The sequence below is a fragment of the Phoxinus phoxinus genome (genome assembly GCF_949152265.1).
Source record: "Phoxinus phoxinus genome assembly, chromosome: 10".
In the NCBI taxonomy this organism is placed as follows: Eukaryota; Metazoa; Chordata; class Actinopteri; order Cypriniformes; family Leuciscidae; genus Phoxinus; species Phoxinus phoxinus.
In genome coordinates this window covers 20291981-20413876 of record NC_136885.1, presented here as the reverse complement: position 1 = coordinate 20413876, position 121896 = coordinate 20291981, and the positions used below count along the sequence as shown (strand labels likewise).

At 38.8% G+C, this 121896-nt stretch overlaps 8 protein-coding genes across 18 annotated transcripts; 1 reads left to right on the top strand and 7 right to left on the bottom strand.

Annotated features, from left to right (window-relative positions):
- Positions 1–3029: 3029 nt before the first annotated feature.
- Positions 3030–13497, bottom strand: LOC307005962 (uncharacterized protein). 3 transcript variants are annotated; one of them, XR_013799369.1, is made up of 4 exons: positions 12848–13497; positions 6153–11589; positions 3409–5472; positions 3035–3180 (listed from the first exon to the last, which is right to left on the bottom strand). XR_013799369.1 is itself a non-coding variant. In XM_079626519.1 (2 exons), the coding sequence occupies exons 1-2, from the start codon at positions 13209–13211 to the stop codon at positions 7442–7444; spliced, it is 4512 nt and encodes a 1503-aa protein (XP_079482645.1). In that variant the 5' UTR covers positions 13212–13497; the 3' UTR covers positions 5480–7441. The 3 variants fall into 3 exon arrangements, 1 of the variants encoding a protein (XP_079482645.1); XR_013799368.1 differs by having other exon boundaries at positions 3030–5472; XM_079626519.1 differs by lacking the exons at positions 3035–3180; positions 3409–5472 and having other exon boundaries at positions 5480–11589.
- Positions 13498–16806: 3309 nt separating this feature from the next.
- On the bottom strand, positions 16807–23944 carry LOC307006236 (uncharacterized protein). Its single transcript, XM_079627010.1, has 2 exons — positions 23442–23944; positions 16807–20643 (listed from the first exon to the last, which is right to left on the bottom strand). The coding sequence occupies exons 1-2, from the start codon at positions 23821–23823 to the stop codon at positions 17018–17020; spliced, it is 4008 nt and encodes a 1335-aa protein (XP_079483136.1). The 5' UTR covers positions 23824–23944; the 3' UTR covers positions 16807–17017.
- A 453-nt stretch (positions 23945–24397) lies between these two features.
- On the bottom strand, positions 24398–30704 carry LOC307006233 (uncharacterized protein). 6 transcript variants are annotated; one of them, XM_079627004.1, is made up of 4 exons: positions 30387–30704; positions 29572–30270; positions 25919–26344; positions 24398–25816 (listed from the first exon to the last, which is right to left on the bottom strand). In XM_079627004.1, exons 2-4 carry the CDS (start codon positions 29927–29929, stop codon positions 25047–25049), a joined length of 1554 nt encoding a protein of 517 aa, XP_079483130.1. In that variant the 5' UTR covers positions 29930–30270; positions 30387–30704; the 3' UTR covers positions 24398–25046. The 6 variants fall into 6 exon arrangements, with proteins under 6 accessions (XP_079483130.1, XP_079483129.1, XP_079483128.1 ...); XM_079627003.1 differs by having other exon boundaries at positions 29572–29910; positions 30387–30690; XM_079627002.1 differs by having other exon boundaries at positions 25919–26326; positions 29572–29910; positions 30387–30581.
- A 2475-nt stretch (positions 30705–33179) lies between these two features.
- On the top strand, positions 33180–35475 carry prss1 (serine protease 1). Its single transcript, XM_079627009.1, has 5 exons — positions 33180–33235; positions 33417–33576; positions 34636–34889; positions 35006–35142; positions 35242–35475. The coding sequence occupies exons 1-5, from the start codon at positions 33196–33198 to the stop codon at positions 35389–35391; spliced, it is 741 nt and encodes a 246-aa protein (XP_079483135.1). The 5' UTR covers positions 33180–33195; the 3' UTR covers positions 35392–35475.
- Positions 35476–35873: 398 nt separating this feature from the next.
- On the bottom strand, positions 35874–40619 carry LOC307005858 (uncharacterized protein). 2 transcript variants are annotated; one of them, XM_079626357.1, is made up of 2 exons: positions 40401–40619; positions 35874–39076 (listed from the first exon to the last, which is right to left on the bottom strand). In XM_079626357.1, the coding sequence occupies exon 2, from the start codon at positions 39029–39031 to the stop codon at positions 36056–36058; it is 2976 nt and encodes a 991-aa protein (XP_079482483.1). In that variant the 5' UTR covers positions 39032–39076; positions 40401–40619; the 3' UTR covers positions 35874–36055. The 2 variants fall into 2 exon arrangements, with proteins under 2 accessions (XP_079482483.1, XP_079482484.1); XM_079626358.1 differs by having other exon boundaries at positions 40311–40432.
- A 733-nt stretch (positions 40620–41352) lies between these two features.
- Positions 41353–79328, bottom strand: znf1035 (zinc finger protein 1035). Of its 3 annotated transcripts, XM_079624836.1 has the most exons (4): positions 78968–79328; positions 78204–78273; positions 58509–58562; positions 49261–58427 (listed from the first exon to the last, which is right to left on the bottom strand). In XM_079624836.1, the coding sequence occupies exon 4, from the start codon at positions 58390–58392 to the stop codon at positions 50251–50253; it is 8142 nt and encodes a 2713-aa protein (XP_079480962.1). In that variant the 5' UTR covers positions 58393–58427; positions 58509–58562; positions 78204–78273; positions 78968–79328; the 3' UTR covers positions 49261–50250. The 3 variants fall into 3 exon arrangements, with proteins under 3 accessions (XP_079480963.1, XP_079480964.1, XP_079480962.1); XM_079624837.1 differs by lacking the exons at positions 49261–58427; positions 58509–58562 and adding an exon at positions 41353–46213 and having other exon boundaries at positions 78968–79301; XM_079624838.1 differs by lacking the exons at positions 49261–58427; positions 58509–58562; positions 78204–78273; positions 78968–79328 and adding exons at positions 41353–46213; positions 47560–47686.
- A 9506-nt stretch (positions 79329–88834) lies between these two features.
- LOC307006141 (uncharacterized protein) lies at positions 88835–107769 on the bottom strand. The gene is made up of 3 exons (XM_079626800.1): positions 107449–107769; positions 106353–106430; positions 88835–93264 (listed from the first exon to the last, which is right to left on the bottom strand). The coding sequence occupies exon 3, from the start codon at positions 92855–92857 to the stop codon at positions 91121–91123; it is 1737 nt and encodes a 578-aa protein (XP_079482926.1). The 5' UTR covers positions 92858–93264; positions 106353–106430; positions 107449–107769; the 3' UTR covers positions 88835–91120.
- A 4407-nt stretch (positions 107770–112176) lies between these two features.
- Positions 112177–114887, bottom strand: fpr1 (formyl peptide receptor 1). The gene is made up of 2 exons (XM_079626975.1): positions 114763–114887; positions 112177–113833 (listed from the first exon to the last, which is right to left on the bottom strand). The coding sequence occupies exon 2, from the start codon at positions 113818–113820 to the stop codon at positions 112705–112707; it is 1116 nt and encodes a 371-aa protein (XP_079483101.1). The 5' UTR covers positions 113821–113833; positions 114763–114887; the 3' UTR covers positions 112177–112704.
- Positions 114888–121896: the final 7009 nt, after the last annotated feature.

Below are 121896 nucleotides of genomic sequence, written 5' to 3'. Positions count from 1 at the left end.
AAAAGTTATGGAATATTGCACTATTTAATATAAATTAGTTATCCGTGCACATAATTGCTTTTTATATTCATGTGGTAATCTTTAGTCAAAATAACTCTCCCTCTAGCAAGGATATCTCTTTTCTTCTCTGATGATGTGTTTCCATGGCGTGAGGGCGGGACAACCTGTCACTCATATGAGATTGATCAATAGTAAACCATGACGATCCAATCAATTCCCTATGGTCAAAAATCAAGTTCCTCCCTACTTTATTTTTATTTATTTTTTACTTCCGTTTCATGTTGACTGTCCATTAAAAAATATAACACAGAGACACTTATGCATGTTTCAAGCTGAATTTAATTTGAACTTTCAGGATAAAACAAGGAAAATTATCCTGTAAACCATGCAAACAAACAGTTAGTTGTTAGCAATGGTGGACTTGACCCAGTCGGTGTAGCGGCACACCTCAGCATAAACCCCAGGATAGCCACTTTGAGCACAGCCATAACCCCAGGAAACAACTCCTTGCAGTTCCCCATTGCACACCACAGGACCGCCAGAATCACCCTGAGAATAGTTTGGAAAAGGAAAAGAAGAAATGTGGGTTTCACTTTATTTGGATGGTCCCTTTAACACATTCTGTTGTCTATAAGTAACATTGCCCCTTCATGTCTACTAACTATTATTAGAGTGTTAGTAGAGCATTAGTAGACTGGTAGGGTTAGGGTTAGAATAAGTTGGCATGTAGTTGCAAAGCTACTTATAGTCAGTAGAGTGTCTGTTGGAGGAGCATCACAATAAAGAGTTTGCAGATATTAAGCAGTATACTAATACTCTAATGAGAGTTAGTTGACATGTATTTGCAGTTACATATAGTTAACAGAATGTTCAAAAGGGACCATCAAAATAAAGTGTTACCGAAATGTGTGATTTTATATAAAAATATAGAACAGACATAAAAAAGAAGTCTAAGTCAATGACATACCTGACATGAGTCTTTGCCTCCCTCCATGAATCCAGCACAAAACATGTTTTCACTTATTTTCCATCCATACGCACCCTCACACTCCGACCTTGACAGTACAGGCAAATTCAAACACTGCAGCGCAGAAGCATAGTCAACTGGAAAAAGAGTACAAGAACAACATTAAAGAATTGGATCTTGTACATGTGTGTATAGGTGCTGGTCATAAAATTAGAATATCATCAAAAAGTTGATTTATTTCAAGAATTCAACTTAACAGGTGAAACTAATAAATTATATAGGCTCATTGCATTCAAAGTGAGATATTTCAAGCCTTTATTTGTTATAATTTTGATGATTATGGCTTAAAGGTTATGAAACCCACGAAATCAAAATCCTAGAAAATTAGAATATTAGAATTAGAATATGAAATCACACAGTAATTACACAGTAATACCATGGTCATTGAACCAGGTTTTGGTTCTTTTGGCAGTGTGGGCAGGTGCAAATCCTGCTGTAAAATGAAGGAAGCATGCATTATCAAGCAGCATAACAAGCTTTTTTTACAGTTAAAAATAACGGAAGCCTCGCACATTCAAATTAGAAATGGCCCGTGTTTGTGTTACAAATAAGGTGGATACCCATACCCTCATTCACTATTCCCAACATTACTCCACTAATATAGTCCACTTGGACAGTATCTTCTCTAGGACAGTATCTTCTCTACGTTGAGTGTATCTCGGTTGTACACTCGTTACTGCGGTGCATTATGGGATTGAATGAATGCACTCAATGTCCACTAAAGTTTAAGACAACACCACAAATGGCTGTCACTTCAAAAAGTACATTATGACCCTGTCCCAAATCAAATGGCACTCTTCATGTGCACTTGTGGTCTTACAATGGCTGGCTTGTGCCTGTGAAGTCTACAAGACCGTAAGGTATCCCATTTGTCATTTTAGGTTTCAGAAGGGTGCTCATATCTACGCCCTTGATGTATGCTTTTGCCGAGCCCGCAAGCCCCGCAGCAGACTTCTGCCGACAGTCAAAGCGGCATTACGTCACGCAAGTGTGGGGCACGAGGGCTTAGGGTTCCATTTGAGACAGGGCCTATACAAGGGTACAGGGAGCCATTTTGGCCACAGCCATAGCCTGAAGCTACAAAATCAGAATCATATGCGATTCACTGAAAAAATCCATCAACTTCGATTTGCCAACTGGCTATGACTTCCCGAAACTATAGCATTAACTCATCCAAACTGCTAATTGGGGCAAAAGTCATGTAGTGTATTCCAGCCTTTACTTGTCACCACCTACTGGCACATTGATGTAACCTGCAGTCACTGAAAAATCTCCACCACTAATACACAGACCAACAGTCTGTCTGGAACACACAAAGAAGCAGAGTGATAAAACAGTTCCAGCACTGATGCTCTTGATGATCAATCAAGAAAGGAACTGTTTTATAACACAACATTTCTTCATTACTCAGCCATCTCACCTCCAGTGGTGATCTGATTGCCCCATCCAGAAACCAAGCACTGCTCCCCTGCAGAAGAGCAACTGGTTGCCAGAGGAATTGGCTGCACATACTGGTTGAAGATGGCAGGCTCTTTCAGCTTGATCAGCATGAAATCATTGTCATAGGTAAAATCATTATAGTCTGGGTGAGGAATCACTTTCTCTGCCCCGATCCGCTGCTCTGTGCCTTCTTCAATGTAGACGTTGTGCTCTCCCATGTGGACAGTAAGACGAGAAGCTCTATTTGACACAAAAAATTCATATATTACTGGGTCTAATACAACTTTTATCAGCAATACCTACATATTATGTCTATGGATATATCTCAAATGTTTGGTTAATGTACTCTCATCTTTATTTTAGAATTGAATGTGTAACTTTTTTTTACAGCCTTTGGTTTAAAAATCCTGTATCCGTTACATTTTGCAATCATCATTTTCAGTATAAACAATACACATGTTAACATGCAACTGGTATTAGTCCTTTAAAAAAAAAAGTTGCTCTATAAGGAAAAAGGATATTGATGAGGTTTAACATAAATGTATGATATACTCACGAAACGTAGCAGTGAGCAGCAGAAACAACCCATCTTTCATTAATCACAGATGCTCCACACCAGCGTTACCCATTATCGTAAGTAAGGTAGACTTGCCAGGGCTGGGAGTTGGGTGAACATTCATAACCTCCAATGATTTTATCATCTGCACTGCAAGCTTCATAAAAAGAATGTAATTAAGTACATAAAATCACTTTTTAAAGCTTGTTGTGTCTTTTGTAACTGATTACTTGAACTGATGTTTGTTTTTCATATTTTGCTGTTTTATCTGATCAATCAACATTTTAAGTCTCAAATTAATCTTAAAGACTAAGGAATTTTACAGGTCAATGTGTAGGAAGACACTAACAATTGACAATATAATAAATAAAGGAGATCTACATACCCACAGCCACAGCCAGCAAAGCAAACACAATATTCTTCATTGCAGAGGAATGAAGTACAACTTTAGAGAAAACTTCTGCTAAGTTCAAGAATTGCATCAACTTTTTAAGTGTTTTAAGGGGTTTAACATTGATATCTACAGAACAACCAATGAGATAAATAACCAAATGATTCATGAGTGAAAATTAGCACCTGCAACAACAATTCTTATCACACCGTTTTCCATGAACATGATAAAACCAAGGTAGTGTACATGCAGTACAAAGCTTTAATAAAAACAAAAATGCTTTTACATTTTTAGTAAAGCACAACTTAAGCCAGTTTTTTTTAACCATTATTTATTTAACTGTTTAATCAACACAAGATAAATTCTATGATTAACATCATATGGTGTATTGATAATGCATTGATCCAACACATGAAATCCAGTAACAAGTAACAATTCTTAACAGCAAAAAAAAAAAAAAAAAAAATGTATTCGGTAACAAATAGTCCACTTTAAAACAACAAAGATTCTCGATTCAAGACACTAGAAAGAAACAGACATGAAAATGAACAGGTCAAAACTGCAAAAAGTTTTTAGAGATAAATGGTAGTGTCAAAATCCATTGCTTACTAAATTAAGGCCTCACAGATAACAGTGTTAAGCAATGAACTACAAGGTCTCCAAAGGAAAATAAGGAAAATCAGGCAATCTTGTGATTAAACCAATATCATCCAAGACCCCCACAACTATATTATAGCATTTTAAAGGCATAACAGACTTGGGTGTCATCAAGACTGACTTTATCACTGAAAAATTAAGTCATTGAGTAAAGAGAGTCACATAAAATGCCATATTAATAATAAGCATATACTGTGTATCAAATTTCCCCACTTGCATGCTTCATATAATGCATGTGAAGCTCAGACTCCCCAATGAAATGTGAACCACATTCAATACACTCCCAGTCCCCCTTAACTTCCTGCACTTGCAAATTGTCTTCCTGTGCCTCATTTAAATGTTTTTGTTCTTCATCTGATGAGTAGTCAGATGAATCGCTTTTAGGTATTGTAGCGTTGTTGGCATCGATGTTAACTTCACCGTCTTCTTCCTTTGGGTCCTTTTTCATTTCCTCTTCTTGATTGAAAACATTACTTACTCCTAAAATTACTTTTTCCATAACTGACACTCGATTCTTTCCTCTAAAACCAGTGTCCTTTCTTCCGAGGGGAACATCATCTCCTTCTTTAAAGACCTCCAGGTGTTTTTTCCGATGGGTAATTAGATTTCCGAGTTGCGAGAAACTCTTGTTGCAAAGGTCACATGAGTAAGGCCTGGCACCAGTGTGAACATTGTAATGGTTCCGAAGTTCGGCTGAAACCCGAAAGGACTTCTGGCAGATGTTGCATGTGTGCTTTTTGTTGTCATGACCATGCAAGTGTATTTTCAATCCCTCTGAACTTCTGAAACCTTTAGTACATACATCACACCAGAAGGGCCTCTGCTTGTGCATTTCCTGATGGTTATCGAATACCACAGCAGAGGCAAAAGATTTATCACACAGCTCACAATGAAGGATGGAAGGCTCTTCAGGAACACACTGCTTGCTTAATTTTAGATGAAGTGTGAGAGAGAATCGGCGGATGAAAGCTTTCTTACATGTTTTACAGCGGATTTCAGGCTGTTGGTCTTTTGAAGTTACATGCAGTTTCTGGTGAATTCTGAAAGACTTGAGGTAGGAATAGACCTTACCACAGACAGCACAGGCGTAAACCTGGTTTGCCTTAACATACACTGGCTTTTCTTCCTCTGACAACATTGCAACACCAGGACAGGCGGTGAAGATCGCAGGCGGTTTTATCTGACAAGAACCATCAAAAGATTCATCTTTGACTGTTACTTTCACTTTTTTCTTTTTTGTAACACATCCCAGGCCGTTGTCATTTCCATTAGAGACAGATTCCACCTGTCTTTTCTTGTTTTGTTTCTTTTCTTTCACATGTTCACAAAGATGAATTCTGAAGGCCTCCCAGCGAGTGAACTGCTGCCCACAGACCTGACATCTCATGCTGTGCATCTTCACTGGAGAAGAGAGAAAGTTTCATGTCAGTAAGACCACGTTGATATCAATAAAAGAGCAAAGCAAAATTTCAATGTCTGCTGCAACATTTTCCCAACTTAGTGTTTTAATATTTTATAGTCATTGAAACACTAACATACTTTTTACTGCATGCATAGTACTGCCTATTTAAAAAAAAAAAGAATTGCAGTTTCAAGGACATTATCACAAGTTAAAAAGTGTATTTCAGCATGTGGCTTCTAGTCATCCCACAAATACATTAACATTTTTGAATTTATTTGCTTTAAAAATTGCAATCAGACCAAATTCTGAATTTTTTACTCTGGAAATGGAAGGTCAATTTAAGCACAATGTAGAATACACTATTACATGCAGTGTTCTTTTTGTAAAGAGCATAATTTTGGCAACTTCAATGGGTCATCCAGGTGTCTCAAAAATGGTACTAGTGTGGTAGGATGTGTTTAGAATCACACACTACATAATACAGACAATGGGGTTTTATTAGCCAGCTACAACAAATATTTGCATGTAAGATAACATTTAATAAATCTGCTGGTAAAATAACTATTCATGTTAATATTATCAGTTTACTTTTCCAGTGACAATTAAAGAGTACCTTTTTTTCAAAAACAAGCCACCTCAAGGGAAAAAAAAGCATGCTAAATGCAAAAATATCTCATACCATTCAATGATACTGTACCACCAAATTGATCCATTTAACAACCACGGCTTCAGTACCACTACTGTAAAGTTCATCAGTCATGTATGACAGCCAACATATCAGCTATATTAATAAGAGTGAGAGAGGAGAGATTAAACAAGCTATGGCTACGTGAACATCTGCAAGGTAAAATAATAAACAGACTGTTTTTGCTGAAATTATGACCAATGAATCAACTTTATAAGGAAATTAAAAGATGGTCCTTTATTAACAAACCAACCCATAAACCTTCACACTCACCACCCAGACAAGACAACAAAATGGAATGGTAATAACTGTTCAATTTAATATCACAAGGTGATTCGGTTGTTCAAATAATTTGCCATTTTCTTTATGACTCATAATGCCATACATACACAAAAAACCCTGCCTCTGCTTCGCCATTTGCATCTTATTCATACATTCTTAATGTCATTGACATGACTTCAGGGCAATTTCACAAGGAACGTATAACATTATATCTAGAAAGGAAATAGTTGTCTTCATTTTCAAGAGAAACATTAAACCCCAAATGTTTTCAAAAAGTAGAAAGATGAAAAGTTTTAAAATGCAAAACGAAACCTAAATGCAACAGAATTGTGGTGTACACTGTAAAAATGGTGATGTAAATAGCAATAAAGGAACAATGGCACTGGCATTAACAGATGCTGTACAAATCCCAAATCAAAGTTTAGCATGACCACACATGAGACTTAAGCTGTAGGCTAATGCTTACAAAACATATCTTTAAAAACATGTACAAAAAAATATCCAGCAAACACCTTCGTAGTTTAAATTAATTACCCTTAACAAGTAAAAGCCAGGTGATAGAAATCAACAGAGACACTAAATTGAGCAGTCAAACAAAGAGGGAAAATAAATCTTTTAAAAACCTCTAAATAGATTGAAGAGCATCTAAGATACTCTTGGAACACTTGCAGAGATCTAACAAGATTTTAAAGGGAACCATATAAATGTACAGCTTTTATGCAAGTAATTACAACACATTATTTGGTTTAGAGGACATCTGTAATAATGCTCCGAAATCAGCAGAGACTTTTCTCTTTACAATAATTTCAGCAAAAATGTAGAATTTAAAAGCGGATCGTGGTATTTTCCTCACTCCTTAAGTATACGGTTATTCTACTATATACTAACACTCACAGCAGGTAACAAAACTCTTGAATCAAGTCCTCAATTAAATCAGTGCAGATGCAGTAACCAATGTATCAGACATCAATATCCCTCTCCATGAATTTTTTCCACAAGTTTTAGAACCCACGTGCATGTTCAATATAATGCTGATGCAGTTCTGTTTCCTGTTTGAAGGAAATGCCACACTCAATGCAAGTCAGGTTAGCAGCGCCTCTTACTTCAGAAGCTGAGCAACTGTCTTTTAGCTCTTTATCACCTAAGCACTCCTGGTGGTGGTCGATAAGATTTCTGATATCGCTAAATGTCTGTGAACACAACGAACAATGGTACGGCTCCTCGTTTTTGTGAAGAGTCTGGTGCTGCTGCAACGCACGAGGTGACAAAAAGGTTTTTCCACATTGCTGACATTTATGGCTATTCGCTTGTGGACTTACAAGGGCTACAGGCAGCTTGACTAGAGACTCAGAACTGTGTGATAAAGCCTGCTGGTTGTCTGAAGGCCCAGGTGCCAGGGAAGCACTTAGTCTGTATCGCAGCTCAGTTGGGAGACGCCGGCGCACTTCGTTGTGCCATGCGAGATGATGCTGCAGCTGGTTTTCAGTCCAGTAACCACGGCAGCATAGAGCGCAGCAGTGCGGACGAGTCTTCGCCACCTCCTTATGAGCGTTTAACTGCTCCTCACTGGGAAACGCTTTAGCACATTTATCGCATTTGAAAAAACATTTAGCAAATTCTAAATTTCGACTGTGCTGTACGGGATCCTCCTCCGTAGATGCTTTCGGCTCTTTCTTACTGGACGTTTTACGAAGGGACCCTTCAGAAGCAAAGGGCTTTACATATGCAGAGCGCTCTTCTATAGAGGGAGTGGGTCGTTCACTAACCTTGTGGTGTTTCTGCCATTTATGCGCACGAAGGCCACGTATGTTCAAAAAGCTCTTAGCACAGTGTGAGCACTGAAAGTGTTGTACCTCAGTCTTCTCTTGTTTGGTAACATCCATTTTGGATGTGTACAATAGTTTGACGGATGGACCCGACTCATCTGAAGAGAGGATTTCAGACTGTAGTTTCTCAGTCTCAGTAGGCTTGCTGTGATGGTCTGCAAAGTGAGTTGTTAGAAGAGACCCACTTGAGAAAGACATTTGACAATCTGGACAGGTAAAAACACCATTTGATTCAGAAACTTCGTGCTCTTTTTGGGGTTGAGCCTCCATGGGAGGGTGATGTAGTTGATGGCGGCGAAGAACACAAAGGTAGAAGAATCCTTTCCCGCATACATTGCATAGATAAGGTCCACCATCCACACTTTTCTTTGATCGTATCTTATTGGTCTTTGAGAGAAATTTGGCAAATTTTTTGTCCTTGTGCCACCGCTTATGTGTGCCAAGAGCTGAATTGGTGCCAAAATATCTTCCACATTCAGCACAAACAAAAGGCGATTTTGCCAAACACTTCTCTGGCTTTACTTCTCCAAGCTTCAATGGCTTTGCCGAACTGGATTTAAATTTTTTAGATTGGTGACCTTTACGATGAATTCGCTTGTGAAAATTTAGAGCACCAATTACCGAAAAGCTTCTGCTACAGTCTTGACATTTGTATTTCAAATCTGAAGCAAAAGGCGTTTTTTGTTCTTTTTTAGAATCAGTTGAATGAGAAATGTCAACATCATCTTTAGCTTTTTGAGAGGATGCGTCATGCACCTCTAGCTCAACACATTCTTGTGGAAATTCCACATTGTCCTCAGGTTTTAAACAGTGCTTCTGATGATTTTGTAGTATCGACTCAGATGCAAAAAAAGAGTAGCATGTCGGGCATTGAGGTCGCTCAGAGGAGTCAGAGTCCATCAAAGGAAGTCCAGTCTCATAACCATGACTTTTCATGTGAAACTGGAGGGCCATGGCACGGGAGAAAACTTTTGCACAATCGGGACATTGGTAGGAGTTCTTTTTCAACTGTTGGACTTGATAGTCAAAAGATTTGACAGCAGGTTGACCTTGGGTGTCATGGACAAGTTTGTGTTTAAGAAAACAAGCTAGCATGTGGTATGATTTGCCGCACACCTCACATATATGTTCCTCTCTTGAATTCATAGGGTGCACTCTTTTATAACCACCCCTACGACCCCTTTTCTTCCGTCGTATGTGACAGCTCTCAGTGTCAGGCGTACCCGGTGGCCTCATCTCGAAATCTGCACACTCCGAGTGGTTTTGTTTGTGATGACAGAAAGCACCCAAAGACCAAAAACCTTTACCACACTTTTTACAGTGATAAACCTTTGGGCCCAAAAGTGATTTGGTTGGGTTGAAATTCTTTGTCTTTTCGTCTTTGGCACCACCAGAGCAAACCTTCTGATGGTTGTACAGACCACTTGCAGTCACATAGCTCCTGTCACACTGCACGCAAGCAAAGGTCTTTTTTTTTCTGTCGTGATTCTGTTGGTGAGAATGCAATGCAGATAGTCGGGAAAAACACATGCCACACTCTTCACATTTAATGTTGTTCTTCTGCAGATTTTCAAGTTGGTATGAAATAGACTTGTACGCCACTTTATCCTCATGCTTTACTGTGTTAAAGCAATGAGCACTCTTAGAGGGACTTTCATGGCCAAAAACATCGCATGCTAAAAGTTCCTTCTTTGTTGGCGTCACTACGTCAAACTTCTGCCTCCTATCAGATTTTTTCCCCATGCATCCCTTGTGCCAAAGTATGTGACAGCGCAAGGACGAACCCTTTAGAAATTTACGATCACAGTGTGGACAATTATACTTTGCTTCTTGAGGACGGCTTTTGCTCACAGGTTCCACATTTGTTAATGGTTCATCATTTAAATGCTCATAATCAATCTGTACAATTTTGACATCAATCTCTGGATTCAACTGCAGGGAGGAGGTGGATTCAGCGGTCTGACTCAAATTGAAGCCCAAGTCATCTTTTTCCTCTTGGTCTGATTCACACACTAACTCAAGATCAGGATTTTGATCCTGAGAGAAACCGCTGTTGTTCTCATTATCATCTGAAGCTGTGATATGGACAACTTCATAATCAACATCTATGGCCCCATACTCTTCTACTGTATCAGTGGAGTTACAATCTTTCTTTTGAACTTGAGGGTATGAGGTCTCCTTAGAATGAATAACCACACTGTCAGCATTGTCATTCTGGTTTATTTTTAATGTGTGAGTGGCTGTGCTCATCTCAGGCTTCTTCTCCATGATGTCGCCGAAGACATCAGTATGACAGAGCTGATGCGACTGCAGGGCGGATGCTCGCGAGAACCGACGACCACACTCCTGACACTCAAATGCCTTCTTCTTGAGCTGAATAACTTGATGAAGGAATGATTTCGCTGGCAGCTCTTCACTGTGCGCCAATCGCTGATGCTTATTGTAAAACGTGAGGGAAGTGAAGACCTTGCCGCACTCTGTACATTTATATGGCTGGCCATTGCAGACAAGTTGTGCCCGTCTTTTATGCCAACGCTGATGGCACAACAGAGCCACAGAGCTAACGAAGGTCTTGCCACATTCAGAGCAAACAAACGAATGCTTAATTTCCTCCTTCACCTTCCCTTCCGAACAGCTGGTTGAAAATCTCTGGTGAGTACCGAGACCACACATGGTGCGAAAAGATTTACCACAGAAGCACTGAAAAACTTTTTGCTCATGCTCCTCAGTCTGTTCAGAGCTTGTGCCGTTGTCTTCAGTTTGACCTGGAGATTCATTAAGTGGCAGAGGTTTCTCAGTTTCACAGGTTTTGGATTTCACCAGCTTTACCTCATGACAACGACGATGTGCATCAAGAGCCGAAGCCCGAGAGTAACAGCGTCCACAGGTGGGGCACTGAAATGACTTTTTCTTTAGATGAGCAAGCTGATGAAAAACAGATTTTGAGGCCTGCTTATGTGAACGCTGATGGTTGAGACACTGACCAATAGTGGAAAAAGCTTTACCACAATCCTTGCATTCAAAAAGCTTCTGTCTTACTGCACCCTCACCAAAGCCGTCACCTATCCCCTGTTTAATGTCTTGATTGCGATGCTTCAGTTGATGGGTGAAAAAGCCTTTCGAGCTTGAAAACTTTTGTCCACACAGAGCACAGAACAACGTTCTTCGGCCTCCGTCGGTCGAGATGAGCAGGTCATCCCACTGCGAATCTGTGTCCAGGCAGACTATGGGACCATCATGGATATGCTCGCTGCGATGCTCTAAGTAATCCTCCTTGTTCCCAAATGCCTCACTGCAATCCTCACAGCGAAATGGCCAATCCCCTAAAAATACAAGAGGGGAAAATGGGAGGTCAGGGTGAGTCCTGTGGCCAGAGGAGAGAAAAGAATAAACAGTGTACAGAGCCAACAAATGTCCAAAGAAAAAACTGAAAAAAGCCCCCTTTACTCCAAATGTCCAAATAAAATAATGAAGAAAAAAACTCTTATAATCTTAAAGTGGAAATAATTTATTAATTCAGGTCAATTTTAACAGAGGAAATGAATAGGATAACAAATCAGGCAAAACATTTGCTTTGTGTATTACAACCATCAGAAATAATTTATGCATTACAAATGATAAGGAAAAAAACAGAAATACAATCTACTGTTTTTATGCAACTTCTGTTCTTAATAAGAAATCAAATAAGGAACCAAAAAAAAAAAGCATCAATAAAACTACTAAATAAAGGTTTCATTGTTTAAATTTTACACAACTGTAAATTAAGACGATCTGGAAGGCGGCTTTGTTAAAGAAACCTGTTGCCAGGTAACAAACAATTCGGCTTCTGGTTCGAATTATTTGTTCACCTCAAATGATATTGAACATTATATGATCCAATGAGCCACAGTATTATGATCATTAATAAAATATTAAAATACATTTCACAAACATATTATATAGAGAATTCAAACACAGGAAATCGTGTAAAACAATATTTAATTAGTCTTTCTATTATTCTTTATTATTTTACGCACATGCGCAATTCAAAAGTTGAGTAAAGATTGCCATCTACTGCAAAACGGCAATACTGCGATATAAATTAAGGTGGAGCAGTAGCCAACATCTCGTTGCCTACTACAATGTCTGCACAGCTGGTTTGAAAATGACAAAGAATGTCTATTAGTCTAAGAGGAAAATCTCAGCGTTATGAAATGCCAGCCAAATCAGTCAACCATAATAAAATATAATGACAGGCAGCAAGTAGAACATTTTTTTTTTATCCTCATGGACAGAGCTGCTGCTGTTGTGTCATTCCTCGTGACGACGCGTATCCGCTGGTGCAAATTAACCCAGCTGTTTTAACGCAAAATATAAAACATAATAAAGTAAGATGCACGTCTTAATTATGTACAATTATATGAAAACAAAATATGATGCAAGGTTGTGTGTAGCTAAACCTAAACCTAGATGGTGGTTTTTTTATTTTATATAATTTTAGGTGACTTTTCTTGGTTTGTTTTCAAGCTAAAAGATAGTAGTTATGGACTAACTGAAAGGTCGGTGTTGTCAACAACAACAAAAAAAGTTGCTAAACGTTACCTTCTGTACTTCCATCCCTCTCAGACGAGTCTCCTGTACTGGTAAACATATCAGCCAAATCTCCTTCCTCCACCTTGTCCATATGTACAACCACACATTCATCTTCCTCCACTTGCTCTGCTTTAATCTTCATGGGTGGAACTGCAGCATTGGCTGCAACAACTTCGGCGTGGTCCTGGGCTTTCAATGTAGGGCCACGGGGACATAATTCCATTTCTCCGTCCGTGTTTCTAGCATTACTGGCTTTGCTATTGTTCACTAGATCGATGTTTACCTCTTGGGCTGAACCTTTCTCATATTCAGAGGACAAACTTTCATTATTTGATTGCAAACTGCACTCCTTTTCAGAATAAACCGCAGCCATAATGGCTCTAGCCAGCTCAGGCTTTCCTCGATGGGAAAGGCACCGCACTTTTCGCGGTAAAGGACAGTGTGTGTTGTTGGGGGGAGACAAATTTACGAAACCTACTATGGCGAAAGGTTAGCTCATGAATATTGATTAGGCTACGTTCCCTCTGGCTCCATGATGGTTAGCACGCAACGTCTGCCTGAACAAATTCAGTATTATCATATAAGATGTAGAATAGTAATAAAATGTGATAATACGATATTCATTTATAACAACTATTATATTTACATGAAATAGTAAGGAATGAAATAATACATTTTTACCACGGTAGAGACGTCAAATGGGCGGGGCTTAGCGGCCCGGACGTTGTTTGTAATTTCGTGGGTCATGAGTCATGTATCTAAATTATAATCTCCTTTTTTTTTTTTTTTTACTTTTCACGTGCATTTTGCATTATGTATTTTAAGTTAAAATGTTAAATCTATGTCGATTTATGTCCATTTATTTTTGAAGGCTTCATGTGGATGTATTTGAATCATTGGAAACTTAACGAGTTTCGTATATAAAATCCTCCAGGAAGACAAACGCGTTCTGAGATTTAAATGTGGATGGAATGTCGGCAGGATGAATTTCAGGTGTAATGTTACATGTACATTCTACAATAACAAACGAATCCAGTTCAAATGGCCATGGCAGCAATACGCTATAGGCTAATAGGCCTATATATAGGGTAGCCTACAACCTATGGGTACAACCGTTACCATAGGGTACAACTGGGCTACAGGCGCAGCGGGGCGGGGGTAAACTGGCGAATTTGACTTTATTCTCTTTAAAACAATATGGCACAAAAATTCAGCACAGTACTTTTCATAACAACAATGTGTGGAAATGTGGCTGATCCTTACCGCGATCTCGGACAGTAATGCAAAGTTTATTAATTTGATCTAACTTTTAATGTTTTTAAAATGTTGTAGATGTAGCAAATGAAAATCGATAAAATTAAATTACTATATTTTTAGACAAAGGTCTTGTTAATGTTTTTCAGTTTTGTTCAAGGTAAAGCAACTGTTTTTTAATACATTTTAAAAGTATGGCATTTGGGGCAAATATCGCCCCTGCTGTTGGGAATAAAGGAACAATAATTAACATGATAATAATAAAATAGCTTTTCCACTTGTTAACATGACATGGTTAGATTCAGATGGTAAATATATCATATATTAAGTTGGGTGTCCACCTTAGAGATAATCACCATATTTATAGCGAAACCGTATTTAAAAATATTTACTTATGCTATATAATAAAATATAATATTTATTGTTACTGTGGAGCTATATTAAATTATTATGGGATCTCATTCAATCAATGCTTTCAGAATTTTTAGTTTTAAAAATAATTATGTTCCTGTGAACATGAACATATTTTAATGACAGTAGCCTATATATTTATTGAACTTATATTACGTATATATTTATTATTATTTATCAAAATAAACAGAAAATAGCACAAACTCAACTGTGATTATTTTGAACAAGTATTAACTCATATAGTACTCAAAATATATTACTTTAGAAAAAGTATTTGTACATGTGGTAAAAGGCCCACCTTGCCACCTCATACATTTGCAGGTTTTAAACAAAACAAACCACTTTTATTATTTATTGTCACACAAAAGCTATTGCTCCATCAATGTTCAATCATTTTTTTCTCTACAATCATCTATTGGAGTAGTGAAAAGCACATTTTATTTTCTTTAGGTGTGTTTTTAGCCCCGTTGTACCCTATATAATCTATTCTGTGTTTACACTTCCTGTACAATGTTTAAAATATAAACCAACAAATATGTAATCTTTTAGATTTCAGGTCTCTATCCCATAAATTACGAGGATGGCTGTCCCAGTAATTCAAATAGCTAAATAAACATTAAAAAAAAATAATGAAAAATGTAAAAACGCAGAAAGTTTTCTGTGAGGTTTATGTTTAGGGTTGGGGTTAGGGTAAGGGAATAGAAAATGTCACTATAATGATAGCTTAGTATAAAAACCATTAAGCCTGTGTAAAGTCCTCATAATGATACCAACATGTGTGTGTGTTGTTACTAAAACATTTTTGAGATGACAATGAAGGCACTCAGCATATACACAACAGTATTACCCAGACACATGATTCGATCAAGCTGAAACCACGAGGTAGTAAAAATCAGGCATTTCAATTACTTGAAACTTCAACATATAGTTTTAACAATAACCATATTGATCTGGTATAGTGTATGGTATACAAGTCAAATTATGAAATACATGCACTTTATTAAATGTTTACATTTTAAACATCTATTGACTACATTATAATTTAAAATAGTTTTTTTTTATAAAGCAGTTCAACATCCTCAAATCAGTTTTAAATTAATTTTTTGACTTTAAATGAAACTTTAAATTACTATTAATATTTAGAATATTTTTTTGTCTTATTTTACAACGTTCCTAAAAGTTTAAAGGTGAAAAAAAAAATTTGAGAAAAAAATTATTACAACTTTTCAGAAGGTTATGGCATATCATTGCATGTCATGACAATTACTTCTATTTTAAATTTAGTCCAAAATACATGAACTCATTCACTCGTTATTAACGTTTATTGGAGTAACAATGCTTACTAATTTAGAAATAATTGGCACTCCTTTTGAATCTGAAAACCTATTTGAACTCCATCATGCTGACCATACATGGTAACAATTTCTGTATAAAGAGCAAAAGAGTTTAAGGCAAAAAAGTGGTTGACTATGAACCACTTCCCCCTGAGTCCCCCTGTACTCAATAATTGTATCCCTTAAAACTCATCTTTGATCACCAAAATGATATATTTAAACGTTTTTTTCCCCCCGTGAATAGTTTTAATTCATGCCTTAAAATAGCTTTAATACAACTCGACACCCTTCATTTAATATGCACGAATTTATGAATATGCAAATTAGCCCCGCCTCCACACACTCACACCAGCTGTACAAGCTTATGTATCAGAATGGGAATGCATTTTATGCAAGACTCTTTACAACGTTGGACACATAACGGCAATTAATACGATTAGCCTATTACTTGACTACATTATCAAACAGCTAGCCTAATGTGTTATGTTACACAAACCATGTTCCCTTTCGCCATCTTAGAGTCAGTCAGTCAGCTGGCTTTTAAAAATCAGCATCCTTAGATACGCTTTACAACTTAGAACCTCAATGGAGAAAGACATAGGCTTTAGTTCAACATAACATCGTAATATACATCATATACATAATTCACCCACTATATTGCTAAATGTATCCGATTTTTCATATCAGCAGAAAAATATACTGGGATAAGCTTCTCGAGACTCCCCTGCTTTGCAACAGTTAATATATGCTAAAGCTTGCCCGCACATTGATGTGATTGGTTACAAGGTAGTTTGTGATGCACTGCAGTTTTAAGGAGAAAATACTTAGCAATGGTGTTGACTTATGCTTTAAGACAAACCATGTGCAAAGTCATATTAAAAACACCACATAGACATATAAACAACATTAAAAACTTGATTTTCACCACAGTGGGTCTTAAACTAAATTAACATTTGTTAATTTTTTTTTAGTGTGGTTTATTGCATGAGGGTAACAAAGCACACAAAACTGATATATAAGTTCAGCTGGAAAATTTAATAACTGAATAAAAACATTAATACATTTTAAATCATCATGACACACTCCAGCAGCTTGACAGCAATGTACAATAAAACAGCAAATATACTATCTAAACTGAGCTATTGTTGTTTTGTATGTATATAATTTCTAAAAATCAAACTCAGACATCTCGCTGTGCATGTTGCATATAATGCATCTGTAATTCTAGTTCTCCAGGCAAAGAACAACCACATATCATGCACTGGAACAGGTGATCCGGGGCAAAAGGCATTTTATTCCCCATTTTGTGTAGATCAGTTTGTTGGGCATACTGAGGTAAGTTTGTTACTTGTGGCATGAGTGGCATCTCATTTATGTTTCCCTGTGTGGTGAAGAAGATGCCTTGTGGTAACGGACCTGGAAGTTGCCTTCCAACAGAATGCATGGGATGTGGAGCAGGTAAATTTAGAGCTGATGGAGGAAAAGGTGATGAGATAAAAGATGGAGGGCTATTTAGAGGAATCCGCTGGCCAGAAATTAGAGTTACGTGCTGTTGAATGTGGCCTTGTTGAACTGGTCCATTTACAAGGGTTTGGGAAACAACTGGAGTAGCCTGAAACCCCCACATTGAGGTTCTGTCCCCAAGAGGAAAAGGAGCTGGTGCAAACGGAATGTTCAGTGGTCCCATCTGGTTTTGGGGAGTTGCACTAACCCAAGTAGGAGGTATTTGAGGCTGTTCCTGGAGTTGTGGCTGATGAAGCTGCTGTTGAAGAAGCTGCTGTTGTAGCTGCATTTGTTGAGGCAAGTGCTGGATTATTCTGCTTTGCTGCTTCTCTAACGCATCCCCAGGTATTTCTTGTAAGCTCACAGTTGTAGACATTTCTAAAGATGTTTTAATTCCCCATGGATTAGTATTCGGTAGAACGGAAGCACCAGCAGATAGCACTATACCACCAGCCTGACCCATTTCTGTTTTAGCCAGACCAGAGGAATTTGGCATTTGCAAATCATGAGTGAGTTTATCAGATTTGTTGTTGGGTGGTGCTTCTAAGTCAACAGTTCCTTTACCATCTTCTGACGAATTATTGAACAGCTCTGGATTAGATGTTTGCATTGAATCACAGAGTACTGGCCATTGTGACTGCTGTGGGTCTTGCATGGACCTCGGTGACTGCATTTTCACATTCAGAGGTGAAGGCCTGTCCATGTGGTGTTGTGATTCTGATGAGGTCTTCTGCAGAGTGGAGTTTGGTGTATTCACCCAGAGAGAAGGATGCTTGGCCTTTTGCTCTGCTTCAGATAAATTTATCTCGGAGTAATGATTAGGTTGTGTTGACATGGGTACACTTGCTTGAGAATGTTGTTGCTGGTGCATGAGCTCTGGGAGACCCTCACATTTAGGCAAGATCGTCTTAAGGTGACTTCCTGGCCACTGCATCTGCACTGCATTAGTTGGCTGAGCGTCCAATGAACTTGTGGGCTTCTGACAGAGGAGCAGGTCTTCTGATGAAGGCGCCATTTGAAGCTGCCATTCTTGCTGCAACGGAACCTGCTGGGAATGATTTCTCGTCTGCAAGTGCTGCGATCTCAGCTGCATGTGTTCACGTCTATTTGCATCGAAACTACTGGATTGTTGTGGAACCACATTTGGCAACAGTGTTTCTGGTACGATTCTACCAGGTAGAGGTGCCGTCCTTCCCATGTCTCGATCTAACCTGGGCCTACCTCTCCTGCCGGTACTTACTCTACCTCTTTGAGAATGTATGGACAGTGAATAACCGTGACTCTGACCTTGCCGTTTACGCATATGAATCTTTTGATGCACAAGCAGACTGCTAAGCCAAGGGAATGACTTATGGCACTCCTGGCAGCGGTGGGGTCTCTCCCCTGTATGAGTGTTTAGATGGTCTCGGAGCAAGTAGGCCAAAGCAAAGCTCTTGTCACACAAATGACACTTGTAAGGTTTCTCTCCTGTATGGGAAAGCATGTGCCGCTGGAGCTGACTCTCATCGCTGTAGCCCTTACGGCACTGCGTGCAGCGAAACGGCTTTTGTTGATGCAGCCGCTGGTGTGTTTTCATGTTATGATGAAATGCAAAATCCTTACCACAGTCTGGGCATTTGTATGGCTTCTTGCCGGTGTGGATAATCGAATGCTGCTGCAAATAGCTACTAAATCTAAAGGACTTTTTACACACTTGACACTGGTAACCCTTGTTGTGTATGCGCATGTGGAGCTCTAACACTGAACGGTAACGAAAGCACTTTCCACAGTCTCGACACCTGAATGGTTTCTTCTCTGTTTGGTTCTCCAAACCCCCTACTCCTGACATACTGTCATTATCTGCCTCATCCATTCCAATATCCTGCTTTTCAAGTACTGCTTTAACCTGATTTGTGATATGTGTTGTGTTGATACCCAAAATGTTTGTCATATGTGTTTGCGAATGGGACTGCAGGAGAGATTCTGTCTGGAATTTGAGAGGACAATACTGGCATGCATAGACCTTATCGAATCTCTTGCCATTACTCATTCTTTCATACTCTGCTTCATGGATTAACATGTGTGCTCTCAAATCAGGCGCTTTATAAAAAATTTGAGGGCATAGAGGACAGTTGCGCTGCTGCTCAACGTTTGCGTTTTCTTTACCTACTTGCCCCACAAGAGATGCATCATGGTTTGCAATACGTGCCTCAGACCTAGCCGAGATCTTTTTGTGTTGTCGACAATGTGCTCGCATGTTTTGCGCAAAAGCAAATGTTTTTCCACAGTATGAGCAGTGGTAAGGCTTTCGGCCGGTGTGGAGATACTGGTGCTGTTGCAAAAGGCTGCTGTATTTGAAGTTCTTCCCACAGATTTTGCACAGGTGTGCTCTTTCTTCCACGTGCCTGCGTCGATGGTCCTCCATAACATAGCGATGCTTAAAGACCATACTACAATCTGGACACTCATACGGCTTCAGTGCAGCGTGGGATCGTTGGTGTATATGCAGCGTCCCCAAACTCTGAAAGCCTTTGTTGCACTCCAGGCATCGATAAGGACTGTCTAATGAGTGACTCTGCATGTGGGCATTTATGGACACCCTATACTGGAACTCTTTGCGGCACAGAGGGCAGCGAAAAGGCTTCTCCACAGTCTGTTCACAAGCATGAATCCTTAACCGCATCATTGTCGAGAAACACATACCGCAATGCTCACACACAAATCTCCTCCGTTCCTTGTACATAATCTTAGAGCGTTTTGAATGAGATACACTTGGTTGGCTATTTTCTTTATGAATACTGCGGTGTTTGATGAGGTCACTTCGATGCTGAAAAGTGATGCCGCATTCTTTACAAACGAGGGAAGCCTGCTCATCCTGATGCATGTGAAAGTGTCGATGGAGGTTGTATGTTTCGCGGCGAGTGAACTTTTTACCACATTCATTGCATTCCAAGCGGCTTTTCCTTCGCTTCACAACTATACTTGTCCCATCACTCTTAGATTCATCTTCCTTCTCTTCTGTGTTGTCCTTATCCTTCTCCGTGCTTTTGTAATCTCCTTTGTCCTCTGTCTCTACTTCTGTGCTTTGTGCTTCCTTCTCTTCTGTGTTGTCTTTAACCTTCTCCATGCTTTTGGGCTCTCCTTTGTCCTCCATCTCCACTTCTGTGCTTTGTGTTACCTCTCCATGAGACTTTGATTCTTCACTTACATTTGTCGACTCTTCATCTTGTTTTGCTGGGTGTTCCTCCTCTCTAACAAGCTTTAAATCTTTGCTTACATTTTCTATAGTTTTGTCTGCCATTTCATCTTTGTTGTTTTCTTCCCCTGTGGAGTGACAGGAACGAAAACATTATAAGTAATTTGCAATGTAAAACCACAACATGTTGCAATCATTCAGATTTATAATTGCAATAACCAATTAGATTAATTCAATGTTTTAAAAAGGAGTAGATAGATAATCTAAGTCTACTAAGCTATTAAAGGAACACGCCAACTTTTTGGGACTTTAGCTTATTCACCGTATCCCCCAGAGTTAGATAAGTCCATACATACATACATACCCTTCTCATCTCCGTGCGTGCCGTAACTCTGTCTGACGCACCCACCGCTAGCCTAGCTTAGCACAAAGACTGGAGGTAAACGGCTCCAGCTAATATACTGCTCCCAATAAGTGACAAAATAACGCCAACATTTTCCTATTTACATGTTGTGATTTGTATAGTCACAGCGTGTACAAATAACAAGGTCACATGAGAGACAGCCATCTTCTAACCGTATACATACTGGGAACTATATTCTCAGAAGGAGTGAGCGGGGGCCGGTGAGGGGATTTTTCACGAGTGAAGATATTACTGCGCCAAGTCGAAGTGTTCCCAAGCACTTGCTATGGTATTCCGCCATACAATATAGTTATCCATTTTACACGCTTAGAAAAGCGCAACGTTTTGTTTTTTGTCACCGTCCTAGGTTGAGTTACACTACTCGAGTAACTGTATTTAAATAGGGAAAACATGGAGGTGTTTGGTAGCTTCTCTGCTTGGCCTCTATTGAATGAACTGGGCTAAGCTAAGTGCTAACAAAGTTTCACCGCAAGACAGAGCGAGAGCGAATTAGTGCACGCACTGAGACGAGAGAGGTATGTATCAACTCGTCTTAGTTAAGGGAATAAAATAGCTTAATATGAAAAAACATATCCTTTTAAGTCCCAAAAAGTCTGAGTGTTCCTTTAAATACTACCACCGTTATTGTCCAAGAAAAAAAAAAGTTTCTAAACTAAATACACACTGAGTTTGTGTGACAACATGCTCATTAAACAGTCTACTATAGGCTTTTCAGCTATTTCAGCAAGCAATAATTACAAAACATAAAAATCAATTAAACAGCAAAAAAGTCAAAGGTAAACCATTGTTTTGACCAACAAATATTGTAATTAATATACTAAATGTATAAAATTTAAAACACGTGACTTGCCCTGACTTGACATTCATGAAAAATACCCTTGTGCTGATAACATGATTCAACCTTTCAGCTAAAATCCACCTTCATTATATAGCTGGCACATGCCTGATTGTACATTAGTGAGGTTTTTTATAGAGCAGCTATAGATAAAATAAGATGATGCATGAATTTTAGTATTTAGAATTTTCAAAATGCAAAAAAAGAAATAAGTTTAACCTAAATGCTTGAAGCACTGCTAGAGAAAACAAGCATCTGTGTAACTGAACATTTGATTCAAGACCCTTTTCTCAGGCTGTGATGATGTATTTCCAGTTATTAACATTGTAAATCAATGGGTTTCACATTTTTACATTTTAATTTTTTAATGCACATTCATAACACTAAATTTTGGCATTAAATAACTGAAAACTGATAGGTCATTCCATCTCAACTCAACCATAATTGGTCCCCTGATAACATCTAAATTTTTCATTTTTTTCTGGTAAAAGAAATACATAAATTAAGAAGAAAGACAAAATATTATGTCATGGATGTATATTTACTGAGGAATCCACTATTTTGTAATTAACCAATATGGTTAAATTCCATCTCAATGTGACTCCATGAGTAATTTGGTACACATTTTAAGAGGTAAAAATGTATGTATTGTGAAAAGCGCTATACAAATAAATTTGAATTGAATACTTTTTCTTGTAAAGAGCAATATCTGATCTCTTCTTCTGACCATGTAATCAACATATCTTCAATATTTTCCCCCTTTTTGTAAAGTAATTTAAACGTAAAGATTTGTTTCTTTTGCTATTGACGCAAATTGGAATGCAAAATGTATATTTGTTGTGGTTTCCATTCACCACTGTAGAAGTTTACCCAACTATGATGACGTCCAATTCTGAGAACCATGGAAATGTGAAAATGGTCAATATCATTCTGTATAAGCCATGAACCAAGCCAAACAGCTACAAGATGAATCACAGCATTACAAACTTTGATTTGAAGCAAAAAAGGTATTTCAAAATTAGACATAAATCAGGTTTAATTAGACTGTGTACTTCATGGCTTTAATGTGATAAAGAACTACAATGTTATGAAGCATTGCGAATGACAAATGATGGAGATGAATTGATTTAAGGTTGTTGTCTATAGACTACAGATACAATATATTTTGAGTTTATTGCAACTTATGCATAATTATATTATGGGTGACAGTGGCAGGTATGTAACAAACGTTTTGGACATGTACATTTTAAAATTTCTACTTTATACAATAAAAATATACTTTTTTTTTTAATGAAGAAAGGCTCTGAACATGGCTTGTTTCACAAGGACAGTCCAATCATTATTTTTAATTAAAACTGATGCGCGGAAAAATTATTTAAATTACATTTTGAGGTGTTGTATGCAATTCTATCTAATTAAAAGCTCTAAAACGTATCTTAATTTTCAAGCATGAAAGGGTTAAACAAGCAGTTTTGTTTCTGATTGGGTTAGAACAAGCCAATTACAGAGTAATTAATTTGTGCCACCCAAAAAAAAAAAAAGAAAACGTTCCAAGAGTTTCTGCATGATCTTCCCACGGCTGAATATATGTATGTGAAGTCTATGCGCTCTTCAAGAGAGCGCTGCGTGCCATTTACTATCTGCCCTTGATGCAAAGTTGTACTTACCGATGTTTTCATTGTGCAAACGATCCGAGGTCTCCCCGCAGTCTGTTGCGGGCTCAGCTGAAACAAGATCATCGTTATTTTCGAAAAGCACATCCGTCTTTTGCTCGTCCACCGTAGATTTCCTATTACATGACATTCCTGATTCATCTTTGTTGCGTGGTGAAAGAGCAGCGCCATGTGGAGATGAATTTTCACTTGCTGGCGAAGACGAAACACCAGGCTCTGTCGTTCCCTTTACGCCGCTGCCTTGTGCACAAACCTCCGCGTCACAATCAGCGACTGTAGCAGATGCAGTTTCTAGTTCAGGTTTATTGTCGGCGAGTGTACCGTTAATGAGTTTATTATCTAATGGTTGTTCGGATTCAGACTGTACAGTAGCCATTTTCACATATTTCTTTCTCTTTTCTCCACCCCTAAAAACATGGAAGCCAGCGATTGATTGGAAGCCTGTGGTTACGTCACATGCGCCCTCTGCGACTACATTTAAAGCGACACCTTTCGATAAGTGTGGATGGGTGTGAATCGGCGACTTACTATTATCTACATATTTTATTAATTTAGTAGATTTATTGATGACCGTGGTCAGCCAAGTGTGTACAGAATTTATTCATGTCTTTTTGTGTAGATTTAGAAATGAATATTTTTTTTTTTTTACTATTCAGTAAACTGGTTGCTATAATTTACAGAAAAGGCAGAAACATATACCTGAAAAAAAAAAAAAAAAATCACAAATATAGCCAAAAAAAAAACTTTTTTTCCCGATTTTTTTTTTTTTAATATGGTTTATTCCTGCGATGACAAAGCTGAATTTTCCGTTTATATACTGTCTATGGAATTTTCAGCAGCCTTTTCTCCAGACTTGAGTGTCACATGAGAAATATATATTAATATCATTGTTGAAACAGTTGTGCTGCTTAATATTTATAATTGACCTTGATAAAATAAAAAAGTGGATAAATGTTTTGATTGCTTTTATTAAAATTTGTTCATAGGCAGACATCTTTTTCAAATACACATGATTTTTGTTAACATGGTGAAAGGTTGGCAAAAAGGTATATTTGAGCTTAGCTATCTTGCATTGCATGCAGAGTGACTGGGCAATCTTAGATCTCTATGTTAGTCAATAATTCTGATAACTGCATTTATTTCCATGGAACTGGAGAACCTCTATGCAATACAATAGCCTTTAAAACATCATTTGGATGTATCTTCTTAACCAGTGATAGTAGCAAAAGTAAAACATCATTTTACACTGATCTGCAGATCCTCAATCAAAGAATGATGATTAATGAATTTTAATCTATTAATGCATATCTTTCTAAACTTAACATATATTATGAATTTGAGCAAGCAGATCCATAAAATGTCAGTAATTTATGATCAGCAACAATAATGCATAAGTCAATTTTGATTATAGCTTTGAGCTTTTTGGTGTACACGTTTTACACAATATATTTTATTATATATCTGCAACAGGCATAACATATAATGTGGCTGCAATGACATGGCACAATCTGCAACTAGGTAACCTTATAAAACATTGCTTTGAATAAATACATTTACTGTAACCAAATACAGTTTATTTTTCCACATCTCACGGCAACATCAACGTCTGCGTCTTCGTCTGAGGTCTACTGTTCTGCCACGGCGTGGCCGTTGCGATACTCCATTTATGTCAATCGGTGGTTCAGTGTGCAGAGTGCCATCTAAAATATCTGGAGGTGGTGGTAGAGGTGGAAGAGTTGCTGGGATTTGCTGCTCTAGCTGTGGATGTTCCTGTGGCAATAGCAGTTGCTGATAAGGCTGCTGTTGTGGAGGTTCCTGTTGCTGTTGTGCAGGTTGCTGTAACTGTTGTTGCTGTTGGGGAATTTGTTGCTGAGGCGGCTGATGCTGCATCTCAAGTAAACCCAACAGGCGTTGCAAAAGTACATTATTCTGCTGCAAGCTGCTTGTAAGGGCCTCTTGTGAAGCCACAAGCGTCCGCATATCGCTTCTGAAGCCTTCTGCAAACTCGCGCAGGTTCTGCTCCATGCGATCTCCAAGCTGCATGGCTGCTTCTCCCAGTCCACGAAGTTCATCTTCCAGCCAGGAAGTGCGTGGTGGAGGGGGCTCCAGTGGGCCCTGGTGGGTCCCTAAGGATGGTTCTGGGCTTGTATGAGGCGTCCCATTGAGGAAAGGCGCGCTGTAAAGGGGTGAAGGAGGTAGCCAGCGTTCTGATGTCGGAGGTGGTACTATTCCCAGACCCAGGCCTAAGCCCAGTTTATCCTCCATGCTGCTCTCCGCACCATCACAATCATCTCCATCATCACAGTCTTGCTCACCAGCTTCTTCCTCCTTTTCGAAACCATCTCTTTCAGAACCATCTCCAACTGCAACTGAAACAGTGAAAAGATATGTAAACATTTAATATTTCCATGCTTGACAGACTTTATTACAGAATCAAATTTGTGAGGTCACTCAAAACCTGAAGATGTTACCTGGATCAGTGTCTGAAAAGCAACTGAAACTGGCTTTTACTCTAGTGCTCTGCTTTTGACGAGACTGTTGGAGCCTGGGACTGACTTGACTCGGCCTTCCCATAATTGCGGCCCCTCTGCTGGATGGCAGGTAGCAGGTGCGGTGCCTTGCGTCAGCCAGTCTACCACCGTTCCGTCTCTTCAGGTCATCCCAGCGTTTCTTCACTTCTCTTAATGTGCGTGGTACTCTAGACACAGCATTGACACGCTCAAGTATCCCGGCCCAAATTCGCTCTCTTTCTCGGCGCCGGAGCCTCCCTGCTGGACCGAACAGCTCCCCCTCACAGCGGGTCACCTCTGATACCAACACCTCCAGCTCTGCCCCGCTAAAGCGGCTCTTCCTTTTTCCTATGCCTCCTGCGGCTAATGCTGAAGACACACCCCTGTCTTTAATTCAAAGGCAAGTTTTATTTGAACAAAAAATTAGGCTTCTGCATTTTTATTTAAAGGTGCACTCAGTAAATTTTTTGCTTTTGTTGCGCTGACAACTGACACATTGCAGCATCACGCAAATATTTTTGACAAAGAAATTAAAAATAAGAAAAAAGAGAGGAAAAAAGTCCTGCACACTAATGGGACTAATGTTTGGTTCTATGCCTTTCCATCCTCTTGACTACGGCTGGGCAAAAAAGTCGATTTTTCGATTAATCGATTTTTAAAATGTGGTCGATTCAAAATCTATTCTCAAAGGCCAAAAATCAATTTGTTCCATATTTATTTATCTATCACCCAAAAGCCAGTATTAGTTTTCCTACAGATCATAGGCTTGCAGCCTCCTTGTTACAGCTAATGCTGTGAGATTTTAAGTTAGTTTTCTCTTAAACATAAAATAACCTGATCCCGTTTGATCAAGGCATGCGCCTGTTCTGACTCATCTAATTTTCAGCATACATTTTTCATTTTGCATCAAAATCCTGTCTATTTATTATATGCTTTTGAAGTTGGGTTTTAATGTACCCAAGTGTACCTAAAATAAAAAGAGTTTAATATACAGGTTTGTGGCTCTTAATTTCTTTTTATTAATTAACCGCTTGTAAACTTATGTTCACCGTTTTTTTAAATAAACATAGATTTTGTATTAAATCTATATTCATTGAGTCTAATCGGGAATCGAAATCGAATTTAGAATCTAAATTAAATCGAAAATCGAATCGAATTTAGAGCTTGCGAATCGAAATCGAATCGGAACATCTGAAGAAATTTAATGTTCATTTAAATGTATTTAAGTCACTGTCTGTATGAATTGCACTGTATTTTGAATGAGTAAATAGATTCACACTGTATTATAGTACTGAGACTGCTCTCGTTAGAAAAACTAATGATTTGCCCTTATCATCTAATCATGGTTGTATCTCTCTATTACTGTTACTGGACCTTAGTGTTGCATTGATACTATCGTCAATGCTCTCAGTGACAAATGCAGAAAAGTTCATGACCTCAAGGCTAGATTATTGTAATGCTCTACTGGGTGGTTGCCCTGCACGCTTAATAAACAAACTCCAGCTGGTCCAAAATGCAGCAGCTAGAGTTCTTAGAGCCAGGAAGTACGAGCATAATAGCCCGATTCTGTCAACACTAAATTGGGTCCCAAATAAACATTGCATACATTTAAAAAATCTTTTTGATTACTTATAAAGCACTGGATGATTGAGCTTCCCAGTACTTGAGCGAGCTCTTAACGCATTATAGTCCTGCACGTCTATTGCGGCCTCAAAATTCTTGCCAGTTGATAATACCCAGAATATCATAATCGCTTGTAGACGGTAGATCCTTTTCCTATTTAGCACCCAAACTCTGGAACAGTCTTCCTAGTATTGTTCGAGAGGCAGACAAACTCTGTGTTAAATCCAAATGTTGATCCAAAACGTATTTTACCTAGAATACACATAACACACTATCGCATTTCTATAAAATCAAATCCGTTAAAAGATTCTTAGGCTGCATAAAGTAGGCCAACTGGAACTGGGAACACTTCCCACAACATCCAATGTTTTTGTTACATCATAAGAAGAATGGCATCTTCGCTAATATTAATCTGCCTGTCTCATCCTTATCCTGAGGTTACCATAGTCAGCCAGATCAGATGATGCATTACATTTGCACCTAGACACGAGCACAACACAGCCCTGAATGTCAGCAAAGACCATATCAACTAGACAATCCCCCGTGAAGACATTGTCAACACTACAGCCATCGACAAAGATCCTCAGCAAAGACCACGAGAACCAGACAAGTGCTTTGCACAGACCCTGATGGCCAGCTTCGTCTCCATACTGGCGTGATGAATCCGATCTTCAAGCAGAAGGAACTGGATGAAATATTTTAAATGATTCCAATTCACAATCTGTTTTCTGACTTGTAATGCAGCCTGGAATGAAACCACAGCATGTTTGTTTGTTGGCCAGAGGAGAACTGGCCCCCAGACTGAGCCTGGTTTCTCCCAAGTTTTTTTCTCCATTTTGTCACCTGATGCAGTTTGGGTTCCTTGCCACTGTCGCCTCTTGCTTGCTTAGTTGGGGACACTTAATATTCAACAATATTATTCATCTGACTAAACTGAGGGTGCTTTCACACCTGCCTCATTTAGTTCGGTTGAATCGCACTAGAGTTCGTTGTCCCCCGTGGTGCGGTTCGTTTGGGCAGGTGTGAATGCAGCAATCGCACTCGGGTGCGCACCAAAAGCGCACCAAACAAGCATACCGAAGAGGTGGTCTCGGTACGCTTTCAAACGAACTCTGGAGCGGTTCGTTTGTGGTGAGAACGTGATCCGACCTCGAACAGACCCAACTGCCAAATAACTGCACATTTTTGGACTAAACCAGCTGCCGTAGTCAGCGGCGCGCACATTATGTCACTGTTAAGCAACATTAATGCACGCGTCGCCTCCTCCTGAAGTGACTCGCGCATAAAACATTATTTTCAAGCCATCCGCACTTCATTCTCAAATGTTATTGTTTGTAGTGGTGTAGACAAACTATATAATAAATTATGACCAGAGATACAATCAGCCCACGCAGTCGTTTCTCCATAGTAACAAGCGGCGTGTTGTCTGCCGGATTTTCCACCTCTTTGTTTACTTCCGTCAGTTCTGTTGGAATTTTCCTGCACATTAATTCTGACAATCGAAGTGCAGTTATGAAAATACGTTCAAGACCCATCTGGCCAACGAGTGATTGTGAATGTCGTCACGTGACATCAACTGATTCGGACCAGAGCAATCAGTGTGGTGTGAAAAGGAACCAAAACGCCTGAAAAATGCTACAAAGTTATAATTTTTCGCCCTTGGTCCGGAACCAAATGAACCGAACTGCAGATGTGAAAGCACCCTGACACTATCGGATGAGAACTGAACTGAGCTGGACGATGACATCACGGTTTTCTGCAGAGCTGCTTTATAGCCATCTTATCATCTTATGTGAGTGTACATCATTTTGAAAAATTTTTAAATGTATTATTAATTTCTACATTTGTAAAACTTTGATAATGAGGGGGGAAATTACATATTTTAATATTTAAAGAGTGCACCTTTAAATATTACTATAATGTTAAAAGTAATATTTCAGGAAAGTAAAATCACATATATTTTTAAACACTTCCTACCATCTAAGACTTACTTTGTTCGATTGGGATGAGTTCATCTGAAGACATTCCAGGTGCGACTATGTTGGGATGCACAACCACAACGTTAAAGGGCAGACTGCTAGGCAACCCACCATTCTGGTGGTCACAACTTGCCTCTGAGTCATCATCTTCCCTGGGGAAACCATCCTCTGAGACTCCGCCTCCAAAGGGACCCTCTGGAGACTCCACTTTGATGTGCATGGGAGGTGAGTGCTCATACAGCAATCCTCCCTCCTCGTAGTATTCAGTCATGGATATGTTGTGGTTTACAGACACACCAATGTGACTGGTGGACAGCGTGCCATTCACAAGGAGGGTAAAAAGCCACCATGCTGTTCCATGGCAAGGCATTCATTGCTTCATTGTAATGTCTAACAAGGACAGCCACAATAATGGGCTCAGCAATACACAACTACAGAAAATAGATAATAGCTACGGAATGGCAATATGTTAACGTGTCATTTTATAATTTTTAAAAAAAAAGTGTATTTATACTGATTCTGCACAATTATTGCGATATTTTGTTGTCTGTACCTTGTATCTCTAAAACAAAAACCTGTGGCTTTTGTCTAATGTTCGTCTGATATTTTGTTATGTTTGACATTATGTATTAGTATCATTAATTACATGCAGACATCTTAGAGCTCTCCTAATTAACAATACATTTGGCAATGACAAGGAAAGGTCCGAGGCTACAAGAGGAGCGGGCGAGAAATAAAAACAAATAATGCATGGATAATATAGTTGGATTCGCATTTAACTAATTGTTTAATTAAGGGAATATCTTAAAAGTAAAGGCCAAAATTACCTGTGTCGCAGCAATGCGCATATATTCTGCACCACATCCGCAATGGATGCGCATTCCGCATAAATTACGTTAGCCGCCACTAGCTCTTCTCAAGCAAATACTGCTGTTCGTGGAAAAGTCATATATGCGACGTGCCCGCATTACGAGGCAGATTTAGTTTTTTTGGGGGGCAAATCCGTACTCACACCGTCGGACTGTGATAAATAGCCAGAGAGTTTAGAACACAATGCTAACCCGATTTAAGTGCATAGACGCAAAGCTAACCTCTTGGAATCCTAAATGTACACAGACCACAAATCGTCGCAGGAATATGACATCACACAAATATTTTTACCGTGTTGCTATATCTGAAATTCTGAAACAAATATTTTATTCATTAAAACAGAGAAAGTATATTTAAACAAACTCAGCTATAATTAAATATAAGTTATTAGTATAAGTTCAAGCTAAATGAAAAAAAATAATAATAGTGGAAATAAAAGCAGTCAGCCTAGGGCTAGGCTAAATGAAAAAATTAGGATATTTTTGGTTAAAATAAATCTTCACTATAGCTGACCTATGCAACGGGACTTTTGACTCAAAACCTTGAAGTCACGGAGGCATATCTCTTGCGACAATGTCCCAATGCGTGACAGCACAAAGTGATATTGATGTAGGCTAAAAATGAGTTAAAAAAATCTAGAATTTATTTTTTACTCATTATAGTAGCAGGCAGACAATAAAATATATAAAATAAAACAAAAAAACAAAAATACATCTAGGCTTTTTAATCAGATAATATATATATATATTGCATAGCCTTCATTAGCCATCTGTTTTCTCCCACAAAAGCTAATGATTTATCTGTGATTTATCTGGAATTGGAGTAAAAAATCAGCCCAAGATTCACATAGCATAAACCACGAGTATGGTAACTTTGAATTACATTTTTATGGTATATGATGAAATCAAGTCTGAGGCTTCTAACCTAATGCAATGGACAGTTTATAAGTAAACACATAGAATAGAAATATAAAGAAGACAGTCTTTGAAAAAGGGAGAAAGGTCATTTGGATTGGCTGTAAAAACGGCCATGTTTAAAACATTTATTTTAAAGATCTGTCCACTGTAGTTGACACCATGCATCAAAAGGATAAAAAACCTTAGATTTCTTACGGTTTGAGTAAAAGTCTAACCAGGGACACGTGCAGCAAAATAGCTATTTGCTAGAAAATAATGCATCTGCTGCTCACAATTTTATGCAACAATGCTATTCTATATTGTGCCTGGCAAATGAAAAAAAAAAACTTTCTGACAAGCAATATATGAGTTTAAAATGTCTGATTAAATATTTCAAAATTCTTTGATAGTCGATAAGAATCTCTGGTGACAAACACCTTGAATGGTTTATCTGCCACATGTTGATTCAGTTGAACTTTCACATGTCATGTTTATCTAAAGTCACCGGATTGTAGGTATTTTGTAAAATTACTGAAAATAAGGTTATCACCAGCCAAGATTTCACAGCTTATTTATATGTTTTATAATCAAGGGGAAATAATAGTTACATGGAGAAATAATCAATGCCCACTTTCAAATAAATGTAAACTTTTTACTTTTCACAATTAAAACTTTTCACTGCAGTATACTCCAGTCTGAAATAAAGTCTGTGTTGTCCACTCAGTCTTCTCTAAAGAGGGTTTGTAAAATGAGAATGCTCATTTAAACAAAATTCCTGGATTTTATCAAATTTTTCAAAAATAATAAAAGAGCCCTCTGAAGTGAAACACCACTGACTCTAACATGAATCATTGTTTGCAGACAATTGCACCACAATGTAATGCATCATAATTTAGCAAATGTTAACAAATTTAACATTAAGATATGTTAAATAACATTTATCAAATAATAAATGAACTTTTGCACGATATTCAATTTTTTTTTAGTTTCACCTGTATATTTAACATTATAACATGGCCAATTTTGAAACCCTTGGTTTTGCATGTAAGTTTCCAAAGATTAGTAATATAATAATTGTAACACTTTACAATAAGGTTCATTAGTTAACATTAGTTAATGTATTAACTAACATGCACTAACAATTAACAATACATTTGTTACTATATTAGTCAATCTTTGTTAATATTAGTTAATAAAAATACAGCTATTCATTTTTTTGTTCATGTTAGTTCACAGTATTAACTATTGTTATCAAATAACCTTTGATTGTAATAATGTATTAGAAAATGTTGAAATTAATGTTAACTAAGATTAATAAATGCTAGAAGTATTGTTTATTCTTCATGTTAATTAATGTAGTTAACTAATGTTAACTAATGAACCTTATTGTAAAGTGTTACCATATTTGTATGCAACATCAGTCAAAATTCAGTCAAAACTGTTTTATGAAAAAAAGAAATGAAATAAAAAATGTCCTTAGCACTTAAGTCTTGTCAAAACATTTTTCTTAAAGAAGCACGATAAGCACAATTATAACTCAAGATAAGTTGTTATTAATATGCAACCAAATTGCCCCTTTATAAATAACCGCTGCAGAGGATTACCTAGAAAATAATAAGAAACATAAATTAATTGAAATTGGCCAATATTGTTTCTTAACATGCAAAAAGTGATTTGCAATAATATGTCCTAGAAAGACAATCTGAATATGTTGAAGCACATGCTGGAGTCACACACTGGTTGCTATTTAAGGCTTACATAATGAACCAAAATGTATGCATGTCCTTGAAAATTATCTTGAGCTGTGGAGTAGACAGAGTATAAAAGGTGGGTCTTAAAAGCATGGGAACACACACTCAGCAATCTCAACATGAAGGCTTTCATTCTTCTGGCTCTGTTCGCTGTGGCTTGTAAGTAAAGGGGCAGGAAAGATTTAGATTGGAATTAATACAAATCTATTATGGGTTTTTATAAACCGAAATTCATCATGTAAAATACAATAAATTTTTTATTTAATTCCATATGGTTACAGCTCTGTTAATTAATTTAGGTAAAATGTATGCATGAAACAATGAAACCATGTTTTCCCAGATGCCGCTCCTCTGGATGAGGATGACAAGATTGTTGGCGGATATGAGTGTACTAAGAATGGTGTTCCATACCAGGTTTCCCTGAACAGTGGCTACCACTTTTGCGGTGGCTCTCTGATCAGCAACCTCTGGGTCGTGTCTGCTGCTCACTGCTACAAGTCGTAAGTGAAAGTCCTTTTTTTTTTTGCATGTGGATAAAATATATATAGGGGATACTGGACTGGAGTTTGTCACATATGGAAGTTGTTACAATAATTATATCTCAGTAGGTTTGACTCAAAAGTCCAATTTCACAAAAACTTTGTCTTTGGATTTGAATTAAGAATAATGTTTTTGTTTAACGATTTCTACTATATAGTGTAGGTAGTTATGAAGATTTTATCTTTGTCATTAATTATTTTGTGCTTAATTTTTCCCCTTTTAAATTGAACAGAAAGCAACTAAATAAACAAATGTAATGACAAATTTCTAATTGTTATGCCATTCATAAAAAAGGAAAAATTAAGTATGCATTAAATTGATCAAAAGTAACAGTAAAGACATTGATAATGTTACAACATATATATATTTTTTAAATTAAAGCGTTTTAATATAACTTTCTATTTAAATCCTGAAAAGTTTTTAAATTGTTTTCAAATTTATAAGAAATGTTTCTTGAGCACCAAATCAGCATATTAAAAGATTTCTGAATGATCATGTGCCACCGAAGGGTGGAGTAATGATGCTGAAATTTCAGCTTTCCGTCATAGGAATGAATCACATTTTTAAAAAAAATATTGAAATAGAAAACTGTTTTAAACTGTAATAAAATTTCACAGTAGTAGTGTTTTTACTATATTTTGGATCAAATTAATGCAGCCTTAGTGAGCTTATGATACAAAAAACATCTTACCGACCCCAAACTTTTGAATGGCAGTGCTCAATCTGCTCATAGTGTGACAATACGTGACAATATGCCCTGATATGGGGTATAAATATCCATCAGCTTACTGTAGCTACCGCTTACTGATTCTACCATATGTGTCTATACAGAAATTACTTTCCAAAAATAAATATCTCCTAGGCACATAAGGGATAAATCATTAGTAATCACTTAAATTTCAGCCAACAAAGAGCACATTTTCTTAGGTTCAATAAAAAATAATTTGTAGAAGTATGTTAAAGAGTTTAACATTTAATGCTTTCTGTATAAATCAATAATCACTTGTCTCTATTCTCAGACGTGTCCAGGTGCGTCTGGGTGAGCACAACATTGACACCACTGAGGGCACCGAGCAGTTCATCAACTCCGATAAGGTCATCAGACACCCCAGTTACAACAGCAATACCCTGGACAATGACGTCATGCTGATCAAGCTGAGCAGTGCCGCCTCTCTGAACAGCTACGTTCAGACCGTTGCTCTGCCTTCAAGCTGTGCTTCATCTGGTACCAGCTGTCTGATCTCTGGATGGGGAAACATGAGCGCCAGTGGAAGTGCGTGCCACTAAATGAATATGGAATGAACCTTCCTGCATAAATCTTTAGGCCATCTTTAAATAACCAATTTAACAAATGCAAATTAACCTAGTGGGGACTTGATGTTTTCTCAGGCAACTACCCCAGCCGTCTGATGTGCCTGAATGCCCCTATCTTGAGTGACACCACCTGCAAAAGTGCCTACCCTGGTCAGATCTCCTCCAACATGTTCTGCGCTGGCTTCATGGAGGGAGGCAAGGACTCCTGCCAGGTAAGATCAATGCTAAACGTTTGATGTCAAGCTAACAGATATATAAAAATACTTTTTTGCAGCAATTATTGACTTCTCTGAAACGCTTCTGTATCACAGGGTGACTCTGGCGGCCCAGTGGTGTGCAACAACCAGCTGCAGGGTATTGTGTCCTGGGGTTATGGCTGTGCCCAGAGGAACAATCCTGGTGTCTATGCCAAAGTCTGCAACTTCACCACCTGGATCAGAAACACCATGAACTCCAACTAAGCTCCCACGGATTTTCGAGGCCATAATCATGGCATTTTGCAATATCATTTGGCAAACTAAAATAAACACCTGATAACAAACATGAAATAATTTTCTTTGTATTATTTATATTATAATTTAGCTAAATTTTGAGATGTCTGTATTTTCACAGTTTAAGTTCCACATTATCATGAATTAAATTGACTTTTCATTTAATTTAAATGTAATTTAAAATGTATTCAATTAACATTGAATACATTTATTATGCATCTTTTCATTGACCCCCCCCCCCCCCCCCCACCATTTCTGATTGTACTACAATCTGTTAAAAAAGCCCTGAATGTTTAGCCGAAACAGCTATACAAGTATAAATAACATATAAGACTTGAGCAATATCAGACAAGACATTTAATTTAATCCCATTACAGCACCAACAGACATCTAAATCAAACTAGGATCTCTAAATAAAACAATACTGTCCATTACAGGGAATAACTAGTCCAAATATTTGAAAATTTATTTTTTAAACAAAATTATGTGTCAGTACATCATTAATGTTGATATCACATGAACAACATAATATTCATATAGCCAACATTTTCACTAGTTTCAGAAGTAATGTCATTCCCATACAAAAGTTCCTCACACACTCATTGAACAAAAGAGAACAACTTTTACAGAATATTCATATTTGTCCTCTGGCATGGTCCAAGTAATGTCCATGCAATTCTAGAAGGTTGGAAAAACAAGCATTACATTCAGTGCAAACTAAGTTACCGGTTGTGTCCTCTGTCTTCAATACAGATGGTGACCGGCTTGAACCATTTAATTCTTCCATTGTTGAAAAACTGTTCTCAGTGTGTTTTTTAACCATTTGCCTCTCATTATTTTGAGAATTAGGAAAGGAATGTGGGTCTGATGACACATAAGCCAATGTCCTGGTGGTGCTCGGGGCCTCCGTGTTCGGTTTTTGCTGCTGCTTTGGTAATGTATGCAAGCTTGAGGGACCCGAGTGTGACAATGAATGAGGCATTTCAGCACCATTTGAAGAGGAGAATGAGAGGAGTTTCCTTTGTGTCTGATTATCAGAAAGGCAGTAGTTGTTGCTTTGACGCTGGAGGTGGTGAGATTGATGTTCCCCTGTTATATGTAGCTGGTCTTTCATTGCTATTGGTTCTTTCTCTACAGGCTTGTGGAGGAGCTGATGATGGAAAAGCAAGTCTAAGGTCTCAAAATTGGCATTGCACGTACCGCACTCGTAGGGATGCACAGCAGACTGCGGATCAATGGTGTAATGTGTCTCCATTGGATCATTTGTGAAGTGAACAACTCCATGTCGTTTAAGAACGATCGCACTTGGGAAACCTTTTCCGCAAATATCACAAATAAAGGGCATAGTTGAGCGGTGCCACTCTTGCTGATGATTTCTCAACTTTTGTGCATTTGAGAACGTGTGAGGACAGAAGGGACAAACATGAGCGTTAAGCTCTGGATGCTTTTGCAGATGTCTATTGTACAAGCCCACAAATCGAAACCCTTGACCGCACTTGGGACAAAAAAAACGTCCTCTTTTCTGTCTATGCAGCCGCTGATGAATCCAAAATTTGTTCCAGTTTTTAAACATCCTGTTGCAATCGACACACGTGAAGCCTTGACCCCGCGAATGAGTGAGCATATGGGCTCTCAGCCTTCCTACATGCCGGAATACTCGTCCACACCGTGGGCAGAAGTACTTTCTTGGATCTGCTTTTTGGTGCGTACTGTTCAGTTGAGATACAAAATAGCTGCATTTGATCGGCTGATTCACTGAATAGAGATTATTCTGAGCGTCATAAACAGAGGTGGCCATGACCTGAGGAGGGCAAGCAAGCAAAGAAGAGCATCTTTTGAATTTCCTCAGCAAAGAAAAATCTTTTTCAGGAGATTTTACTGGACTTGCAATTCGCATTTTTTGTGCTGTTCTTCTTTTCAAGGAGTTTTTGGTTTGTAATCTGTGAGAACTGTAACCAGAAGACTTGGTTTTTGTGAGCCGGATGGAAATGCAGTGCTTGCTGTGCGTATGTAGCTCTGAGACAAGACTAAACGTCTGCTTGCAGCAGTCACAGCTGTAACGCTGGGTATCCTTGTGTCCCTGCAAATGTAATTCATACTCATCTCTGGTGCCAAAGCAACTTTTGCAAAGGTGACACCTGAAGCTGATAACACAATCCAATTCCATATCTTTCAACGTGGAATGTGGGTGTCTTTTACCTTCACATGTGTGTATCTTTAATGGCCCGATCTGAGAAAATCCCTTACCACATTTTGAACAGAAGTAAGGCCTGATGGACCAATGCACTCTTTCATGGACACGTGCAGTACAAGCCTGAGTAAAGGATTTGCCGCACACCTTACAAGAGTATGGTTTTTCTCCACTGTGAATACGAAGATGGATTTTGAGGACAGACTTGTAGCAAAAGACTTTGCCACAGATCGGACATGTTTGAGGTTTCCCTTTCCCTCTTCCTCGCCCCCTCCTCCTTCTAGGGGTGATTTGATTACTACGACAGTCACTTTCCACTTTGTCGATCACGCTCACATGGTTCATGTCCGCATTTTTCTCAACCGTGGCTCTACTTCGGTCTTGGTATCTGTGCGCACGTTTCCGACTTTTGGATTTATGGACTTTGCTGTGAGATCGCAGGTTAGAGAGTTGAGCGAAAGCTTTACCACAATCCTGGCATGTGAAGGGCTTCTCACCTGTGTGGACACGCAGATGAATGATATACGCAGAGGCATGATTGAACGGGCGCCCGCAATATTCACACTTGATGACCCGCTTCTCTTTGCGTGGGCGTCCGCGAGAAAACGAATGAAATCCACGTTTACTTTCTCTGATCTCCATACTGCTTGCTTCCGCACTGGCTTCGGTTGAAGGTGTCTGGCTATTCAGCTCTGAATTAGGCTCTTGCGTTTTCTCAGGAGAATGATCTAAACATGCATCATCCAATGTTACATCAGTGTGGTTTAATGAGTCAGAGGGCATTGCTTCTTGATTTTCAGTGTCAGAAATTTTTGCATCTGCATTGTCCTCATGGATTTGTTTGTCAGAATCTTCTTCGCACTGGCTATCACTTATAATAGGACAGGATGTATCACAGACATCTTTCTCAGATGTTTGGACAGTTGAACAGTGGGCTTCATTCATGTCAGACTCTCTTTCAGACTGACTACTTGAGATTTCATCTGTTTGAACAGATATCTGAGTGTCGATTTGTGGTTTATTTAATTCTGCATTAAGAGGCAGTGATTTTGGTCCATTATCTGTGGTGCTGGAAAGACAATCAGAATTTGACTCTGACTGATCAAGGTCTTCCAAACATTTCTGAGCATCCATATCAGCTTCTTTGACAGGGGTAAAATCAGACTTTAATTGCTCTGGAAATGTATTTACTTCTGCATTACAAGAGCCTTTTTCACGCTCTTTTTCATCAACATTAACAGGCAAGGACTCAGGTAGGGCATTAGTGCCTGCAGGCGACGGTTCCTCCACCCTTCTGTTCTGGGAGCTTAATGCCAGACCTTTTGAAATGAATTCCCCCATACCTCTCTTCACAGATTGTTCCTTGGTTTCATCCTCATCAGTGTTGGTTCCTTGCTTCTTATCCTCTCCTTTAAGCATGATGTGCGAGTCGCCTGCAGGTGCCAGAGTTTCCCTTCACTCAAGCTGAAACCGGACAAAGGAAAAGGAACGAAAGATATAGATAAGATATTAAAAGATGTATTGCATCTAATGATAAATTTCTTCAGCACATTAGTAGCTGCTTCACATGTTATCCACATAATAGGTGGATATATTAATATTTTTGTAGTACAGCATCAATGAAAAAATACATTAATAATACATTATATACATTAATATAATAGCATTATATTAAAATAATATTATATACATCATATTTCATCTCATATTTCATCAGAGTGTGTCCCACGGCATCCGACTGCAAAACAACACAGTACATTCACTGGACCTGATTGAAAGCTGCTGATGGACACTGATTATATTCTTACTGCCAATTAAAGTTGGAATTGTAATGGTATATGGGCAATTTCAAAAAGTTATGTCATATACAATCATTTTTTTTTTTAGTTTAAATAGTAGTGCTGTATTATTTTGATGGCAAACTATTATATCCTTAAAATCATAATGTCATCAGTAACACCCACGTTTGTTATTTTCATGCAGGATAGCCTCAATATTTGTAACTTCCAAAGAGTTAATATAATAATGTATAAAACATAGGGGATTAAGTAACTGAATACCTAATGATTGTTTTGTACGTTACGTTTATTTTTTAAGTTGATCCTTCTTTATTACTGCCATCAAGTGTTTGTTTCACGTGTTTCTATGATTGTCAATAGTGGCTCGTGGTCCGTTCTTTTCGGTTCTTTTATTAGAGCGATTCATTTAAAGAACCGGCTCATACGAGTCATTCGTTAGTGAATAGAATTACAACAAAGAAAACAAAACAAATAAGGGTTCTCAACTCATTGTACTCTTTTAGAGTGCTTACGCAGAATTTGTATTTAATATTATTCAATAATGACCGCAAAAGCACAACACCTAGGTAAAAAATGCAGTGCCGCAGTAGATAGCGGTTGATGCAGTGATATGGCGCTCTGCAGGCGTTTGCAAAGGCCATTCCTTCCATAAGGTCTCTGTAATGCTTTATGCATGCGCTGTTACAGTCAGCCCTGCATCTCCTAATACTACAGAACCTGTCCTTTAAGAACGATTTTGTTTTGAAAAGCGAAATCAGCGTCTTTGAACAGGATTAACGTTAATGTGTCTGTCGATTAATTCAACGCTAAGTTACCCGACGCAGGAATAAGCGAATAATTTAAAACACCAACACTACATTTTTTAAATAATAAAAAACACCACTTCAGTGCAAAATTACCCATCGTTTGATCGACTGCATAAAACGAGCTTCTGCTTTAACTTTGAAGAAAGTACATGCGAACAAGCAACACAAAGAAAGGCAACCAACCTTTCATGCTCTTTCTTTTCAGCAGCACCAATGAACTACGATTCAGGACTCATACCCTAAACAAACGGAGTTTCCTTTTCCGTTTCCTATAAAAGCCTCTTCGACGTCTTTTTCTGGATGTGTGGTTATGTAAAGAAAATCACCCCAATATGTACACATGTTAAATAATTTTAGTTTGACTGCATTTACTGCGCACGATGTATACCACGCATCAATTACATATAAAGATGGGTATTGGTATGACTTTTATTCAATTTTAATTGCAGTTTTTAAAAAAAAGATATATATATACAGCATTAAAACATTTCATAAAACAACTTGTTCACAGCAAAAGGCATCTAATATTCCATTAAAAGTTGCAAACCAAACCAGAAATGGTTCAAAGTTAAATGTGAAATTATAAATAAAAAATACATAGCATATATATATATATATATATAATTGTAAAACCATAAATGATAAGCAATTTAACATGTGTCATGACAATGGCAAGTGTATAGGGCTGGTCTGATGCTGCCCTTCATTTAAACAGAACCAAGTATAATGTTGATTCAGAACAGGTATAAGTTATAAATGTAGCCTACTATTGGTCATTGTTAATTACGTTAATTCATAATACAGATTATGAACTGATATTAATTTAGTTATTGGTATGTTAAAATGTACTAGTATGTATAAAATGAATATTATTTTAGACTAATAAATGAAAAATGTAAAAATATTGTTCATTGTTTTTTATGTCTGCTATTGAAATAAATGAGCACATATAACCTTATAGTGAATTGTTACCAAAATAATGTTTACACAATAACTACAGAACTCCAATGATTTTCAGATTTCTTTTGTATGACTATAAACAAGCGTCACTCCTGGAGCTGTATTTGATGCAAATTTAACATGTTGACTTAGCTCCCTGCCTAAAGCAATTAATGCATTTTAATTTGTTCAGTCCTCCATCAGTTTTGCCATTTAATCAGTTCTTTATCATTTACAGTAGATGTGTCCAGCAAGTTTTGCTATTGCTAGCAACATTTAGCACACTATAATGTGTGCATGATCACATCTGTTACTTTACTGGAGACTTAGAAAGGTGTCACTATTGTGTTTATTGATGCAACGTAGAACATGTTTACATCAGAATGTATTATTTACAGTAGACTAACAATACACAATGCTACATTAAAAAAAGGCAGAAAACTACTTTTGTTTTTTCTTATTTTTTTACAGTTTAAACAGTGCATTCACCAAAAATCTGTATTGAAAAAAAAAATCTATATTCAATAAGGGAATTAAGGAAACCAATAAAATACAGAGGAAGCCAAATATGATATTAACAAGACAAAAAATGTTCTACTACTGATCAGACATTTTTTAAATGTTTTAAACTATTCAAAATTATGTTTCACTACTGTTTTAAAATGTATTCAAACTTCTGCTTTATAACGTCTTTTTTTACATTACATTTTGATCGCATATGCAGCAATGAGAGCAAACAGTAGATCCAACTTTTATGTATGCAGAAAAGGTATCGGTTTCTGCTCTGGATCCTCTTCTGTGTCATTTGTTGTTGTTGAGGTTTCAGCCACTGGCCCTAATATGCGGTGTACCCTTCTTGTGTGATTTTTAAAGGACACTATGTTAGGATAGCTGCGTTGGCAAATCTGACACTTGTACAGATTGTGTTGAGCCATGCCCCTTGACAACTCAAGACCACCCACGATACCATGGACCCTCCTTCTGTGGTTTCGGAGGGACTGTACATCTGGATAGCTGCGTGCACAAATGTGACATTGAAACTGATTGGGAGTGCTGTTTTGCTCAGTTCCCTTCGATGGCTGAAACGCAGCACTAAAAATACGATGCACTCTTCTTCTGTGGTTTTTCAACGATTTTATGTCATGATAGGAACGGGTGCATATCTGACACTGAAACTGACCAGAACGGTCAGGTTCTACGGTACCCAGATTTGGCTGTTTAGGCCGATGAACTTTCCTTAAGTGATCCTTCAGGGATTGAAGCTTTGGATAACTGCGAAGGCAAATAGGACATTGAAAAGGAGTAGATGAACTGCTTTGTGTGCCTGCTTGGGGCAACCGTTCCGGTGTGTTCTCCGCTGGTCTCATTTTGCTAATGACTCCATGAACATTTCTTTTATGCTCCTCGAGTGCCTGAGGTGTTGGACAATTATGGTCACAAATCTGACATGTCAGCCCTGCTTGCCTGCTGTGCGAGACTAGGTGTCTCTTCAGCCCATCTAGACAACTGAACCAACGCACACACACCGGGCATCGAATCGGTTTAAATGCGGGTTTACATGTATTGCTTTGAATGTGAACTTTAAGGGTCAATGGGTTGTTGAATGCTGCGCCACAACGAGAGCAAGTGTGTTTCCTCTGACTTGCAGTATCACCTTTGCAACGTAACCGTATGTGTCTTAACAAGGAACTGCGGAGGCTGAAGTTCTTTTTGCATTTATGGCAACTCAATGTCTCAGGAAATGACCTATGGTTCACATGTTGAGGTGACAAGAGTGCAGGCGGTTGTGCTTTTATGTTAAGCGGCGAAAAACCTGTAGATTGTTGCGGTCGAGTCGGAGCATGCGATGGTACCTTTTGAGAAAATGAACGAGGTTGTTGCTGGGAACCTCTTTGCTCATTTGCTGGGATTTTAGATTGCTTGTGCAATTGCTGATGTGCTTCAAAGTCCATCCACGACTGCAAGTTCTCACCACAGTGAGGACAAATGTAAGACTCCTGTGCATGCACCTGCAGATGTTCGAAGAGAAGTCGAGGACAAGTGAACGAGGCTCCGCATTCGCACGTCACCCTTCTTGGGAGTACAGATGGAAGTGACATGATCCCCCAGTTTCTGCTACTATTTTGAGTGCTCTCCTGTTGGGCTGCTTGGTTTTCTGTAGATGGAGACAGGACAAATAAGTTTTCCTGAGTTGCAGGTGTTATTTTAGACTCCACGGTTCTAGAACTTACTACTGAATCCGTTTTTGTTGCATGGCACTTTTTTCTGTGCTTATTTAGATTGTCTTTCCGGCTGAAGAACTTGCCACATTGAGGACATGGAAACCGTTTAATTGGCCCAGGCAAATCAGATGATGTATTCTCAACCTTTTGCTCTTCCAACTTTCTCGCCTCGCAAATCTTCAAGTGCTCCTTTAGCGTAAAAAGGCGAGAGTAGCTTCTCTGGCACCCGTTGCAAACATACCGTTTCACGCCTTTATTAGTCACATGCACCTGAAAACCATTACTAGGTATTGCTGAATTAATTTCCTTGTCCTCGGGTAGCTCTACAAAGACAACATCCTGATCTTCATCACAGTCATCTTTAGCCATGTCAGTCAAATCATCCTCATCGGAGTCCTTTTGATCTACATCTATTAGTACATCAATTTCAGCATCATCCAATGGCATGGTCCACTCCTTTTCAACCAATTTACCTTTTTCCTCTGCTTTCATTTCAACCATTTTGGCTGGTATTCCAACAGAGTTGTCAGTTGATTTGGAGTTAGAAACACTGGCAAAAATGGACTCATGGGTTTCTGGGGGATTTAGCTGATCCTTCCGCTGCATCTTCAACCCAGTCTGATTTTTCTTGTCAATAGAAAATTCTGTATTCTGTTCCTCCATCTTTATCGGCTCTGTGCCTACGCCAATATTTATATGCTGTGATGACATTTGATTTGTTTTTGAGTCTTGCTTCGCTCTATTGCACTCTTCCATATTTTGGAGTTTGACATGATGTTGGTTGGCAACAGTGGGCGAGGATTTCAGAGAAGATTTATAAGGACATTTATGAATTTTGAGGCGGTGCCTCCGTGTGTAGCCACGCTTGCAAAAAGAACAGTAGAACATTTTGTCCAACTGTTGAGCTGTAGGGCTGATATGCGTCACAGACTTCTTTCCCAAAGATTGAGAGTTTCTAGAAAATGCATCAGAGCAGACGTGGTTATCTGGGACAGAGATTACGGTTATCACAAACTCTTGGCAACAAAGACAAAACTTAACTCTCTCTTTCTTGTGCAAGGCATGATGCATTATCAAGCTGTCTACGGTTTGGAAAACCCGACGGCAGAGCCTGCACTGAAGTTTGCCTTCAACGTTGTCCCGGCCAAAAAGTTTTTGACGAGTCTCAAGAACCACCACGGGGCAGAGAGTTTGTGTAACGGATATAATCTTCCCCTTTTTTGACAACATCTTTCCAATTTTCACATTTACCACATTGTCTTGTTTCATCTTTGATAGATCCTCCAGTAGCTCTGGCTTTGATATCGTCATGGCAGTTGCAGGTTGCATTGGTGCTCTTGGTGAAACTTTTCTGGGAGGCAAGTTCCTCTGTTTTATTTGGACGGGTTGTTTATGACTCATGTAGGCAGATGCTAGCATCTTCAGGATTGATTTCTTATTAAATGCAGTTGATTCTTCACAAGATTCTGGTGATTTCTCATTGTCATGCACAGAATGGTTTACCACGTTTAAAGTGTCCTTCTCAAGGATCTGGACTTGCTCTTCTCCTACCATGTTGGAAGATTTTAAAGTGTCATTCTCAAGGATCTGCACTTGCTCTTCTCCTACCATGTTGGAAGATTTTAAAGTGTCATTCTCAAGGATCTGCACTTGCTCTTCTCCAACCACATTGGAGGATTTTAACGTGTCAATATAGAGCATCTGCCCTTGCTCTTCTCCTACCACATCGAAGGATTTTAAAGTGTCCATTTCAAGGATCTGCTCTTGCTCTTCTCTTACCACGTCAGAGGATTTTGAAGTGTCCATTTCAAGGATCTCTACTTGCTCCTCTCCTACCATGTTGGAGGATTTTAAAGTGTCCATATCGTGGATCTGCTCTTGTTCTTCTCTTACCACGCCAGAGGATTTTGAAGTGTCCATTTCAAGGATCTCTACCTGCTCTTCTCCTACCATGTTGGAGGATTTTAAAGTGTCCATATCGTGGATCTGCTCTTGCTCTTCTCTTACCACGTCAGAGGATTTTGAAATATCCATCTCAAGGATCTGCACTTGCTCTTCTTCTACCACGTCAGAGGATTTTAAAGTGTCCATGTCACAGATCTGCATATGCTCTTCTCTTACCACGCCGGACGATGTTAAAGTGTCCATTTCATCTGGCTCTTCTTCTACCACATTGGAGGATTTTAAAGTGTCCTTCTCAAGGATCTGCACTTGCTCTTCGGTCACAGAGGGAGATTCAAATGGCTTCAAGATGTTGCTCTCCATGTCTGCAAAGGATTCAGTCTTCTTGATATCAGCATTTGAAGTAGGAGGTGCACTTTCTGGAAGGGATTTTTCATTGGAATGGGATGGTGAGAGACTGTGAAAAACTTGGTCGGAAACAGGACGGCTGGAGTTTATTTTGCCCAAATCTGATTTGTCCTTATTTTCTGGCCAATGTTGCTTTTTGTGGGTCTCAAGAGCTGTAACACCACTAAACTCCTCACCACATTCTTCACATGTGTAGGTTTGGGCTGGAGAGACTGGTGAGGCCGACATTATACAGTGGTGTTTTTCAAGGAGATCTTTACTCGCAAATAAGCTTCCGCAGCTGTCACAAGTAGGTAGTGTTGATTCTGTCTGGCAAGAGATTTCACTTGCATGAGTTGCTTGGTGCACCAGGAGTGATGCCAAATTATGAAACGTAGCTGAGCATGCCACACAGCTATAAGTTTTAGGACTCCCAGCTGACTTTGTTTCTTGAAGTCCAAGCATTTTGCAGGAGCCAGAAGATTCCACTCCCGAATGTTAAATTTAAGAAGTGTTACCAAGGTCTTTGTTATTCTTGAGTGCCTCCTAAAAAAGAAAGCAAATAAACAAAATGAGTGGCATAGCATGAGTCTTCAAATGTTTTCAATACAGGCATACATCATTTAATGTTATAGATGTAGGTGCGGTCATGTTTAGGACCCTATAAGTTTAGTAAAAGACAACTCTGCAATGCAGTTCTAAAAATGGAATTACCCGTTTAATTTACATTTTTTGGATCAAATAAAAAAATATACCAGCATCAAAAACAAACTCTAATCTGTTCTCAACTAAAATAAAACTTTGGTTTAACCAGATCTATGAATTTGAAATATACCGACTAATAAAACACAATTTGACATAACTAATTCTCATTGAAATGTACAGTCTATTGTCTATTTTTTAAGTTATACAAGCAGAAAGTTATTAGCCTTTTATATATTTACTTATTGAGCAAAGCCGGACTGTTCTCAAAAAGAAAAAGCTGTATTTTTTGACTGATTAGCAAATATTAATATTATTAAAAAGAAACTGCTAATGGCAAAAAATCGTATTAATTAATTAATAAATTAATAAAAAATAAAAAAGTACTAATGTTTAGAAATATGATTAAATAGTGTAATTTACTTAGTATTTTTTCACTTGTGTAAAACAAACATTAATACAAAGATAACATTTCTAATGTGGCACGCTTGTTCAAAACTAAATATTTTTGAAATATGTAAGCTATATGCCTTTTACAATATCATCCACATGTGTCATTAACCTCAAGGGGTACATGCATATTTAAATGAGAAAAACTATTTCTGATCGGAAAACTCAAACTAGTAGCTACAAATAAAACCGCTCCCCTGCTCTCGTTTTGAAGTAAAGTGTTTAATTATTCGTTACAATATGTTTCAAATGCAGCAACAATAGAGGACAGAGAAAGAGGCAAGACGGCTATTGCATGCTTCGATTTTGATAGGCCTGGCCGCTTCCCGTGGCTCTTTACTCAAATATGTTCAATAAACATCATGTCAATATATAAATAAAATGAATCACCAGGTTAATATGCACACCACCCGCTGATGTAGCTTTAGTGTATAGTTTAAAAGAGAGTGAAAATAACACAAACCCTGCCAATAACAAACACTGCAATGGATGCTGCAGACTTGACATCAGACTAAACATGTTTAACTATACAACAAACCTCCAACATCTAAACGCGAAAAACACCTCTTTTCCAAAACAAACGCGATTTATAGGAATAACTGATTGCTTGATATAGCGCGTACGGAACGTCATTCGCGTGGTGCACAGGGGAATTGAATGACAAAAACCGCAGACGAATGTATGCGCGAATAAAAACGAAGCATAATAAGTACTTCAAACAGTTATTGGCTTGCACTCACCTTGGGAAAGCACGATGTGCAAACTAGCATGATTTTAGTCAAAGAAGCTATTTATTTTCAATCCGAAAGACGGTGTGTATTTTGCAACGGGTTTCAGTATAGACATGTTATTCCCGCTGTTCACTATAGAGGGCGGTCTATATGAGCGCTGACTTCCACCCCGTCCCCACATGTACAGATTAACATACCGCCATCAACTGGTGTGAGGGACCGGTGTGGCCTCCCTACAGAAATAGACCTACACCTACCCCAATTAAGCTATATTACAAAATAAACACCATTGAGCAGTATTATTTATAGGCCTGGGTGATATGGAAGGTAGGGCTACAATATAGGCTAGTTATATTATAAATAAATGTCTATTATCATCATCAAACTTTGGACAGAGACACATTTCTGATTTAATGTATGCTGCTTAGTGTGGTTTTTATTAAAAAACATTGAAGATATGGAATACCAATTTTATGCATTTATTTATTTATTTATTTCCACTTTCATTTATTTCCACATTTCTTTGTATGGTAATGAGAGGGTGTGTTTTACTTAGCAATCGAGCTCAGAGCTGAAATGCAAGCGCTGGGAGCGAATGTGCCTTTGCAAGTCACATAGGGAATGAATGAATTAGAGATGGGCAATATGACCAAAGTCGGCTGAAAGGAAGCAGCATGGCTAAAATATTTTCTTTTAAACTATTCCCAGATTAAATCAGTAGCTGTGTTTTGGAACAAAGTAGCTGGTTTCTAACTGATACATGCCAGTAGACCAACTTGGATCAGCAAAAAGCCAGCAAGTAGATGACCATACCCGCTAGAAAATAGCTAACTTGTTCCAAAACAGAACAACCACCTTCAATTTGATATTATTTAATTGATAACTGTTGATGGTTCTGTGATGGTTTTATATTTAAAAAAAAATGTTGACTTGAAACCAGTGAAATAATAATGCAGCAATATATAGCTACTTCTGTTTCGAAGAGGACATTAAAAGATGAGACATTTTCTGAGTCAATTCAATAAAAAATAGATGAAAGGCAAAACTAAAGTTACTGATGATGCAGGTTTCACTTTTAATGCTTATGTAATACCAACCACCACACAGTCTGAATCTGAGCATACTTGTCAAACGTTATAAGACAGATTCAAGTTCTAAAAGAACCAAGTTAGGAAGCTCTTGACCTGTAGATATTTTAATTAGATTCAGAATTAAAATATAATGGATTAGTGAAATGTGAAAGGCTAAACAACTCTATAATTAACTGAGTGATGCTGAGATTCCTACTCCAATGGCTAAACATGATTGGTAATAGTAAAGGCTGATTAATAAAAAGCTACAGGCCAGGAAGACAGACCATGTTCTCAGAATATAAAATATTAGTATAGATGCTTTAATTTTGACATGACTAATTCTTAAATCTGGGTAAGAAAAATTAGCTCTTTTTGTTAATACATGTGGTAAATCCCGCTTTGGAACTATCTGCTATCTAAGTTGGTTTCAGGCAAATATGGATGAGTATATGAAACACACCTGACTGTGACTTCCAATCATATATATATATATATATATATATATATATATATATATATATATATATATATATATATAAATAAATATATAGATAGCCTTGTAGTTATCCCTTTGACAGTAAGAGAATACCTATAACAATTGTTTATACTCAAAATAAAATTCACACTAAATCAAAGAATTTTGATTTTATTACGAGTTCGACTTTCTTAGTGAAGCCTAATTTAAATGGATACAAAACAGCTCATTGTGACTAGTTACCTCAAGTCATTCCAAAAGTGAAAGAAATTTCTCATAACAGCAAAGTAGATGTAAATGTTTACTAGTTGAAGAAATTCTCAACATATAATACAAAAGTAAAACTATACATCAGGTTTTATAGCCATATATACGTTATCACTAATGTAGTTTAAACAGAAAGGGTATAGAATATTTGTCAAGCCTGAAGAGGTTTTCTCTTTTTTTGTTGTCGAGCAAAGCCATTGAAGTTAGACTATTCTCAAAAAGATAACGCTGGGTTTTAATGAAACATAAAATACATAATTTTAACTCAAGGCATTCACATCTTATATAACAACTATGTGATGAACCCTTAACTTGACCTTAAATGTTTACAAACACATGGACTGTAAAAAAAAAAAAAAAAAAATTACATTACTAAGAAATATTAACAATTAAATCTACAAATTTCCTCTAACTTTCAAAATTATGTTTAAAACACATATGCCTAGTAAATATAGCAAGGTCAAAAATTACTTCAACAATGAAGGAATGATGCAGGATTTTCAACTATACATCCTTGTGAACTGCACTGTGTAACATTAACATCTCCAACTACTTCATTCATGCATACATATATACCTATAGTTCCATACATCATCTAGATTGCATTTTAATATACACACACATCAGTCTGAGTACTGTACAAAGAGAATTTAGTCAGCAGTTCACAGAACTGTAGAACAGAGTAGATTGTATGAACATTAACAGACCGATTCAGAACTACGGTAAAACACCCACGCCATATTTCAAAGTGGATAAAAGCAGTTAGGCCAAGTAAAAAGAACAATGGATTCTATGTACAGTTTATCTTAACAAATAATGTTCAGAAAACTGAATGAGTTTGAATAACCTGCATTGCAGGAAACGGAGTCATCAATAATTCGACCTTTATTCATGCATTGGGCTTTGGAAGGGGAAATGTATTGGTGATTGGGACTGAAGAGATTCTGCAGAAGCAGCAGCATGAGTCAGCTGATGGTCCTCCAAAAGATTTAGAAAAGCAAAGGCTTTGTCACATTCTGTGCATTCATAGACCACTTGTCCTACATGGGTTTCCTGGTGCTTTTGCAACTGATCAAACAATGCGAAGGATTTATAGCACATATCACACCGGAACTCGTTGTCCTGATTCAGACTTTGATGTTCAGCATGTTTCCGTTTATGTTTTGCCAGATCGTTTGCTGTAAGGTAGGTTCTGCAGCATATTGGGCACTGGTGCTGCCTTTTCGCATCATGCATTCTGCGGTGAGATATGAGATTTGGTTCCGTTTTAAAGGATTCTGAGCACGCATCACACTTGTAAGGCCGTTCATTGTGTATCTGCTGATGCTGTGTAAGGTACCGTTTCTTCGTAAAACCTTTATCACAAACCAAGCACTTGAAAGGACGCGGATCCTCATGATGCTTTTTATGGTGTTCCATTAAACTGCTATTAGAGGAGAACCGTCTTTTACAGATAGGGCAAATAATGAAGTCTTCTCCAACATCAACCTCCTCTTCTTCCTCACCTGCTTGAAATGGAGTCCCTGAACTTTGCTTCTTAGAGGAAGAGACCGATGACTCTGAATGGCGCTTGTCTAAGAACGTCACATTTCGATTACTACAGTGGTGTTTGCGGAAAGCATCACTTCCAAGAAAGTTGTCTCCGCATTCGGTGCATTCATATTGTGTAGCAGCAGTCAAATGGCATCGTTCATGTACATCAAGGTCTTTCTTAGAGGGAAAAGTCATATTACAAACGCTGCACATATGAGAATGAACAGAAAGGTGATTTGCGAGGTCCAATGCTTGGTAAAAACTCTCAGGACATATGGGACACTGGTAAATTTTGTCACGCTTCACAGTTTCTACTCGTAAAGTCTTTTCACTGGTAGGAAAGTTACTGTCCTTGGAAGCCTTTTCATTCCCATGGCTTCGTAAATGCGTGAGAAAAAGGTGGCGGTGGGTGAAACTCATGCTGCAATGATTGCACTGATAAGAACATGGTCCTGACAACTGATGGCTGAGCTGATGCTTTTTTAGATGGGAACCATGTAAGAAATACTTGTTACATTCTGGACATGAGTATGGTCTCTCTTTTGCTGGATTGCAGCCATGTTCTGAGAGCTGTTCTGGATCTGGAAATCTTACTTGACAAATTCCACAGCGATACTTGTACTGCTCAATGTTACTTGATGAAAGGCTTTTACTGGAGATGGCTGAAGTCCCTTGCTTTGTTTGAGGCTGTTGGGGTGGAATTAATGGTGGAAGCTCCTCTTCTTGCTCTGTGTGCATCTTACGATGCTCTGCCCGACTTGTTTTACAGGAAAAGGTTTCATCACAAAGGTCACAGGGAAAGTTTTCATCGCGGTGGGTAACCATGTGCTCAGCTAGTTCCGTTGGGCGAGTGAAGCTCAGGTGACATTTGGTACAGCGGTGAGCGCTCTTTCTGATATGTGTTTGCTTGTGTTTGCGCAGGGTGAAGAGCGAGACAAAACCTTTACCACACATTTGACACTGAAACTCAGACTTGTGGCAGCGCTGATGTTGTTGCAGGTTCGCTAGCTGAAAAAAGCACTTCCCACATTCCTCACACTCAAAGGGCTTTTCACCAAGATGACATCTTTGATGATCCTCGAGATTTTCTGATGTTAAGAATGTTTTACCACAAACATGACAAGGAAAGTATGGTGCGGAATCAGAGTCATTGTCGCTGTCATCATCTTCAAAATTTCTGTCAGACTCTTCCTTATCTGACTCCTGACTTACACTGGCAGAGGATTTTTTCAATCCATCAGTGAGGGATTTGACTGAATCCAATCCATGTTTTACTCTGCAGTGCTTTGTGTATGACTTTTTTACAGTATAGGTTTTGTCACATGGTTCACACCTATATACTTCAGGGTGCTCTGTTCTTGCTTTCACACTAGGTTCTTTTGAGCTGGGCAGGTGTGCATGTAAATGAGCCATCCTTTGGTGAATGGTCAGGGATTTAGCAGTCCAAAACCGCATCTGACAACGGTTACAGACAAAGGGACGACTGGGGTCATGACAAGACCTATGGATGTCCAGGTCAGAAGGAAAACGAAACTTCTTAAGGCAAATTTCACAAGTATTATCCATTTTTTCCTGATGTTGGATTTTCATATGCCTTTGCAGTATACCAGCTTGAGCAAAGACTTTACTGCACACATGACATCTGTGGATATCTGATTTGCGCTCTTGATCTTCACGGCCATGCTCCTCTAAATGACTTATGAGTCTCAGCCCATCTGTAAAACTTTGATCACACTCAGAACACTGATACTTGTGAACAGAATCTCCTTTTTCTGCATCATTTTCCTGGTCTTGATCTTTACATGAGAATTTAGTCTGCAGTACTCCGGTTCCTGTTGTATTTGAACCCTTGTTAAATATTAACACAGTGTCATTTAGACCACAATCTAATTCACCTGCATTTTCCAGGGCAGATTCATTATTTGATATAATTGTGTGACCCTTACATTTTCTTCTGTGTTTCTCCATTCTCTTTTTGGTCCAAAAACCAACATGGCATTTTGTGCAAGAAAGGGGGTATACACCATTATGTATGCGCATATGCATACCTAGTCCAGTGCTCCTGGAAAACCGCATGTTGCACTGAGGGCATTTAAGAGGCTTACTAAGGTCTCTGTTTGAACATGCACGTCGCTCCCTTATCTGACTGCTGCTTTCTTGGTTCTGCCCATACCCCTCATCAACTGGCTCTTGCTTTATGATTGGCAGGTGATTTGATATCAATTCCTGTTGTTCATTAAATGACTCTTGTGGCTGATCAGATCTATGCTTTGCTAAAAAATGCTGCTGGAGCTGCGAGAACAATAAAAAACGGTCACTACAGTTAGCACAGGAAAAACCTTTTATCTTAGTGGGGCCCTTGTTTACCTCTTGAGAAGATCCAGTTGATTTTGAGCTGACAACACAGGTCTTCTGGTGTACAGACAGTGCATCCCGGGTAAACAGGTCACCACACTTGTCACAAAGGACTTTTTCTTGGTGTTCCCCCTTTCCGTTGCATTTAACCAAGTGCCGTTTCAAATAGTCTGTTCTGATGAAATGCTCTCCACAGTTAGCACAGCCATATGGTTTTTCTCCTGTATGAAGACGTAAATGAACCTTCAGTTGTCCTGATAATTTAAAGCGTCGAGGGCAATACTCGCATTGGTATTTAAATTTATTCATGTAATGCACTTGTATACGTTGCAGAAGTTTGGAAGTTTCCCTGCATGGCTGCTTTTGAACATTGTTTGTGGCAGATGGCACACTTTCCTTTGAAATCTTCTTGCATCTGATGGTGAGGTTGTGCCTGCTCAAAGTCTTTTTAGAACTGTATTTTTTGCCACATCTTTTGCAAGGAAAAGGTTTATCGGTAATGTGGAGCATGGCCATATGGCGTTTCAGATCACTCTGGGTGGACAACCGCTTAAAGCAAACTGTGCATTGCAATGGGTCACCTTCCTGTGTTTTGCTTTGGGAACTTGTGTTCAAGCTATCGAGACTCATCTTTACAACTCGCACCTCAAGTCGTCGTTTTCCTCTGCAGCGGGCTTGGTGCAGTTTTAAATGATCGTAGCGTGAGAAACAACTTTCACAAGTCTTGCACCGATAAGGCTTGACCTCTGTATGAGTGAGGATGTGATGTCTTAGATTTCTGGCTCTCAAAAACGATTTAGTGCAAAATTTGCACTTCAGTGCCTCACCATTTTCTTCAGGAACCACAGTGACCTCTTTCTGATTTTTTATTTCAGCAAACATCGATTTAATTCTTTCAGATCCTTTTAAACTTTCCAATCTACGTTCCTTAGACCATAAACCATCACAAAAAGTCTCGTGTTGCAAGTATCGATCCTGATTGTCAAAATTCTGTCCACAATGTATGCACGCATATGGGGTTTTCTTTAAATGAAGAGAGAGATGTTTCTGGAGAAAACTTCTTGTTCTAAAACATTTAAAGCATTCTGGACATTGCTGCTCAAACCTGCCCTTCTCCTTTGTACTAGTTTTGTTTTCAGTTGGTAGCTTGCCCTTGCACTGCTTTTCGTGACCATTTCTGTAGTTTTTTCTTGCAAAAATTCTCCCACATTTTCTGCAAGCAGGTTTTAACTTGTCTCCATTGCAGATGGCGTCGTGATCCTTAAATTTTCTTTTCCTGTAAAACTTCCCACACTTTGAACAAGGGAAAACAGTCTTTGCCAAGTGGGCTCTTTCATGAAGTTTCAAGTTGTTGGGAAATCGAAATGAATGTGGGCAGTATGAGCAATTATAGAGTTTGTTGGTCTTGCTTAGTGCAGTGTCTACACTACTTTCTGCCTGTATTTCTTCAGCATTTGACGTCTTTACTGACTGCTCCACTGTACATTTTTCCTGATGTATTTTTAGATATTCCTTTCTGTTAAAGTGTCTGCCACAAGTTAGACACGGAAAAGGCTTTTCACCAGTGTGAATGCGGATGTGACGAATCAGCCCAGCATGACTCGAGAATTGGTGTTTGCAGAACTGACATTTGGATGCAGAAGGTCCAGGCATATGAGTTAAACAATGCTCACTAAGTGCCTTTGAGTCAGCAAAGGCTTCTTGGCAGAGAGCACATTTGAACTCCTCTTTGTAAATTCTTTCTACCTTTAGAGTTCTAGCTTGGTCCTTGGGAGGGGAAAGAGTTCTAGCTTGGTCCTTGGGAGGGAAAAGAGTTCTAGCTTGGTCCTTGGGAGGGAAAAGTTCCTTAAGTTTACGTCTTCTCTCATGCACAGCCACATGTCGAAGCAGAAAAACTGGAAACTTGAACTGCATCGGGCAATCAGGGCACTTAAGCATGCCTTTTTTTGGATGGGACTGTCTGTGTTTTAACAAATCTCCAATAGATGGTAGAACTTCCCAGCAGACTAAGCACTGTACATTCCGCTTATGCACATTTTTGTGAGTCATTAGGTGTCCATGCCTGGCAAAGTTTTTACCACAGTCTAAACAGCGAAAAGGTTTGTTTCCTTTATGAAGTCGTAAGTGCTTTTTTAACGAGTCCGGTAAAGTAAAGACTTTTCCACAGAAGCGACAAGAGAAAGGAAGGCTTGCATCCTTGTTAGCAGATTCTTTGCTTGTTGGCTTTTGACTGGCAGGGCTTGAACTTTTCAAATTGACACCATTACCATGTTTGTGTTTGATTGCCTTTTTGGCATTTAAAAGCAATTTATGCTTTCCTAGATGGCCGTAGTATCCAGACTTGCTAGAATACACAGATGGACAAAAAGTGCATTTGTACTGCAATGCTTTTTGTACAGGCATAGTCAATGGTGATTCTTTGTCCTCATTTTTGGTACTGATAACTTGCTCTAACGCTTTTCTTTTCTTTACGTTTCCTTTGGCTGTATACAGTTTAAGCTTAACACAAGTTTGCTTGATGTGTCTATTGCGGTTGCTGGCCATGGTAAACATATCCTTACACAAAGGGCATCGATACTTTGCACCAATCTTTCCTTTGCTTTTTTTTGTGTATTCTTTGATACACTGTTCACGCAAATGGCGTGTCCGATTGTAGGAGTACTTGAAACTGCGAGAACAGATGGGGCATTTAAACTTTGGAAACTTGCTATCTGGAACTGAAGATTTTTCACGAGAGACAATCTTTTGAGAACACTGCTCTCTTTTATGTTTGTTAAGATTCCAGGTATATTTGAATGCTTTTCCACAGTTGTCACACTTGAAGGGCTTCTCGTCAGAGTGTGATCTAAGGTGTGCTTTTAGTTGTGCTCTAAGCCTGAAAGTCTTTCCACAAACTTGACAATGAATTTTTTCAGGCGATTGGCTTGTCTTGTACACATCCATTAGTTTCACGAAGCAATCACGAAGTTCTTTGTTGGAGACAGCTGTTTCAACTATGTCTAGCTTTCTGAGGGTTGATTTTGAATGTTCTGCACTCTGTACAGAAGGGTCTAGTATCAAGGGTGTGCAAGCTACTTTACGCTTGTGTTTTTGACATTTGTGAGCACTAGGAAAGTACAATCCACAACAATCACATCTATGATGCGTGACAACTATGTGCTTCAGCTCATGATCTTCATAATAAGCTTGTCGAACAAAGGACTTCCTACAGTACCTACAAATGAACTTTGCCTTCTCCTCGGTTAGCCCTTTAGTATATGATGGTGATGATTTTAACTTGTCATTAAGCTTGACTTCCCCACAGAAGTGTTGTTGTGTCAATGGACCACCAGTGAAGTGGCATTCACAAGTGGGACAATACTGAGATCTACTGAGATTATGGAGAGAATGTGTGCTGTGGTAGTGCTCGATAAGCTCATCTATACTTTGTGTTGACCCCTGGCACTCAAAGCAATGGTAGTTTTTTCCATCACAAGTTTTTTTCTCAGTCGTCTTAAGGAGAACAACAGGTTGCAGTTTTCTCTTGTGGGTCTTGAAATATGATAAAGAATCTTTGCTTGCAATGGTGCCATTGTCAGTCAGACATTTGTGCTGTCCAGGATATAAGGAGGTTCTGGATGTCTGGTCAACACTGAGCAGTAGTTGATCTTTTGGTGCATCAGATCCTTCATCCATCTGATTATTAGATTCAAAAGCAGTTTTTAGAAGAACTGGCGGTTCTGTGCGATTAAACGGACTACACTCATCGTCTTGGTTTACATGTGCACTTTCCAGGTGTTTCAGTTCCTCAATGTTCTGTGTGGCACTTTTTAAACCAAAACAGGACTCAAGGAATCCAAAACTACTCCGCTCAACTTGCTCATCATCAGATGTGAAGCATTTCTGTCCTTCCAGCCGAGAAGAATCTCCATAACCCAGTTTTGAAGATGTTTTTTTAGGATATGGTTGGTTGCTTTCTAATTGACAGCCACCACGTGAATCTTTTCCATGGCCAGATATCCCAGTCGTCTCTTGAAATTCAGGTTTTGGAGATGTATTTTCAGGATCTGGGTTCATTCTGTCCAATTGGTAGTCACCACGTGGATATTTTCTAATGCCAGAAATGACAAATGTCTCTTCAAGCTCAGATTTTGATGATGGATTTTCAGCATCTGGGGTTGTCCTTTGCGATTGGCTTAGTGAATCTATAATTAGGCAATTGTTTTCATCTTCATTAGAAGTGGAGGAAGTCTTAATATTTGCATGATTTGAAGTGGAACCACCGTGAGAGATATCAAGTTCTTTGTTTTTTGGATCAAACAACGATGCGTTGCAATCCAAATCACAAGAAATAATGTCCTTTTCCTCAGTTTGCCCATCTTTTGAAAAAAGCATTACACCATTCATATTATCCACACTTTGTACTTCTGTACACGGAACCTCAGAATTTGAGATAAATGAGTCCTCACTACAAGTATGGTTTACATCAGCTTTGCTCTCACCCATGGTCACTGGAGGTCCAGTGTCCTGCTGTAGATTTATTGCACTCATATCTGCTTTCACAGTACTATGGCAGACCTCAGCAGAAGAAAAGTCCATTGCATTACTTGAATTTTGGTCTCCTTCCTCTAAAGACGGACCAGCTTGGTTGCTAATGTTAACTTCAATGGATGAATTCAAATTGCAATCAAGATTTGCTTCCATGTCAGAACAGCTACTAATATCGGAATACTCCACAAGACCGGCATCTGTCTCAAAAGCAGCTTCTAATACTGCCTCGTCAGAATGTGCTTCCGATGTGGACTCAACTTCTACTGAGTTAGGCAAGGAAAAGGGTGTCATGTTACCATTATATTCTCCTTTATCCCCTGACTTTTCTTGTTCAAGGTCACCTGAATTCATTACATCTTGCCAAGATGATTCACAGCATGAGTCCTGCAGAGAACCAGACTCAAAGTCTTTCATGTCCGATTCAGCAATGTCTTCCAAATCCATCATGCTTGAAAAGTTCTCCTCCTCAATTAATTGTTCTATCTCATGTGCAAAGTTCTCCTCCGATTCCACTGGAATTCCATTACATTCCATAGTTCCCACAGACATTTCTGGTCTCTGGTTAGAAAGAATCTGTGCTTGCTGGAATGCATTCCATTTTTGAGCCATCCTCGTGTTCTCCTCCAAGGGCTAGCTCTCAAACTCTGTAAGACAAATGTCCATGTGATTACCAAAACAGCACACATTTGTAAATAAAATTAAATAGGATGAAATTAAATGCTCACCACACTTATCCACTACATATCAGTAGGAACATTATAGCTGATTTGCCCAAAGACCTGCATAAAGAAAAAAAAATCTATTTCAGAAGAAGCATATATAAGTCAATTACTAATAAAATCGCTGTTTACTGGTATAATATGGATGTTTAAAATACTACTAGGCTACTACTAATAATAATATCAAACATACACTCTCCGAACTATGCTGTCAACTATGTAGTAGTACTGTCACAGCATCATGCTAAGACATCAGCGCGGAAGTAATCCAAAGGTAATGAATCATTAGAAATAGAAGAGCTTTTTGTTCTGAAGATTAGAGAAAACCAATTTACATTTTGATTTGTTCATCACACAAAATTACTGTATGGCTCATGAAGACTATATAGCGGTATACCGGTACTGCAAAAATAACGGTAGGCCTATATATTATATTTCAAACGGTACAATGTTATTATAACAATAATAATTTTGCTCAATTCGGTATTAGATGCGCTGCCACTTCGAAGATCAACGCTAGCCGGCAGTGCGCTACCCAAACTGACACGAAACCGGCAAACGGTGACAACGGAGGAACACGATGGATCAAACCGGTCAAACCGATGAAGCTCATTCTACACGCCCGAAATTAATAAATAAAGAGAGCAGTAGGAGTGAAATATGGCATTACTTTGCCTACAAAAGTAATGAGAAAGGTGAAGCAACAGACCTCAATGCACCACTTTGCAAACGCTGCTTTAAATCATGTGTTGCCACGAGAGGCAATTGAATCTTTGACTCAACCGATTCGTTCAAAACGCTGAATCATTCAGTAATGTAACATGGGTGAGTGATCCTGTGAGATGCGCTACGGTTCTGCTGTGATTTTGTTTGGAACTATTAGTATTTTCGCTGCTGAAACAGAACAAAAACAGTCATTGCGTTTAAAATGTAACTGACCTAATTTGAACTGTTTATTGGACTTATAAAAACAGTGTCTCGGTTTCAATCGTGATGGTATTCAGGAAAACAGCACTCTGGTTGTGTGATGTTTCAAGAAACTTAAGATTAACTGTATAATATGTTATCAATAACTGCACGAGCCTCAACAGCGCAACTTTGTTACCGTCAGTATAGGCCTACATTAGCAGGGCTCCAGACTAACTTTTCCACCGGTGCTACCAACTTTCTCAGTTGGACGCACCAACACATGATTTGGTCGCATTTTTTATTTTTTTTTGCTACAACATAGATTAATCAATGCATGCTGATGAATAGTTGTCTCAATCTTTTCTATTTAATATGACTTACAGTCCATTAGGAATTCAGGAAATTTAGGAATTATGCACAGTTACTTCATTTGTTCGAACATTCTGTTCACTGTACATTCACACAAAACCATCAATTATGGTGGACTTTTTAATGTTGTATTTATATTTTAATGCCGTTATCACACTTACCTAATTTGCCAATAAAGCAGTTTTATTGATTGCAATAAAGACTTGAAGCTAATCTGAACGTTGGAATAAGAAACGGAAACGCGATGCCTTCCTAAATCATGGATCAACATCCCTATAGCTAAACACAACTTATGCTTAAAATCAGATAGGATAGATAGGAATTATAGGTGAATAACAGCAATGTCAGTATCAGTATTTACCTGGTTGTAAGCCTTAACTTGACAAACTATGTTCCTCAAATCTGGTTGGCAAAATCTAATGTTGATCCAAGAACATGTTGTACTTGGTGAAATCACGTTCAGAGTTTGATGAGTCTATATATTGGATACGCGGTGTGATATGTTTGGTTGGGGGCAACTGGAAATATAGCATCTTTACACTGATAAGCTATGGCTTCTGCACTCTCAGTGCTACATTCAGTATAGCTTTCTGAACAACTGACAATACTATACAAGAGTTCATCGTCAACCACAAATCCATTTATAGAAAGGTTATTGCATGGTGCTCTGTCAGCAGATCGGTTTTTAAATAGCCTACTTGTAACTGAAGATCTTGGTAGATTTCTGGTACCCCTATTCCACTGGCATGATGCCACTGCCTAATCAAGAACCATTCTGTGCATTTCCACAAAATAATTAGTGCTTCAGGCCAGGAAAATTAGCTTGGCACCTTCAAGGGTCTCAGGATTCAGAGGCCAGTCAGGGGCAGGATAGTGCCATTACCAAAAATGTTTTTTCAAAAATTACAACTCATAACAGCATCTAGGCTATCTTCCTTAATTATTGTTCTTAGTTTTATACCATCTAGTTTTGTTTTAAGTAAACACCAGAACATCCTGTGTCTACATCCTAAGACATAGCACACCCCTTCATTTGTATTAGATAAGGCCAAGGGGTTCCAAACTGCTTTGAAATTGCCAATAATCCTGGTGGATCTTCATAGTTTGTTCAAGCACATTTAATTTGATTTGAAGAAAACTCTACAGATATATGGTGGTCCAGAAACAGAATTGGACATCCCTTGATAAGGTAATGCCCCATTTCCTGACAGAAAGGAACAGATATAGGTAGGAATAAATAGAAAAGGTGATTCCCCAGTGTCTGTTGTGTTCTTGGACATCATGCTGATTTGCAGAACTTTGCCCTGTACTGCATTGTTATCATACATTGCATTCATAATTTAATACCAACATCACTCACCTCCAGCCCCAATGCCGGCTAAATCCTATTTTTTCCTCTCTCCTGTTCTTGTGTGGAAACGGAGGCAAACCATTGCATCTCTGCAATGACCAAGGATGAACAATAATTCTGGTTCTTTCTTCCAGATCTAGCCTACCCCATTCTTCTACCATTCCTCTCCTTTATAGTCTACACCTGGAGTTCACCTCACCTACACCTCAACTCTTGCCCTCAAGATCCACAGTTTCTTACAGAGTTTAGCTCTAAACCTAATAAAGCACACCTGATCAAGCTAATCAATGGCCGTTTCTCAATACCATGTACGCAAACTTCTGACTTGCATCCCTTGGTAGTTCGGACTTTTCAAGTTCGACTCAATTCTGCAAATGGAACAGCAGCATTCTTGACAGTGTCACTCAGCTCGCTCTGGCTACTCCGGTTTATCTCTTTATGTAACTCGTTACCTGTATAAAAGACACCCGTCCACACACTCAATCAAATAGACTCCAACCTCTCCACAATTGCCAAGACCAGAGAGCTGTGTAAGGACATCAGGGATAAAATTGTAGACCTGCACAAGGATGGGCTACAGGACAATAGGCGAGCAGCTTGGTGAGAAGGCAACAACTGTTGGTGCAATTATTAGAAAATGGAAGATGTTCAAGATGACAGTCAATCTCCCTCGGTCTGGGGCACCATGCAAGATCTCACCTCGTGGGGCATCAATGATCATGAGGAAGGTGAGGGATCAGGCCAGAACGACACGGCAGGACCTGGTCAACGACCTGAAGAGAGCAGGGACCACAGTCTCAAAGAAAACCATTAGTAACACACTACGGCGTCATGGATTTAAATCCTGCAGCGCATGTCCAGGCCCGTCTGAAGTTTGCCAATGACCATCTGGATGATCCAGAGGAGGAATGGGAGAAGGTCATGTGGTCTGATGAGACAAAAATAGAGCTTTTTGGTCTAAACTCCCCTCGCCATGTTTGGAGGAGGAAGGATGAGTACAACCCCAAGAACACCATCCCAACCGTGAAGCATGGAGGTGGAAACAACATTCTTTGGGGAGGCTTTTCTGCAAAGGGGACCGGACGACTGCACCGTATTGAGGGGAAGATGGATGGGGCCATGTAGCGCGAGATCTTGGCCAACAACTGCCTTCCCTCAGTAAGAGCATTGAAGATGGGTCTTGGCTGGGTCTTCCAGCATGACAACGACCCGAAACACATCTCAAGGTCCTGGAGTGGCCTAGTCTCCAGACCTGAACCCAATAGAAAATCTTTGGAGGGAGCTGAAAGTCTGTATTGCCCAGCGACAGCCCCGAAACCTGAAGGATCTGGAGAAGGTCTGTATGGAGGAGTGGGCAAAAAATCCCTGCTGCAGTGTGTGCAAACCTGGTCAAGAACTACAGGAAATGTATGATCTCTGTAACTGCAAACAAATGTTTCTGTACCAAATATTAAGTACTGCTTTTCTGATGTATCAAATACTTATGTCATGCAATAAAATGCGAATTAATTACTTACAAATTATACAATGTGATTTTCTGGATTTTTGTTTTAGATTCTGTCACTCACAGTTGAAGAGAACCTATGATAAAAATGACAGACTTCTACATGCTTTGTAAACCTGCAAAATCTGCAGTGTATCAAATACTTGTTCTCCTCACTGTTCATGTAGACTAAGGCTATTATAATATAAAATATTTTGAACTTCAGAAGGACTAGCCGAGTGGAGTTTGTTCCAGGCGGGGTAGCCTACATGAGCGCTGAGCGCCCAGTGATCACTTGGATCTCACAACTCCGAAAACGTCAGAACACATTTTCAAATAGGCACTATCTTTAGAAATAAACTACAGATGTTCTGATACCCTTTTTTCCTTCCCGATACCGATTCCGATACTTGGACTCAGGGTATTGGCCGATACCGAGTACTGATCTGATATCAACCTGGGTGTGTATCTATACAGCTGCAATTCATACTAGCCCTGTATGAATTGATATAATTATTTTATGGTGTGCTTCAGAGTTATCCCTTAATAAAACATGAACAAATACATACAGTGAACTAGAGTATTTTTATTATCTGACATACATTTCACAGCAATATATTATTTATTTTGTGAAAATGTATTTATTATTATTTATTAAGTTATTTTTCATTAAGTGAAAAAGAACTTAAAATGCAGCCACACATCTAATACTGCAAAAAGATATTTTAGTTTTACAATATAACTGTATAAAAAAACAGTGCAACAAATAAATCTAGGAATCTAAAAAATTATATATGAATAATATAAGAAATAATCTCTTTATAACTTAAAAGTCCAGAAACAATTTTGTTAAATAAATGGCATTTCAGTTTTGAAATACAAAAGTACAAAAGAAAAGTGCAACAGTAATTGTAACTTATACTCAATCTAAGTAGTTCTTTAAACTAAAGTGCAGCCACAATGTAGTGAAATAAGAGACTTGAGTAATAGAGTACAAATAAACCAAATAAAGATGTCGGTAGTAAAGCTGATTGTTTTCACATCTTTTAGTTTACATGAAATGTGTTCACGCACTGTCTCGAATAGCTTAGGGAGCGCAGTTTCAGAGATGTATTTGCGACCAGGCAAACTGTACCGGGGCTCCAAATGAAATCCAACGTTTTCAACGACTGACAGCGGCTGGTCATCCAGAACAATAAACTCGATAATTTTGTCGGTTATATTTATCGTTCGTTGGCTGTCTTTTGAAAACTTTTATTTTATTTTGACTTTTGAAGCTTCCAGAGATTGTTGATTCTGGCGCAGCTCATCCTTCTCTGCTCTTGCCTCTAACCATCGTGTTCTGTGGGGTGACGCGTCTTCAAATGCTTTATTAAGTTACTTGTGTTGAAGTTGCTAATACTTGTGGCATATGAGACATGTCGCCGTTTTACTGGCTGGTTGGTCCAGTCTGAAATACTGCCAGCGCGCGTTCTCATTTCTTCTTCACCGCTCTAAACAGTGGTTGCTTGTGGCAACAGCACAACTTCCTGTGTTGCCACAAGGAACCACTGTTTAGAGCAGCAAAGAAGAATTGATCTCCGATTTGCAGCGTTAAGCAAAGCTAGCGTGCATAACTAGGTATTGTTTAAGAAAATGGTATCGGATCGGTAAATGGGTAGAAGTACTCGCCGATACCGATGCCAGAATTTTTATTGGTATCGGCGGCATTTCCGATACTGGTATCGGTACAACTCTAAAATAAACCACAGACTTGAGCTTTAAACAACTACATTCTTGCCCGAAAAACTCTTTAAAACTAAATTTTGTCAATACAGTACTATTTTTAAATTACGCAGGCTTTCTCCCCTGCTATTGACACTTGCTGGTTGATGCGAGATGCATTCTGGGATACCTGGCTGTCTCAAGTCCGCACAAGTCACCTCTCGATGCATCCTCGATAAAAGGGGCGGATCAAGAACACATCTGGATATTTGAACTGGACTTGGCTAGAATGTGAACTTTGAATTGGAACAGTACTTGGGCAGCGACTGATGACGTTTCACAAGTCCACAAGAACACGGTACAGACAAGAAAGCATATTGAGAAACGGCTAATGTCTTCAAGATTACTAGAAAGCTACAGGAAGGAGAGTTTGATCAGGTTGAGCTAAACTCTGCAGGAAAGTGGACCTTGATAGCCTGGGAAAACCCAGACCACTCTCAGTTGTAACTGAGTAAGGGTCTGGCAAAGCTCCATAGACAATTCATTTCCACAGGGGCGTCCCCAACGGACGTCGGATAGATCTAAAACCAATCAGAGCGATGAATGACATGACGTATGCAGAGCGACGGAGAAACATCTCGAGACTCTCAGCAATTCTCTGTTTGTGTTAACGAAAATGACCATTTTAAATCGCTTGAAACAGACGCGATAGCTGATTCGAACGAGTGATGTTGTGATGTTCCACGGCGGCATCCATCTTTGTAATGTACAAAATCTGCGTCAGTCACCGTCTCTGCTCTGTCGTCATCGTGTAAAGCCCGCCCCAACGTTTCTGATTGGTGCCGCGATTTCGACGGATTGGAAATGGGTTTCAATGGGCTCTTTGCCAGACCCACTTGCAGAGCAAATCTAAATTTGCCGGAAGTGGTCTGGGTTTTCCCAGGCTAAGACCTTGAGGGCCAAAATGGAGAACATCTGGGGCCGTACTCACAAAACATTTTATCTTTCCACTGAAGTTAATTAAAGTGCCCTCCCCTCGGACAGCACGGCAAATAGCCTACACTTATTTTACTATTTTACTCTATTTATTAGTAAGTGTGAACTAGTGTGAACAACTGCACAAGGTAATGACATTATTCATATCATCGCTGACAATAGGTCCTTATTTTCAACTTGCAATGTTTTATTCTCCATCATTCAATAATGCATTTTGCCTGTACATAAATGAATCTTTATGTTATGTCATCATCGCAGATTAAAATATATGAATCAAAATATGCATTGCATTTATGAAGAAAAGGCTCAGCACCTAAGGCTCTATCGATTAAAGGCAGGGTAGACAGCTTTAGTTTAAAAAAACTGTCTATATATCAATACATAATTAGATTGTAAGTACTCTGAAAGGGACTTTATCATTATGAATATAAACAACTAACATGGCTGTTAGTACCTACTATCAAGCTAGCATATCGATACTGATAAAGTTTAAAATATAGGCCTATTGAGTTAGATTCGGTAACGAGCTAGTAACATAAGGCAAAGCTAAAAACAGTTTGCATTGATACACGTTTTCCCATTACCATCAGTTAAACTATGATGAAGGTGAATTTCGTGATACAATTTTCCCATTATCATCAGTTAGGCCTAAACTGTGAAGGTGAATTTCTTGATACAAGTTTTCCCATTACCATCAGTTAAACTGTGATGAAGGTGAATTTCGTGTAAGATTCATAACATATACGGTGTTTTGCATGTAAGAGCTTCTACGATGAAAGCACTGTTGGCTCTGATGAGATATCTCCGGAGATATTGACTCTCGTCTGACTTCTTGCTTTATCCACAGACTTTTTGGTCATAGCCTTTTCAAATACTGTCTTCCTTTTTTGCCTTGTTTGCCTTCAGAACCAAAAAAAGTGGCAAGCAGGGCGAGGCCAGTAGCGCGAGTGTTAATGAGTCACCTGCGCACCGGTTTAAAATTTCTCACGGATGAGCTTCGGAGGCGCGCGCGCCGCACCAGTTTCAAGTTTCTCACAGCGCGCTGCGCACTGCACCGGTTTCAAGTTTCTCACTGATCAGCTTCAGGGCGCATAAAAGGATCAGAACGAAGACAGCGGAGGACCAGGCATGGACTTTACTTTATGTGTGTGTGGTCGTCGTCCACGAGGAGCTACTGCTTTTACTTTCGTTTTGTCATTTGCGTATTAATGTATTAAAGTGGTTTAAACGTTTGCCGGTTCCCACCTCCTTCCCTGAACGAACTAACCACGTTACATTTAATATAATAGATAATATACAATATTATAAAATAAATAACATAATAGAGTCAGGTTTCCGGGTGGTCGCTTCCGACTGTGTCCGGGTCACAGTCAGAATGAACGCAACAGACACGTAGCGGTTGTCATCGCTAATATGCATCATGGCGACTGTCAAAAAAAAAAAAAGGTAGATTCAGAATGTCGCGCGTTTCAAGAAAAATGGACACATTTTTTTTTTTTGTTGAAGTGAAAGGCAAGCCAGTCTGCCTAGTTTTTGGGGATGCACTTTCAGTGATGAAAAAGGTAAATCTCGAACGTCATTACAGCTCAAAACATTCTAAACTCGATGAGTTGCAAGGACAAATGCGTTTGAATAAAGTTCACACTCTTCTGCGGAGTTTGGTTGCCCAACAAGCAGTTTTCACAAGACCGCATTCTGACAGAGACAATGTTACTCGCAAGTTTTGTGGTGAGTGAGTTAATTGCTAAGAAACTGAAACCTCATTCAGAAGGAGAGTTGGTGAAAGAGTGCCTTGTTGCCGCTGCGGAGCTGCTAGCACCAGACAAAGTAAAACTGTTCCAACAAGTCAGTTTATCTCGACAGAACGAGTAACTGATATTGCACAAGACATTGAAACAACACTGAAGGACACTGCAAAAAAATTCCAGTTTTTCTCTCTGGCCTGCGATGAAACAACAGACATAAACACCGCCCAACTAGCCATTTTTGTGCGTGGGATTACTGCTGAATTTGATACAAACGAGGAATTGCTGTCTTTGCAAGCCATGCATGGCACTACAAAAGGTGAAGATTTGTTTGAGCAAGTAGTTTTGGTGATGAACAAATTTGAACTACCATTTGAAAAGTTAAGTGGCTTTGTCACTGATGGAGCTCCAGCCATGCTTGGCTCGCAAAAGGGATTAACTGCGTTGGTAAAAAAAGAAATGAGTCGTCTCAGTCTCGATCCAAATGATTTAGTTGTATGCCACTGCATCATACATCAAGAGAGTCTGTGTGCACATTCCCTGAAGCTCAACAGTGTAATGACAACTGTCGTTTCCACAATAAATTTCATAAAAAGCAGAGGGTTAAACAGCCACCAGTTCAAAAAGTTACTGAGTGATCCTGAGTCTGAGTACGGAGATCCGGTTTAACCATTGTGAGGTGCGATGGCTGAGTCGCGCAGATATGCTCACACGGTTTTACAAACTGAGGGACGAAGTAAAACAATTCATGGAGATTAAGGGAAAACCTGTTGCGGAACTAAGTGATGGCAAGTGGCTGTGTGATTTGGCCTTTATGGTGGACATAACGAAGTACCTGTCAGAGCTGAACGTCAAGCTTCAAGGTCCGGGGAGCTTCTCAGCTCTCTGCTTTCAAATGTGAAACCATTCGAAGTGAAATTACAGCTGTGGCAATTGCAACTGGAAAAGGGTAACACTGTGCATTTTCCTACTCTGCAAGAACAAAAGCCTGCTATGACAGCTGAATATGCTGGTGAGTGTGCAAAACTGCTTTAGGCATTTGGTGAGAGATTTCAGGACATGAAAAGTAAACAAAAGGAACTGAAGATATTTGCTACGCCATTTAATGTGGAACCATCTGATGTACCGGACAACCTACAACTTGAAATTATTGAGCTTCAAAGCAATGACGAGCTCAAAGCTAAGTACAACAACCTCCCCCTGCTCGAGTTCTATAAACTGTATATACATTCTGATGGTTTTCCCATTCTGAGGAGACATGCACTGAAATTTGCATCTCTGTTTGGGACGACCTACTGCTGTGAGCAGTTCTTTTCAAAACTGACTCTTGCAAAGACTCTATTCCGCTCAAGACTGACTGACTCAAGCTTGGAAAACCAGCTGCGAGTAGAATCATCATCACTACCATGTGACATCAGACGCCTTGCCAAAGAGAAGCAGTTCCAACCATCACACTAGAGAGGTTAGTGACACGTGTTCAATATTTTATTATAACGATATGGCAAAAATATCAATCACGATTTTTTTCGTGGCCGACAGCAAGTGGAATGAGTGGCCGACTAAAAGAGGAAGGAGTCTGTGCTGATTTAGTGGAAAGAGTTGAGCAAAGTGCTGATTGGTCAGAGAGAATCGTCACTATTCACTGCGTCATCATTGCACGTGCCAGACGGAGTATCCTGAATAACCCCGACATTTTTAAATAGTTTTGGCAGAGATTGAGTGATATTATAGTAATAGTAAATACCCATTACTAATATTATGTAAAACAGCACTCGATTTCCTCCATTGTCCTGTGTGTGGGTAGCGGGTGTGTGTCACGTCGCTATGACGACCAGGTACTATTGTGGAGGTACTGTCTGCAATGGAAAACGGAGCGAAACGCGAGCCGAGACGAGACGAGACGAGTCGAGCTGGTACTGGTAATGGAAAAGCGCCATAAGGAGTCCTCTTGACTACTAGGGCTGAACGATATTCGATTTTAAAATCGACATCGCGATGTGCGATTGAGCGATAGTCACATCGCCGGAACATGCGATGTGAAGGGTAGTAGCACAGTAGCACCAGCGGGAGATATTACGCGCTTCATGAGACACGCGCGCGGTCTCTTGCTCTCTCTCCCTCTCTGCCGTGCATGCGCTGCGCGGTTTGGAGCACAGTCTCTGTCTCGCGGGCGCGCTCGCTCTAGATTCCGGATATTTTAACTAATTCGCGGGCATCAGTGAGCCGCTATCAATATGCGGGAGACTCCCGGAACTTCCGGGAGACTTGGGATGTCTGTATCTATAATAATATTGGCATTAGAATTATTGATTTTTCATTAGGCAATTTTTTGGTGCTCCCTCAGCTCTTGATGCGCGTGGTGGGAGCGGCGACGCTGACAGAGGCGGTAAAGCTGCTGTTTAAATGTGTTCGGCTTTTCTGTTTACAGAAACATGTTCTCTAATCTGTTTAGAAGATTTAATACAAAATATATTAAAGTTTTATATCATTGTTTATTTCATATGATTATGATGACCAACACCAACACTGTTTTACTTTGGCTAAGAAAAGTTGACTTAAAAGATTGTGAACCAAAATGCTTAAGTTGTTTTATAAAAAAATTATTTAAAAATGTGTTCTGCTTTTGTGTTTACAGAAATGTTCTAATTTTGGAATAAAATATTAAGTGACCTTTTTGTCGCTTGTAATGAAGCTTGCATATTAGTGAAATTATTAATATCATGGAATGGTAATTATTGTCTTTAGACTGAAGTTATGGCTCTCAATATCGCAATATATATCGTTGGGGGAAAAAATATCGCAATGTAATTTTTTTCCAATATCGTGCAGCCCTATTGACTACCCCTAACTTTTCACAGATTTAGAGCTGGTTTTAGCACTAAAATGTCAATTATTTTTTAATAGTTTCTCCTAAATCTGCAAGTTAGAAGCTACTTTTAGCCTTAAGATGTTTTGTGAAGTCAGGCCTATCAAAAACCACCACACATCACTCAACTAACTTTCACAATCTGCAGTAGTTAGCCTGACTTCTACCAGCCACAATCCAAAATATTAAAATATTAAAACCTACTCAAAACTGTCCAACTTACCAAAACACATAACCTTTAAACTCATTAAGTAATATAGACTGCTAACTGCCTTGGACAATACCTTAGCAAAGGCAAACCATCTTGAAGTTAAAATGAGCCTAAAAAACAAACATGGGACTAAGAATCTAAGGCAGGGATAGGCAACTCTGCTCCTGTTGGTACACTTTCTTCACAGATTTTAGATCCAACCCCAATTTAACACATCTACCTGTAATTCTGAAGACTATGTTTAGGTTTGTTTTAACAGGGCTGGAAGTTAAATCTGCAATAAATAGTGGCCCCCCAAGAGCAGAGTTGCCCATCTTGTAACCAAGTACCTTGATAAATAAATAAACTTCAGCCAGTCCTTTGGAAGACCATTGAGAGCTGCAGGTGCTACTCTGCTTCTCTACATCCAGGAATAGCACAACGTTTTGTAGACAACATATCTTACACCTATTGTTAGTTAAATACTAACTGTAAAAAAACTACTGATGTTGAGGAAAAATAGACTACATTCACATTAGTCTCTGAGATAGACAAACATGTTAACTGACAGGTGTGACTGAAACTGTCCTGGCTCCTGTTCATACAGTAACCTATTGTAAACCAGCCAGGGCTGCTTTTCTCAAAAGCATCAACATCCCAAGTAGATCGTAGAACCATTGCCACCAATGGTCTCTATGATCAACTTAGCACACTATGCTTTTAGGAAACGCAGCCAAGTACTAGAAGAATGAATAAACTAAATGTCAATTCATTATATTTTTGCAATTATTGCCAAGAATATCATCTGAGAAAATTAAAATATAGTAAAACTAACACCAAATATAGCAACATAACTCCAGAAAGTCTCATCAGGGTGGACAATCTTATTTAACATAAAAAATATCCAAACAAAGTGAGGCACACTATACAGAAACGTGCGTTGTTGTTAAGATTTTTAGTCTCAGTGCATCAGGAGTCAGATTTCACCTATCACGAGACGACAGCAAGACATTTTAAAGTCGGCATGAAATCAAAATTGACCCCATTTACTTTGTTAGCGGATATTACTAGTCTTGTGGTGAACAATTAATCCGTGCAAGTTAATACATGGAAAAAAATTGTTTGCCAAAATTATCTTTAATCAAAGTCTGAAAAGTTACTTCCGGGTCTGGAATGGTTCTTTTTCTGATGACATAGGCTTGACGGCTTGGGTTGGTTAATCGCTTAACCACTCCCCTCAAACCGTTACTCTGCTATGGGCGAGAGATGGAGAGGAGGAGCGCTAAAGTAAAACCCTGCCCTCTGTTCAATATTCCGTTTCACTCGGAAATGCGTCACAACACTTGAGAAAAGTCGTTTGCAACTTCCGGTTCACGCGGACTTTAAGACCATAAAGATTGAAGTGTAAGACCTACACGACGCATTACCAAAAATATTCAAATCAAAGAAATTCTGAAAAATGAACTCATTATTTCAATGAATTCAGTCATTGAAAAAGCATTCATTTAATTTAGAGATAAAGCAATCACATTAGCACTTCCACACCCAACAACGTGCCAAATGCCCAAAACCTTAGGCCCAAAATGAAAATAGGCTAAAAAACTTTCAAAACGTACTAAAACTACACAATGAAATCAATTCACCAAGTTGTATGTCGAAAACCAGCAAATAACAAATAAAACTAGCATTCTTACTCTTATGTTATCTAACATGTACAAGTACAAATAATGTTTTGACAAAAAAGGTTTTATAAAAAGATAAACCTGACATATTTCAGCCTTTAAATAATTTTTTATAAAAATAAGGAGTCAAAAAAGATAAATTACTGACATTTACAATGCACATTAGCTTATCTTTCATTATTAATAGTAAAATTTGGTCCGATTTTCCCGTGGCGTCTGTCGTTGCTATGCACTGCGCTCTCCACAACGAAAAAGTTTTAGTAGATTAGATTTCCACCACCGATAAACGCTTGCTGTAGCTCTGCTACAAGATTTATTTACAGAGAAGAGAAAAACATCCGTAGTGTTTGGGTGCACCCCCATCCTTCATGTTGACTGAGCTTTCAATAGCCGCGTTTCCACTGTCGGGTCAAAAGCGGGTGTGCTACTAGTGCGTGCCAGGGCCAGTCGCGTTTCCACTATTACTTCGGGGCTTGATCGAGCTTCAATTAAAAGCGCGCTTGCCGCACGTCTATATTTGAACGAACTTGAGCGCGCAAAAGATGCGAAGTGAACGGCCCCTTGGCGAGCTACCTCCAATCAGGCCACGAGCTACTGGTAGTTCGCGAGCGCCGTATTGGAGACCCCTGTAGAGCTCCGCGTTGTAGGCTACGGCTCAATACTTTTTTGCTACTTTGTAATAACTTTCTGCGGCCAGTGTTTCTGGAAATGAACGAGGGTAAAACCTTTTTTTAGACCCGGCTATATGAAATTTAAGACCTCGGATGAAAATCTGTCTGTTTTTAAGACCCCGCGGGAACCCTGATATATGCAATTACAAAGTGGTTATCCCACCGTGATGTGTCACATGGTTAGTTGTCCAGTACAGTTTCAATAACATATCACAGATGCCATGCCAGCATAAGTAGCCTACCTCAATTACATGGAACACAAAGCATTAATTGTAAGAAGTTTGATGAAAAAAGGAGAAAAAGAAATCATGCATCCTGAACGTCTTTGATCAACCTGTTACAGATATGCTTGATTAGGGCTGGAGCTAAACTCAACAAGATGGTTGTCCTCCATGGAGCAGGACTGGCTGAGCAAACCTGTCCTGAATGGTTTACCAAACCTGCCCACCCCTGCACATTTTACTTGTCTCCATCTAACAAACCTGAATTAACTCATTAGCTCATTAGTAGAGACTGTAGAACCCAAAATTGGTGCGCCAAAATCAGAGACATCCAAAATCTGCATGGGTAGAGGGTCTCCGGGACATATTTGAGAAGCACTGGCCTAGACCAGAGCTTTTAAACTCAAGTCTCCAGAACACTGGCCCCCCAGGACTTGAGTTCCAACCCTAACCAAACAGCCCAAAACAAGCTTATCACAGTGTTCAGAATTACTTGCAAATTACAGACAGAGGTGTTTAATTAGGCTTGGAACTAAAGACCGCGGGACACCAGCCCTACAGAACTGGAGTTGAAGAGCCCTAATCTAGACATAAGTCATCATCTAGAAAAAATATTTTTATTCTATATGGAGCAGGTCACCCCCCCAAGAATGTGGCCATGTTGGCATAACATGATCAGCCAGAAGACATCATACATTTGACAAGAGTTACTAATATATTAGTAAATAATACTTTGTAAACATTAATAATATTACTTGTTTGCAGACTAGTGCTCAAGACTATACAATGCAAAAACACAAAACATGCAAACCAATCTAACAAAAACTAAACCTAGACACAACAATGGAGCATGAGTTAAGCACATGCAATCCATCGGCCCACACAAAATGAGCATGAGCTGAAGCGGTTCCTGTTGGATGAAATCAACCACAATGATACGCTGCTTCTATACACAGATCAAGGTCAGACTCTGTAGCATCAGGCGGCAAGTGTGAACATGCATTGGTCACAGCTGCCACTGCAGGCAGAGAACTCACAGCTGTTTACTCACAGTATAATGAAGCAGCCAGCCTCATAACACAAACAATACACAAAATAACAGGGAGATTTAATCCAAGAATGTCCATTATGAATGTTTGTAGTATGAAGCTGATAAAAGGAATAAAAATCAACACAGCACGGGTGTAAAGCGGCAGCAGTTAGTAAACAGCATGTCCAAGTCCAAGTCCAAGATCACGGACCAAGAAGATCATTGACTGTCATGTCCAAGAATACAGCCAAGGGAAACTAAAAACACAAATAAAAGTGCGTATGTGCAAGTGCTGTGTAAAACAAGAAATACATTTGCAAGCTTGTATGCACACCTGAACTGTCCCAAATGGCGCATTTGCAGTTTTGTGGACGCAGCAATTGTGTGTGCACAAGTCCACAAGACCATAGGGTGCCCCATTTGACATTTCTAGGTTTAAGAATGATGCTCACAGGCATTGGGACTGATATACGCCTTTGATGCACACTTTTGCCATGCTGGCTTTGACGCAGGCTCCATAGCAGATGACTACCTGACATTCTATACACAACAGTTTTAACTGGAAAACTGGAAGAGCTGTTAGTGAGGCCGGCAGGGGGTGCTCACCCTGTGGTCTGTTTAGGTCCTAAACAGGCACTGTTGTATTGTGGCTGCAGTCGCATCATCCAAGTGGATGCTGCACACTGGTGGTGGTTGAGGATAGACCCCCTGATATGATTGTAAAGCGCTTTGGGTGTACAGCAGTACATATGAAAGCGCTATATGCCTCATTCATTCATGCATTCTAAAAGTCTTAACAGGACAGGGTAAACAAATTAACCTAACCGTTTAAGATTATGTAATTGATTATGTAATAGAACATTAAATAAGACTGTCGTTTATGGTTGAAAATGCAATTTTCAGTGCAATGGCCCATGCCCTGAACCCTAGACAGAGGTGCCACATAACCCGTTTTGCAAAAAGAACAAAAAATATAAAGAAAAGCTCCAGATACACCATATGGTCATAGGTAAATGGACAACTCCTTTTACTTAATAGGTTTGGATATTCCAGTAAATTCTCTGAGGATAACATAGACAATTGTAGACAGTACAGCAGGGTTGCCCAACCCTGTTCCTGGAGATCTACCTTCCTGCAAAAGTTCAGAACTTCAGATCCAACACACCTGTCTGTAATTATCAAGTGCTCCTGAAAATCTTAATGAGCTAGTTCAATTGTATTTGATCAGGGTTGGAGATGAACTTTGCAGGAAGGTAGCTAGATCTCCAATATACCAATGTGCACAAAGCAGGTATCCATAAAGAAATGGTCTAGGCAGGAACAATGTTTACTGGGTGATTAGAAACTTGGCATCAACATTTGGCTCAATTAAAGTATTCCGCAAGAGGTTTGTTTTTGCAGGTTCGGTTGAGCTTCTGTTTATGTTCGCTGATCAACATTTAGGCTAAATGTGAATAAAGGACTAGATCTAGATTCAATCTGTTCATCCTATAAAGCAATAAAGTCTCTTCAGAAATTTTTGACTACACCACTCTATTCATATGAATTAGTTTACGATCTCTTTATAAACTTTTTGAAGTGTGAAAATAGTAGTTGCATAGCAGTCAATTGGGGGACTGAAATCCCTCAGATTTAATCAAAAAGATCTTCATTTGTGCTTCGAAGATGAATGAAGGTCTTGCGTGTTTGGAACGACATGAGAGAGTAATTAATGACAGAATTTTCATTTTTGGGTGAACTATCCCTTTGAGTGATACTCAAGGTTGGATCGTTGCACCCACCAGTTTGGCGTAAATGATTGCCCGTTTTAAAAACTGTTTGCGCATTTTCAGTTACAATACTTACAGATGCAATATTTTCGCTGTGAAGTAGCCTACATGCTAAGTTCGTCAGACAGAATGTCAAAAACGCAGTATAAATATATCAACTGTTTTACAACTTAAGATCAATATAATTTAATTATAAAGCAAATAATTGTATTGTAATAATTATTAAAGACAAATGCAGTTACAGTACATGTGAAACAAGTCATAAGCCCTTTTGGGACAGGACTAGTTTTCCAGGTGGATGTTAGAGGAATTCATGTTTCACAGATGTGCTTTGAGATTTTAATCCCATCCGAAACTGCCAAGTCAGTGTTTTTCTCAATCAACCTCTGTAAAGATTTCAGGGCAAATTACCCACTGTTTCAGCAAACTCAACGGTCCTCTGAGAAATCTAATCTCGTCCAAATGCGAATGTCAGTGATTGCTGCAGCATCATGTAAAGGAAATCATTTTCCATTACTGATGCCATTGTTATACACTTTTCAAAATCAAAATCTGTTTAACATCAATGCGTTTGCTTTCTGAAGCAACTTACATTTCATTCAAAGTATAGCCTACTTCATCAGTTATGCATTCTCTAGGAATCAAGCCCATGACATTTGTATTGTAACAGGGTCCTATAATATGGGGAATTACAAAGATAAAGCAAGTAGTACATGACTGGTCGTCAAGATGGCAGCCCCCATGATATTGAGACCCACTCAATAATAGCCGCGGTTCCACTGTCGGGCCAGTGCGAGCCAGGGTTATAAACGGGCTGTGCCGGGCTAATAGCCTCGGGCCATTAGCACCGGGCCCAAAATCTGCTGCGTTTCCACTGTCGGGCCAGAAGCTCCACAGCACTTCACTAAAAACTGAAACACACCCGTAACACGCCTCTCTGGAACAACGTCACACTAATCCATCATTTCACTAACAAATGGAAGTTTTATCAGAAAATGAATTTAAAGATATAACTGGAAACAGCGTGATCGCAAAACAAACATGATAAAAGCAACCGTTTGCTGCCATTTTTGTTGTTTACTTGAATATTTAAAACCCAAGCATCGATGTTTTACCACAGGTTTACAATAAAAAGTGATACATGGATCATAATGAATTAATTCATGTCAAAATTGCACATTAGTCATTACCGTTTAAATGACCGTTAGATCTATTTTACAAAAGAAAGAGGACACACTTTAGTCGAGGCTGTTTCTGTTTATTTGGCAGTTACCGGACATATTTACATCACATTTAGAAAGAATGATAATCTCTACAAATATATGCCACCAAAAATACGACCTGAGGAGCTTTAGCACTCTCTCGACTCCCAGTAGGCTACAGTTATATTTTCAGTCAGAGAAACAGAGGAAGCTCCCGAAAAGAAAGTTGTGATAGCCTTTATGATTTGTCTGATATCTTCAAGCGTTCAGTTTTTTTTACTATGCGTATCTTCAAGTGTATTTACTATGTTTACTATGGTAATGGTTAGCATGTATAGACTTTTGCATCGCTTATAAATATTTAATACGGTGATCAGAATCCACATCAGATCACAAACAGAAGGCATTCAAACATGAACGCGAGTTAAATTATTTTAAAAGTCTTAAATGGTGACAGAATCATCCGGCGCTGCCGTATCCAGACTCGGGTAAACTCCGCCTCTGTTCGTAACCACTCCTCTAGCCTGAGCTGGCCCGCTTTGGACCAACGTATTCGACGGGCCAGAAATTCTGGCCGTTGGCCCCGAGTAAGCCCTGATCAAGCCCCGGAAGTGACAGTGGAAACGCGACTGGCCCTGGAACGCCCGACTGAGTGCACTTTTAAAATTGCAGTGATGGAAAGACCATTCAATTTTAGGCTAGCTTTTTTAATAATAATAGCCTACATTTTTTTTCCCTTATCAGATATCCATCTTCTATCATTCTTCTATCATTCACTGACATGATTTTTAACAAATAGCCTAATCCTAATACTTGACTCAACTCTTCAATCACATTTGGTTCTGAAACCGCACCCGTGTTTAAAACTTGATTAGTATTGCTACCACTGTAGGTTTAATGGTAAATTATATGAATGACCTATATGAATGACCTGTAAAGTCACTAAGTGTGTAAGCTAGGCCTAAATGTGAGAATTTTGTCTTCAACAGTGTAAATTTAATTTTGCCATCAAGTAAGATGATCAATCAGCTAACCAGTGCTGTTGACTTGACAAACACAGTTTAGTATTAATATACTACAGTACTCTATCATAATCAATGTTGTCTTGGGCTCATACAAAAATGCCTGCATTCAAGTCACAAATGTTATGCTCAGGTTGAATAACAGGGGTGATGTGCATGCAGCGAGTATGTCACAAGTTACCTTAGTAATAATTATATTATAACACACCAACTTATGTGCTATATGAATGTGTGCAGTAAATAAAAAAGTCACTGCCTTGACAGTACTCAAAGCATTTGCATGTGGCTATTATATTGTGAAATAAAGATAGGTCTACACAAGGAAAGTTCATTGACAATATGCAATAACTCCTCTCATTTCCACCAGGAGATATCATACATATTTATCTGTACATGAAAGCAACTAAACACCCATGTATTCTATGAGCAATAACATATAGCCTAGTGTAAAGAATTAAAACCAGCCTGCAAAATTAGTAAAGTCAACTTACCCTAATATGCCAGTACACATTCCAAAAGCAAACTCACTCCAGTGATCACCGTTTTGTCCTTAAACACACACTGTAAAATAAAAAAAGGCTGGCATCATTATCAAACATCTATGTCTACAGGGGAAAGACTTCTAAACATAATACAGTTACACATAAAAAAAGAAGGTATAAAACAGTATGTTACTATCACGAACATCTTAAACCATTTCAAATTCTTTAAACTACAAACTAAATATATTATTAAACAAAACAGCTATATACTAGATTGATTCACCATGAATCAATCCCTTTACCCTAATCGATGGAGTACAGTGACAAACCGGTGGCTGTTGTAAAGTGATGCAGATTTTTAGTTGTAGTGACACTTGCAACAGTAAATGATCAGATGTGTCAAGTACAGTAACATAATGGAAATATACGGATGTATACTGATTAAAACGTCAATTGTTGCATTTTATTTGTTATTTGGTGGTTTATATAATGCTAACGGAGCAACCTGAAAGAGAAATGCACGAAGCTTAGCTGGCTTGCTAGCAACATGGAAGTCCAACGTCACAAAACAAAATGGGCTGCATGCTTGGAACCTGGAGTACGAGCACACAAACAAGAACTGGCGATCCCAGAACCTACGCAAATCAACGTCTAAATTTGCGATGTAAATCTTATCTAGTGCATTATACACTCTTAGTATTAGATCTCCCCGTTTAATAACGTAGCAAGCTTCTCCCCATGAGCTTTTCCCCTTCAGAACGGCTCGTACTCACCGTCGTGCTCGGCTTCCTGCTGCTGTCGTTTTCCTTTGTAAGATGCACCTTCCCGTTGCGCAATGCGCACATAAGATATTCCCAAACTTTCAATCCAAGTTAAAGCTCATTGGAACACTTCATTATTTTTTTAAATCATTACGGGTTTGATGTTTGTACAATTCGATGCACATTCACCAAACAATGTGGCTCACCCGACCCCGGGATATTTCGTGACACTCGACCACTTGAACCTATGAGAAGACGGCTAAAGGAGTGGAAGACCCGCCTCCAGTTCTACGGGGCCTCCATTTCGATGTCCAATGTGTGGAAGCATTTTTGTGCGCATGGTATCTTAGGAACATACCTTAAAATGGCTGCCGATGTTGTGGGAGGTGCTTATTAGATATATTCCGTCGACCATCCTACTTGATGCCTTTGATTGTTGCAGGGTGCAGTATACAGTTTCTTGTCAAAGAGCTTGACTTAGCAGTTTACCCAGCGTTCCAACAATCCAAGCCACCTATCTTGTTCTTTAGAGCGGTAAGATATTTCATTATTACTATTGTGACAAATATGTCACAGAACCGATTTTGGAGCCCACCACACCTTTGCACCTGATAACCTACTGTAAAAGTTTAATAAGCAATGTGGACTTATCTTGTAGATTGGAAAAGGTCATTGTAACACACAACTAATGAACTAAACAAGTAATGTGGGTCCTCTTGCTTTCACATTGATAAATCAGATTAGCATTGTGAGTCTGGAAAAAAAATCACTAAGAGCATCCATTTACTCATTTCCTTTGAGCAGGTTGTAGGCACAACTAATGCAAATGCTTGCTTTTTTTAACCCTAAGGGATGTCCTGGCAAAGGTATATAAATGCACCACCCGGAGAAAGTCTCAACTTTGCTCATGGGAGTGAAACAGCCCTTAATATGTTCAATTCCCCCCTATATTCCTTCCTGCTTCACCAGCTCTACCCATTTCTTAGCACAATTTCAATTATTTGAATGAATCCCTTCCTCTTCTTCCCAGAGTTGTGCCTCTGTAAGGAGCATAGATACAATACTAGAGAGCTGTCACTCATAGTGAAAGGGAACCGTTAAAAAGGGTAAATTGGTTGAAGCAACACATTATGGCTACATATTATAAACAGGGAACGTGGTGTCGGAGCAATAGCCGTGTGGTCAGCACTCCGACATATGGCACAGCTGTGCTTCAGGCAACCCAAGTTCGAGTACCGACTTGAGGTCCTTTGCCTGTCCTGGTCCCCTCTCTCCTCTCCATTGCGTCTTGTCTCATCTACACTATCCTATCTAATAAAGGCATTAAAGGCCAAAAACAAACTTGGAAAAAAAACAAGAAAAAAGGGTGAGTCTATAATGTCATTAAGGCCTATTGATATAAGTTACTAAGATAAGCCTGCATTCAGTTTGGGAGGTTGCTGACTTTTGTATAATGCATGTAGTGACGTCACCACTCAGCACTTTTACTAGTATACCTTAAAGGTGAAGTATGTAAGATTTTTTTAAATGTTAAAATACGTTCCCTTAGCCCAGTTTGTTAAACATTGAGCCCTCCAGGCACCATCTAAACATTGAGAGGGGTTTGCTCAGATCTGTCAATCTCTTTCCAGCTCAAGCAATATCGTGAGTTTTGGGGCAAGGTTACTGTAGCAGGCTGAGCCAGTGTGGGACCAAGGTTGACGCGTTACATGGGAAAAGGGATTCTGCAGAAGTGCAAGCCAAATGTCACTGCATTTAGACCTTCAAACGTTACACAGGTTATGAACACATCAAAGTGAACCGGGCACTGTGATGAAACATGTTACAATGGAAGCTTCAATATAGAGTTCTTTAACCCTGCTTCTGGGGACACATTGTCCTGCAAAGTTTATTTCCAATCTGCTTCAGCACACCTGCCTGTGTATTTTCAAGCAAGCTTGAAGAGCTTGATTAGCTGCTGATTGATTTATAGGTGTGTTTGATTAGGGTTAGAACAAAACTCTGCATGACAGTGGGTCTCCAGGAGTAGGGATGATGGCCTCTGTCATACAGAATCATCATGCACCATTTCAGAAAAACAAAGTACAAGTTTATAATGTTTACTTTGACACGTCCAGTGTAGACAGTTTCAAATAGTTGTTGTGATGCGTCATGTCATAAAATACGCCTGGTGCACTTACGTTGAATGGGTTTATTATAAACCCCAGGTGCTCAAGGTTTGGTCTTGGCAGAGGGTTAGCCTTCTCAGTTGCTTACTCATGACACATAGCAACACAGCTAAAAGTATTCCTAAAATGTTGGACCTTTATTAAAAGTAGCTTGCTGTTATCTGTTGAGACATGCCTTCACAAGCACCCAGCTGTATTTGTGATGTTTGAATTGGTGGAGGCATGACACACAAAATGGCCATTTGCAAAATATGCTATATTTTTGTAATTCTGCTAGGTACCACTAGTGTGTCACAGAAACGACATACTTCAGCTTTAACACAGTGTTGAGCCACTCACTAATATGGTCCTAAAAAAAAATACTTTACTGAATCGGGTGGAAACTTGCCCAAATTTATTTTTTACATAAGACAGGGATGGGCATCTCCAGTCCTAGAGGGCCACTGACCTGCAGAGTTCAGCCTGCCTGTAATTGTCAAGCAATCCTTTAAACTTGTTTTTCAGGTATGTTTGACTGGGGATCGAGCTAAACTCTGACAGTGGCCCTCCAGGACTGGAATTGCCCGTCCCTGACATAAGACTATTAAGAAAAGGTGTTGTACAATGAATTGACTATAACTGGGAGGTAGGGGGCAATATGGCAATGGACACTCGTAGCCTACAACAAAGTTTATTTAAAAAAATCCAATGACATACTCTCACTCAGTAAGGGGGACACTGGCACACATGTTGACTACATTAATGCTTGGAGAAAAGGAGTATAGAAAAACAGATTTCTACAGAACAAACAAATGATTATTAAAACAAGATATTGTTTGAGAGCCTTTAAATAGCTTCTTTATATTGTTAAATGAAAAAAAAAAAAACTGGCCTTTGCCTGATTCTTAAATGGAGGAGTTGAAGTAACTCTTGACAGTATAATTATGCCTTTTTGTGTCTGGGTATTTGGGGTTTTGTAACATTCTTTCTAAAATAAAATTAAGTTGAGGTTGACACAAAACAACCTAATTATCCAGGTCAGTTACTTGATGTCAGAGTCACTTCACTTATCTGTGGTTGCTCTGCTAGCTTCTGACAGATTAATTGTTCAAACATTCTTTATGTTCATCTACCCATAATATAGGATATAACTTTGGAAATAAGCATTTTCATTTACATTTCTTAATTTAGAGCAGGGGTGCCAATCCTGCTCCAAGAAGGCCAGTGTCCTGCAGAGTTCTACAGAGTCCAACCCTAATTAAACACCCCCGAACCAGCTAATCAAGGTATTAAGGATTAGTAGAAATGGATAGGCATGTCCCTCCAGAAGCTAAATTGGGCACCCCTGATTTAGAGGATGATTTATCCAAAGCGACCTGAGAATAACATATGTAGAAGCAATTGATCCAAGGGACAACAAAACAGAAGTATATCATACCAAACAAATGTTTTATTTGGTACTAGAATTGTATGTTTATGCAGTGTAAGTGCTTCTACATTTTTAAGCTCCTACAGAATGTGACTTTAGCCATTTCTTAAAGACAGTAAGGGATTGCATGGTTAGAGTGAAGGTTGAGAGTTCATTCCACCACCAAAAGACAGGAACAGTGTGAAGGTTTTAGGAAGTTCCCTGTGACACTAATGGCACCATCATGTGTTCTTTGACTGACTGGAGGGGATGATGGGAGAACATAGTACTGGTCTGGTATGCTAGTATTAGAGCCTTGCATTTGATGTAGATGCCCATAGGCAGAGAGTCAAGAGGGGTGTGTGGTGTTTCAAAATTATGGCTGACTGAAGACGAGAACGAGATGCTCCCATGTATTTTGGATCATCTGCCAGGCTTGACAGTTGGATGGCCAGATAGAAGAGCATTCCGATTCTCCAGGTTTAGGATGACAAGAGTATGACAGGTGTGGGCTAATTTTCTTTGTTAAAGAGCATAAACTGGGCAGTTATTGGAATGGTTGTAAATACTACCCAAAGATTCTGCTTTATGGTTGAGTCTAACTATTTGGTGGTGTTGTTCAATTGATGGCCTGGCTGGGATGTCAAGGAGTTCTGCCTTTGCAAGATTGACCTGGACATGACATTCCTTAATTCAGTACATGATGTCAAAAACAATTAACCTGAAAGACAGAATGAGAACGTAGGATTCTCAGGCTGGAAAGACCAGTAGAACTGTGTTATATGCATAGAAGAGGAAAGGGCCACTAGTGTACCCTAGGGAACTCAAGAGGTTAGCGGGTGTGATTCAGACACTCTTCCCCTCTCCCATGAAACCTTGAAGAATCTGCCTGTAAGAAAGAACTCAAAGCAGTAAAAAGCAGTACCAGTGATGCACAATTTTAAAAGGGTTGATAGGAGATCTGAGGACGTCAAATGTCAATCAGATTGAGGACAGATGATCTCAAAGTCATGCCAGTCCAAGGGATTCAGGAAAGAATAGCATGGCGTTAAAGTGAAATGTCTCCTTTTCAGTTCTGAAAAAGGAACACAAAAAATGTAAGACAGTCTTTTCAATGTTTTTGGACAGGGAAGAAATCAGAAAGACGTGTCATATAACATTCATCAGTTCCAGCTTAACTAGTAAAGCATGGTGCTTGCGAAGCAATCATCATTGGTTTGATTTTTAAATTCACTTGTAGTGGCTTTTTGATATATGCACCAGCAAATACGTGGTATTTGTACTACTGCTTGGTTACGTATTGGTTTGAGTGGAGGTACAACGGGTATACCTGAACCTGCTTAAATGTAGCGGAGAAGATTCCACTGGAAATATACATGTTTAAGATGTGTTGCCTTGGCTTTGGCTTGCTTGGTTGGAGACATTTAATATTAAGCAATATTGTTGATCTGCCTTGCTTGAGGTGGACGATGGCGCGATTTTCTTATGGAAACGGGCTTTGTTGTGTTATTTTCATGTTGTCGCTGTGAAGCTGCTTTGATACAATCTGTATTGTAAAAAGCGCTATAAAGGTGACTTGACTTTTGAGTACAGATAAGAGTGCGAGAGAGCTGGTTTAAGGAAAATAAGCATGTTCTAGGGGATTCCACCATAGGACTGAACGGTTCTAAGAACAGTAAGGAACGGTTCTAGTTGTATTTCCACTTGTGCCTGTTATGGCATGGCATGATGGGGCACGATTACAAACCGCTCTTGGTCCAGAATTCTCAGCACGGTTGGCTAACCATGCTGAACCGTTCTGGTAGAATGCATGTAGTGATGTCACCACTCAGAATTGCTCACTTGTCTGTTGCATGGTACCAGTTTCTCTCTAGCTGGCCAGGTGCATTATTTGACAAAGATGTAACCAGTCAGAGGTGAAGGGAGAATGTGGAGGAAGATAGAGGAGAATGTTGTGAAGACTTTCTCTGTGTTGACAGTACAGTTTTATAAAGGTTGTTGATCTGGTAAAGGTTATCCAAAAACTAGTTTGTTATACAAAACTGTAATACAACACTGAAGGAACAAAGCTCACTACCTGTTTACAATAAGATGCTGTCTACTATGGTGAGAACCATGCAAGTGTTGGTTGTTTTGAAATAACAGATTAAAGTAGATTAAAATATTTTTCCTCTAATTTTAAATGAACAGAGGTGGACATTTCATACATCAGCAAATGGAAGATCTGTCTCTACCCTTTAGATATAACCCCAACATGGAAAGATTAAATCTATTGCATATAAGCAGCTGCATTGCAGAAATCCTTGAACTAATACTGTATACTTGCCTTGGAAATCTGGATGGTTGGTTAATCTACATTAGGGGCTCTTTTTTCCTGACAAGGTTTTCCAGAAACTTTAGAACCAGGGCTTAGGCAATTCTGTCTACAGTTGGATACTGGAATTCCTAACAAGTAGACCTCAAAAACATCCTCTCTATCTAACTATTTTGGTCCTGGACTACGGTACTTATATGCCTCCCTGTTCACCTGTACAGCTACTCACAGCAGTAAAGTTGGCCAATGACATGACTGGGCTAATTAACAGTAACAATTAGACTTGCAAGAACATAGGTGAAGGTCTTTAAAGATGTCCTTGAATAAGAAGACCTATTGCGATGGCTTCAAAGATGCAGAGGAAGTAATTTCAATAAAGGTACAACAACATTACCAGCACTACAGTGGAAATGATCAGATGGTTCAGGATGCTCTACTTGAATCTTACTTATCTGATCTGCCCCCACAAAACTGTAGCCATTCTAAAGCATGTACACCAATTCCTGCACTTTCTAGAGAGTCTGAAAGACATGATACAGGAGTTCCTCATGAACCACAGCACCATATAAAATATCCTCACTTGCAGTATGACTTTGTTACAATAAGAAAAACACAACTTGGTAATGTCTGCTGAACTATGTTTATGGTATCATATGGTCATATCTAGTGTTTTGTCTGTTATCACCAATCTCTTTCAGACTACTCAATGGACAAGATAAGCTAGTAATATTGTCAGCAATGGACACTGTTGTTTTCTAAACTGCTTCAAGTCTCTCAGGTCCTGTTTACACTTGGAATTAAGGTTTTGGTCAACCTTATGCAAGACAAAAATGCATTTGACCAAACTGCTGACCAAAGTGAACATGGCAACACTGAAATAGTGCTCTGCGACGAAGCCTTACAAACATAAAACCCCTGTCAAATTGTACATTTACATTTATGCATTTGGCAAACACTTTTATCCAAAGCGACTTACATTGCATTATCCTATACATTTATACATAGGTATGTGCAATCCCCTGGGATCGAACCCACAACCTTGCGTTGTTAACACAATGCTCTTACCACTGAGCTACAGGAAATTGTAGAACACAAGTCTTTGGTCACCTATATTACTTGGTCAAAAATAGCAGGTACCAAACAAATGAGTAGCTAGAACATTGCTAAGGTGTCGATCAACATTTGTTTTCTCCTTAGGTGTACCCTTACATCAAAGAGTTTTCATGCAACCTGGCCCAGGTATAAATCATAATGCGTCTTATTTGACCACTTGTCATCAGATTGACAAAAATCTATATAAAATACCAAGTGTAAACGGGGCCTCAAATTTCAAAGTGTGGCACTCATTGCTTACCACCTCAGGACAGTCCAGCCTTTTAAATAATTTCTAGGGGTTTCATCTTTGTAAACGTATAGCAGATGTGTCAGATGAAATGGGTAATTTACCCAGGACCATTAGCTTTAATTAAAACTTAAAATGTAACATTTCTAATTGCGCATTTCAATGCTGGTGTCATGTAAGCCCCATTCACACAGCACTTTGAACCCGGCAAATTGCCGGCAAATTGCCGGAACGCCTTCTGTGTGAACGCAAACACGACCCGGGTTTAATGCCGGGATCGATGCCGGGTTGGGGACCTAGTAACATTGCCGTGTTCAGACCCGGAACGCGCGCTGTGTGAACAAAAGCCAGGACAAATGCCGTAAGGGGTGTGTCGTAGTGATGATGCACGAGCCTTCGCAATGTGGTAGTTATCGTGCGACTCTGTTACTCTGTTAGAAGAAAGTTTGTGTTCGTCATCGATACAAGAAAGAACGAAAAGATGTCTGCAAACTGGACTGAAGCAGAGACCCGAGAGCTCCTTGCAATCCGCGCCGAAGCTGAGATCGTTCGTTCGCCACCTTATACGTCACATCATAACGTCACGCGTCTATCCGGGACATACCCGGGTTGTGTGTGAACGCGCTCTCTGATTCCGGCAAATCACTGGCAGTGTGAATGAACCATTTTCAAACGAACCCGGGTCAAATCCCGGGTCACTTTATCCGTGTATTTTCCGGAATCTCTGTGTGAAAGGGGCTGTATAGACAGGATGCCAGCGGTTTTATTTCTTTAGTAGTTTCAACATATCATCTGCCATAGTGTCATAGTTTAAAAACATGGATTGAGACCTGTGTTCTGTTCTTTTGTGATGCCCCCAAACAAACACATCTGATTAGTCTGAGGTAGACATAAACCTAAATTGAACCCACAGCCCTTGCTGAACTGAGATTTGACAACAAATTAGTTTACATTGGTTTATAGTCAAAGTTCAAATGGTATAAATTATATTACATAATATCATGTTATATAAGCAGTTTTTTTTCCTTTTTTCTTTCTTTTGGATGTTGTGCTGGCCTATATGACAGTTGAGCCAGATCTCACAATGCAAGATTGACATCTTGCATTGTGAATGTAGCATTAACAGTAGCAACGGTTTTCAGTTGTATAATGGTTTAAAACTTATTCCACGGGCAAACATGTTTGTAACAGTAATAACAGGGATTACAAGACAAAGCTAGTATTCCACTGTTCATAGAACCACAACTTGTCTGCTACATTAAATGTATTTTTATTAGGCTTTTATTAAGAGATGTAAAAAAAAAATTTTTCTTTTTTTTTTTTCAAACAATGAATACTGAGTGCATCTTTAACTCTTCATGGTAATTAAGATTCATTTTTTTGAAATTATTGAAACAAAATTTAAGGTATTTAAGGGCAAGCAAAATGTGTGTATTCAGCATAACCAAGGTCAAAGAAAGAATAACAATATTTGTATGCATAAAAATAACATTTAAAAGTTTGATATGAAAAATAAATTCAAAAATTACAAGGCCTTAGAGGGGGGAAACATAATTATCTTTATTTAAACAAGTGAAACTAGACTTGCAGAAAATCGGTAACTGATGTATAATAGTAAAAATGACTTTGTACAAAACAATTATTTTTAGGGTTTCCTCTTGTGTAGAGACTTGGCCTGTTTCTTAATATATGTTCTTAAGAGATCTTGCGACCTTGTGTTCTCGTACTACGTCAACAACAAACGTCAAAGTTCAATTCCAATTTTCAAGAACGCAAGTACAGAGTACACATGAAAGTACCCGGATGTGTTCTTGATATCGAGGATGCATTAAATGCAGACTTGAGAGAATCTAATCGTTAGAAATCCCAGAACACACTGCGGGTGATCGGCGTACGGAAGCCTGTAAGCATTAAACTTCTCGTGAAAGTTAACATTTGTTTGTTTCTTTTTCTTAATTTTAATAATATGATAAAAGACCTGAAGAAAGCCGACATTATTTTTATTGGCATATTATAAAATATCTTAACATTGACAAAGGATTGGTAAAATTAAACATATTCATTTTCACAAATGAACACACAAAATGTCTATAATAATATGAAATAAATGTTTTAATAGGTTATGACACTCTTCTGTGATGTTATGTTGTATTTTGTGCATTGGCTGCTACTTATAATATGCTGGGACAAATAAGCAACCAGATCACAGCACATCTCAATTCTCACAAATATGTGTTCTGTGTCCTCATGTCCTTCAGAGTTCGTTCTTTCAAGGTCGCCTGGCAAGATCAGTCTCTCCATGAGAACGCAAATCCGTTCTTTGCATTCTTGGAATTGAGAAAAAGCCTTTGACTTCAGTGAGTGTTTGTGGGGTGGGGGTATTCAAATCTAGACTATTAGTTATAAAAAGTATAGCTAAAATACATATTTCCCTAACTGCATCAGAAATGTGCTCTTAAATCAACTATTAGCAAAGACTGTTCGAATGACATTAATAATTCCAAATTTAAAAACTTCTGCTTTGTTCTAAATGTTTAAAGTATTTTTCAAATTCAGACACCATGGGTTATTATACAGGTCCCTTTGGTTCATGCATGCACATAGCGTCAATGACCATTTTGAAAAAGAATTCGAAGAGCACATCCAAAAATCGGAAAAAAGCAAAAGAGAATTTGATAACATTTTTATAAACAACAAATGCAATATGCAAGGAAACAGTATTCATTCAGTACATCAGAGAAGTCTATAGAATGCTTCTAATGCTATAAAAGTACAACACATGAAGACAAAAAAAGTGTGTAAATTACTATTTAAATATGAGCATTCTGACATACATCATATCTTCATTACTGACACTCTTTTAATGAACAGGTTTGGCATTTATCCAGGTATTCCAGTGTCTTAAAGTACCCCTATTATGCTATTTTAAAGTTTCCTAATGTTGTTTTGGAGTCTCATACAACAGATTTACATGCATCAGGTCAAAAAACTGTTTAATTTTCTCATAATATACATTTGCACATCAACACATTTTCAATGATTCTCAAACGACTCGTCAGATTAATCAATCTCTCTAAATCCCTGCTTTCCGCGAGCTACTCTGCTGATTGGCCAGACAGCTCAATCTGTTGTGATTGGTTCACCGCGTACAGTGAGCGTGTCGAAAAATAAAAACGCCCATTGCCATAACAAAGTCAGCTCTGCTTGTCCCGAGGCTTCCTACACCGTAAACTAAACACTGTAACGAACAATGACGTTGATTTTACCATATCAATCCGACCCCGAGTGCGATGATGTAACATGATGTAACATTGAAAGAACTACTCATTCAACCAAACCTCCATCGCAAGGACGACTAGAGCAGGACGTTTCTCAGTGATACACTACTCAGTTTGAGGTACATTATGAGATGTTGCAGCTGTTATTCCTCACCATCAGCAATAACAAGTGCATCAAACAAACTGATTATTTTACTTGTACTTATTTATAGAGTATGTTTCTAATTTATTGCAGTTAACATGTGGAAACTATCAATAACAGTGCACACATTAGCCGAGCACTAGCGTGAATGACTGATGTAACAAACTTTGGTAAAACAAATCTTGCTCCATGGTTAATCTTTCCTCAAAGTAGTGAGAACGACAGACAATCTACATTAATAGACAGTTTTCGGTAGTGGCCCACAACTGATTAGCAGAAGTATTTCAGCAAGACAGTAATAATGTGAGTTACCCAGTGAGCAGGAGACCTACACAATATAAGACTCAAAACTAAGTATTTTGAACACCATCTTTCAAGAGCAAGCGGTTTGAGAATCCTACACTGAACTCCGAGATTTGAGAAGCAGTCGTTAGTAAAATAGGGAACACAGCAACAGTTTAGGATTATACTGCTGTGGTATTGTGGTAAAGATGAATTTTGACCACTGATTCTTCACATGCTCATCCTTGGGCAGTGAAACAAATTGGCTTTACCTTCACATTGCAGAGCACAGCATCTTCTCAACATGATGCTATGGAATATCCACAGGAATCAGCTGCAGGTTTGAGGGGGTTCAAGTTTTCCCTGGTGTCTGCGCGCGCAATAAGTGGGCGGGCAATATGCTAATGTTTCATCTTGACATCGCAACGAAACGGCTTATGACTCGTTTGAAAAACGATTCATTTCATTGACTCAAAGTCGACTCTTACTTTTGAAAGACAATAACTTTATATACGGAGCACATTCAGATTGTGCAGACAAGTGTTTTCATTCACTTAGAGCTATGTTACACCTACATGAAAGGTCTTTTTCAAAAATCTATAATAGCGGCACTTTAATATCAGAATCTTAATACCATACTATTCAATGATTTTCTACAGAAATTCTGTGATTACAACTTTGTTGCAACTATGTGAGGCCCTTTACTTTTCCAGAAGTACAGTGCCGACTTGCATGAAGACCGTAATGCCTTTGTGGTATATCAGAACAGAAAGAAATCTTCCAACATCAGTCCCATACCTCTGATGCTCATACATTTAATTTCAAAAGCATGACAAAAAAAAAAACATTAATCTCTACTTTTGGTGCTGTATCAGCCTCCACACGCAAGGAAGATTGCTGAAAAGACTTGCTCCAAAAACAAGAGCATCAAGGAGGTCAGGCAATGACATTAAACAAAAGGGTTCTAAATCCATTCCAAAGGTGTTCGGGGTTAGGTCTGAGATTTGTGCATGTCATTCACATTCTTCAACACCTGAATCAGTAGACCAACACTTTGTGCAGAGTCATTGCCCTGCTGGAATAGAAAAAGAGTCCTCACTATTGAAAAAAAAAATGAAAGCACACAATACTCTACTATAGAATATCACTTTATAGGTGAGAATTACGATTCGTCTTCACTGATGTTACTGGAATAGCCAAACCTGTTAATTAGAAGAGGGTGCCCATATACTTTTGACTATTTTGTGCATCTCTAAGTCTGAGAACATTCAGTAGACTCATTCAATATTTCCGATGACACAACATTATCACCATTTTTATCAGGCTTTTCAACATCAGCATCTTCCTGTTGATTTTCGGAATCAACTACATTGGTCTCTGGAGCTTTTGTGCCATCATTCTCAGAGTCTCCTTTATGATGATTCTCAAGATGGCTATGTAAAGCAGAGAGGAATGTGAAGCGGCTTGGACAGAGAGGGCAACTGAGCAATACCTTGCAGGGACTTCGCTTGTGGAAATACACATGGCGCTTATAAACACTAAGTAGCCCAAAGACTCTACAACATTCTTTGCATTTGTACTTCATCCTTGGTGTGTAAGTTCTCGTATATCGAGAACCAAGTAACCGGTCATCTGCCTTGGACTCGGGCTGATTTTCTTCTTCAAGATCCTCTTGTTCACTATCACTTTTGGTTTGTGTTGAAGCTTTTGCAGGTTCCTGTTCACCGCTTTTAACCTCATGCTCTGTCTTTGACTCCCCAGCAGCCTTAGGTTGAAGCTCTGAACTGTGGTACATGGCCACATGCCTTGTGACATCACATCTTTGTGGAAAGTGTCTTCCACAATAAACACAGGCATGCAGAGTACCCTTATGGTACCGCATATGACGAGAGAGACTGCTTGAGTGCACAAACACACGATGGCAAAGTTTACAGGAGAATATTTTACCACTAAAATTGGCTCTGCTCATTCCTCTATGTCTTCCTCTCAAGCTTGGTCTTAGCGGCTGTTTTTGCTGTTTTGCAACCATTTGTTGTATTACACCATGGTACTGCTGTTTCATTTTAGCTGGTAAATCTAAAGAGTCCTTTACCTCAACCTCATCTGGATGCTGGGATTTATGATGTTCTCTTAAATCTGAAATTTGGTTGAAATGTTCTCCACACAGGCCACAACGACATGGCTCATTAAACGAATCACTGCCATTTTTCTTACTTTCTTCTTCCCCAAGTGATTCCTGTTTTTGCTCTGCCTCAGTGGTTGGTTTGTTGACACGAGAATGACTGTTTAGGTGGCTTTGCAAGTCAGACAACCAAAAGAAGCGTAAGCCACAGATTTTGCACGGATAAGACCTGTCCATGTTATTTTCTTGATCTTCCTCAGATCTACTAGTCTTGGAACCAATAGATCCATGCCACTGTTTTTGGTGTGACAGTAATGTCTCTTGTCTTAAGAATCGCTTTCCACAGTGTCCACAGCTGTAAAAGCGTTCATGAGCATGGTTTTGAAGATGGCTCTGCAAACTCTCCCTGTCATTAAAAACCTTGCAGCACAGGGTGCATTTGAGCCCCTGCTCAAGGGCACGGTACTGCTGATGCAGTTGTAAGCTTTTTGGGGTTTTGAACACTTGTCCACATCTTTCACATTTAAACTGAGCATACTTCTTCTCTGGCATCTTGGATGAAGTCAAGGCTTCCTGATTAGGTGGTTGGCACCATAATGACTTGGTTGAAGGTTTTCCAAACAAGAAAGTAAAGTTGGATAACACAGATCGATCAACCACAGTAAGCATTCCGTTTTCATGGAGAGCAACCTCAATGGATGCGTTGATACAACTACCATTACTTATGCTTAAACCATCAGAAGAAAATAAGCCATTAAGTCCATGAATGGCCATGTGTTCAACTAGTTTAGGGTACTGACTAAACCCTTCGCCACACTCTGTGCAGATGAAGGCATCTCCTCCAACAAAGTCCATTGAGTACGCCATCCTGACAAAGCCAAATGTAGATTCTTTTGACTGATAAATTTCAATGGTTTAGGAAACTGGGAACATTATGCTGCGAGAGGTTTAAAAAATATATTCATATATATAATATAAAACTTGGACTTTTGGAAATATTTTCCAGGAAATCAAATTAGATAAACATCCAATCTAAAAAAAAAACAACAACAAAAAAACAACAACTTCACAGCATCTCTAAAATGGCAACTCTTCCAACTTCATTAAAACAAAAAATTGCATAAAGGATTAAAAATCTATCCTTAAAAGTCTTTGATTGTCATATCAATCATCTGTAGGAAAATGTGGTCTTTGAGCATGATGCAATGATGTAAACCTCATTAGATATGGCCTGCCTTGTTTCAGGTGCTGGCCCGCAATTCAGATATTGCCATCTGGAAAAAAAGAAAAGAGAGGAAAAGACAAATAAATTTAGCGGCAAGGTGATGTTTCTTTAAGAATTTGAAATAGTGAAAATGTAAAAAATATAACTTTTAAATAATCCATTGAGGCTTAATCAACACCTAGCCTACATGACCTAAATGAGCCATATGTACAACCATTGTGGTATTTGTGTTGGGGATTGGTATGGATATAGATTTCCCAAATTGTTGTGAATCTAGGCTCTCAATTGAGATTAATTTGAGTACATTTCAGTTACAATATTCATTTTACTTATGAAAGAAACTCTCTCATATAATACTGTAAATTATGCAGAGAAACTTTTAACTTGGCACATTACAAAATGTTAATTTTATAAATTAATAACAAGGCCCAAACTGTTACACTGCTATTTGTATAACAAACCAAGGCTCCTTAAACACTTCATGTATTCCCCTGAAAATGTAAACCGTTTCTTTCAAAATATTCAAAGAATTTCTATAAGAACAGGGTGCAGGAGAAGCAAGTTCACCACTCATTTTAGCAAATCAAATATGAAACAGACGTGTCGTTTGAATTACTTCAAACAAAGTCATTTGTTTATATGGTTGAATTTGATCATTAAAGTTAAGCAGCAAAAACAGTGGTAAATAAAGAGAGATAAAATTTGTATTGTTTAACATTTAATTATCGCAGATTTGCATAGTAATGCATTTTTATTTCCCCGTGTTTTTAGTAATTAAGGAATATTGATTATGATACTTGCAAATGAAATCAGTAAAGAGCACCTGTTGCAAAAATCAACTAATGTCTGTGTTTAAGCAGCATATTCAGTATTTCACAAAGATTGTGACATGTATTGGAATATAAATTGTTGAATCAAACTTACACACTGTGCAATTAACTTAATAAAACAAAACTTTAAATTAATCACGACTGTTAATCTTTTAACCTTATTTTTTCATTTACTATAGGAATTTAATGTAAATTCAACAAGATGTAAAAGATGATAAATGTTTAAGCAAAATGAGTTACTATATGCAAAATGGATTAACAAGCTGTCTGCGTAAAATATTGAGCAAACATTCACACTTTTGCTTATGTGAGATTAGGGCTGGGCGATAAAACAGTATTAGTATTTATTGACGGTACACCATTGTCGGTAATGATAAAAAAAAAAATAAAAAAAAAAAAGATATAGCGCTCGATTTTTTCATTAAAATGCACGCGCATCGCCCGTAGATCTTAAACAGCCTAACAGATGTTTTGATAACATGCTACAATTGACAAGCAAACAACCAATAAGATCTAAACACCCAGGTTGCGTTGCTCTCGTGTGCGGTTTCATCACCGCATTGACATCCCAATATCTCTTAGTTTTAGAGGTTTGTATTGTCTTACGGGTGGAACGATAGACTTATTCGTTTGTAAAGCGCCATCGCGGTGGCTGAGTAGCACTGGCGATGGTACGCCAAAACATTTTTTGTATGTGAATGCTGTTTTACATGAATATTATGACATGAGTGAAGCACAAAGCATTGTTTACAAAAGAAAAAATAGGTTAGCAATTGAATGTTAAATGTTATGCAAAACATTAAATTTTACATTGCAGCCAAGGAAACATTTAGCCTGGCTCCGCCCTCCTACGTACATCAACTCAATTTTCATTTTCCTTCAGTACTAGGTCTGGGATTGTGGTGTATTCTTTGGTTTTCTGAAATCAAAATTTCACCGGTCCAATCAGCGAACAGAGGGAGTGGCTGAGAACGATGACGTTGATGTCGTGCGTTAGTTTGAGTTGTAGTTCAGTAATAGCAGCGGAGAAAGATGCGAGCGATCACTGATCACTACACAGCATTTGCGGCAGATCCGAACCGAGCGCAGCGGCGTATTGTTAATGATTAGACCCAGCTTCGACAGTTGACTGAATACATCACTATCCTTAGTGTCAAACATAGCGTCGATTTCAGTGGGGACGCGTACCCACCAGGTTTCGACATGAGTCATTTTGTACCCACCACTTTTTTTTCTTCTTTTTTTTTTACCTCGAGCTCAATTTAGTCGTTCTGCTGCTGCGCTGGGTACACGCGTCTCTGTTCATAACACTGCAAAAACTGTAACATTGGGATACGTTTGGGGGAGGGGTGGTTGGGCACGCAGCATGAGAACCGTGGGGACTCAACCCACAGCCGCTCCGCTGCCCTGCTGAAAATGTGAAGTAGAAACGCTTAATAATGTCAGATAACGTCCAAAATAATTTTAATTTGGGTTAGATTTTTTTTACTTTGAAAAAAAAGAATGCGTCACTGTACCCAGCACATTTCAAACCAAACTGACACCCATAAATATACATTTAGAATTTGTAATTGTTCCGTGAATTCTTAAATTCGAAGAACAAAACCTGCAGCTCTCGTTGACAGACATCTTATTCTAAAAACAATCCTCTGATCATTCGGATACGTGTTTACGGCCGGTTCAGGCACATGACATACGTCATGACCAAACGTTAGCGATTGGTTATGGCAGATACTGAGTGGCTCTGGGCAGATCCAATAGTTTTAAACTTTAACAGAGTACCCGCCTACAAGGAAGTTAACGCTTTTCAATGGAGAGAGGCCAGACTCTCTGTACAAATGAAATGTACGAGAGTCTGGTAGAACCAGGCTAGGAAACATTTGGATTCATGACAAATGAGAGAGTTGTGCATGAGCCCATAAATTTAAGCTTTGTACTCTGGTTTGCGATCTGGTCACCCTATTATCAGCGAATGTAACAATATTCCATTTGCTATTCTAATGGACATGGAATCTCTGGTTTCTTTTCCCAAATCTTCACTCACGTCTCACCCATTTTCGAAGGGGATAATAAATGTTTCTTCCTTGGTTCGCTTTTAATTAGATCTATTATATTCGTATTCTTTACTGTGGTAAAGTAGAAAAACGCTGTGGGACAGATAGCCTACCTTTTTACTTGCCCGTCAAATTATTTTTAAAGGGGTGGTACAATGCGCCTTTTTACAATATGTAAAATAAGTATCTTTTGCCCCCAGAGTGTGTATGTGAAGTTTTTGTTCAAAATACCACACAAGTTTTTACAGCATGTTAAAATTGTCCCTTTTTCAGGGTCAGTAAAAACGTGTCGTTTAGTGTGTCCCTTTGAATGCAAATTCCCTCTCAGACAGTAGGTGTCGGTAATGGAAAAGCAGAAATAAAACATCCCTCTAGTTAACCCTGTAAACAATAGAGCTGTACTTATTAGAACAGTGAATTTATCCGAAAGGATTCTTTGAGTTTGCAGGTGATGTAAACACCATAAGGTAAACTCATAATTCATCATCATCAATCGCTTGGCATGTGCTGTGTTGAAAAAATCGATTCACCGATTCTAAATCGATTTTCATATTAATTTCTAAAGATCGATCCGTAACTCAGAGGATCGATTTAATAACAGGCCTACATTTTCCCCATAAACACACTGAGACACGGCGACCGGCGGCGCTGCTAATGCGGTTTCTCTGAATCCACTTGTTGACAAGAAAGGAGGAATGAATCATTCACATAGCGCGTTTTTTGCGCGTGCAAATTCGTTTTCCAGGCGCGCCTCTGTTCATGGTTGCATAGCAACGGCAGACGCAAAGGGAAAGCACGCGCTTGTTGAGAGGAGAAAGCGGTGCAAACTCGTGCAAACTGCGCTCTCCATGATGACGAGGAAGTATCATCAAATAATTAATTGATTTCTAGCCCTTGCATTAGCTTTACTACTAGATATATTAATTGAGATGAGAAATAAAAAGCCGCCCTGTACAGCTATGATCAGCTGTTCGGCCGAGCTTTCCATGTTGTTACGGAAAGCCGTAACAGGTTTGTTTTTGTCACATGACCTGTTGAGATGCATTGAAGTGCTTCTCACTGAATTTGCACGCGCATAAAACACGATATGTGAACGGCCCCTAAAGGGGTATCGTGTGCGGTTCGTTGTATCTCGTTTAAAAGGCCTTTTAAATATGAACGCAGTTTTGGATTAAATAAAAGGACAGTCAATTAAGTCAAATAAAAACACGTTTTATCTCCTGTTTAGTTGGTAACTACATTGAGATACCATTCATTAACATTAATGCCTTATCTAACATCAATACATTGAGTGAACAATACATTTTTACAACATTAATGTATGTTTGTGAATGTTATTTAATACAAACACTTGATTGTTCATGAACAGTTAAAACTTTTGATTTTAAAAATATAAGATCGGATCAGATCGAATCGAATCGAATAATGATAATCGATTCAAGATCTTGAGAATCGGAATCGAATCGATTCTTGAAATTTGAATCGATACCCAGCACTAATTAATATGCGGTATTCATTGATTGCGAAATCCTCTGAATCCAAGAGCCTATAGAATGTGCAACAACAGCATCAATAATTTACTTTTGAAATGTGCAGTGCTTACATTTCATGAAATCATTCCCTTTTGAAGTTTACTAAATAATCAGTCACATCACGCCATATTGCAATCCTTATTTTTCCATCCCCAAATTTTAAGACCTCTTAAATAAATTGACTTTTTGGTTGCATTTTTTTTTTTTTTTTTTTTTTTTTTTTTTTTTTTTTTAACAGTGGGTGCATAGTATATTTACACTGTACTTAACCAAGAATGTACTGGGCAATACAAGGTAACTACATGGGTTAAAGGGAGTTCACCCAAAATGTTTAATTACCCCATGATTTACTGACCCTCAAACCATCCTAGGTGTTTGACAATCTTCTTTCAGACGAATACAATCGAGAGTTATATTAAAAAATGTCCTTGCTCTTATAAGCTTTATAATGGCCGGTTTCTGTTTTGAAGTCCACAAAAGTGCATCCATCCAAGATAAAAGTTCTCCACAGTTCTGGGGGGTTAATAAAGGCCTTCTGAAGCGAAGCGATGCGTTTGTGTAAGAAAAATATCCATATTTAAAGCTGAAGTTCACTGAAACCGACACTATGCTCTGACAGAACAACATAAATAACCGTTTAAAACCCGCGCTTCTACCTCCACCAAGAGCATATTATTTATTTTGCAAAAGTCCATCACTCCCGGTTCTTATGGTCCAATCAGCGCAGGGCTGTGTGAGATCTGACTGTCAAACACAGTTCGTGCACACGCCACAGATTCCCCCCTCGCGCACGTTACAATATCACATGCATACGCCTGAAGTTTGCAGTGTGTTGGGATTGTACAAAGCGTGATGGGCGAGATAAAATCTACTAACAAGCTTCAAATTCCTCGGTTAACAAACTAGGAGGTCCAAAGCAACCAAAAGAAAACACCTGTAGAAATCGATGCTGAAGAGACGGGCGTGTTCACAGAAAATCTGGTGCACACCCACTGACGAGCACAAACTCGATGGTAGGGTGCTCGGTGGTAGAGGGCGAGGGGCATGAGAGTTGTAAACATTAAACATTTTGGCCAAGTCCCCTCAATCTGCCAGACTTGCCGACTGCAGCTTTAAAACTTTTTAGAAAATAACTAGCTTCCGGCAGAAGGCCTACGCAAATCGACGCCAAAAGAGTTACACTTGACGATGTATTATGTAGGAGTAACTCAAGCTTTGACGCCTCTAGAGGTTCAAACAAACTGGGCAACAAACTCAAGCTCCTCAGACATTTCTCTCTAAAAATTCTCGTTTTAGACTTCTAATTCATGACTGTTGTTTTGTTTTGCTCTATCCTCTGCGCTTCCGTGTTCGTCATTATGTTGTGCGTCAGATCAAAGGTAACTCTTTTGGCATGAGTCGACTTGCATAGGCCGTCTGCCGGAAGCTAGTTATTTTAGTTGATAAAATTTTAAATATGGATATTTCTTACACGAACGCATCGCTTCGCTTCAGAAGGCCTTTATTAACCTCCCGGAGCCGTTATTGTTGTGACTTATTTTGACGGCGTGGCGGACTTTTATTTGGATGATTCTGAGAATGCCAGAGCACACATTCTCCATCTTCATAAGTTTACGATCTGTTTAACAGTCCTGACTAATACGTTATTGGATATACAGTGGGGAGAACAAGTATTTTATACATTGCCGATTTTTAATAATTTAATAAAAAATGTTATCAAAAGGTACTCTTCAACTGTGAGAGACTGAATCTAAAACAAAAATCCAGAAAATCACATTGTATGATTTTTAAATAATTAATTTGCATTTTATTGCATGACATAAGTATTTGATCACCTACCAATCAGTAAGAATTCCAGCTCTCACAGACCTGTTAGTTTTTCTTTAAGAAGCCCTCCTGTTCTACACTCATTACATGTATCAACTGCACCTGTTTGAAATCATTACCTGTATAAAAGACACCTGTCCACACACTCAATCAAACAGACTCCAACCTCTCCACAATGGCCAAGACCCGAGAGCTGTGCAAGGACATCAGGGATAAAAATTATAGACCTGCACAAGGCTGGGATGGGCTACAGGACAATAGGCAAGCAGCTTGGTGAGAAGGCAATAACTGTTGGCGCAATTATTAGAAAATGGAAGGTCAAGATGACAGTCAATCTCCCTCGGTCTGGGGCACCAGGCAAGATCTCACCTCGTGGGGCATCAATGATCATGAGGAAGGTGAGGGATCAGCCCAAAACTACACGGCAGGACCTGGTCAATGACCTGAAGAGAGCAGGGACCACAGTCTCAAAGAAAACCATTAGTAACACACTACGCCGTCATAGATTAAAATCCTGCAGCGCACGCAAGGTCCCCCTGCTCAAGCCAGCGCATGTCCAGGCCCGTCTGAAGTTTGCCAATAACCATCTGGATGATCCAGAGGAGGAATGGGAGAAGGTCATGTGGTCTGATGAGACAAAAATAGAGCTTTTTGGTCTAAACTCCACTCGCCGTGTTTGGAGGAAGAAGGATGAATACAACCCCAAGAACACCATCCCAACCGTGAGGCATGGAGGTGGAAACATCATTCTTTGGGGAGGCTTTTCTGCAAAGGGGACCGGACGACTGCACCGTATTGAGGGGAAGATGGATGGGGCCATGTAGCGCGAGATCTTGGCCAACAACCTCCTTCCCTCAGTAAGAGCATTGAAGATGGGTTGTGGCTGGGTCTTCCAGCATGACAACGACCCACAACACACAGCCAGGGCAACTAATGAGTGGCTCCGTAAGAAGCATCTCAAGGTCCTGCATTGGCCTAGCCAGTCTCCAGACCTGAACCCAATAGAAAATCTTTGGAGGGAGCTGAAAATCCGAGTTGCCCAGTGACCGCCCCGAAATCTGAAGGATCTGGAGAAGGTCTGTATGGAGGAGTGGGCAATAGTTTCATTTCTACAAATGGTGCAAACTCTGCTAGATTATAGATAAAAGATTTCCATTCCCCTGCCATTCTGTGATCGGCAGATCATGATTTTGGTGATCGGTAATCGGCCGCAAAAATGCTGATCGGAGCATCTCTAATATTAAGTTCTGCTTTTCTGATGTATCAAATACTTATATCATGCAATAAAATGCAAATGTGAAATGTTTAAAATGTTCTGGATTTTTGTTTTAGATTCCGTCACTCGCAGTTGAAGAGTATAAAAATTGCAGACTTCTACATGCTTTGTGAGTGGAAAAACCTGCAAAATCGGCAGTGTATCAAATACTTGTTCTCCCCACTGTAACTTATGCAAAGAAAGTAGACAGTATATGAAAAGGTATTAAGAGTTTGCCGTGTGGTTGATGCCCAATATCGCAAGCTGAACAGAAATACATAATCATGTTTTGCTTGGTCCCTTCAAAGTCACGTTGGATTTTCTCCTTAGTGTAAAGGTTGAGATGTCCATCTATCAATGTTTTTCATGTTCGTAGAGTTAGTTTTTGGAGTAAATATGAAGGCTATAATCTGTGTGTGTACACAGCTTCTTTTTTTTTTAACGGAGGGTGCTGGTTTTTCGCATGCGTTCAGCCAATCAGCGTACACTAACATCACTGTGCTACCACAGAAACCGAAAATTCTCGGGCCAGCAGCATGTGTCCAAATTTCAATCTTAACCGTTCTATTTCATCAGAAACGATCTGAAAACGGGGCTTTAAGTGCAAAATACCGAACTTGTCCTTTAATGGATAATTCAGCAGCAAAAGTTACTCTAGAAAAATCATGAGTGCACAGTAAATTTATACAAGGAGGCCTTGTACAATAAACTCATCAGTATATTTTTGGCCATCCTTCGGACAGGGTCTGCTACAGCAGGCTTATATTAATAGTGGATACAAGCAGATGACAAATACGTTATAACCGTAATCAGGCCAGCTGACCATCTTGCCTGAGCCCGGGACGAGATAATCTTAAAGGACAAGTTCGGTATTTAACACTTAAAGCCCTGTTTACAGATTGTATCTGATGAAATAGAACGGTTAAGTTGAAAATTTGGACACATGCTCCTGTCCCTAGAATTTTAGGTTTATTTTGCTTTCCCCCACCCCCACAATGGTTGTCTAAGTGCACTGGAACATTCCTTCCTAAAACACATTAAACTTTCGTTTACAAAGACGTGAAACTCACCGAGTGGTCAGGGGTGTTCACTGGTATGCACACTCAAAAATCGCTGAAAAAGATGCATTCCAACAGGTTTTATCGTAGTTTTTGTCCAACTCCATTGAGTTGTATTGGATTCGCTGTGTGAGGTACGGTATTACTCCGCCACGGGAAACGGAAATGGGGTTGTTTGTATGCTTTTTGTAGTCTTATGCAGTCGCGGTATCGTAGGCTAAGCTATCTAAACATTTTTACAAGATCGAAGCTATCTGTCAACTTAGAAATGGATTCCGAGACATTTATATGGGAGAATGACGGTTTTGAGATCGATTTTGATGGACAGGGTTACAGGTTTGATCCTGAATATTCAGAGGAGGAATTTCTGCAAAGAAAGGCAGAGTTTGAACGGCAGTTGACAACTGAGTCCAGTGTTACGCCTGTTGCCGAAGCTGCTGCTGTCTCAAGGCTTACAGGCACTTGGTGGTGTTCCTGTCGAAAGTGTAGACAGATGTCTACAGAAGAGGAGAGTTTGTGCTGCACCGAATGGAACCTACTGGTTATTCAAGCTCTCAACGGAAGAAATAAACCTAAAATTCTAGGGACAGGAGCATGTGTCCAAATTTTAATCTTAACCGTTCTATTTCATCAGATACGATCTGTAAACAGGGCTTTAAGTGTAAAATACCGAACTTGTCCTTTAAGCCTGGAACACACCAAGCCGACACCGACGAACTAGCGCTGATGAAAGCCGACTGTGTTGTCGCCTCGCGTCGGGGTAAAAAGCTGCACTTGAACACACCGAGAGAACTACAGACGACTGTCAGCTAGAATGCGCGTTCTGCGCCTGCGTGTAAATGTGACAACTGTCTATTTCTGCAGATATATTCGACTATATTCGTCATTCAAAAAGGGAAAACGACGCTGCAGATACACAAACCGTAAACAAAGCAATGCGTGCTTACCGTTTTGAATAATCCTGCTTCACACTTTCTTTATTCCACTCCGCTCAAGTTGAAATATTCACCAAGGAACATTCAGGTAAGATGACGTAACATTAGAACAGAACATCTATCTGTACCGTTTTTACTTCTTTGCTCGCTGTTTTGCTATTATTCTCGTGCACTGACTCGTTCAGTAGGCTGAACAGCCAATCAGAGTTCCCTCTTTCACCGACGGCCCGACGCCGATTCAACATGTCAAATCGGCCGAAACAAAGCCGACGAGGACAAATTTCAACCGACGGTGCGGAACACACTGAGAAAACTTAATCGGCCGGCGCACAAAAACTGCCTGATGGCCGACCGTCGGCTTGGTGTGTTCCAGGCTTTAGATGGGGCCCCCCGCGCCCAGATCTCTCCTTTTCCCTTGCCCTTCCTCTCCTCTGCTCTTCCTCTCCTGTTCCTCCTTTGGGTTCGGGTTAATATTTAATGAATAGCCTCGGGTTGGGTTTGTAACTGGGAAAAACTGTATAGGCTATACATAAAGTTTGCGTGCCGTGTGCTTGCCGTTTTGTGATCGTAATATGAGCACACGAGAGAGAAAAAATTTAACTATTTACACGAATTGTAAAATTTATCATTTTTATTTTATCATTTTACAAAACTGTTTTGCGCATGTGCTCCTGCGCATTTCGTCACAACACTGTAATCAGAGGACGCGCTGAAATCATCAACTCTCGATGCGGTTCATAACTCATACTGAGAAGAATATATTTGTGTAAATAGTTGTGCAACTGCACAAACTTTGTTTTGAAGTTTGATGTTTGAGTTTCAGGGAAACTTGTGACTCTTTCACCTGTTCAATGACAGCAAAGTTTCGTAATTAGTAAGTCAGTGTTTTTCTCTTTTTTTTTTCCTTGTGTGCTGACTGATGAGGGGGCCGCTGTGCTTTGGTGAAACATGTAGCCTATTTTTTAAATTATAGTTGCACTTGCAAGCAATCATAAAATACAGCATATTGCAAAAAAAAAGAAGGAAATTACTGTGAGAAACGGACATCAGGTTCAAAACGGACCTCGGGTTCGGGCTTAAAATATAACCGTAATGTTCGGGTTGGGTTATATGATTTCGGGTACGGGCCGGTTTCGGGCTTAGTGTAAAGGGCAAGTTCGGACAAGTTTAAAGCTTGTGCAGACCTCTGGAGCTGGCCTGTTAGGTTACGTTACAAGGCTTGTAAACGTTGGCTACACTGTTTCTTATCTTGCTCAGTTGCTCTACGTTGACTTTACTAGTTCCAGCTTCACTGTCACCACCTTTTTAAAAATATTTGTTTAGAAAATCTCTACGGCCTCTATTTTCTTCTTTTCTTTCCTTTCCTGAGCACTAGGGCTGTCACTTTTTTGAAAAAAATCCTTTTTGATTTTCGAGACATAAGTGTTCATTGAATCGATTGTAAAATCGATTTTCCATGTCTAAAGACGTTTCCATTTTCAATGCCAAATATAGGCCAATCCACGGACAACTAACAGGCATTAGGACGAACGTAAAGAGGGCACTTGAGACGCACAATATTTCTGATAATTTATTGGCATGAATTTTGTGTACAATTACAAACAGGAGTGTAACATTCTCGAAAAGCAGAGTGGACTGCCATAACATCAATGAAAAACATTACTATTACTATTCGGTCATTAACATGGCTGTTTTCACGATTAGAAATGTCAAACAAATGGGTGGCAACGCTACGCTGAACCCAGCGGCCAGCGCCGCGCATTCTGCGTCCTGAAAGCCGTTAAAATCGATTCCCTATTTTCATTTTCGAAACTTGTGTTGGTTGGTCCGATCGATTGTGCAATCGATTTTCGAACAAAAAGTGACAGCCCTACTGAGCACCGGACAGCATATATTCTCTGACTCTGTAGGCATTATTGTCCGACTCTGGGTCGAAATGAACACTGTGAGAGTTTCTGTTTTGATATCATCATTCTGTGAGATGAGATTGTTCTGACACGGAGCACAAGCTCGTGAGGCTACGCCCCCTGTGCCGTGCAGCAGCAGCTCATTTGCATTTAAAGGGCACACACTAAAACGGCACGTTTTTCTCAACCCCAAAAAGTGACAATTTAAACATGCTGTAAAAAATGATCTGTTGGGTATTTTGAGCAAAAAGTTCACATACACACTATGGGGACATCAGAGACTTATTTTACATCTTGTGAAAAGGGGCATAATAGGTCCGCTTTAAAAAGTTTTGTGAATAGTTCCTAGCTAGAAGTATTAGCTTAAAACCTAAGATAAAATTATTGTGATTATGACCCCAGCCATGTAAACAAAGGAGTGCCATTCTTACAGCTATTAGAAGATTGCATAATGTGTATCTGGAAAAATAAGAAAAAATAATTAACAAAAGTGTGGACAACTCTGCTGTGCTTACTGATGGGAGTGTATTTACCATGAATGCCTATTTAGCATCTTAAACAGCTTTCTCACATACGTGCTTTTATGATGTTCATGTAAACATATGCAGTATCCTTACAGCTGGCATTTATGTATAGAAATATTTCCTGACTACCAATTAAAACACCACATGAACAAATAAAAAATTATACACTAATCAACACACTGTGTTGTGTTATGTGTCTGTAGTAAATGGTGCAAAGTTAATCACTAAACTTGTAGGTCTACGGTTAGCTTTTTATAAAAATATAAAAGATGGTTGTAATGCCATGCATAAATAAGATATAGAAATGAATAAATTTCATCATTTTAAATTCAGATGTTATTTGGGTTTATGGTTTACAAAATTATTTTGTTTTGCTCAAAGGGATACTCCACCGTTTTTTCATATTAAACTATGTTATTAGTGAGTATCAACTCATCTTAACTAAGATGAGTTGATACATACTTCTCTCGTCTCAGTGCGGGCAGTAAATCGCTCTGTCTTGCGGCGAAACTTTGTTTAGCACTTAGCCCAGTTCATTCAATAGGGGCCAAGCAGAGAAGCTACCAAACACCTCCACGTTTTCCCTATTTAAATACAGTTACTCGAGTAGTGTAACTCGACCTAGGACGGTGACACAAAACAAAACGTTGCGCTTTTCTAAGCGTGTAAAATGGATAACTATATTGTATGGCGGTATACCATAGCAAGTGCTTGGGAGCTCTTCGACTTGGCGCAGAAGATATTACTTCACTTTAAAATGAAAACTCTGTCATCATATACTCACCCTCAAGTTGTTTCAAACCTGTATGAATTTCTTTCTTCTGCTGAACACAAAGGAAGATATTTTGAAAAATTTCAGTAACAAAACAGTTACCAGGTCCCATTGACTTCCATAGTATTTTTTTTTTTCCTACTATGGAAGTCAATGGGACCTGGTAACTATTTGGTTACTGACATTTTTCAAAATATCTTCCTTTGTGTTCAGCAGAAGAAAGAAATTCATACAGGTTTTAAACAACTTGAGGGTGAGTATATGATGAGATAATTTTCATTTTAAAGTGAACTATCCCTTTAAGCTAGTTCCTTGTTACATTTCTGATTTGAATGTGTGATGAATGAGTTTCCAAGCCAGGTGCACTGTAATGCAGAATTTCTTCAAATTAAAATAGTTTTATAAAATGTTCACAAGTACTTAGGAGTTAAACTTTTACTTACTGCAATCCTGATGTTTAAAAAGCGTAATCACTCCCTCTTTTTTACAGCCAGGTTGAACACCAAAAACACACAGTACTTCTAAAGAAAAAAGACAACACAAAAATGGTGTTAAAGCTGGTATCTTTGTACAGGTTTATAATAGAACACAGAACAAGTGTCTGGCAAATTACCTTTCTCTATTTAGAAAAAAATTGTGACTTCTTATACAACACAGAGAGATGCTGAAAATGACAAACTTACATTTATTTAGCAGGCCCTTTTATTCAAAGCAACCTCATAAGCATGTTTACCATGGTACATTTAACGTTAAATTAAAACAAATATTACCAATGAGAGAAAATATTTACAAGATGGCTTCTGTAAATACTCGTGGCAAGTGACTCTACTGACCTCAGCTGTCCTACTAAAGTAACGTATTTTTTATTATTATTATCTAGAACACATGGGAAAAACAAACTTCAAAGTCATTAACATTGTATTTTGTTCCCCTAATTTGACCATAGTTGCGCTAAAGTTAAACCCTTCCGTCACAGCCGGAGAGATTAGACTCAACTTCGGTCATAACTCAATTTAGACCAAACGTGTAGTTACTTAATTTCAACTTTATATTTTGCAAACAGCTTAATACATTATTTGAGTAGCAACAAGTTATTTCTGATGTATTTTATGTTCATTTCATTTAAAGGGTTTAGCCATTGTGCGCTCAAACTGAAAAGCCTAACAGTCAAGCGACCATCCAGCTTATCGATCTCAAAATGAAACCACGTAACTTAACGTTAATTTTATCTTTTAAAAAACAACAAAAGTGAATTGGCGGTAAATGTACACATCTATAAGAACATGTATATTATGGGAACATTAACGAATCAAACCTAATAAAAACGGCAACGATTTACAGACGGAACACCGTCACATTAGTGACGCCACATTACAAGCCTAAACAACACGTTACGTTAGCAAAGTTTATTTAATTTAAGGTATATGCTACCCCAAGTAAAACCAAAAATGTTATTTATACCTAATTTAGAAAAACAATTCCATCCTTTCATAACACAGTATCTACAAATAAAAACAAACACGTGTTTCCGCGAATTACCTCGTCGAGTAATAGATGTCACTCTGAAGACGCGAGTAGCAACTTTCCGTTTCCTTTTTGTTTTGTGCGTAGCTCTAGTGAGCTCCTTTGTGAATTCAATGTTTATCGTACATTTGTTTCGTTTTTTTGAGCAGTCCACAAGATTATTTGTTTGTATATCACAAAGAGTAGACAATCCTTGAGAAAGAGGCAACCCAAGCGGATGGGAAAAGAATAAACGAAAGCTTCCTTTTCGCCTTCTTCTTCGCGTGAGGTTGGCTTTGCTGCATTACCGCCTCCTACAGGACTGGATCATACAGCGCCAGCGATAAATCATTGTTGTTGCATATTGGGCGCATGCATGTAATAGGCCTATTAAATCATGTTATCTAAACCAGATTTTTTTTCAGATAACTTGGCTCTGCATTATGTACTGTAGCACACACAGGTGCTGGTCATATAATCAGAATATCATGATAAATATGATTTAATTCAGTAATTCCATTTAAAAAGTGAAATATTATATTCATTCATTACACACATACTGATATATTTCAAATGTTTATTTCTTTTAATTTTGATGATTATTACTGACAACTAATGAAAATCCCAAATTCAGTATTTCAGAAAATTAGAATACTGAAGACCAATACAAAAAAAGGATTTTTAGAAATGCTGGCCAACTGAAAAGTATGAGCATGAAAAGTATGAGCATGTACAGCACTCAATACTTAGTTGGGGCTCCTTTTGCCTGAATTACTGCAGCAATGCGGCGTGGCATGAGTCGATCAGTCTGTGGCATTGCTCAGGTATAGCCCAGGTTGCTCTGATAGTGTCCTTCAGCTCTTCTGCATTGTTGGGTCTGGCGTATCACATCTTCCTCTTCACAATACCCCATAGATTTTCTATAGGGTTAAGGTCAGGCGAGTTTGCTGGCCAATTAAGAACAGGGATACCATGGTCCTTAAACCAGGTACTGGTAGCTTTGGCACTGTGTGCAGGTGCAAAGTCCTGTTGGAAAATGAAATCTGTATCTCCATAAAGTTGGTCAGCAGCATGAAGCATGAAGTGCTCTAAAACTTCCTGGTAGACGGCTGCGTTGACCTTGGACCTCAGAAAACACAGTGGACCAACACCAGCAGATGACATGGCTCCCCAAATCATCAATGACTGTGGAAACTTTACACTGGACTGCAACGTGGATTCTCTGCCTCTCCTCTCTTCCTCCAGACTCTGGGACCTTGATTTCCAAATGAGATGCAAAATATGCTCTCATCAGAAAAGAGGACTTTGGTCCACTGTGCTTTATTAAATCCAGCGTCAACGCAGCTGTCTACCAGGACATTTTCAGAGCACTTCATGCTTCCTTCATTTTCCAGCAGGATTTGCACCTGTCCACACTGCCAAAAGAACCAAACCCTGGTTCAATGACCATGGTATTACTGTGTAATTACTGTGTGATTTCATGTAATATTCTAATTTTCTGGGATTTTGATTTTGTGGGTTTCATAAGCTGTAAGCCATAATCATCAAAATGATAACAAATAAAGGCTTGAAATATCTCACTTTGCATGTAATGAGTCTATATAATATATTAGTTTCACCTGTTCTTTTCTTGAAAAAAATCAATTTTTTGATGATATTCTAATTATATAACCAGCACCTGTTTGCCTGTTCTGGAGCACTTTAAGAGGATTTTGTAACGTGAGGCTAACTAGAATGCAGCTTTTATTTTCTGTGAAAGCTCAAATCTTTATCTTGCATGTGCTGTCCAGTGAGGGTAGTTGTCATGAACTACTTTGGGAAACTGATATGCCCTGCAGTGTGACATTTGCAACGTGCAGTAAATTATTTTTGATATATAATTATGCAGCTTTATGACTTTGTGAGACTAAATTACATATATGTGCTTTACTCGTTTTCCAATACAACAGAATCATTTGAAATGAAGACAGAACTAGTGAAGACAGAAAAATCCTGTTTCCACCCATTCTTCTAAACTAAACTAAACTAAACTAAACTAAACTAAACTAAACTAAACTAAACTAAACTAAACTAAACTAAACTAAACTAAACTAAACTAAATAAAACACAGCCAAGTGGATTACTGTGATCTACTGGACATGTAGTACAGTACAGATTTTAGCAGTGAGCACTTGATCAAAGTGCAATTTAAGATGATCTTGATGGTCTGTTTAATTGGCCCAGGGTCATCAATGTTAAAAGCAAAATGTCCCTGCCAGATCTCTGTGTCTGTAGTTCAGCTAAATGAGTGCTTCCCTGAAGCTTCAGATTTGAATCAAATTATAAAAAAGACATGAATGCATTTTTATATTATGTTCCGCCTTAAATTCTGGGAACGTAATCCTGAGGGATAATTTAGTTTTGGGTATTCAAAAAGAACAAGTCATGTACAGGTGGAGAGAAGAATACCATTAAAGCAAGTAAATATCCAATTAAATAATATATTTCATATAATCAAATATCTTATTAAATATAGGCCTATAATATGAGATATTTCACACTATTCAGCATATAATGGATTGCCTTCAGTGTGAATGTTCTCATTGCACTCTGTAGTTCATCATTTTTCTTCTTACGTGTTTAAAACAAGCAAACAAGTGTTGTGACGGGTTTAGACATGGTGTCATAAATTCAAATTTCTTTCATTGTGCCTGAATAGCAAAATAGTCAGAGCTAAATTAGAACCTCTTAGTACCATTTCAAAAGCTGAAATTGAACACACCATAATCTTTCATGAATCTCTTGCGAGCGAGTTAAAATTTAAGCTAAAAAACAACTTACACTTACAGAAATGTTACCAACAGTTTAAGTATTGGTAACTAATACTTAAATTGTTCAAGACTTTCTCTTTCTTGGAAATTGATATTCAAAAAGTATTGTTGCATTTAAATGTTTTTCTTTTGTTTTGCCTGCAGTTTACTTTTTCATTTTTATTTTATTTTAATACCGACCTGCTCTATAATCGAGTTGAACAGAAGCAACATGCATTAGATTACAGCTTTCCAACTAGAATGACAAAATTATTCTCCATATTCAAAATCTCAATATTTAATTGCATTAATGTTCAGTTTTTTATTATATTGTATACACTCTAAAAAAGATGGTCCTTTAATTTTTCTTTACAAGTAATAACGGTTCTATTTAGAACCATAGCGTCCTAAAGAACCATTTGCTGAAATGGTTCTTTGTGTTGGAGTTCTTTACTCCCGCCTTTTTCTTTTTCAAATCTGTAACTGTCAAAGCCTCCTCATTACTGATTTTCTGAAGATCAGATCCACACTACACAGACTGTCAACATACTCAGGTAAATGATTTCTTTCTTAAAATGTATAAATTATAACTTTAAAAATTGTAACTGTTCCAATCATGTCTTTTTCTCTTTTTAGTTAACTGAACAAGTGTGGAGCAGCTTCATTTAAAGGATACTCATCTCTTCTCCTCCAAGTAACAGAGATATGGCATTTATGATCCATATATATATTTTTTTTAGCCTACTCTACGCCTAAACATACCCAGTCACAAAAAAATAAAATAAAAAATAAAGCTATCCCATGACTTTATATCACTTTTTCCTTTTAACACGGTAAAGGGCTCATACTGTGAACATAGGCTAATTTTTTTTTACATCACATGGAAGAGACACAATGTAGCCTACTCTAAACTCGATTGTGTATTTCAGATGCTGTCACATAGGCTATCATAAACCTCGTCATCTGCAGAGAGAAACTGCTACTCAGAATAAACATAGGCCTAAAGAAGGACATAAAGACATAGGGGATTGTGAAGATATATTACTGGAATTTGGTCTTCATTGCATCTATATCGTGTTCAATGTCAATGTTATTTATTAATTGTGGCGAGCAGGACGAGGACGAGGCAGAGGGCCGTGAGGTGAGACGAGGCCGGTGGCGTGATTACTGGTGAGCGTCATGGCTGCGCGACGCACCGGTCTCGTATCTCTCACGCGAGAGCTTCGGAAGTGTAAAAGAAGGAGTGAAGATAGTGAAGGATGAGTGCCAGGCCTGGACTATTTATGTTATGTTATGTTATGTTATGTTATGTTATGTTATGTTATGTTTTTATATGTGGCGGCAGTCCTTCACTGATGACGGACGATTGCCGCCACATATAAAAACATAACATAAATAGTCCAGGCCTGGCGCTCGTCCTTCACTATCACTGGCTTTACTTACGTTTTGTATTTGTTTATTTTATGAATATTAAATTGTGTTACACATTTGCCGGTTCCCGCCTCTTTCTTCCCACAACAACATACTTTGCTACATTAATGTATTCAGCAAACAACTGTTGTTAGAGCACTGTCATTTTTGCTACAATCTGCCATGTCAATAAAAATAAATGTACATAATTGACACAACATTTTTTTTCTTTCTTTTTTTTAACGTAAAACCCAAATAGAGAAACAAGATATAATAAGACCAGGCAGATAGAGGACTAAAAACAATATTACTAAATTATATATAAAAATAATAGTATTAATAATATGGAGATACTAATTTTAATGCAAATATATTGTTGAAAATGTTATTTATACCACCATTAAGGTCATAAAGCACTTATAGAACCTTATAAAGGGTTATATTTATCAAAAAGGGTTCTGCTATTGTTATAAGCTGAATAATCCTAATTTGGTACTGTTTAGAACCATTTTTCTTAAGAGTGCATATATTATATTGTAATGTAATGGAGATCCAGAACTTCATAGACAGTGTAAGCTTAATTTGTAAGTTTATTTAATCTTTGAAATACATCAATAAACTTAATACTATTTTTTAATATGAAATAAAAGATAAAAATATGTGCAGACAATGCAGTAAAGAAATAACGAAAAAGCTACTTGCATCACATGCATAATTCATGAAAATTATTTTAAATTGCTCATATATGGCATACAATACCAATAACTTTGGCATAGTTAAATTTATGTGTGTCAAATACTTCATGGGTATACTTCATGCTGGAAACCTATTGTATTTAAAAGGAGGTTTTGTTTTGGAGGACAAAAGGAGGACAAATTTGTCTCCAAAATATGGTTAAGTAGGTACACACACGAATGTAAATAATAATTCGGCATTAATTATTATTTCCCCATAACAGCAATAAGGTAGTGTTTTAATTTAAAGCTTCAAACTAATTGAATTTCTTTTGGTCCAGTTTGTTCAGGTTAATGTGTCCCACATGAGAGACACTCTGTAAAGTCCTCCTTTAGAAAAAGTGCTTCATGTTATACGGTTATACTTCCGCATCAGAGAAGGACTTGCTCCCGTTCTCTGTGTTACGAATGGTGGGCGTTGAATTTGTGCAGGTATTTGTGCGTGAAACTTCCTCTGTGAAAGCGGTTTCCAAAACCTTCAGGATTGACTTGCGCACCTTGTCTTTAAAGTCTTGTCCCATGAAAACATACAACAATGGGTTCAGGCAGCTGTTTAGGAAAGCCAAACTGGTCACAATGGGAATTCCAACAGTGGTGACATATTGCAGGCTGGAGCTGAATTCAGCTCTCATGTGGTGTACCATCTCAATAAGCACCAGGATATGGTATGGAGCCCAGCACAGGAAGAAGGCAGTGATCACAGCAGCAATGATCTTGAAGGGACGTCCAGTTCGGCCAGACATTGAGCGGTTTCTTCTGAGACGATGGACGATGACCGCATAGCAGGAAACGATGATCACAAAAGGCAGCACAAAGCCTATGAGGAAACGGGTTATGATCATGGCTCTATGCCGTAGAGTACGGAGCGCCACTACCTCTGGTTTCTCATAGTCATCAGAAAATGCAAAGTTGTTGAAGCAGTTGATTTTGTTTGGGCTGACTTGGTCGGGTGCAGTGTCCTTGAAGACGAAGTAGGGTGAGCTCAACACCAGGGCAAATAACCAAACTCCAAAGCTCACCGCAGAAGCACGGCTCACATTCCGATGATTCTGTGCCCAGATTGGACGCACCACAGATACACAGCGGTCAACACTGATCACGACCAGTATGTACACACTGGCAAACATGTTGAGGAAACTGAGAGTGCTGTTGAATTTACACATGAACTGGCCAAAAGGCCAGTGGAAGCCCATAGCCGTATAAGCCACGCTGAGTGGGAGGAAGGCAGTGAAGAGGAAATCTGCTACAGCAAGGTTCAAAAACCAGACCGTGTTGACGGTCCTTTTCATTTTGAATCCAGTTACCCAAATTACAATGCCGTTTCCCACCACTCCAAGTACAAAAGCCAGACTGTAGACTATGAGTGACATGATGTTAAGAGATTTTCCAAGCGGCGTATCCTCATAATCATAGTCATATTCATCCTCAGAGTTGTAATCGAGTGGGCTCACTGTAAAATTGGATTGATCCATCATTGTATCTTCAAACCTGGATTGACAGAATGAATATAGTATTTAGCAAATAATTATAAACCATCAGATATAGATATACCACATCTAGTAAAAGGAATAGACAACTAACATGTAATTCTGCTTTTGTCCACTGGAGGCCAGAATTTGAGTAGTAAAGTAATGCTTTGCCATTCAGAACATCATCTGAAAGCACGTTCTCTATTCTGCCTTCTCAGATGTAACATTTTACATGGGAATAATGTTATTATTCCATTAATAAAAATCTAACTATACTAAAATATGTCTGGATTTTTGTGTTGTAGGCTACGGTGAAGATGTGACATCTGTCGAATTAAACTTTGGTCACTCAAAAAGGTCAACATAGGCTAGGGTTTTTTTTCTGTTTGTAAATTAGCTCATTCTTTGGCCAGTATAACAGACATCAAGGGAGTGTCATTTTTGCATAACACAGTTTTCCTTTAAAAATATGAGCAAAATCAAATTGTGTAGGCTATAATTAGTAGCCTATATGGAGAGAAAAAAAACTAAAACTGTGATTCATGAAACAATTATTCCTTGCTTAGATGTACAAAATGCTACTGTATGTAGACTAGATTTATTCGCCATATAAAAGCATAATAGACCATTTAGATTTAAAACATATAGCCAGCCTAGACCTAACGGTTAGGCTATATGAACAATGCAAACGATATAGTTTTAAAACATATAGCCAGCCTAGACCTAAACGGTTATATGAACAATGCAAACGATATACCAACACATAACTTAAGTTTCGCTTTGATCTCTGTTTTAACAGACATCTCAGTTGATAACTATAAAAAGGGTGCTCAAATGACTGTAAAATATTCATACATTTCAGATTTAAAGAGATTAAAAAATTATATTTAATGACTCCTAAAAGTTGCATTCCGCAATAAGATAATCATATTAAAGCGTGATGCTTACCTAGTGTTGCCTAAATGGATTCCACAAAATTATAAAGAAAATAGCTCACACCTGTGACTCGCGAGAGAGCAAAACAGCAATATCTCTCTTGTTTGTTGTCGGGAAAATCATTAAGAAGGTCTTGGCTGCAGCCTGCAGATCGGGGCGGGGCTGCACGTGTCACCCCGCCCCTAACACACTCTGATTGGTTACATCGCCTTAGGCATGATAGTAGATGTGTTCGTAGTTGGTGTGGGTTATATGTCATATAAAAAACTAGAAAAGCTGTGAAGTTTCACAAGGCCTTCATTATAATGCACAGAAGGGGAAAAATAATTACCCTGTAACTTGAAATGTGCCTGTTTTTAGGCTAACGCACGACCGTCCCCACAAGATTTTAAAAAATGAATTAGCTTATTATCCATAGCAGGAGGGTCAGGTCTTCAGGTAGAGAAATTAAATGACTTATGATATTTTGATTATTTTATATCACCATGAGAAAGGAAATGAATCAGTAACATGACAAGACACAATTATAGTTACAGAAGGTGTTTTTGGTCATGCAGTTGTATGATAACGTCTTGGTTACGAAACGTATAACATCGGTTCCCTGAGAGAAGGGAACTAGTATTGCATAAGGCTAGCTTACGCTATGGGGAAACTCCTTTTCTCGAGAACATTGAAGCCAAATTATCCTTATAATTTTTTGTAAAACGCAGTGCAGCTGCACAGCAGAGCACAGCTGAGCATTCTGGCACGCTGATTGGCTGTGCTGCGGCAACTATACACAAACCTATGACGAGGTGGCTGAGCCACGTGAACCTATCAGGTAGCTTCGCGCCTTGTCACATCAGAGCCCGCCAATATGGGCGTGGCTTGAGCCTATAAGAAGCCCATTTTCTGCCAAAGGAATTTAGGTTAAATCGACTGAAGCGATTGACCCGATCTAAGCACAGTTGCACGGCGGGTTACGCAATACTCGTTCCCTTCTCTCAGGGAACCGAGGTTACGTTTATGGCGCTTTTCCACAGAGTACACAGTACCAGCTTGCCTCGACTCGCCTTTGTTTGGTTTTCCACTGTGTAAAAGTTGTACCGGTACCAGCTTTCAGATACTTTTTTTCGTATCACCTTCGGCGAGGTTCTGAGCGAGCTGAGGCGATACTAAAATGTGACGTGAAACATGGCAGACTGCTGATTGGTCAGAGAGAATCGTCACTATTCACTGCATCATCATTGCACGCGCCAGACGGAGTATCCTGAATAACCCCGACATTTTTGAATAGTTTGGTCAGAGATTGCGTGATATACCCATTACTAGATTCTCAGCAGCGGCGGAATTTTACTTTGCTTCGGTTATTAGTACTGCGCCGAAAAGTAAACACAGAACAAAAGTGCACTACAGTTGGGACGTCTAGCAAGCTAGTAGTAGCCTTGAACAACGATATTGAAAAACATTTGATTGTAAACTAAGGAATTCTCTAAGGCATCTCCAGCGGCTGCTGTCTCTACAGACATTCTTTCTCTTTCTGCCCTTTTAGCATCCATCTCGATTAGTTCTTTGTCGGTGTATTCCACTCATACATGTACTATTCAATGTGTTGAATAAAACACATTCCTCGTCTTCATCGTCTCCAAAGTCTGAAACATTGGCATGGTTTTCAAACGTGGCCATAGTCCTATGTCCTATCTTGATTTCTTCGTGAAATATACTCTGCTTCTGTAGTGATGAGTGTCAGCGGCAGGTAAATACACTTGCGTGATTGTCATGTGGACAGGCTCTCTCGGTTGCCTAGGTAACTTAATATCACTCTGCCGCTGCTGTAGACTGCAATAAATACAGGGAACAAAGTATAACTATTGCAATGCGAGGAAAGGGTAGTTTGATTTCTAACATTATTCTCTCAACAGACATTTACATCGACAGTCTGGCATTTTAATTTATTTGATTTTGGACTGTGGAGTAAAACTGTTTTTAATGGCAGGCTAGCAAATACCGTTGACTCGCACTAGCCTAGCAACTATGCAACTGGAAGGACTAGATGACATTTTTTGAAAACTGTCTCCACTGATGAATAACAACCAGGCTAACTTGAAAATGAGGTCCGATGTCCAAAATCCTGAACCACCCCTTTAACTGTGCCTCTGACTGGGCTATAACTAGCCAGTCGTCGAGGTAGTTCAGAATTCGCACACGTGAAGTCTCAGGGGAGCGAGAGTGGCATCCATGCACCTAGTAAATGTCAGAGGTGCTAGGGATAGACCGAATGGTAGGACTTGGGTATTGATAAGCCCGCCCCTCGAAGCCGAATCTCAAGAATGGCCTGTGGCGAGGTGCTATCTGGATGTGAAAATAAGCATCTTTCAGATCCACTGAGAAAAACCAATCCCCTGAGCGAATTTGCACGAGGATTTGTTTCGTTGTCAGCATCCTGAACAAGCTGCTTTGTTCAGATCAAAGCAGCGCATCCATAACCACTGCGACTGGTAAGCAGCAAAACTCCCTCTCTCGCTGTTGTTTTCACTGCTTGTGAGGTGAGATTAACGTTAGTCTCTAAAATCACACGAATAATACACACAACTATTCTTGACACTTCTCTTACTTGTAATTGACACGCTTCTGTTGAATATTTACTTTATAGACATGGTTAACGTTAGGTGTCTTCGGAAATAGTCCGTTAGCATCTCAACCCTTTTCAGAAGAGGTAACGTTAAGCTAAGTTAACGTTAACTCGGTTGAGCTTTTGTTTATGAAAGTTTGGGCTTTTAATCACCTCTTATGTGTAGATTAGAGGTTTTGTAAAGGTTTTACTTGGAAATGAGCTAATTTATTTGACACAAACGCAGGGTTGCCAACTTTGGGACTTTGGCTGGAGTGAGACTCTGTAAAATTTCAGCGCGCGTATTAATTAGGTAACCCTAATTTTAAAAATGTCAGTCCTTGTTTACTTAGTATAAACCCTGATTTATGCACAAAATAAATAAATAACCTAATAGAATGGAAACACTTTTTCAAAATGTACAATTAATTGATTGATTGCACTCTAAAAAAAATAAAGATAGAGGTGATTATATAACAAACATGTAAAACATCAAAACAATAAGAAATCTCTAAACAAAAGGGACACATAATAGTTACTCCACCTCCCCAGAAAACCACAACACACACGTTTCACACATTAGGTCTGTTGTATCACAGTGGCAGTTTTGGCCTCTTCACTACCTCTGCAGTTCAAGGCTGCTCATTTTCATTGTCATAAAGTGACAGTCTGTTTCTGGTGTCAGTCTTGTTTAGGCCAATAACTGAAAAGGTTCGCTCAGCATCCGCATTTAATGGTGGGTAGCTAAGTTACTTTAAAAAAGTAATTAGTTATAGTTACTTCTCACAAAAAGAAACTGAGTTAGTAATTGAGTTACATCAAAAGTAACTAATTACTAGCAAAAGTAACTATTGCGTTAAAAGAAAAAGAAAAAAATACCCCCCAATATTAAATGTTAAATGAATGCAATGGACACTAAATAGAACAAATTATTATTATAAAACATTGTATAAAAAGTGCTCTCAATATAATACTGAACAATGTACCAACATAAATAATAATAATAAAATATAATATTTTGGGGTTTTATTTTTATAACCTACAGAGAACGTCATCATCAGAGGTTATTTAAGCCAAATTCTAGATCTCAAACAAAGATGTCTGTTCATTGCCTAGACAGTTACACACACAAAATTAAGAAAATATTGTATAGCCTACTTTTTAAACCACCCCCCATGCACCATTCTATATGCATATAAGTTGTAGAAGAAAATATGTAAAATCCTGTGTGAGTTGTTGGAGATAAATACAATTACACAAACGGAAAAAAAAATCAATAGCATAAACTTTGACTGTGTACATAAGGTAGCTACAAGTAATATGCTATTACATCTCAACACAATTAATAGCCTATATTATACACTATTATGAGATTCATTCTCAAAATAATGAATATATCATACACTTTACAGTTAAGCGCGATCTGCTGTGACGTCACAAAATCAAGTTGAATTGTGGTACATAGAGCTGCTTGAAGTGTACATCGGAGTAGCCTTGCTCCCTCTGCCATAATCGAGGGGACGAGGGCCTATCCATGTCCCTCACCCACTTGACAAAGTGGAACTCACTTCAAAATGGCGGGGATGATTCCCCCGAGGGGAAGTGTTTAGGGAAGTTCACGAGTGTATGTCTAAAAGCGAAGTGGAACACACACTTGGTACAATAATTTTGAGTAGAATAAAAAAAAACATTATGACATGAGTCAAAAAGTTACTATGTGCTACAAAATCAACAGCAATGTAAAAAAATACATTACTTTACCATGCCCCTATACATTACCATGCATGCTGGGAAGAGTGTGAATGGGACTGAACCACAAAACCATTTTTCATAAAGGTTGCATTAAGATGCACATTGCTTTCTGTTCCTAAAAGCAGTAAGTTGATTGAAACTTCTAGAATAGTATCACAAAAAAATTACAATAATCTAGTAAATAATTTTAGCATTTTTTACTTTTCTAATATGCTTCAGGTGATATAGTGACATATGACATACATATAGTGATCATAGATACACAGTCAAATCTGAAACTGAATGGAATCCTCCAAACGATTATTCTTCCAGAATTCCATCACCCAACAAATAAAGTATGCATTGTCTCTTTATTTGGTTTTTCCCAAAATGTTTCGTGTTTTCTTCACTGGGCAAAGCAAATTTGTGCTTGAGGTTCAAATCAGACCTATGTGTTGACTGGTTAATGAGTGAATATTATGCACGTGTCTATTTTATTCTTCTCAGCAGGACACAAGTCTAGTCGCTGCGTCTGTTGACGATTTACTGTGGTCACAGCTGCCCTGTGTGTCATCGTGACTCCCTTGATTTGTCTTATTGTATTCAAGGCAAAACATGACCAGAAGCAGATCTTTTTCTTTTTTTTTTCTTTCTTTTTTTTTGAGTGGGCATGGTTCCCAAGAGGCTTGAGATTAGTTATATGACAGATACATTAAACATATCATTTTTGGTAATCATGTCAAGATAAATGCTAAATCAGATTCACATAATCCAGGCCAAATATTTATAAGTTTTAAAAGAGGTTCTGGAAACAGCCAATGCTGACACAACAATAGGGGTTCTGTCAAAACTGGTCCTTTTGGCCAAACTAAACACTGAGATGAGCAGAGACAGTTTTGTGTTCTGCTTATTTTGGAATACAAACAATAAGCTTATGCCATATCCCAAAGAGTATTGAGTGAATATGTGAAAAATAATATTATTTAAGTGTGCTTGTCAAATAGGCTACAAGCTTACCAAATAGCTACATTTATGCTCTTATGCCCAAAGTTTAAAAGAGGTTGTTTTACTTTAAGCGTTTTACCTTTTTGTTTTTGTAACTATGAAAGTGCTAAAGTTCCCCTTCGAAGTGGAACTTCAAAGCTGCGTCATGGAGTTGATGCTATGGGAAACACTCACTGTGTCCGGTGTCTGAATACGTGTAACAGATGACAATTTATTGGCCGACGGCAGTCGATGACGTCACAAGCTGAGCACCTGTGAGAATAAGAGGGCGCCTGCAAGACACGTTATTAGCTTTTTTGTCTTCAGGAGCCACTTTTGTATGCACCTAAAACAATCTGTTGAAGCATGTTCGAATTTTAAGAGAACTGGATGCGCTCATTGTGATGTTTTCGCAGTAGGAAGCTCTATTCTTGCTTTTCACGAAGCGTGTTTGGCTTTCGAGGGAGCTGAATACATTCACTGTGATTCGTTCACTGTGGGAAGCTCCACCTGTGTTTAACTCTCTATTGAGAGATGAGAGTTGAGCGTCTGTACGCGGTTCGTGTCCCGCATCTACCGAGGCGGCAGGGCGGGAACGATCGTGGTGGAGCTTGGAAGTCTGACTTTTTTTCTCCCTTTTGGGCTTCTCCTGATAGCTCTATTGTCCTCAAATCCCATTTTTTGGATTGGGAAGCTTGCTGTAAAAATAGAGCGAATTTTCCCGATCCAAATTGAGATTTATAAACACCATTGGTCTCATGTCAGTTTAGGATGCCACTCTTTTTCTCACAAAAAAAGAGATTTTGTGAGATTTCCCATGTTCACAGGTGGGTTATTTTGTTATGTCAATGGAATCTGTTAGTGTGTGGTGTGCTTTCCTTATCACATCGCGGAACTACAAACACTAGAGGGACAAAATGGTTAAATCTATGATTTCTTATCGTCATGTTTGTGGTCTCTCACATTTTGAAAATCTTATAAGATTTAAAAAATCTTTTAGTGTGGCCCCAGCTTTAGGGAACCAGTGTTATACTAACCTAGACATTTTCAATGGATCACAGAGCATAATATAAATTAATTATGTTTGTTGCATTGCTCATTACTCGTGGGTTGCTTTTAATAATGCACTGTAGCCTAAGATCCTTAACTGTTTTTGGACGGACCTTTTTCTACCTGGTATTAAAATGCGTTTTTGGTGATCCGATCATAATCAGCGGCGAAATGCAGGTTGTAATGGGGTCTAAAATCACTGGTGTTTATAAATCTCTGAAAACATATGAAGAAAAACGTGTGACCACATCGCATTTGCAGTGGTAAAAACTATTCAGTATAGCATCGCCCACTTAAATAAGTGATTGAAAGACACCTTTTGAGGAAGCGCACCATGCATGTTTTGTTGTATCAAAATACAGATGACAATTGAAATCTGAGTTTCTCACTTTACACGTATTTATTTGAATTAGCCTCCTTTCTCGTTCGTTCGGAACATGGCTTTGTCCATTCAGTCGTATTTGTGTATTTGTCGTAATTCGCACTCTTGACGTAGGGTGTGACGAAATAAGTAGGGCTCTTAACAAAATCCAATCACAAGGAGTCCCAGGCAATGTATGTTAATACTAGGTGGAAATGACACATCTCAGCAGACCGCTTGTAATCAGATCACAGAAAACGCAACTAATACTATGGCCTAAGCTTGTGTAAAGAATATTTATAAATAATCAGTTACATCATAGAATGATTCATAAAGTATATGCATTCATAATAATAAACGTAGTTTTAAACACTAAACGCAACTTGGTAGATTAACCTGTTTTTGTCACCTGGAATGGACATAAATTCGT

Bases quoted from the DNA above. Each gene is read 5' to 3' on its own strand.
- LOC307005962 (XM_079626519.1), bottom strand. From the start codon at position 13,211: ATGGCTGCGGTTTATTCTGAAAAGGAGTGCAGTTTGCAATCAAATAAT. The intron at 11,590-12,847 runs GTAACGTTTAGC...TTGTATTTTTAG, and splicing joins GAGGGATGGAAGTACAGAAG to GGGATTGGCCATTTCGCTGT.
- LOC307006236 (XM_079627010.1), bottom strand. From the start codon at position 23,823: ATGGCTACTGTACAGTCTGAATCCGAACAACCATTAGATAATAAACTC. The intron at 20,644-23,441 runs GTAAGTACAACT...GTCACTCCACAG, and splicing joins TTTGCACAATGAAAACATCG to GGGAAGAAAACAACAAAGAT.
- LOC307006233 (XM_079627003.1), bottom strand. From the start codon at position 30,447: ATGCGGAATGCGCATCCATTGCGGATGTGGTGCAGAATATATGCGCAT. The intron at 29,911-30,386 runs GTAATTTTGGCC...GCCATGGAACAG, and splicing joins TGCGCATTGCTGCGACACAG to CATGGTGGCTTTTTACCCTC. The intron at 26,345-29,571 runs GTAAGTCTTAGA...TTTGAATTAAAG, and splicing joins ACTCATCCCAATCGAACAAA to ACAGGGGTGTGTCTTCAGCA.
- prss1 (XM_079627009.1), top strand. From the start codon at position 33,196: ATGAAGGCTTTCATTCTTCTGGCTCTGTTCGCTGTGGCTT. The intron at 34,890-35,005 runs GTGCGTGCCACT...ATGTTTTCTCAG, and splicing joins AAACATGAGCGCCAGTGGAA to GCAACTACCCCAGCCGTCTG. The intron at 35,143-35,241 runs GTAAGATCAATG...TCTGTATCACAG, and splicing joins GAGGCAAGGACTCCTGCCAG to GGTGACTCTGGCGGCCCAGT.
- LOC307005858 (XM_079626357.1), bottom strand. From the start codon at position 39,031: ATGCTTAAAGGAGAGGATAAGAAGCAAGGAACCAACACTGATGAGGAT.
- znf1035 (XM_079624836.1), bottom strand. From the start codon at position 58,392: ATGGCTCAAAAATGGAATGCATTCCAGCAAGCACAGATTCTTTCTAAC.
- LOC307006141 (XM_079626800.1), bottom strand. From the start codon at position 92,857: ATGGCGTACTCAATGGACTTTGTTGGAGGAGATGCCTTCATCTGCACA.
- fpr1 (XM_079626975.1), bottom strand. From the start codon at position 113,820: ATGATGGATCAATCCAATTTTACAGTGAGCCCACTCGATTACAACTCT.